We start from the raw sequence: 144179 nt of genomic DNA, 5'->3' as shown, positions 1-144179 counted from the left end.
AAAGTTATCATTTTTGAAAAATGACCCTATTATATAGAATAGATCCTAACCCGAGCAAAGCTGGCAGTCCTTTAATTCACACATTGCTAAAGAACACTCCTACTAGTGAGTTTATCTTTCTAGGAGGTATCCACTGCTCAGAAGCAGAAAGCATGGAAATACACTGCTGAAGATTTTTTTTTTCCCCCACTCATTTAACTTTACTTTTTTTTTATTATTAAATCACAGCTGTGTACATTGATATGATCATGGGGCATCATTCACTAGCTTCACAAACCGTTTGACACACTTTCATCACACTGGTTAACATAGCCTTCCTGGCATTCTCTCAGTTACTGCTGAAGATTTTAATGGCTAAGAAAGACTATATAGGTAGCCAACACTTCAAAAGTGTTTTTACCTAAATATATCACTTCGTTTAATGATTTTTATAAAAAACTTTAGGATTGTTTTATATTTTTCTATTTATTTAAGTATTAAACAAATTATTTTAGAAGTGAGGTCATATCAAGCTTACTTATGAATAAACTTTTGAGCTAACCCTCTCTGGAAATGGGATGAAGATGTGGGGGGAGCAGGGCATGTGTATATGTAGTTTCTGAATATTCTTAAGTGGCATTTACTATTTCAGTTGCCACATTAGACTATTAAAGCATATCACTTTTGCAATATAAAGTTAGGGGGTATAATTTACAACATAATTTCTATCTAGTACCTACTAAAAGTTCAGTTATAAAAACCTGCCTGATTTAGTCATATGAAGAGCTCAGCTTTATGAAGATCTTGGATAAACATAAATTATGAAAAAGAGATTTTGTCATCATAACTCTAAGAGGTTTTATCCCACATTGCCTTCCAAAAGCATTTCAAGAGACACAAATCAAGGTGCCTTAAATCTGCTTAAAAAATACATATTTTTAACTAAGACTTATGGTGGCAAAGTTTCACCAGAAAACTCCAGGCAACATGAAGAACCAGTCCAGAACAACCCCGCCAAGGGACCATGAGGTAGCTACTGCAGAGGATTCCACCTATACAGAAATGTTAGGAATGACAGACAGGGAATTTAGAATACACATGTTGAAAACAATGAAAGAAATGATGGAAACAATGAAGGAAACTGCTAATAAAGTGGAAATTAACCAAAAGGAAATTCAAAAACAGAATCAAATCAGAGATGAACGATATGAAGAATATAAAAAGGATATAGCAGAGATGAAGGAAATGAAACACTCAATCAGGGAACTTAAAGATGCGATGGAAAGTATCAGCAACAAGTTAGACCATGCAGAAGAAAGAATTTCAGAGGTAGAAGACAAAGTTTTTGAGATAACTCAGATAGTAAAAGAGGCAGAAAAGAAGAGAGAGAAAGCAGAACGTTCACTGTCAGAATTATGGGACTTTATGAAGCATTCCAACATACAAGTTATAGGAATTCCAGAAGGGGAAGAAGAATGCCCCAGAGGAATGGAAGCCATACTAGAGAATATTATAAAAGAAAATTTCCCAAACATCACCAAATATTCTGACACACTGCTTTCAGAGGGAGAACGGACCCCAGGTCGCCTCAACTCTAACCGAGCTTCTCCAAGACACATTGTGATGAACCTGTCCAAAGTCAAGATAAAAGAAAAGATTCTGCAAGCTGCCAGGAGTAAGCGCCAGTTGACCTACAGGGGCAAATCCATCAGAGTTGCCGCAGACTTCTCTAATGAAACTTTCCAAGCAAGAAGACAATGGTCATCTACCTTTAATCTACTTAAACAGAACAATTTCCAGCCCAGAATTCTGTACCCTACTATGCTAAGCTTCAAAATTGATAGAGAAATCAAATCATTCACGGATATACAAACATTGAGGAAAGTCGCCACAACAAGACCAGCTCTACGGGAAATACTTCAACCTGTTCTGCACACTGACCACCACAATGGATCAGCAGCAAAGTAAGAACTCACAAATTAAAGGACAGAACCTAACCTCCACACTGATGCAAAAGATAAAACTAGGCAATGGACTCTCACCAAATAAGACAAATAGAATACTACCACACTTATCAATTATCTCAATAAATGTTAATGGCTTGAATTCCCCACTGAAGAGACATAGATTGGTTGACTGGATTAAAAAGCACAAGCCATCCATTTGCTGTCTGCAGGAAACACACCTGGCTTCAAAAGACAAATTAAAGCTCCGAGTCAAGGATTGGAAGACAATTATTCAGGCAAATGGAATTCAGAAGAAAAGAGGAGTTGCAATCTTATTTTCAGATACATGTGGATTTAAAGCAACCAAAGTCAAAAAAGACAAAGATGGTCACTTTATATTGGTCAAGGGAAAAATACAAGAAGGCATTTCAATTCTAAATATCTATGCACCCAATTTAAATGCTCCCAGATTCTTGAAACAGACCTTACTCAGTCTGAGCAATATGATATCTGATAATACCATAATAACAGGGGACTTTAACACTCCTCTTACAGAGCTGGACAGATCCTCTAAACAGAAATTAAACAAGGATATAAGAGATTTAAATGGGACCCTAGAACAACTGTGCTTGATAGAGGCATATAGAACACTCCATCCCAAAGATAAAGAATATACATTCTTCTCATCACCCCATGGAACATTCTCCAAAATTGATCATATCCTGGGACACAAAACAAATATCAACAGAATCAAAATAATTGAAATTTTACCTTGTATCTTCTCAGACCATAAGGCACTAAAGGTGGAACTCAACTCTAACAAAAATGCTCGACCCCACACAAAGGCATGGAAATTAAACAATCTTCTGTTGAATAACAGATGGGTGCAGGAAGAAATAAAACAGGAAATCATTAACTTCCTTGAGCATAACAACAATGAAGACACAAGCTACCAAAACCTGTGGGATACTGCAAAAGCAGTTTTGAGAGGAAAATTCATCGCTTTAGATGCCCACATTGAAAAAACACAAAGAGAGCACATCAACAATCTCACAAGCCATCTTATGGATTTGGAAAAAGAAGAACAATCTAAGCCTAAACTCAGTAGAAGAAAAGAAATACATCTCTTTCTGTATGGGAATATACAGTTTATGCCTTCCATACCATTAATATTATAGAAGCACAAAACTTGCTGTGTTTCACAGGGTCCTTGCTGGAGAGGAATTTGACTTCTGGATGAATCGTATTGCAAGCCTTACCCATATATGATTGACGTGATAGATGAAACTTTGGTCTTTAGATTTTAGAGTTGTCGATGGGATGAGTTAAGACACTATTGGAATAAAATGAATGTATTTTGCATTTGAGAAACACATATTTGGGATCTAGGGACAAAAAGTTATTGACTGCATTTTGTGCACTCCCCAAAATTCATTTGTTCAAATGCCAAGCTGCAGTGTTAAAGAAGTGGGAATGTGGGAGATAATTAAATCATGAGGGTGGAGTCCACAGAAATAACAATAGTGCCCTTATAAAAGGAGACATGAGATATCTCTCTGTCTCTCTCATCTCTCCCTCTCTCTTTCTCAGTCAGTGTCCCAAACTGATTAAAGCAAGGACAAAAGAATCATAAATATTTAAGCATTTAATAAAAGTGTTTTAAAATAAATGGAATAAAAATTGACAGAGCTAAAAAAGAAAAATTAAGCAAATTCTTAATCAAGATTAGACATTTCAACATACCAATGTCAATAATTGATACACTATTAGACAGAAACTCAGTAAATATATGGACCCCTTCAATTCTTATAAAGTAACTTCACCTAAATAACATACATAAAACATTTCCCTAGAAAAATAATGCAATATTTAGTCTTTGTAAGTGCATGAATTTACTTTGTGATCTGTATTCTGGGCTACAAAGAAGTGTCAATTAGTTTGTTAAGATTTATATTACACAAAGTGTGTTCTCGGATAATAATGTAATTAAAATAGAATTTAAAAATGTAAAATATCTGGAAAATACTCCAATACCTTGAAGCTAAACTGTATACTTCCAAATGATGGATGTGTCAAAGGTAAAATCAAAAGAAAAAATCAAAAAACATTTTGAAGATAAAAAAAATGCAGCACACTGACATTTTTTTTTAAGATTAATGCAGCTGTTAGAAGGAAACTTGTAGTACTATTTGCCTATATTTAAACAAAAAGATCTTAAATCAGTGTCTTCACTTTCCACCTTTTCTTCTTTTTAAATAGAAATTTCAATGAATTCGTTATCTCTGAAGTTTGAATTTGTCTTTTAAATTTAATAATCTTGAAAGAAGGGGACATTACAAAGATAGTAAAAGAAAAAAGTAGAGAAATTCACTAACACTGTAAGCTGCTTACTTTTAAAATATCAAATTGATAAATCTTTAGAGACAATAATTAAGCAAACAACTATAGAAGATAAAAATTACCAATGCCATAAAGAATGAGGGAACATCATTAATAGTTCTATAGATGTTAGAGTATAATAAGTAAATATTATTAATAACTTTATGGTAATATATTTAACTTTAATCAAAATACATATTTTCAAAAGATACAAACTTCTAAAGCTTAATTGAGAAAATATAAACACCCAAATATCCCTATATGTGCTAAATAATTAAATTTGAGGTCAAAAATCTTTCCACAAAGAAAAGTCCATATCTAGATATCTTTGCTGATGATTTCTTTTCTTTTCTTTTTTTTTTTTATTAAATCATAGCTGTGTACATCAATATGATCATGGGGCACCATACGCTTGTTTCATAGAATATTTGACATATTTTCATCTCATTAGTTGACATAGCCCTCCTGGCATTTTCTTAGTTACTTTGCCAAGACATTTACATTCCACATTTGCCAAGGCTCACATGTACCCTTGTAAGTGCTGATGATTTGAATCAAAGATTTAAGGAAGAAATATTATTTTTCAAAAAATATTCCATAAAATTGAGTTACATGAGGCCAACATCTCTCGAATGCAAACCAGAAATTATATTATAAGAGTTGACTATTATAAGAATGGGTTATTATAAAGCTATTTCTCACATAAATACAGATATCAGGGAGATGCGGGTGGGTAAAAGAGGACATTGTTTTTGAGATGCCTATGCATGATTAGAGAAACTGCGACCTATCAACTGCTGCACCAGAAATTATGAGAATTTCAGAAATCTGCACGTAACAATGAGATGAAGAATTTGATGAGAAAGTGAAAAGCAGTTTAGAAGTCAGTAAGATAAAATTTGCAAATGTTTCTATTTCTTGGTCAGTCTGTTGAAGAAAAGATGATTTAGCATATACTTCACATTTGCTAATAATAACTACTGTGGTCATCCAGATTGAGTAGATGCCAAAACTTGATTAAATATATAAGGATTTTTATTATGTAAGGTATCGTAAGACAAATGGGGAAGTAAAAAAAATGAATCTTGGGGAACAGGCATATCTCTGTGCAATTTGACCTCCAGTGAAGCACAGAAGGAAGGAAATAGGTGGATGGACCCAAGTTAGACATTGACACTGTGTAAAGAAAATTTAACAAGGTCACGAGAGACATCTCAAGCAAAGATCATTCAACAGAGCAAAGGTTTGTTTCCCAGGAATGGATCTGCCTTAGGACACAAGCTCCACCAAAGAGGAGCAGCTGAAGGGAAAGTATTTTCTTAATGAAAATATGAGCATGCATTTCACACTACAGGAATTGGAGCACTTGGTGAATTGTGCTATGTACCTTGGAGATCTGTGAAATGCATTCTCATGGCTGATACATTTCACCCTTTGTGCTGCACAAGTTAATTTTCTTACTGGTTTTGTGTGCAACTTTTCCATGGTTCCTGTGGGTCTTTCCTCCCAATGTGAAAGTCAGGAGAAGGAGGTTAGTAGTATGAACTGCCTCCCCTGTGGCTACATTGGATCATGGGACTGAAACCAACATTCTTATGTATTTCAAGTTTCCCTATTCATTTTACAGTTCCCTCATACTCACTTCAGTAGGCCTTGGTGTCTTTTTTTGTGATACATATCTTCATTTTTTGATCATATGAACCATTGATAATAACATTGTTCTCAGTCTGAAGTGGTTACACATGTTCACAATTACGATAGTAAAAGGAATATTGGAAGATGCCTCCCCAAATTCGCTGGGTTCCACGTGCATTCTCCCCGCCTCCTTAAGATTTATTATTTCTACCAATATAGTTCTTTTCTTCAGACACTGTGAGCATAAAAATTCTCTAAAATCACAATAGTAGCCTTAATTTGTATTCCATAGTACTCTTATTTTTCTTCTCTGGTAATAATGTGCCCTCATTGAGCACTAGGACCTCCAACACTGTGTAGTGCAGAGTATTGTGGATGGAAAATACAAAATTCTCCATTGAGTCAATGGATGTGATGATAAGTGGAGCTCCTCCTGCTCTATCCCTTCATTCCCAGACTCATAATTTTTGATATGATACAACACCATGTAAACTTGTTTGATTCACAAAGTACATAAACGGTAAACCCATCTTTCCATAGTGTTTCTTCTAAGCTGGTGCTCCAATACACATTTAGGAAGCTGTTACAGTTTCAGTGAGGCTTGATGCATATGGGCGGGACAGTAAGGGATGTGGAGAGAAGGGAACACTTTTACACTGCTGGTGGGACTGCAAACTAGTACAACCTTTCTGGAAGGAAGTATGGAGAAACCTCAAAGCACTCAAGCTAGACCTCCCATTTGATCCTGCAATCCCATTTACTGGGCATCTACCCAGAAGGAAAGAAATCCTTTTGTCATAAGGACACTTGTACTACACTGTTTATTGCAGCTCAATTTACAATCGCTAAATGTGAAAACAGCCTAAATGCCCACCAACCCAGGAATGGATTAACAAGCTGTGGTATATGTATACCATGGAATACTATTCAGCCATTAAAAAAATGGAGACTTTACATCCTTTGTATCAACCTGGATGGACGTGGAAGACATTATTCTTAGTAAAGCATCACAAGAATGGAGAAGCATGAATCCTATGTACTCAATTTTGATATGAGGACAATTAATGACAATTATGGTTATGGGGGGGAAACAGAAAGAGGGAAGGAGGGAGGGGGGTGGGTCCTTGGGGTGTGTCACACTTTATGGGGGCAAGACATGACTGCAAGAGGGACTTTACCTAATAATTGCAATCAGTGTAACCTGGCTTATTTTACCCTCAATTAAAAAAAAAAAAGAATGTCCCAGAGGAATGGAAGCCATACTAGAGAATATGATAAAAGAAAATTTCCCAAATATCACCAAAGATTCTGACACACTGCTTTCAGAGGGATATCGCAACGGCAGGTCACCTCAACTCTAACCAAGCTTCTCCAAGACACATTGTGATAAACCTGTCCAAAGTCAAGACAAAAGAAAAGATCCTGCAAGCTGCCAGGAGTAAGCACCAGTTGACCTACAGGGGCAAATCCATCAGAGTGACCGCAGACTTCTCTAAGGAAACTTTCCAAGCAAGAAGACAATGGTCATCTACCTTTAATCTACTTAAACAGAACAATTTCCAGCCCAGAATTCTGTACCCTGCTAAGCTAAGCTTAAAGATTGACGGAGAAATCAAATCATTTACGGATATACAAACATTGAGAAAATTCGCCACAACAAAACCAGCTCTACAGTAAATACTTCAACCTGTTCTGCACACTGACCACCACAATGGATCAGCAGCAAAGTAAGAACTCACAAATTAAAGGACAGAACTTAACCTCCACACCGATGTAAAAGATAAAACTAAGCAATGGACTCTCACAAAATAAGATGAATAGAATACTACCACACTTATCAATTATCTCAATAAATGTTAATGGCTTGAGTTCCCCACTGAAGAGACATAGATTGGTTGACTGGATTAAAAAACACAAGCCATCCATTTGCTGTCTGCAAGGAACACACCTGGCTTCAAAAGACAAATTAAAGCTCTGAGTAAAGGGTTGGAAGACAATTATTCAGGCAAATGGAATTCAGAAGAAAAGAGGAGTTGCAATCTTATTTTCAGATACATGTGGATTTAAAGCAAATAAGTCAAAAAAACAAAGATGGTCACTTTATATTGGTCAAGGGAAAAACACAACAAGAAGACATTTCAATTCTAAATATTTATGCACCCAATTTAAATGCTCCCAGATTCTTGAAACAGACCTTACTCAGTCTGAGCAATATGATATCTGATAATACCATAATAACAGGGGACCTTAACACTCCTCTTACAGAGCTGGACAGATCCTCTAAACAGAAATTAAACAAGGATATAAGAGATTTAAATGAGACCCTAGAACAACTGTGCTTGATAGACGCATATAGAACACTCCATCCCAAAGATAAAGAATATACATTCTTCTCATCACCCCATGGAACATTCTCCAAAATTGATCATATCCTGGGACACAAAACAAATATCAACAGAATCAAAATAATTGAAATTTTACCTTGTATCTTCTCAGACCATAAGGCACTAAAGGTGGAACTCAACTCTAACAAAAATGCTCGACCCCACCCAAGGGCATGGAAATTAAACAATCTTCTGTTGAATAACAGATGGGTGAAGGAAGAAATAAAACAGGAAATCATTAACTTCCTTGAGCATAACAACAATGAAGACACAAGCTACCAAAACCTGTGGGATACTGCAAAAGCAGTTTTGAGAGGAAAATTCATTGCTTTAGATGTCCACATTCAAAAAACACAAAGAGAGCACATCAACAATCTCACAAGCCATCTTATGGATTTGGAAAAAGAAGAACAATCTAAGCCTAAACTCAGTAGAAGAAAAGAAATATCCAAAATCAAATCAGAGATCAATGAAATTAAAAACAAAAGAATCATTCAGAAAATTAATGAAACAAGGAGTTGGTTCTTTGAAAAAATAAATAAAATAGATAAATCATTGGCCAGACTAACAAGGAATAGCAAAGTAAAATCTCTAGTAACCTCAATCAGAAATGATAAAGGGGAAATAACAACTGATCCCACAGAGATACAAGAGATCATCTCTGAATACTACCAGAAACTCTATGCCCAGAAATTTGACAATTTGAAGGAAATGGATTAATATTTGGAATAACACCCTTTCCCTAGACTTAGCCAGGAAGAAATAGAGCTCCTGAACAGACCAATTTCAAGCACTAAGATCAAAGAAACAATAAAAAATCTTCCAACCAAAAAATGCCCTGGTCCAGATGGCCTTACTCCAGAATTCTATCAAACCTTCAAGGAAGAGCTTATTCCTGTACTGCAGAAATTATTCCAAAAAATTGAGGAAGAAGGAATCTTCCCCAACACATTGTATGAAGCAAACATCACCCTGATACCAAAACCAGGAAAAGACCCAAACAAAAAGGAGAATTTCAGACCAATCTCACTCATGAATATAGATTGAAAAATTCTCAACAAAATCCTAGCCAATAGATTACAGCTTATCATCAAAAAAGTCATTCATCATGATCAAGTAGACTTCATCCCAGGGATGCAAGGCTGGTTTAACATACGCAAGTCAATAAACGTTATCCACCATACTAACAGAGGCAAAAATAAAGATCAAATGATCCTCTCAATAGATGCAGAAAAAGCATTTGATAAAATCCAGCATCCTTTTCTAATTAGAACACTGAAGAGTGCAGGCATAGGTGGCACATTTCAAAACTGATTCAGGCTATCTATGACAAACCCACAGCTACTATTTTACTGAATGGAGTAAAACTGAAAGCTTTTCCTCTTAGAACTGGAACCAGACAAGGTTGTCCTCTGTCACCTTTACTATTCAACATGGTGCTGGAAGTTCTAGCCAATACAGTTAGGCAAGACAAGGAAATAAAGGGAATCCAAATGGGAGCAGAGGAGGTCAAACTCTCCCTCTATGCTGACAACATGATCTTATACTTAGAGAACCCCAAAGACTCAACCACAAGACTCCTAGAAGTCATCAAAAAATACAGTAATGTTTCAGGATATAAAATTAATGTCCACATGTCAGTAGCCTTTGTGTACACCAATAACAGTCAAGATGAGAAGCTAATTAAGAACACAACTCCCTTCACCATAGTTTCAAAGAAAATGAAATACCTAGGAGTGTACCTAACGAAGGAGTTGAAGGACCTGTATAAAGAAAACTATGAAATCCTCAGAAAGGAAATAGCAGAGGATATTAACAAATGGAAGAACATACCATGCTCATGGATGGGAAGAATCAACATTGTTAAAATGTCCATACTTCCCAAAGCAATCTACCTATTCAATGCCATTCCTATCAAAATAAAAACATCGTACTTTCAAGATTTGGAGAAAATGATTCTGCATTTTGTATGGAACCAGAAAAAACCCTGTATAGCTAAGGCAGTTCTTAGTAATAAAAATAAAGCTGGGGGCATCAGCATACCAGACTTTAGTGTGTACTACAAAGCCACAGTGGTCAAGACAGCATGGCACTGGCACAAAAACAGAGACATAGACACTTGGAATCGAATTGAACATCAAGAAATGAAACTTACATCTTACAACCACCTAATCTTTGATAAGCCAAACAAGAACATACCCTGGGGGAAAGACTCCCTATTCAATAAATGGTGTTGGGAGAACTGGATGTCTACATGTAAAAGACTGAAACTGGACCCAAACCTTTCACCACTCACAAAAATTGACTCAAGATGGCTAAAGGACTTAAATTTAAGGCACGAAACAATAAAAATTCTCAAAGAAAGCATAGGAAAAACACTGGAAGATATTGGCCTAGGGAAAGACTTCATGAAGAAGACTGCCATGGCAATTGCAACAACAACAAAAATAAACAAATGGGACTTCATTAAACTGAAAAGCTTCTGTACAGCTATGGAGACAATAACCAAAGCAAAGAGACAACCTACACAATGGGAAAGGATATTTGCATATTATCAATCACACAAAAGCTTGATCAGGATCTATAGAGAACTCAAATTAATCCACATGAAAAAAGCCAACAATCCCATATATCAATGGGCAAGAGACATGAATAGAACCTTCTCTAAAGATGACAGACAAATGGCTAACAAACACATGAAAAAATGTTCATCATCTCTATATATTAGAGAAATGTAAATCAAAACAACCCTGAGATATCATCTAACCCCAGTGAGAATGGCCCACATCACAAAATCTCAAAACTGCAGATGCTGGCGTGGATGTGGAGAGAAGGGAACACTTTTACACTGCTGGTGGGACTGCAAACTAGTACAACGTTTCTGGAAGGAAGTATGGAGAAACCTCAAAGCACTCAAGCTAGACCTCCCATTTGATCCCGCAATTCCATTACTGGGCATCTACCCAGAAGGAAAAAAATATTTTTATCATAAGGACACTTGTACTAGACTGTTTATTGCAGCTCAATTTACAATCGCCAAAATGTGGAAACAGCCTAAATGCCCACCAACCCAGGAATGGATTAACAAGCTGTGGTATATGTACACCATGGAATACTATTCAGCTATTAAAAAAAAATGGAGACTTTACATCCTTCGCATTAACCTGGATGGAAGTGGAAGACATTATTCTTTGTAAAGCATCACAAGAAAGGAGAAGCATGAATCCTATGTACTCAATTTTGATATGAGGACAATTAATGACAATTAAGGTTATGGGGGGGAAGAAGAAAGAGGGACGGAGGGAGGGGGGTGGGGCTTTGGTGTGTGTCACACTTTATGGGGGCAAGGCAAAGTCCCTAACAATTGCAATCAATGTAACCTGGCTTATTGTACCCTCAATGAATCCCCAACAATAAAAAAAAAAAGAAAAAAAATGTCTATAAGGGCAAATCCAGCTAAACTCAGTTAGTATCTTAACGTGTAAATGCACGACTATACAGGACAACTTGCATTACCATATCTGCTTACTATTTTATCCCCAGGTCACCTAAGTTAACATATGATGCTCACTAGAGGTTCTCAGTCACATCAGAAAAATAAAAACATTAATTGATCCATTAGAAACCTCCATAAAGAGAATAATTTTAAAATGAAGACATTTCACAATCCATGAACATGCCCATGATCATAAAAATCAAACGAAGGTGGAATACCTACAAACTGCAGACATTGAAAGTTTGGAAAGTTGTTCAACTTAAAAGGATCAGGATCTGTTTGACTCAATGTCCTGTTGACAGAATAAAGACCAAAAGATGATAATACTGTAATATGAAGATACAGCTTTAATCATCCCTAAAGAAATAATAAACCAAGGGACTTCTTGCCTAGAGGTGAAGAGAGATTCACTTCTTGAAATTTCCTAAATGAGTTATTAATTTTTTGAGGCAGTTACTCAAATATTCAATGCTATATGGAAGAGACAACTTCTGTCAGTAATTCTTAACAAGATCAGTTGACTTTCTGCTTAAGAATGTGTTAGTTTATAGTAGAACATAACTACTATTACTATTATTAAAAGAGATATTTTTTCAAAATTATTGAAAACTCCAAACAATGGAATACCATTTCCTACTGCCTTAGAAAGGATAAATAATATAAAGTCTTAAAAATTTTCAAGTAAAGATGTAGTCATTGTTTTCCTAAGAATAAGGTAATCTGCTAGGCTTTTATATACCTAAAATGATTGACAGATATGGTATCCCTATTACGTCTTTGCCTTTCTTTGATGCCTGGAATTGGTGGCAGACAAAAACAGTTTTCTTAATGTCTAAAAATACTATTAAGTAGTAAGCATGCACAATATATCATAACATAAAATAGGATGTGAAAATTTTACAAATATATTATGATTTCTAAAATGTCATATTAACTACCTCTTGGGGTTTGACTAACCTAAAGCTTGAGGGTTTTGTCCTTCAAGTTGTAGTTTATGGTGTTTTTTTTTTTTTCTGAATGTAAAATTGTCCAATGGAAAATAGCCAAGAGCCTCATATGCTGGGGAGGTTGTCTTTCCTAGTTTCCAAAACAAAAGAAAACAAATCTATTCTTAGTAAATGCTTATTTATTTTACTGCTTAAAGTATACCCAGTAATTTCATTATCTTCTCAGTTATTACAATTGTTCTGGAAGAACATATTAATAATACCTCTATTCATTATTTGAGAAAACCATATAGTTTTAAATAAATTTCCTACGATCCTGCAAACAATGGGCAGATAATCTTATAGTAAGCCTCTAAGCCCCCATACTACTTATAATGATCTAATAGCTATGCATCATTTAGGCACAATTTAATTTTGTTTGGAGGTATATTGCAAGCTGAATCACATGATTTAAAAAATTTTGGAATACTATATTTTTCACAATGAAAAAATATCAAGTTTTTATTAGATGTCATATGGAATGTTAATTCCTATGAACATACAAAGAAAAATAAAACTTAAAAATTTTAAATTAGAATAATGGAGATTATTGTCATATATATATGACAATTTATATATATTTATATATATTTCCAAAAAAAAGTTGAGTCGAATATTAAGGAAAGTAGTTACCTGTTTTTTTCTCTTTTTTTTTTTTCCTTTTTTTTTTTCCTATGAAGATCAAGCCCCAGTCATCAAGAATCATTCCATGACAACCTGGCCTTATTTGAGAAAAATAAATGAAGCATAACAATTTATTTCTAATTAATGATTTTTCTTTTTAACATAATTGTTCATTAATATATGAAATAAAGTCTTTTTCTGGTACTTTCTCTGTTTCCCCAGTTGGAGGGAGAGAGTATGGAGGGGGAAAAGTATAATAGACAAATGGGGAGCAGCTGACAGAGAATGGGATGAGACTAGAATCAAGGCAGAAATGTCAGATTTATCAGTTTAATAAAGAAACAATTGGAACACAACTCTTTTTTTAAAAGTAGCTATAGATAAGAAATACTTTATTAACTTATTTGTTTATTTATTTGAAATCCATTGATTAAGCCTTTCATAGATATTCGACACCAGGTTTTCTATGGAGATAGAGCAGTAGGTAAAAGAGACGGTGAGAATTTTAGTTGACTTTTCATTGTAAATTTGCTGTGTGTGCTGGCGTTATTTAGGATGTGTGGTCCCCTAGCTTACTACTATACTTATCTCTGCACTCTGAAAGGAAACTTGGGAGTACCTGTATCATATCTTGAAAACAGATTTACTTCTTAAACCATTATTGAATACTAGTAAATGATAAATTGCCTGCCCCGAAAAGCAGATTCTTGCTTTGAATATTTTCTCCATTAGCCACACTCTCACTAAAGTTGGGAGAGATTTTTTTTATTAATCATTAAACTAGTTTAGAAAATATTACTATTTTTCAGAGTAGCATCTTCTAAATGTTAAGCAATAGACACACTCTGGAATTATTGGCACGTTAGCCTCCAGACCGAATAAAGAGGAAGGCACGTATATTTCAGAGGATATGATTATGGGACTATGAATCAGACACTTGTACCTTACAAGTGCCACTATCTAGCTTCCTGATTATTTAATTATTGAAATAATGCTAACAACTTATGATCCTCTTACCACCCTCTAGGGCCTTTTCAAACATGCGGAAAATGTTTTATACTTGCATATGCATCAGTTTTGTGTCAGCCCATGATGAGCTATCTATCTTGTTACATATTTAGGGAAGATATTTCCAGAAAAATATCCTGGCATATGGTATAACTACTGAATTCATCACAGTGCCACTTTTCTTATTGTTTTATGGACAGTGAAATAAGGCATATTATGACTACAGGGAGCAATAACTCACTGGAGGTTCTGTTTTTAACGTAGCCTACACTCTAAATTATGAAGGCAGATTGTGTCTTGGTGTATGCTGAAATTGATGGCATGTACATATTTTTATGTAAATGTCCTTTCAACTGAAAGATGTTACACAAAACAGAGGGATTCTTGTTGAGTTATGGCTGAGGAAAGGGTGATAAATGATTTATATGGAATTCTGACTGATGTTGTTTAAAACAGTTATAGAAAAGGTTTTAACTTTGATTGAACCTATGTGCCAATGAAAATAAATACAATTGGCATAGGTAGAGTAAAGACAGCTTTCGTACCGTAAATTTGAGTCTGTAAGATGTTATCTGCCAAAATCCTTCCCACCTGTGCACTCATATTCAACATTTTTAAATGAGCACTGTTTTTTCATTCCTCAGAAACTTATAAGACATAGAATGCAAACACTCTCAGCAAAGACAAATTTACACTTAATTTCACACTATTCTGTAAATGTATGATAGCATATCACATCTTAACTGATGGCCGGTGAAGCTTTACCTGTAAAATCTAAACCCTTGGTAAGTCTATACTAAGAAGTGGTCAATGATTGTAAAAGCTTCACTGACCATCTCCTTTGCATTTAGATTATCAGGAGAGGCAAATTAGGCATCATATTTTCAGATGAAGGCAGCAGAAAGAAGAAAAGTAGGTTAGAGCTTCAATTTTACTCCTTGATGATTTTTCCAGTGGCTTCTCCTGTTTCCTCTTTACTCAAATATATTCTCCAAAATCAGTTTAACTTACACCTGTAATGGCATATGCATCTCCAATACGCATAATCACTTTGGAGAAATTCTTGGTTTTTCCACTTTCCATCAAGCAAATACAATAAGCTGATTTTACCAAGTTATACTTCCTTGATTCCATGCCTCGGATTGAACTAATTTAAGCTGTAAAAAGGTTCTGTGCCAATAGAATATAAAATATATCTCTTGAATTTCAGAAGAAAATCTTCAGAGTGATAAGGAAAACAACAACAACAACAAAAACAGGAAATTCCAGAACCTAGTGATTTTCAAACCAATAATGAAAACTTGAGTTTACACTAAAACTTCTGCATTGGGTAATCTGAAGGTATAGATCAGCCTGTGCTGGTCATTTTGGAACAATAGATGCAGAAATAGAAGGGAAACAACCTAATCAGAAGCATTTGCTTCAGGCAAGAGAAATTGTAGGAGAAAAACCCTTAGAAAACATACATTAAAATATTAAATAAAAATTCCAAATAGTTTCCTGGAAACTCCACAAGTACGATGTAAGAGACTTTAATAGCTGTTTTCTAGAAAATCATGATTCAATACAGAGAAAATATTTTCTTAGTCAAACTTTGTAAAACAAAAATGATTCCTGGGATTTGGTGAATTAAAAAAATAATCAAAAATCGGCTGAACTGCAACCAAAAAATAGCTGGGCGTTGTGGCGGGCGCCTGTAGTCCCAGCTACTCGGGAGGCTGAGGCAGGAGAATCGCTTAAGCCCAGGAGTTGGAGGTTGCTGTGAGCTGTGTGATGCCACAGCACTCTACCAAGGGACATAAAGTGAGACTCTGTCTCTACAAAAAAAAAAAAAAAAAAATCAAAAATCATTTATTTTTTCGGATATTACTTAATCTGTTAAATTCACTTAAAAAAGGAGGGGTGGAGGGGTGGGGCCACATTTATGGTGCATCCTAGACTGAGCACAGGCGATTGCACTAATGTACACAGCTATGATTTAACAGTAAAAAAAAAAAAGGAAAAGAAAAACATGGAGAAGGTGTATTATATCCAGTATTACAAAGATAGTATATTGAAGCAAATCAAAACATATACCTTGTATCTCTATACTTCTTGGTTAGGACTTCTCTTGATACATAAAGTAAGTTGTTTAGAGACAACCATAACTAGAAGTTGTTGGTATTAGAAGATCAATTAATATAGCAAGCTATAATAAAATACCACGTTTTCTGTAGTGCAAATAACAGTAATCCAAAGAAATGACACAACAAACTATTACATACTGGAAGATTCATTTTATACTTATGTCCTATATTTCAGAGTATTATGGGAAAATATCGATGTAATCAAAAGAATTGTGTACATATAGTTGAATAAACTATCCTTTCCTTCATGAAAAAAATAATAAAGCAATAAAATATTCCAAAGAAACAATTGCTTTGATATCTAGGTTTACAATCTTATTTTGCTTTGTCATTGTCCAGTAAAGGTGTCTGAAAAATATAATGATTCAAATAATGAGTTTTCAATAATATTTTATAATATATTTTAAAAATACTATAATTACTATGCAAAAGCAGTTAGCATCCTGTCCAAAGATATAAATGGACTTAATATTGGTGCTGGACTTTTGAACAAATGCTCAATGTAGCTGGGACTATAGAGGTATAGTGACATTTATGACAAAATATTTCCAATTTTAAGAAGAAATTCAACAGTTATTTGAATGAAAATAGCAAGTAAGTTACTAATATTAAATATTTAACATAAGATTATTTGGTAACATATTTGCATTTATGTTTAACCTTGTTAGACCATAGTTAACTTTTGGTAGAGAGCGCTCAAATGAAAGGCAGCCAAGTAGCCTTCTGTGGGAATGGACCTTCACAAACTGTATTTAGTCAGTAATGATTGATTACAATGTGATCTGTATTGCAATGTTTTAATTCAGAGTGAACATGGCTTGTTCTAAACCTGTAATTTATGTTTTGAAGCGTCAATGTTCAATTCTGAAGAGAAGAATGATTATAGTTTATTATGGAATAGTTGACATATGTCTTTCTATTTCATGAATAATAACAAACTGTAAATGGTATATTTCTTCTATTAATCATACCATTTCTTACTGCTATGAAGTATATTATATAAGGATAAGATCTATATGATTCTACTGTAGAGTGCCAAAATAGTCATATTTCTTACTGGGGAATAGCTTATGCAATCTTAATTCTAATTTTCCAGTTATAAACTTTTATTTTATGGAATTTTGTCACATTCTATAATTATACTTGCATTCAGTATTCAAGGAATATATTAACTGTTACACCTTATTAACTCTTGGAAAGATCCAATAATGTTTACCTTTAACACTTTTGCCTGGAGTCTGAATGTCAAGTATATTTATAACCTTTTAAGTGTGCAGTTCTATGAGTTTAAAAAAATGTGCAGATTTATAAAACTGCAACAAGAGCATTTTCAATACTGAAAATTGCATTCCCTCTTACCACATTGCATTCAACACTTCCATCATACCAAACCCCTCATAAACAACTGATATCCACTGATCTGTTTTGTTGTTCAAGAATCCCATAGAAAATGAATAATTCTGATGTAGCCTTTTAGTTTTTCCAGAATAGTGTGTTTGAGGATCAACCATACCATCCTTGTATCAGAATTAATTCTGTCTCATTGTTGAATAGTGTTTCAGTGTGTAGGTGTATCATAGATTATCGATTCACCAGATGATACACATTTGCATAGTTTTTTGTTTTAGCAATTATGAATATAGCACCAAAAACATTGTTTCCATTTTTCTTGAGTAAATATCAAGGAGTGGGTTGTGATCCTATGGTTAATGAATATGTAACTTTGATTTATAAACTGCAAAATTGTTGTCCAAAGTAGATCTACCATTCTTCATTTCTTCTATTATCTTATGAGATTTCTAGCTACTACACATCAGAACTTGCACTTGGGATTTTCATGTTTTTCTGTATTTTTGTTTTGTTTTGAACATCTTTGTAAACATGCAGAATTTTATCAGGATTTCAATTTTCATTTTAGTAATGACCATATACACAGCATTTTTATCAAAGACTTATTTACTATCATATATTTCATAAAGTATATCAAAAGAATTTGCCCATTTTAATTTTTTTTTGTTTTGTTATTATGTTTTAGAGTTATTTACATATTTTGGATAAAAGCCCTATATGTTTTTGCAAATGCTTTCTCCTAGGTTTTGACTTATCTTTCTATTTTTTAACATGACTTGTTTCAAAGACCCAGAGTTGTGGTTTCTTGTTTATTTTACAGTATGTCAATATTCACTTGTTCTGCCACCATTTGTTAAATGAATGTCTCTTATCTAGCATTGTTTCCTTCAGCTTGACAAAAATCAGTTGTGTTTAGGGTGAGGGTTTGCTCTCCAGATGGTCTTTCTCAGTGCTTCTGCTTGACCTTCACTTTGTGTCTTCCCTGTGTGCCTAGAAGGTAGAGTGATCATACTCTGCACACTTTTTTCTCTTCCTTAGTAGTTGACTGCTTCTGCTTATTCATTGGTCCTGCTATTGTGTGTGTGTGTGTGTGTGTGTGTGTGTGTACATGGTGCCTAGCATGGGGAGGGGGTGGATCTTCTCTTTGTCCTGGTTCAGTATCGGTCTTAGACTGTCTCTGTCTCTGCATCTTGAGATGAGTCTCTCAGTATATGTTCCCATGGTCAAACAGCTTTCTATTTTGGTAGATCTTACCAGGGTGAATTTTTTTTTTCCTCCTTTACCAGTAGGTCTTTTTTATACCCCAGGCCTTTGGAAGTTTTGTATTATTCCAAAGAAGATTGCACCTTCTCTCTGCCTCCTTGGGGAGATAAGATATGCTGCCCTTTTTCCAACTGCTTAAGGGAGAATTTGCCTTTCTCATTGGAAAGGCAATTCCACTCGCCTTCTCCAGGACTTTATCTCCAGTGAAAGCTTTCTGTCATCTGCCACCCTGTATATAATCTTCCTCATGGACAACCAGTGAAGTTAGTAGAGCAAATAATAACAATTATGCAAACTTTCTTGTTGTCTGAAGTCATGGTGTTCTATAATCTCGAAGTAGAATACATTTAGCATTTGGCAATTTGTTAAATGTTAGCTGAATTCTTAGCTCTTGGTATGTCTGAGAACCTTTTCTTTTGCTGTCACTCTCAAGTCAATGCCATCTAGTCTTTCCTCACAAGTCCCAGTCTTTCCTTAGATTTCAAGCTATTCTTTTTGAACAGTTGTCAAGATAAAAGTGATACTCCTCTAAGTTCTCTATGTCCCAAATGAAAGTAGATATCCTCCTAGGCAAAAGCAGGTCTCCTAGCCCTCATACAGAAACACTACTTCTAGTATTCCCCTCAGAGTTATGACTATCTTTGAGACTCTTGTTTTTATACCAATTGACAATAAAAATAAGCAGAACAGAAACAACCAAGACATTTTCCAAAATGTATGATCCTACCAATTTGGAGTAAAAAGAATATAAATAGAGATTAAGTATCCTGAAAAGATATAAATGTAAAAAAAATATGATCAATGAACTGATCATGTGAAATTTGGCCAATCTATTCTTTTTATTTGGACATTACACACAATGCTAAAAAAACATCAAAGATGATTTTTTTTATTATAAGCCAAAAAGGCAAATGCAGAGTACCTTATCAAAATAAGTGATGAAATAGTCCAAGCTTTATGAAAGTATCTCAAAAGGAAGAGCTAACCATGACCAAAGAGAAACTATCTCCTAATAGGCAAATTTATACTAATTTCTCTTTTATGTTAGAAAAATGGTTATGATTGCATTATATCCATAAACCTAACACTACTAAGTAGTAATATTCTATCAGACCTAAATGAAAAGAAATAGAAAATAAAAATTCTGAAAGAAAATTTTATCTATCGCCTTGCTCCTGTATTAGACATTATAGAAACAAGATGTAGTAAATAAAAGGTATAACCTGAGACATTCTATCAGAACTAAAAAAAGAGGAAGTGAACAAAATAGAAATCATATTAAGTGATCCAAATATCTGAGTTTTATAGAAGTTTTTAGACAAAAGAGGAAAATCCAATGGACAGAAAGCACTAACCAGCTTGAACATCCTGATGATGAAGAAACCAATTCACTAAGTATCTTAGCCAGAAAGATGTTTAGAATAAAAAAGATGGTGTATGCCCTACAGGACAAAATCATATTGAACCCAGCATTCAGCTATTATAAAGAAGTAAGAAGGATTATATGAAATTTATCTTATATATTGCTTTGAATTGGATGTATGAAAAATCAAGGCTTGATTTGCGACAAAGCCTCAACAACTATGTGGAACTTTATAAAATTTGTATGCATTTTTTAATTTCATTTGTTATTTCTATGCTGTTCCACTTTCCCTTGGCTTGGTATGTTTTGCACTATTCTTTTTACATTATATCATTTTCACAAACTGCTAAGTACTCTTTATCAAATAATGCTAAAAATATATCAATAATTTAAAAATAGACATATAACATAACAATGAATATTTAGCAATAATGGAGGAGAATCTATATTTAAAAGATGGAAATTAAGAACTCTATCGCATCAATAAATGTTGTATGTGTATATGTGCAGAAAAATAAGAGAAATTAAAATTTTCAGGGGCTTTTAAAATAATCAACCTATGTCATCTTTTTGAAAAGAGGTATTATTCTGTAATAAACTCCTCTAGTCACCTAGAAAGTGACACACTGAGAAATACTTATAAATTAGATACATTAGAAATAATGTAGTAAGAAATACAAGAAAACTATATTCGTTTTCTATTGCTGCATAATAAATTATCTCAAAACATAGTGATTTAAAATTCTGTCTTTGTTGTCTCACACTTCCTATGGGTCAGGAATCTGGGCATGTTTCAGGTGGATCTGTATTTTAAGATCTTTTGTAGCCTGCATTCAAGTATCAACCAAGATGTAGTCATCTGAAGGTGAACACCAGCAGTGATTTACTTCCAAACTTACATGGCTGTTGGCAGGATTTGGTTTCTCATGGGTTGTTGGACTAAGGCTTCATTTCCTTGTTTTTGTTGGCTGGAGTTTACTCACAGTCTCTACTTATGTGGCATCTAAAACGTAGCAAACTTGCTTTATCAGGTATGCGAGTTGAGATGGCAATAAGGAAGGTCTGCTAGACAGAGGTCACAGCTTTTATAGGCAAACCAAACAACTGACAGTCATCACTTTGTCTCTATTCCCTTCTTTAGAATCAAATAAATAAGTTCCACCCTTATGAAAGGAGAATAAAGTTCACAAGGGTACCAACACCAGAGGGGGAATCAATGCAGCTATCTTAGAAGCAATCATAAAATCCAAATATAAGCAACAGTTCCTTTAGCACATAAAGTCCCTGTGACATTGCTAATAATATTATAGAACAACAGACACGTAAAAAATGTCTGAATATGAAAGTATCTTTTATGGGAGTTAGACATTTAACAATTATTTGGGATGTAAATCTATACACATTTTATTTTTTGTAGGGGAAAGAGAGAAAATAGGTGATTTATTTCATTATTTTGATTGATAAATCACTTTTTTTGGTTTTTTTTTGTTTTTTTTTTGCAATTTTTGGCAGGGGCTTTTGGTTTGAACCCACCACCTCCAGCATATGGGGCCAGCGCCCTACTCCTTTTAGCCACAGGCACTGCCCCTGATAAATCACTTTTAAAATTAGGTTTAATTATGTGTATTCTTTATACTTTTATTGTATTTTCTACATACTTGAAAAAGTACAGGCATTATTTTAAAAGCAAAAATAATTGGTATATAGTATAAAAATGTATTATGATACAGCATTTTGTAGCATTTTTTGTTAACATTTACTTTATATTATCTGATATCAGAATAAACCATCTTTACTGGTATCTGACATGAAGCTTATAGAATGTGATATTAAAGTCATTTCATTTTCTATTAATCCATATTAAACATTATACCAAGTGGGTGAACAGAGATAAAAATTTAAAATTAAATAGAATTAATGTTAGAGTGTTTTTTACCAAAGCTCAGAAATTAGTGTTACAAAGATAAGTGTATGTTCAATATATGTTCTTTGTTTTCATAATTCTTTTCATGATGATTAAAGTTTACTGATCTGAACTGAATTTAAAGCAGGATTCTGATATCCCTTTGGTGCTCATCAATGGAACTTTAGACTTTATTATTTGCATTTGTATTTTTCACACTATTTAATGAGAGGCTTTATAAGCTGTAACATCTTGTACTCTTATAATACAAGCTTGGGTCAAGCTCATTCCAAGCTCCCGTAGATAGAAATGCATTACCATTTGATGGTGATTCATGTGATTTGATGGTGATTAATTAACAAATGCACAGATGATGTCATTTTAATTCTTCAGAACAAATCTCAATTAGAAACTTATCAAAATAGTATGAACTTTTAATATGTTTTAAATATTAAAAATACTTAATCTCCTTGTTTTAACCTTTATTGCACAAATGGAATCATATTCACAATTTCTATCTAAAATAACATATATATGTCAAAATACTAATAAGATTTATTTAAATTTCTTACATATTGCTATACTCGCTGTTATTCTATAGGAGAGCAGGCTCTAAACATTTGTAAAACTAAAACATTACATTTTAACCTGGATATGTGAACACATAAAAAAATAGTTTGTTCTTCTAATGAGAAAGCTATAAATAGTGTAACTACCATCTTCTCTAAGAAAAATGAAATGGATTTTTAAAGAGACAAAAGATTTCCTAGAAGTTACTTTTTATGTATATATATTTTCAAAGAAATTACCCATCCTATGTGCCCATTGTCAATGGTTCTTCAGACTCAGTCCAGAAAAATATCTTTCTTACATAAGTAATACACAACAGTGCCCCATTAAAAAGAATCAATAAATGGAATATATTAATTTAATTTTGTACTGTTGTATGTTTTTCCCGCTTTCTCTTTCTCTCATACAGCATAAAAATCTTCCAGATACCAATTTAGTTCAAGTCACAGGGGACTTGATATTTCTAATCAACTAGCATTTTTATGGATTTCCAAATCTACCACGGTCTTCAATAGTTGTTTAGAAAGTGAAATAATGAATTCTTACTTAGCATAATGTGTCTCCAGTTTTTCCAGGAATCCATGAAAAGTATAGTATCCACTGTTACAAATATTGTTACACTGCCTTATCAGAATCAATACCAATTGTCTCGTATGTATTATCTCAGCTCTGCTTATTTTAAAATAGATTTAAGGAAAATATTCTTAAATTTTCTTGAGAAAAATTTAAAATTTAAATTTTAAATATTAAAAATACTTAATCCCCTTGTTTTAACCTTTATGGTACAAATGGAATCATATTCACAATTTCTAATTGTGAATTAGAATTTAAATTCAATATTTAAAATATTCTTAAATTTTCTTGAGATTCTTTAACTTGACTGTTAGCTTTTTGAGCACATGAACCAATTTTTGAGAGTAGTAAATCACAACAATATCCACAGTGAATTGCATATGCTGGGTAGTATGAAAATAGTTGTTTAAATAAAATAAAATGTTTCCAAAATTACTAATTAAGATCGTTCAAGAGACGTGATGTACACATTCTTATTTAACAGAAAATGAATACAAATTAGATAATTTTTCTCACAAAATAGGCCAAGATATCATTGAGTCAGAATTTATGAGTGAAAGCTTCATTAAGTAAACATTGAAAATTGAGATCTTCATTTAGCCAATAAAAAGTCAGCAGAAGCCTGTAGAATGAGGAAGACTACACATCTTTAAAATGGCTGGCCAAATATTATTCATCTTCCCGCTAGGAAAGATAACAACAACCTGCAAAGGGTAATGTGGAGTTGTTGAAGAAGGAAGATGGATGCTTTCTGAGCATGCCGTGTCAACAGAAGCTTTAAGGTACAAAGGATCATTGGTAGAAGAGAAAGACTTTGGCATGATTCCCTGAACTATGTTCCTGTCATGTAAATGGAGACCGGCAAGGAGGGCATGCACTAAATGTCCTCATAGGCCACCTCGCTCCCATCCCCTTGATGAACTAGTTTACACCTGCTGCTGTGTCATTGAAAATCAGGTGCAACCATCTACTATGCATTGTAGTTAGCAAGCAGTAATACTATCCTTTAAGACCACATAGTAGTTCATACCAGTAGTTAGCACTCTGGGAAATTGAGGTAGAAGGATCCTTTGAGCTTAGGAGTTTAAGACCAGCCTGAGAAAGAGCAAGACCCCATTTTTACGAAAAAATAGAAATATTAGCCAGATACAGTGCATGCATGTAATCCAGTTTCAGCTACTCAGGAGGCTGAGGTAGGAGAATCCCTTGAGACCAGGAGTTTGATGCTGCATTGAGCTCAGATGATATCATTGTACTCTACCATTATGACAGAGTAAGAAGTTTGTTTCAAACAAACAACAACAACAACAACAAAACACCTCATAATTCCTCCAATGTACTTAGCAAACTTAACAAATGCCAAATAAATAAATATTTATTTACTGGAGAGTGAATAAAATCAATAGAAAAACTCAATAAGTAATATGAGAAATAATGCCATCATATCTATAAGGAAAATGTCTCCATTCAAGTTAGAGTATGTAAAATAATATTATTTCAAGAAATAAAACAATAAGAATATTGATGAACTGTTTTAAATTAACGTTTACATTAACAATAAAAGATAGAGGTAAATGAAAAAAATCAAAATAATAAACCTTTTTCTTATCATTGAAGAAAGATATTTTACCCTTGGGGTGACTTGCTAATCAAACCAGAAAAGCTAATGTCTTTGCTTTTCACATATCAAATTGTTCATGAATGAAAACTTTTATCTTCCACTTTTTATCCAAAGCAAAAAGATTCATTTATAATTTATACAGTTATGCTCATGTGAATGTGAGTTACAGATATAACTTCTTTAATTGCTTCATATTTGTCTGTGTATTTTTTTACAACAACCTGCAAATTAATACAATATTATAAGTTATATATTACCAATGGAAAAACAGAAACATGTCAAATTTAAAAAGCTTATCAACATTGCATGACAAATTGTGGTGCAATTGGGTTTGAACTCAGGAAGTACAGCTCTAAAATTTGTATTCTTAGCCGATGTATTTTCCCTGTACAATGTATGTGAAAGATGGAATTCTGCAAAGGCCCCAAAGATTTCAGACCTTTCTCACACATGCCTTGGAAAATTCTCTCTCCTTCTGAATATGATAGAATATCACTCCCATAATTAGACTGTTAACATTAACATGTTGAGTTTGAGTTAATCAAAAGGGAGATTATCTAGGTGTGAATAACCCAGCAGACGAGTCCTTAATTAGACACAGCCCTTCCTGAAGTCAGGCATATTCCACAGTAGGAACAGTCTCCATTCATGTTTTTGAGGATGGAGGGTCCATGTGTTAAAGACTCGAGAGCAGCCAGTTTGAAAACAAAAACAGAACCTGAATCCTACCACTTCAAGAAACCAAATTCTGCCAGTAATCTAAGTAGGTCCCGAAGATCAATCGCAAGCTCCAGGAGAGAATGCAGCCAGGGAAGCACCTCTATTTCAAAACTGGAAAACACTTCTTTGAAGATACAGTTAACCACTGCTGGGATTTCCAACCTACGGAAACTTTGATATTACAATTAAATACTGCCTTACACCACTGAGTTTCACTTATTTTGTTAGAAAAATAACACACTATGTGAGTATGATGTGTGAAACAGGTAGAAATAGCTTTGTTTAGCCCATAAATCTTGTCCTTTGGAGGGAATTATGAATGTAAGAAAGATTTAATTACTTGTGTAGCTTTCCAACAGTGCCTGCAGGACTAACTAGAAGGCTGAAAGAGAATAAGGACCCTCTTTTATTCCACTGTTTGTTCCATATACATCTCCAGTGGATTGGACAAGGCCTACCTGTACTGGAGAAAACAATCTGCTTTACTCAGCCCACTGATTCAAATGTTAATTTTTTTTTTTTTTTTTTTTTTTTTTTTTTGTGACTGAGACCTTTTTATTGAGAAAATGCCTCAAACAATAAAAAGTGGACACTCCAGGTCCATCATTCCTCTCATAGTCTGGTATAGTATTTGTTACATTAGATGGTGCTTTTTCAAAACTTCCCTCTTTCTTTACACAAACTCCACTATAGGACAAGCAGGAATTTTCAATTATTCAAAGTTTTTTTTTTTTTTTTTTTTTTTTCTTTTATTTTTGGGGATTCATTGAGGGTACAATAAGCCAGTTACACTGGTTGCAATTGTTAGGTAAAGTCCCTCTTGCAATCATGTCTTGCCCCCATAAAATGTGACACACACTAAGGCCCCACCCTCCTCCCTCCATCCCTCTTTCTGCTTCCCCCCCCATAACCTTAATTGTCATTAATTGTCCTCATATCAAGATTGAGTACATAGGATTCATGCTTCTCCATTTTTGTGATGCTTTACTAAGAATAATGTCTTCCACTTCCATCCAGGTTAATACAAAGGATGTAAAGTCTCCATTTTTTTTAATGGCTGAATAGTATACCATGGTATACATATACCACAGCTTGTTAATCCATTCCTGGGTTGGTGGGCATTTAGGCTGTTTCCACATTTTGGCAATGGTAAATTGAGCTGCAATAAACAGTCTAGTACAAGTGTCCTTATGATAAAAGGATTTTTTTCCTTCTGGGTAGATGCCCAGTAATGGGATTGCAGGATCGAATGGGAGGTCTAGGTTGAGTGCTTTGAGGTTTCTCCATACTTCCTTCCAGAAAGGTTGTACTAGTTTGCAGTCCCACCAGCAGTGTAAAAGTGTTCCCTTCTCTCCACATCCACGCCAGCATCTGCAGTTTTGAGATTTTGTGATGTGGGCCATTCTCACTGGGGTTAGATGATATCTCAGGGTTGTTTTGATTTGCATTTCTCTAATATATAGAGATGATGAACATTTTTTCATGTGTTTGTTAGCCATTAGTCTGTCGTCTTTAGAGAAAGTTCTATTCATGTCTCTTGCCCATTGATATAAGGGATTGTTGGCTTTTTTCATGTGGATTAATTTGAGTTCTCTATAGATCCTGGTTATCAAGCTTTTGTCTGATTGAAAATATGCAAATATCCTTTCCCATTGTGTAGGTTGTCTCTTTGCTTTGGTTATTGTCTCCTTAGCTGTACAGAAGCTTTTCAGTTTAATGAAGTCCCATTTGTTTATTTTTGTTGTTGTTGCCATTGTCATGGCAGTCTTCTTCATGAAGTCTTCCCCCAGGCCAATATCTTCCAGTGTTTTTCCTATGCTTTCTTTGAGGATTTTTATTGTTTCATGCCTTAAATTTAAGTCCTTTATCCATCTTGAATCAATTTTTGTGAGTGGGGAAAAGTGTGGGTCCAGTTTCAGTCTTTTACATGTAGACATCCAGTTCTCCCAACACCATTTATTGAATAGGGAGTCTTTCCCCCAAGGTAAGTTCTTGTTTGGTTTATCAAAGATTAGGTGGTTGTAAGATGTTAGTTTCATTTCTTGGTGTTCAATTCGATTCCAAGTGTCTATGTCTCTGTTTTTGTGCCAGTACCATGCTGTCTTGAGCACTATGGCTTTGTAGTACAGACTAAAATCTGGTATGCTGATGCCCCCAGCTTTATTTTTGTTACTAAGAACTGCCTTAGCTATACGGGGTTTTTTCCGGTTCCATACAAAACGCAGAATCATTTTTTCCAAATCTTGAAAGTACGATGTAGGTACTTTGATAGGAATGGCATTGAATAGGTAGATAGCTTTGGGAAGTATAGACATTTTAACAATGTTGATTCTTCCAAGCCATGAGCATGGTATGCTCTTCCATTTGTTAATATCCTCTGCTATTTCCTTTCTGAGGATTTCATAGTTTTCTTTATAGAGGTCCTTCACCTCCTTCGTTAGGTATATTCCTAGGTATTTCATTTTCTTTGAAACTATGGTGAAGGGAGTTGTGTCCTTAATTAGCTTCTCATCTTGACTGTTATTGGTGTATACAAAGGCTACTGACTTGTGGACATTGATTTTATATCCTGAAACATTACTGTATTTTCTGATGACTTCTAGGAGTCTTGTGGTTGAGTCTTTGGGGTTCTCTAAGTATAAGATCATGTCGTCAGCAAAGAGGGAGAGTTTGACCTCCTCTGCTCCCATTTGGATTCCCTTTATTTCCTTGTCTTGCCTAATTGTATTGGCTAGAACTTCCAGCACTATGTTGAATAGTAAAGGTGACAGAGGACAACCTTGTCTGGTTCCAGTTCTAAGAGGAAAAGCTTTCAGTTTTACTCCATTCAGTAAAATATTGGCTGTGGGTTTGTCATAGATAGCTTCAATCAGTTTTAGAAATGTGCCACCTATGCCTATACTCTTCAGTGTTCTAATTAGAAAAGGATGCTGGATTTTATCAAATGCTTTTTCTGCATCTATTGAGAGGATCATGTGATCTTTATTTTTGCCTCTGTTAATATGGTGGATAACGTTTATGGACTTGTGTATGTTAAACCAGCCTTGCATCCCTGGGATGAAGCCTACTTGATCATGATGAATGACTTTTTTGATGATAAGCTGTAATCTATTGGCTAGGATTTTGTTGAGAATTTTTCCATCTATATTCATGAGTGAGATTGGTCTGAAGTTCTCCTTTTTGCTTGGGTCTTTTCCTGGTTTTGGTATCAGGGTGATGTTTGCTTCATAGAATGTGTTGGGGAAGATTCCTTCTTCCTCAATTTTTTGGAATAATTTCTGCAGTACAGGAATAAGCTCTTCCTTGAAGGTTTGATAGAATTCTGGAGTGAAGCCATCTGGACCAGGGCATTTTTTAGTTGGAAGCTTTTTTATTGTTTCTTTGATCTCAGTGCTTGAAATTGGTCTGTTCAGGAGATCTATTTCTTCCTGGCTAAGTCTAGGGAGAGGGTGTGATTCCAAATATTGGTCCATTTCCTTCACATTGTCAAATTTCTGGGCATAGAGTTTCTGGTAGTATTCAGAGATGATCTCTTGTATCTCTGTGGGATCAGTTGTTATTTCCCCTTTATCATTTCTGATTGAGGTTATTAGAGATTTTACTTTTCTATTTCTAGTTAGTCTGGCCAATGGTTTATCTATTTTATTTATTTTTTCAAAAAACCAACTCCTTGTTTCATTAATTTTCTGAATGATTCTTTTGTTTTCAATTTCATTGATCTCTGATTTGATTTTGGATATTTCTTTTCTTCTACTGGGTTTAGGCTTAGATTGTTCTTCTTTTTCCAATTCCATAAGATCTCTTGTGAGATTGTTGATGTGCTCTCTTTCTGTTTTTCGAATGTAGGCATCTAAAGCGATGAATTTTCCTCTCAAAACTGCTTTTGCAGTATCCCACAGGTTTTGGTAGCTTGTGTCTTCATTGTTGTTATGCTCAAGGAAGTTAATGATTTCCTGTTTTATTTCTTCCTGCACCCATCTGTTATTCAACAGAAGATTGTTTAATTTCCATGCCTTTGGGTGGGGTTGAGCATTTTTGTTAGAGTTGAGTTCCATCTTTAGTGCCTTATGGTCTGAAAAGATACAAGGTAAAATTTCAATTATTTTGATTCTGTTGATATTTGTTTTGTGTCCCAGGATATGATCAATTTTGGAGAATGTTCCATGGGGTGATGAGAAGAATGTATATTCTTTATCTTTGGGGTGGAGTGTTCTATATACGTCTATCAAGCATAGTTGGTCTAGGGTCTCATTTAAATCTCTTATATCTTTGTTTAATTTCTGTTTAGAGGATCTGTCCAGCTCTGTAAGAGGTGTGTTAAAGTCCCCTGTTATGATGGTATTATCAGATATCATATTGCTCAGACTGAGTAAGGTCTGCTTCAAGAATCTGGGAGCATTTAAATTGGGTGCATAAATATTTAGAATTGAAATGTCTTCTTGTTGTAGTTTTCCCTTGACCAATATAAAGTGACCATCTTTGTCTTTTTTGACTTTAGTTGCTTTAAATCCACATGTATCTGAAAATAAGATTGCAACTCCTCTTTTCTTCTGAATTCCATTTGCCTGAAAAATTGTCTTCCAACCCTTGACTCGGAGCTTTAATTTGTCTTTTGAAGCCAGGTGTGTTTCTTGCAGACAGCAAATGGATGGCTTGTGTTTTTTAATCCAGTCAGCCAATCTATGTCTCTTCAGTGGGGAATTCAAGCCATTAACATTTATTGAGATAATGGATAAGTGTGGTAGTATTCTATTCGTCTTATTTGGTGAGAGTCCATTGCTTAGTTTTATCTTTTGCATCAGTGTGGAGGTTAGGTTCTGTCCTTTGGTTTCTGAGTTCTTACTTTGCTGCTGATCCATTGTGGTGGTCAGTGTGCAGAACAGGTTGAAGTATTTCCTGTAGAGCTGGTCTTGTTGTGGCGAATTTCCTCAATGTTTGTATATCCGTAAATGATTTGATTTCTCCATCAATTTTGAAGCTTAGCTTAGCAGGGTACAGAATTCTGGGCTGGAAATTGTTCTGTTTAAGTAGATTAAAGGTAGATGACCATTGTCTTCTTGCTTGGAAAGTTTCATTAGAGAAGTCTGTGGTCACTCTGATGGATTTGCCCCTGTAGGTCAACTGGCGCTTACTCCTGGCAGCTTGCAGAATCTTTTCTTTTGTCTTGACTTTGGACAGGTTCATCACAATGTGTCTTGGAGAAGCTCGGTTAGAGTTGAGGCGACCTGGGGTCCGATATCCCTCTGAAAGCAGTGTGTCAGAATCTTTGGTGATGTTTGGGAAATTTTCTTTTATAATATTCTCTAGTATGGCTTCCATTCCTCTGGGGCATTCTTCTTCCCCTTCTGGAATTCCTATAACTCGTATGTTGGAACGCTTCATAAAGTCCCATAATTCTGACAGTGAACGTTCTGCTTTCTCTCTCTTCTTTTCTGCCTCTTTTACTGTCTGAGTTATCTCAAGAACTTTGTCTTCTACCTCTGAAATTCTTTCTTCTGCATGGTCTAACCTGTTGCTGATACTTTCCATTGCATCTTTAAGTTCCCTAATTGACTGTTTCAGTTCCTTCAGCTCTGCTATATCCTTTTTATATTCTTCATATCGTTCATCTCTTATTTGATTCTGTTTTTGGATTTCCTTTTGGTTATTTTCCACTTTATTAGCAATTTCCTTCATTGTTTCCATCATTTCTTTCATTGTTTTCAACATGTGTATTCTAAATTCCCTTTCTGTCATTCCTAACATTTCTATACTGGTGGAATCATCTGCAGTAGCTACCTCATGGTCCCTTGGTGGGGTTGTTCTAGACTGGTTCTTCATGTTGCCTGGAGTTTTCTGCTGATTCTTCCTCATGAGTGATTTCTTTTATCTGTTTGCTTGCCCTAATTTTCCTTTCACTTCCTCTTGCTCTTTAAGTTCTTGTGCCTGTGGACTAAAGGTTACAGGACCAGAAGGGTGAGAAGGTTGAAGAGCAAAAAAAAAGGGGATGAAAGAAAGGAGGACTGAGTGATAAGAATAAAAGAAAGATAGAGAAAGGAGAGGGGGTGGGTATAAGGAATATTGACAAAAAGAAGAGAGGCACAGAAAGAGGGAGACAGGGCAATATAGGTGTACAGTAGGGTACTTTGACACAACCTTAAAAAACCCCACCTTCTGGGGGTGCCCAGTTGCGTGGTTCCCTTGAGGTCAGCAGCTCTTTGCTAACCTGATCAGACACAGTATCCCACCTCCACCAAGTAGAGAGGAAAGACAAAAATGCTATAAATCAAACCAAAAGAAGCAAACAGAAAACTTTACAGGGATAAAATTGGGTGAAAAACCAAATTATATCGGTAGAAACACTAGCAAAAATGAAGTTGAAGTTATTAAAAAAAGCAGCAATGGGAAATTATAATTAAACTAGGAAAATTGAGAAAGAAAAAGGGATCTGTGTGGAAAAGATTGAAATTAAAAAAACAAAAGAATATCAGCAACGTCAAAATAAACAAACAAAAAAAACAACCAAGCAAAAAAAGAAAGAAAAAAATACACAACCAAAAACAAATCAGTTTGTATATGTTATTGAATATTGTCTGGGCAACACTTGGTCTTCTGGGGTATGAGATGTTAGTCACAGTTCAGATACGACTGGAGGCTGCTGATTACTCAAACCCCAGCAGGTAGACACCCTGAATCTCTCTTCAGCCTACTTAAAAGGCACTTCGAACTTGTAAACTTGTTGAGCAGAAGCTTTCCCAGCTTTCTTGCTAGAATCGCTGCTGAAGTGGCTATCCTCTTACTCAGTGTGCCAAAACCGGTCTCACTCTGCCCCTGAGGGTTAGGGCTGCAAGGCGGCTCAGACCCCACCCTTAGGCTACTTGGTTGCTGGGTTACCAGCTCCCACCCGTTTCTAGCTCTGCGACCCTGAGGGCGGAGCTTGCCGGGGCAGATCGCTGACAATGGATCCGTGTGACCCACCGCCAAACACTATTAGCTCCGTCTGGCTCAGCGGCTCAGACTGGGGCCCTAGACAACGGCCAAAGTTCTCGCACTCCCGCTCAGGCCTTCCCCAAGGCAGTTCAACTCAGTGCCAAGTCCAAGGACATCAAAACAGTTCACAGGTAAGGCCTTTCTGGTTTGCAGTCTCGCTGCTACTGAACTTACAGTTGTGGGCGGGTTTAGACGGATTGAACACACGCGACCACTTGCCGGTTTTCCACGGATTTAGTCCTCCTCTTGGGGTCCAGAAGTCTCTCGCTGACTCCCTGTATCCTCATAGGAGTGATGATAGGCAGTTCCCACCAGCCAGAGACGCCTGGAGTCCTATCTCCCTAGACTCACGGTGCCCAGATGCAAGGAAGCTGTTACTCGGCTGCCATCTTGCTCCGCCTCTCAAATGTTAATTTTATCATTCAGAAACACCCTCCCAGACATATCCCCAAATAATGTTTAAATAAATCTCAGACACTCAGTATTCCAGTCAAGTTGGCACATAAAATTAAGCGGCACACGTTCACTTATTATCAATTTGGCACTCATGCACACTCCTTAAAACATACTTAATCTCCAAATAAAAACTATAAGCAATCATAATTCTGTCTAACATAATAAAACTATGCTGTGTACATTGAAAATGCATTAACCCCTTTCCACAAAGAGGAGGTAAAGTGCTTGAGTGACATTCATTCTTCCTTTTTAAATTTCTTAGCTTAAGTACTATGATGTAAAATTAACAATGCCTAAATATTATAATAGTCAATACATTTTATGTCACATGACAATGTACTAGGAGAGGCAGGAAAACAACATATTACTATTTATGTATGTGTATATACACATACCATCATAGCCATAGCAGAGTAGGAAAAAATACCCATAACAATTACAGTCCTTTTCCTGTAACTGGTCAGATGGTAACAGCTGGTATTTGTAACTTTTTTCTTTCACTGTCCACTCCGTATTCTGTTTACCTTTAGTAAGCACCTCAGCTGGTGGAATGACACTAACAGTTATTCCCAAAAGGACTGAACCATCAGTAGACCCACCCACGGTGGGCGATAATTTTGTATTGATCATAATAAAGGGCATGGTAATACCAAGAGAGGCCCCTAAAGTATCTTCTGTATTCCAGACATGTTCCCCTTTACCTACACTATGGACTAGCACAGTTCTTCGAGATCTGTGGGAAGATCAATCATGCCATTGAGCCCTGTAGCTATTACAACCTTCTTTTCCAGTTGACTCAGAGTCCTGGGAAGTCTAAAATTGCTGAGCAGCCATCTTCTAGGTGAAGGGAGTCATTACTGTGTTGCTTTTGGAACAAATTCTTCCAGGCCAAAAGACATAAATATGGGAACAAAAAGCAAAATTTTGCTGGCGGGTCACTAAGTGTTATAGTGAGTGCTGCCAGTTCTTTTTATGCCCTGTGATTCTTGGATCTGTGAATACCAGCAGCAGAGAAACAACACCATCAATTGAATTGATTCTGAGCAAATACAGCCTCTTGAAGAACCTTGCCTTAGTCCTGAGAGGTACTGCAACCCAACTGGTTCCGTAACTGAGTCTCAAAAGGTCATTCTTATATTTGATCAAAACAGCTGCTTCCAAGTGGGTAACACCTGTGAAAGGAGTTCCTTGATCAGAAGCAATAATATGTGGAATGCCACGGCCAGGGGTAAGACTTTCAGATTGTATTTTTGGCAAAGGAGTAATTTGCCAAAAATTCATGTAGAGTAAATATCTACTCAACTACTGCTCTTACCGCAGTAGATGTAGTCCAGTCTCATCAACTTGTTATCAAGTGGCTGATCAGCTCAGGAAATGCTGCCATGTAGGGGAGTTCACTGTTCTTTACTGCTGGCAGATTGAACACTCGGTAGTGTATGTAGCCAGATCAACCTGGTGGGGTGATTGCCATATTTGTTCGCCTATGCATTATCTCCATCCCTGCCACCATGGTTATTTTCTTCAGGAGTCCATTGGATGATGACAGGAATGGCTAGGAAATGAGGCTAACTGGTATCCAAAGAATGGGTCAATCTATCCACTTGATTATTAAAATATTACTCAGTTGAGTTCATCCTTTGGTAACCCTTCACACAGGACCCATAAATCTTCATGCTTTTGCCAATTCATACAAGAATATCAACATATATCTTGCCCAAATTTTCATTTCTCTAATTTTCCAATCTTCTTGGAAATCCTATTTCTTCTATGTCCCTGACCATTCCAGCTAAACCATTGGCCAGATGAATTGGTTTAGAATTGCAAGGCCTTATTTTCTCTTCCAAACTAAGTGCACAATTGGGTGCCCTAAGAGGATTTGCCTCTACTAGTGTCCTTCATGGATGTCCCAGAGAGAGTTTGTCTTGCTGAAACTGTCCACTTTGGGGAGGGCATGTGATGTAAAACCATCCAAAACCAGACTCAAGTTCTCTCTTCCTTTGTCAACTGATTGTAGGGAGCTCCCGAAAAGACCATAGATGCAGACTGGGTGAGAGAAGGGATTGTAGGAGGAGTGAGGACCACCAGCATTAGACCACTTGTTTATGTAACTTATGCATTCAGGGGCTGCTCAGGCCCAGTCATGTTTATATACCGTTCTATTCCATGATGGAAGGATTTCACGTATGCCTACATTGAGGGTTAAGGATGTCAGATAACCTGTACTTCATGAATGGCAGCTCCACTGGTATGGCAACTTGGTGAGAAGGACTGTGGGGGAATAGATGCATAGTACATGGATACATCTTTCTGAATATGACTCCTCTGAAAACTGGGAGGCAAGATGTCTGACAAAATTTAGTACTGGTATTCGTATAAGGAGTATTTAGGCCATCAAAATTTATATGAAATATGTTAGCATGACTCACTTATGTATATTTGAAGCCATTAATTAGAAATGTTGCATTCAAAGTTAAGGGTCTTTTGCAAACAATAGTTCTAAGAATGCCATCACATTTTATTGTGAGTAGGAAGTTGAAGCGCAAAATAGCTGAAAAAAGGTGCAGGATACAAATCTTATGTTATGTAAAAATCTTGTCAGACTTAACACTAGAGATGGTTTAGAGCATATGAATTATAATTTAAAAAACACTTGATTTAAAATTTTGATCTGCTATTAATAACCTAAGTTATTTCAGGCAAGTGACATTTCTGAATTTCAGTTTTTTTCATATAAAATGAGATTTAATAATATGTATTCTTAACAAATACTATAAAAATGAGATAAGGAAAAGATATATCAAATGCTGCCTTTACATTATATGTGTTCAATTTATTTCTCACTTAAATAATCCTAATATTTGTGTAGTTTTGAATATTTTCATAAAATTATCGATAATTTTACTTTTAATTTTCAATGGTTGCAATGATGATAAAACACTATAGCAATAGATAAGCAGTGAAAATCAATGTTTATCTTTATGATCCAAAAAGTAAACAAAACAGCAAAATAAAAGACTAAAAAAGACACAAATTGGAGAAGTAACTAAATAGAGTGTACAATTTTGTGTTGGATCCTTGAACAAAAACTAAATACAAAGTAGGATAATTAGTTGGTTCCTTAACAGAATGGTAAAGTGGGAAAAAAGTAAAACATCTTAATAAAGATTTTAAGAGGAAAATGAGTGAAACCGAATTAAGGTCTGTAGTTAATAGTTTTGACCGATGTTAATTGCCTGGCTTTTAAAATGTACTGCAGTTAAATAAGACATAGGCCTTAAGGGGAGAAGGGTGAAGAGTATACAACATCTTCCTGCACTTTATTCAGCTTTTCTTTAAGATTAAAACTAGTTCAAAATAAAATATATTCCACTTTTAGAAAAAAATGTAGTCTTTAAAGTGAGTTGTTTTAGAATGTAAACTATATTTATTTGTCTTGACAAGATGGATTTCTAAACTCTGCTCTGGGTCTGGCACATTTCATGTGCCCATATTATAAAGATATTCTATAAATGGGCGGCGCCTGTGGCTCAAGCAGTAGGGCGCCGGTCCCATATGCCGGAGGTGGCAGGTTCATACCCTGCCCCGGCCAAAAAAAAAAAAAAAAAAAAAAGATATTCTATAAATGATTCCTATGTTGTCCTGAAAATATGACAGGTATACTCCAGGTGATACATAATTAACTTTAATAATATAATAAACACACATTTACACACAAAATTTGTGGGAAAGTCAATGGCTATGATGAATCATTAGGATTATTATTTGAGCTAAAGTGTACAATATGTACTCTAAGGTCTTGTAAGGTCCTTTGTGAATTGTGAGAATTACTTCACCCTACAAAGCATCCTTGAGGAACTAGTGTTCAAAACAAAAAACACTGGACATCATGAAATTTCTGTGTAACTAAATGTAATTTTGTGTCCTATTGACTGTAACAGACAACTAAGTTAATCAGATATTTTATGATTTCCTCCTGAGTAGAATTGTTGAGGCTTTTAAAGATTGTAACAATCAGGTTTTATTCCACTTTTATGTTTGCATTTGTGCTTGCCTGTGTGTGTGTGTGTGTGTGTGTGTGTATGTGTGTGTGTCTCTGGGAGCAGTTATTCTACAAACTAGCATGAGAAAATGTAACCACTTTTTGGGCTGTGTCTCCCCCCAGAGGCTCACAAAGAGGAATCTTCAAACATTTTCTCTGATGAATTTTGCATGGAATGAGTAAAACAGATAGACATCATTTTTTATAGGATTTATAAATTCATAACCTGGTTAGCCAAGTGGTAGACGTGCATACAAATTATTTGGATTTTTTTTTTTTTTTTTTTTGTAGAGACAGAGTTTCACTTTACTGCCTTCAGTAGAGTGCCATGATGTCACAGGACTCACAGCAACCTCCAGCTCTTGGGCTTCAGCGATTCTCCTCCTCAGCCTCCCGAGTAGCTGGGACTACAGGCGCCCACCACAACACCCAGCTATTTTCTGGTTGCAGTTCAGCCGGCTGGGTTTGAACCCACCACCCTCGGTATATGGGGCCAGCGCCCTACTCACTGAGCCACAGGCGCCACCCTGGATTTTTTTTCAAGAAAAATGATGAATCAATAAGAAATTGCTAGAGCTTTGGATGTAATCTATGATTTTGAAGGTGCTCAAAATTTAATCTTAAGTAATTTGAGAATATAGTCATTTGTGATTCTTGATGTTGCATTTTTGATAGTTTTTCTATTAACTTTAAGGAAACGCTATCCTAATATTGAAGACACAATATGTGGAACTTTACACTTAACAGTTTGGGGGCAAATTATTTCTGAAAGCAAACATTTCTTGAGTCATAGTATATTGATATCAAATGTTGCTTTAAGTTGCCTACACTATATGCTAATTCTGTTTACTAATATTGTAGCCATAAAAGTCATTATTTTTGTTTATTCTTTTCTCTAATCACTAATATTATTTAATGGTCATTTTGTAAAAGAAAAGCTTTTCTTGGAAACACTTTTGTGTGAGTATATTTTGCATTTAACAATAGTTGTGTAAAAATTTTAGCCCAAGACTCATTGTCATGTATTGAATTTTTATTTAATTCTTAGAATAACATAACGTGACCTTTTTTCTCTAGTAGTTCCCGTATCACTGCTTCTTTGAACCTTCAAATACTTAGCCAGCCATCAGATTTGCTACTTTAGAAATTCTTTGGATCTGAAACACAGCACTGGGAAAACAGCAAACCAGGTAATACTTTCAATTTTGCACGGAACAAATTACTTTTTAGAGGGGGACCAGATAGCTCCTGGGATAGGTAATTGGATGCAGCGCCTCTAATCTTCAGGTCAACCTTTGCACCTAGCCTGGGTTAGTGGTGACAGAAAGCCATTAGCCTCTGATTGCTGTTTGCTGACCTGTGTGAAATGAGTTGATGGCTCCCATTCAGTTTCGAGTGGACAAGTGTATGGATCACATGTGGCATGTGATAGTTGGTAGTTCCAGAAAAATAGAGATGGATTGAGTAGGCTTTGAGGTTAAAGTGCCGACCTATCAGATTAGGATCAACTTTCCATGGAGGGGAACTTTGCTCTTTCCTGGCCCTCACTTCATACTTACTTATTAAGTAGACAAATGAAATGCTTAGCATGCTACTTTTATTATGCTTTATTTTCTTTAAGACTGTAAATTAAAAACTTGATCTCATTTTTAAGAACGGTTTTCTTCTTACTGGATGAATGTTTTGTAATCAGAATATAATTTTATAACTTATTTATTTATTATTAAATCATAACTGTGTACATTAATGCAATCATGGGACACCATACACTGGTTTTATATACCATTTGACATATTTTCATCACACTGGTTAACATAGCCCTCCTGGCATTTTCTTAGTTATTAATTTCATACCTCTTAGTGAACTCAATAATCACCAGATATATAAGTAATGAAATGAGACAAATGATAATTTTAAATATTGCTATTATTAAATTTACAATTATTTGTTTTCTCTAGCCACTATAATTTGAACTTTTTCCCTCTGAGAGAATATTTACATTCCAATTTTCTTACCTTGGTTTGAGTTTTGGCCTCACCTGGAATACTCCATTTGTGGTCCTAAGCTTCATACCTTTACATCAGTCCCTAAGTGAAGTCAAATGTTCATTATAAAACAACCCATAAAATTCTGATCCATCCATATTTAATTCCCCATTTACCTTCTGAATTGCACTGTTGAGTAATTCATCATAGCTTCTCTGATCTTATAATTTTATGCATTTTTTCTTACTATTCTTAACTGTCAATATTTACCAGTTAATAACAATAATTAATAATATTAGTTAGGGACTTAAGTTTTATTTCTTCCACATTTCCTAGATTATCTAACTGAATAGAATTCACAGAATGTAAGTATTTGTTTTGCAGGATAAAATTGTATGCCATTTCTCTTAAGCATTTATTTTTTACACATTCACAGAAATCTCTGAGCACTAAAACTCATGGCTTCTTTCCTTTAGGTAGACATAGTCAAGTATTACTCTGAGGAATGCAAAAGGCCCTGGAGAGAAGGCCAAGTGTGAGTTCGTACCCCTGAGTGTTGGTAACATAGAAACTTAGCAAACTGAGGAAACGTGGTGATCTCTCTGGAGGCCTATTGCTTCATGTATAAAATGGAAATAAAAATAAGTACTACCTATCAAACCAAGTGGTTATGAGAAAAATAAATGAGACAATTGTGTGGGGGGAAAAAACTTGTGAATAGTTAAGAGTTATGTAAATTTAAATATTTTACTAAGCAATGTTTCATTAAATATTCAATAAGTACTTATTGCTTTGATAATGCATTCATTACAAGTTGAATTGTGTTCCCCGACATACAAATTCAAATGTTAAAGTCTTAACACTAAGTGCCTCAGAATGATGCTTATTTAAATGAAGTTGCTGCAGATATAATTAGTTTATATGACATAATACTGGAGTAAGGTGGGCCCACTAATCAAATGTAACTAATGTTTTTATAAAAAGTAGAAATTTGGATAGAGATGCACATACTAGGAGAAGACCTTGTAAAGATGAGGGCAGAAATCTCAGTGATGCTTCTGCAGGCCAGCAATGCCAAATATTGCCATAAACCACCAGAAGCCAGGTGAGAAAGAAACTTGGAAAAGGTTCCTCCTCACAGTTCTCAAAAGAAACTAACCCTGCAAATATCTTGCTTTTGGAATTCTAGCATCCAGAACTGTGAAACAGTAAATTTCTGTTGTTTAAGACGCCTAGTCTGTGACACTTTGTATGGCAGCCCTAGAAGCCTATTCAACATCCTATATTAAAAGTATTACTCATAAAGAGTAGAGAGGATAACCACTGCTTTGTAAAACTTTTTTGCTTTAGAGGACACTATGAAGAAAATGAAAATAGAAACCATAGAATGAAAGAATGTATTTTCAAGTCATATTTTTAATAAGAAATTTGTATCAAGAACTCTTTCAACTCAGAAAATAGAACACAAGCAACCCAAGTAAAAAATGGGCAATGAATCTGAATAGACATTTCTCCAAGGAAGACATGCAAATTTCCAATAAGTATGTTGAAAAGATGCTCAATGTCATTAACCACTAAGAAAATGCAAATGAAAACCACAATGAGACACTACTTAACACCAGCTTGAATTACAACCAAATAAGGAGGAGATGTGAGGAAATTGGAACATTTATGCCCTCCTGGTTGAAATGCAAAATGGTGTAGCCAAACAGTCTAGTATTTCCTCAAATAATTAAACATAGAATTATTTTATGGCCCAGTAATTCTACATGCCAGGATATTTCAAAGACAAATTAAAATCTATGCTCAAAAAAAACTTTTTTATGGGAGTATATCAATCAAATGGGTAAACAACCAAAATCTTCACCAACTGATGAGTGTATATACAAGACGATATATATCCATGCAATGAAATACAGGAGAACCTCCATAGCTGTCCAGCTTCCCACAGTGACCACCTCCCTAAGTTGGCCTATTTTTCATAGACTAGGCATGTACCATGTGTATGTAGGCCTCATTCCTTATTGTAACCACCTCTGTATGTCTACCTGTTTATTACAGTTTCATGGATGATAAACAATTTACAGAGGTTCAAGAAATTAAATATTTATATAAACTATAACATGGATGTAACTTGAAAACATTGTTAAGTGAAAGAAGCCAGTTACAAAAAAATCCCATAATTTACCACATTTTTAAGCAATGTCCTGAATAGACCAATACATAGAATAGAAAATAGATTATTAGTTGCTTAAGATTTGGTAAGTGGAGTATATGGGTGTGATAGCTAAAGATATATATGATGTTTCTCTTTCAGATGATATAAAATTGTCATGATTGTTAGCTTATGTGGAGAAAATACATAGAAAACACCAAGAAAAACTGACAAAACTTAAAAAAAAAGATCTAGGAATTGACTTACTCTGTATCAAACATTTTATAAAACTACAGAAATCAGAACTACATGGTTTTGGTGCAGAAATACAGAAGTAGATTAACAGAAAAAAAATAAAGAAGTCAGCAAGAAACCAATTTATGTTTGTCAATTTATATCAAGAAGATGGCATTTCAAACCATGCAAAAATGAATTCATAAAAATTATGTTGCTTCTTTCTCTAGTGTGAGGCTATAGCTTTTGATCTACTAGTTCAGCATAGGATTGAGCACGTGGGATGCTTGGTTTTCCACATATTAGGTTCAATGTAGGGGGATATGGCACACTTCCTGGATAAAGGACTCAATTACAACTCGGACTTTGGATTTTACCTTACAAACACAAATGCTGCAATTTAATCGTATATTCTCAGATTAACCTTAAAAAAAATTATGTTGTGAAAATTAGAAAGATAAGCTACAACCAACAAAAAAAATTCTCTCTTAAAGTATTCATAAATTCAAAATTTGAATAGATTAAAGCATATGAGTGTAAAAGTCAATGCTGTAAAAGAATTAAAAGCAAAATGGGACAATTTTGTCTGGGCGCAATGGCTCACACACCCGTAATCTCAGCACTCTGAGAGGCCAAGGCAGGTGGATAGCCTGAGCTCAAGAGTTGGAGACCAGCCTGAGCTCGATAGAGCAAGACCCCATCTCTTAAAAAAAAAGAAAAATAGCTGGGCATTGTGGTGGGCGCCTGTAGTCCTACCTACTCGCTACTGGAGAGGCTGAGGAAAAAGAATCGCTTGAGCCCAAAACTCTAAGGTTAGTATGGGCTATGATGCTATGGCTCTCTACCATGGGTGACAAGAAAACAAAAAACAAAAGATAAAACAAAAAGGGCAATATTTATTATTAACGTGGCTTAAAAAATAACATATTATTAGAATGCATAGATTTAAAACTGTATAAAAACAAATGCATAAGTAATTGACCAGGAGAAAATATTTACAATATGCTGGCAGACAGTATGACTTATTAATAACATATATATATTTTTTTTTGTGGTGTTTTATGACTATTGTCATGATGTTGGGCATGGTCATGTGACTTGCTCTGATTAGTAGTATTTGAAAAGATGCGATGCATTTGCTTTCCAGACAGTGACCTTAAATATATATATGCGGTCAGACTCATTCTCTTGTACATTTACCATTAGTGGGAAAAAACAAACAAACAAAAAACATGCCCACATAGCTGATAGTTTCTAGCCTGAGATATAAGAACGATTTCTATATTTGATTTACATACATACTAGAGTCAAGCCCAGTTATACCAAGGCAAAATTTGCCAAAGCTCGGGCAATCTGCAGACCTCAGATCAAAAACAAAGTAAATAACCACTTTCAAAAGTCATAGAAACTCAGGGCTTGTTTTATGTAAAGCATTATAACAGCAGAAACATGAATGTTAAAATATATGTATATGCAAAGTATTTATAGTCATATATACGAAAATAATTTCTAGTGGCCAAAAAGAAAAATTAGCTACATAGTAACCTCAGCAAATTATTACAAAATAAAATTTTGCTAAATATTTGAATATTTAAATGTTGAAATGGAGCATGTTACTCCATTTGTATTACGCTTTAGAAAATTATATAAGAACAATGTATGAAAATTGAGAGGAAAATGATACTTTCAAACAAAGTTGTAGAAATGTTAAATATATGAATTTTTGAGAATACAGTATAAAGGATGTTATTAAAGTATCAAATATGCATATTATTTGTCTAAGAAATTTACTTCCAAGGATCTTATGATCAGAAATATATGCATTTGTGTCCAAACATATACTTAAAAGGATATCTTTTGCAATGCTGTTTTTACTAGGAAAAAAAAGGGAGGGGAAGAGAAGATTTATTTATACATAGAATGAGGTAAAAGGCAGACCTTTGAGAAATTGCATGGAAGATTTCTTAGATATATTATCATGTGAGGAACAAATCATATAACTATGTATCTACTATGACTTATCTACTGTGATTTATGTTAAGGAGTAACTATATGAATATAAAATGTTAGAGAAAAGTTGGAAAGATATATAACAAGATATTTAACAGTGTTTACTTCTGAAAAGTAAAGGTAGGCAGAGGATTAGAAGATTGAAACAGGAGTCACAATTTCCACTCTATATTTTTGGGGTGACTTCCCCCCACAAACATGAAGGAAATATTAAAAATGTAAAATATGGGCGGCGCCTGTGGCTCAGTGAGTAGGGCGCCGGCCCCATATGCCGAGGGTGGCGGGTTCAAACCCAGCCCCGGCCAAACTGCAACAAAAAATAGCCGGGTGTTGTGGCGGGCGCCTGTAGTCCCAGCTGCTTGGGCGGCTGAGGCAAGAGAATCGCGTAAGCCCGAGAGTTAGAGGTTGCTGTGAGCCGTGTGACGCCACGGCACTCTAGCCAAGGGCGGTACAGTGAGACTCTGTCTCTACAAAAAAAAAAAAAATGTAAAATATTAAAAATTTAAGTTACAATAAAAGTAAAAATAGGCAGGCATGAACTTCTTTTTTTCTCAATAGGAAGGTCATTACTTCCTGGAGTCATTAAAGTGATATTTAACATATTGATTTCATGACAGCATTAGAATAAAAATATTGAAACTTATTAGAAGCTCTTAAATTCTAATTTATGTGGTATTTATTAGATATATTTAAAACTGAACAATTCCAAATACAGAAGTCATCAATCTCTGAATGGCAAGACTGTAGATTATTCATTTAAAGAAATGAGTCATGGTGTTACAAAGACCATCTAAGCAGCCTTCTTACTGTAAAAATTTCATTGCTGGGAGTTCTATGGGTAACTCTGGATACAGAATCATTATAAAAATTGGCTTTTTGGTAATCCTTACAGTTAAATTGACTGTAAAATTATTAACACAATGGTGGATATATTTTCTTAAATGCCGTCTTATTATTTGGTTGGCAAGAATGAGGACAACAGATTGAAACCCAATAATATTTTCTAATTCATTTTATACAACATTAATATGAAATTTCTAAAGAATGTCTATGTTATATTAAAGTAATATAGATATTTTCTTCTTAAGGAGTTAAAATGTACTGTGGGTTTTTTCATCTCTTAACTAAGAGATTATATTTTGACATTCTTTCTCATAAAGTACTTCTGATCATAAAATCTTTATGCCCCAATTAGTGTCTCAGTAAGTTGCTACATTGTGCCTCTACTTTAAGCTTTCTGGAATAAAATGTTCTCCATTATACCCATAGTAGTTATCGTATATTATTATACTGATTCTTGTGAACCATATTTTATATAAGTAATAGTTTATAGTTCTTAGTCATTATTAAAATTAATGTTTCATATTTATTTTTTCAAAGATATAAAATGTTTTGCATTCAAAATACAAGGATTTCTCTTGTGATATGCTTTGTGCCTTGATTTTTAATTCATACATTTTGTGGCTTTATTTTCCCTGAGTGTCTCTATAATAGCTTTGTACCTTTTTCCATGTACTTAAAGAAATACATATTTACAAAATTATATTTGGCAAATTTTTAAACATCCTTATTTATTCTGATGATGTATCTTTTCTGAAAATTCTTTGGATGATTAAAAATTGTTTTTGTATGTTGAGAGAAATATTTTAATGAGTGAATTTATAAAGTCTATCTTTTTCTTGTGGTTTGTGATAGTTTGTGTTAATCTTTGAGCAAACAGAATTACTCAAGATAAACAGTGAATCCTTTTGAAACAGAAGCGCGGAGCCATTTACCAATAAAATGTTAACAATTGTTCACCCCTCCTTATTCCATGGGCATTCTCCTAAAATAGAACATTTAACACCCTAATCATTGGAAAATGTTTCTTAGGAGATTATTTGTAAATTATTGATGTAATCCTTTTCAGAATATAATTAAATAATAATTATTTTTTCTTATTATTTTTTAAAAATATGACCTAAAATGTGCTTAAAATATAATTCATATGGACATTTTTGAAATTTTTTTTTGGTGTCTGGTTTATATGAATGGTGAGATTAATTTAAATGAATTTAGGTGATATTGCTCTCAAATCTATGATCTATAAAGTAATTTTTCCTGTCTGGACCATAATACTTTTATCTGTAAATGAATAATCTGAGCAATGCTACATACACAGTAGGACAAGCTTTACTATTTCTTGAATAATAATAATGGCTGAAATATTTTTGTAGAATTTCATTTCTGCTTAAATAACAATATGGGTCAAATACTAAAATAGTTCCAGTTAGCAATTTTCAAAAGAATTATTATTTTTTGACATTTTATGGTATGTCAATTTCTATGTTCATTGTATAATGTAGTGTATTAAATGGGATCCTCTGATAAATAGAACCAGTAGGAGATTATATATTACATGTATATATTACATAATATATAATCTCCTACTATATATAATATATAATATATAATTACATAACATTATGTAATATATAATCTCCTTTTAGTTATATGTATATAAAACAAAGAATTGGCTCATGCAATTTCAGATGGTGAAAGATCTCAAAATCTACAGTCAGCAAGGTGGAGACTCGGTATAGCTGACGGTGCAGCTCCAGCCCAAACTGCAGGGTCAACACACAGGATGGGCCAAAATTTTAGTTAGAATCTTAGAATCTGAGGGCAGAAAGAGACGGATGTCTCAGCTCATTCCATCAGGCAAAATAATTTCTCTCTTATTCAGCCTTTTGGTTTGATTAAAGTTTATAATTGATCAGATAAACCCCATCCATTTTCTGGTGAACAACTACTTTACTCAGTCTACTGATGTAAATGTTAATCTCATCCAGAAACACCTCATGTACACATCCAGAATAATATTTGACCAAATACCTGGGCACTTTGGCCCAGTTGACAGATAAAAATAACCACCACCTGCAAAAAAATATATGTGAATACACTCAATAAATATTTCATACTTTTAGTTAAAATAATTTTAGTTAAAATAATTAACTAAAATATAATTCATATGGACATTTGAAATAATTTTAGTTAAAATAATTTTAACTCTAAAAGATAACATTAGAGTGCAGTGCCTGTGGCCCAAAGAAGTAGGGTGCCGGCCCCATATGTCAGAGGTGGCGGGTTCAAAGCCAGTCCTGGCCAAAAAACTGCAAAAAAACACATTTAGAATTTTTTATTTTAGAAAATTTAAAGAAAAATGTCTGACAAATACACCAAACATACAGTGAACAGTAGTGCTTGAAATGTCATTTTTTAATTAGTGGCATTAATTTAATTTATAGCACAGTTTAAAGTGCAGTCTATCTACTGAATGTTCAAGTATATGTCTCCAGTTATAATTTCCACATTCCTATAATGGCGAAAAAATGCAAGTATCTGATTATCATTTGAAAACTACCGATTAAATATTCAAGTGTGACACTAACAGGTGACAGGAAGAATCTGAGTGTTGATTAGAAATATAAGCATGTCTAAGCATTTACTTAGCAAATTAATTAAAAATTAAATGTATCTAAGATTTGAATAAAGGTAGCAATATAGAAAAAGTATGATGAGTGTAGAAGCATGCTGAAGAAATTTTAGATGCAAACTTGAAAAGTTTACAGAGAAAAATGTAACTGATAACAGGCTCATACATAAAAGAAAAAAATGATTAAAATGAGAAATAATTGTTGACAGGTAACCTAATTGAAATACCACATGAAAATAATCAGCAGCCGTGCTCGCTTCGGCAGCACATATACTAAAATTGGAACGATACAGAGAAGATTAGCATGGCCCCTGCGCAAGGATGACACGCAAATTCGTGAAGCGTTCCATATTTAAAAAAAAAAAAAAAGAAAGAAAATAATCAGCAGCCTGTATTTGAAATGAAAGATAACACAAAAATTTTAATTTTCAGTATGATATCCCTTTACCTGAAGCACATGCAAAATATTTCATATTTTTCATATTATATTATTTTCATATAATAAGGCTTTTTCAATGTATTTAATCAGTTTTATAACCATTGCCATGTCAAGAAATACAGAAATTCAATTATTTTTATTGAATTTTCAGAAAATTATATTTAAATTATATTTATTGGGAACGAATATGTTGTTGCTTTCTTAATAATTATTAATTCTATTATTAAGAGATGCATCTCTCTCTGTAAATGATGACAAACTGGATTTACACATACCTACATGGTTATACACACAAATAAAATTTTTAAAAACTTATTGACGAATATTAAGTAAAAAACGCTTAATACTATACAATCAGTACAATACTATACTTCAGGTAATGGAAAAGTTATCTTATGCATATCTGACAGAGAAACAGTAGAGGATAGAAAAAAAATAAAGCATAAACCAAATGGTGTATTTTGTGGTTAGGTGATGATAGAAACAATACTGTCTAAGCTAACTCATATTATATTTAGTGAAAAATTGTTATAGACAAAGGAATCATATCTGTAAGAAGAAGGAGTTTGGGCTCAGTGCCTGTAGCTCAGTGGCTAGGGCTCCAGCCACATACCTGAGCTTGTGGGTTCGAACTCAGCCCTGGCCTGCTAAACAATGACAACTATAACCAAAACGTATCCAGGCATTGTGGTAGGCACCTGTAGTCGCAGCTACTTGGGAGCCTTAGGCAAGAGAATCACTTAAGTCCAAGAGTTTAGGTTGTTGTGAGCTGTGAGCCAGAGTACTCTACTGAGGGTGACATAGTGAGACCCTGTCTCAAAAAAAGAAAAAGGAATATGGGATTAGAAGCATTTCTCAAGCACTCAAACATACCAAGTGCTTTACATACTTATTTTTAATCTTGAGTTTAACTCAAAGGAGTGAAATTGTGCTTTTTAGAGTTAAGGAAAATGACTCAGTTTCATCAACTACACGTCTGAAGGTGAAGCAACTATTTGGAAGTTGCTGAGGGCAGTCAGTGAATGCAGACCTGTCTCTCTGACTGCACAAGTGATTTTGGTGTGTGTAGTTCTGCAGCTGGCATTGTATTTACCTAGCTTTCTGAAGAAATACTAGATAATCATTCAAAACTATGGGAAAAATAGCCTTTAAGTTAGAGGCTATGTGACAATTACTTAAAATTGAAAAAAAAATTCGAATGAAGGAGCGTGTAAACATTAACCGCTTTTTCTCATAATCATATGTGATCCACTAACTAATTTGTAGTTTTGTTTCAATTATTGCTATACGTGACACCAACATGTTTGCAAATATTCTACTCCTCCTTCTGGACATAGGGATCGATTTCAGCATATATCATTATCAGACCGAAAACTAATAATAATTAGTTTTCTAAAACTAATAATAATTAGTGCTGGCATTTCCTTGTGCTCAGCACCTCTTTCTCCCACTAGGAAGCAGTCTGATGAGTACAGCTGTGTGCTGCAAGAAACATCAGGGGTCCTTTGGATACAGTAATCTTTCTCAGGCTACAGCCACTGGAGTCTCCAGGACATAAGAGTTTACTGGACAGTATATCCCAACAATGTGCCATTGACCTCTGCAAGAACAAGTATCAGTAAACTAAAAGACTTCAGCTGGATCATATCCTATGGCAAACAGAAAAGAACACTTCTTATTGCTTTTAATTGAGACGATGGCCTCATATTTTATAGAGTTATAAACAACAACAAAAAGTTCCATTTTCTAACACTCACACACCCAAGACCAGTAGCTTTTCTTCACTGTATTTAAACATGAACGAAATTGTGGCCAGTCTTGGAAATGACTAAGTGTTTGCTATTGTCATTTCCTTCTTCACCTTAAATGTATTTTTTTGAATGAATCGTTTATATCTCCTTGCATATAAATTGTTTTTATTCCTGTCCTACCAGTTCAACAGACCTCAGCATACAATTCTGAATCCCTATATTTAACATGGCCAGTATAGTTGTCAGGAGCTATCTCATTCTCCATGTAAATAAATTTCTGCTGTGTCTATTTCACCAGATATCTAGAAATTTACAGAAAAGTGAACACAATCGCATTCAAACTAGAGTTACCACTGCATATATGTTTCTATTGCTACTGACACTGACTTTTTCCCCTGACTCTCATTATCTTCAGTGGATACTGTTTCACCACCCCATTATCTAGTCTTCCTGTCACACACCCCTCTACTCTATTCTTTGCTATTTATTATCCATAGGATAAAATTCAGCAACCACAATCTATTTTTAAATTATTTTTCAACCTCACTTCCCACTACACCCCCAAACCAATTATCTATTTCTTAAAAAACTGAAAATCCTACTATTGCCTTAAGCCATCCTGTCCCACCGTGCATGAGTGACAATTCTGTCTTCCATTTCGAGTGAGGATCTCAAGGTTCTATATGCTCTTCTCCTGCCTGCCCTTCAAACTCTACTTTAAAATATAACTTGCTCTCTAAGGATATCAGGCAGAATTAACCACTCGCTCTTTTGTGCTTCATTATATTTAAAATAAGCAACCGATTATTATTTTTTGAATGTCTGTGTCCACAAATAAAATCTGAGCTCCTTTGTTGACCTGAGCAATATGACCTCTTTATTATTGTAGCCCCTGATTTTATTGAAAAAGCTTCCTAAGTAAATATGATATTTCTGTTTATTGAAGGTGGAGGGTTAACTAATAACTGCTGTAAATTATTTCACAGCTCTTCCTTGTCTCCAAGACCTGCTTTAAGCAAAAGGAACTGGTAATAAAAAATTTTGGTCAGTGCCATGCCCTTTTTGGAACCAGAACTTTTCTTCAGGAATCTAGTTTCCTTTGCATGCCAAGCCCCCTTCCCCCATACACACTTATGGTTTTAATATACATCCTTCTTTTCTTTTTTTTTTTTTTTTTTTTTGTAGAGACAGAGTCTCACTGTACCGCCCTCGGTAGAGTGCCGTGGCCTCACACAGCTCACAGCAACCTCCAACTCCTGGGCTTAAGCGATTCTCTTGCCTCAGCCTCCCGAGTAGCTGGGACTACAGGCGCACGCCACAACGCCCGGCTATTTTTTGGTTGCAGTTTGGCCGGGGCCGGGTTTGAACCCGCCACCCTCGGTATATGGGGCCTTTGCCTTACCGACTGAGCCACAGGCGCCGCCCCATCCTTCTTTTCTTAATACAGGTAATTGCTCTGCAGAAGACATGGGATAAACTTCCAGCGAAACTGGTAAAAGTAAATGATAAACTGCATTGTTTCTTTCTCCACTAATATTTGCTGCTGCTGCTGCTGCTTCTTCTTTTTTTTTTTTTTAAGACAGAATCTCACTTAGTCACCCTTGGTAGAGTGACATGGCGTCTTAGCTCACAGCAACCTGAAACTCTCGGGTTCAAGTGATCCTCTTGCCTCACCCTCTCAAACATCTGGGACTACAGGCACCTGTCACAAAGCCCAGCTATTTTTTTTTTTAAATAAAAATATTATTTTTCTGGCTCAGGCTGGTCTCCAACCTATGAATTCAGGCAATCCATCAGCCTTGGCCTCCCAAGTGTTGGAATTACAAGCATGATCTACTCTGCCCAGCCTAATATTTGCCTCTTGAATATTAAGTGGTCAGGTAATGAGAGAAAATTATACTTATGGAATAGAGGATATGAATGAATTTATAGATTATTGTTTAAGGAAAAGTGAGATTTTCTTGTAGTTCCTGAAATCACAACCTGTAAGGGAGTGTCTGCAACATTGTTTCATTGCCAATATTTAAACAACTTTTTTTTTGTACATACTTTACTAATGGTTTGTTTTAAAGTTTCATTACTTCCTTAGATATCTTTCTGTGATCTTACTTCATGGAGTACCAAAAATTACCTCAAAAGGAAAATATAGGGGAAAGATTTCAAGAAAAAATATTATTTGTAGATAGTTCTTTTTTGGAATATCTCTGTGTATCTTCAGAAATATAGATAAGGCAGAGTTGACTGGATGACTGAATATTCTGTTGGGTTGAGTTCAGTTACCTACAAAGGGGTCTAATACTTAAAACATATTTCATCTGAATAAATCCAGCAAGGAAAAAGCGAGTACATTAGAGAATATATAGCATTTGAGACAAAGTCTAATAAAGGGAGAGCAAATCACATTTTAATGAATTAGGGTTATAAATTTATCTTTTTGCTCAAGGACAATGTAGATGCCTGCTTTTTTTTTGTTTGTTTTGTTTTGTTTTTCTCCTCCCCTTCAATATCTCTTCTGCAACTGTATTCGGCTGCCTTCCCAGCTGACTTTTCATTGTCACGAGCAATGGAATGAAAGGCTTTTCAGAACGGCCTGTTAGTGCTCTCTATTGATGTTTTCAATTTTTCGGTTTATTTCAGGAAAAAAAGCCAGCATGATTTTTTTAAACCTTCTGAAAGAATTTCCTTCAGAGGAAAGTGGAATCAAGTTTTCCTCTTTCCTGATGTACATTTCCATCCCTTCAGCAGTCAGGATGTGCGAGGGCATCGCACACGCCACTTTCACATCAGCTCTTCTTTCTCCGACTATCGTTTTCTGTAGCTGGATGCACTTCATAAAAACAAAAAGAAACAGGAAGTTAAAAAATGCAAACTCGGGCGTTGTGGCGGGCGCCTGTAGTCCCAGCTACTCGGGAGGCTGAGGCAAGAGAATCGCTTAAGCCCAGGAGTTGGAGGTTGCTGTGAGCTGTGTGAGGCCACGGCACTCTACGAGGGCAGTAAAGTGAGACTCTGTCTCTACAAAAAAAAAAAAAAATGCAAACTCATTTTGAAATTTCATGGATTAGTGCACAAACAACAAATTGTTTAAATAAATAGCTCAGAAATTATAGTTATTATTTGCATCCTGGAGCACCCTCGAATGGTAACCAAATCTTTCATGGTGATACTTAATGATTATTTTAGAATATGTGGAAAAACAGTGAAGCATGTATGCTTTACTCCGATACCACATCTTAGGCTTTTGTTTTCTTCGGGATTGCACACTTTGAAAATTTGGGTCTGAAAATGTTCCTCTTAGAACACTGTTTCATTGACTATTTTAAATGGGTGTATCTTTAATAAAAATGACTATACAAAAATGTAAGTGAGTCAATTTTATAATAATAGACTTTGCAGATACGTGTGGCTCAATGTCTGTACAGTGAATTAATGTAGACTGCAGAAATATTTTATTTGTATTTTTCTCTCGCACTCCTAATATTAATTTTTTTCTGCTTTACCCTAATAGGAAGCTTTTTAATATTTTCATAGGTGTTTGGAAAGAATGTAGGTTAACCTTATTAAAGGCTTTGCCATTATCTGAGTGATAAACAATGTTGTTCATAATGCGATGAAGCAAATTGAGATGGGGAATAGTAATGAGCACAGAATAGATACGTTTCCCATGCTTACTCATCAACTGTGCCTTTTGGACTTAGTGACTATTCAGAGCACTAGAAATATTCATTTTAAATATGCTAAAGCAAACAACATCTAGGAGCCAAATACAAATTAGATGAAGATTTTTATTTGCATTGCATTATGAGATTATGGGGCTAGGTCTCTGACCATATTTCCTGGAATAATCTAAAGTTTAGCCTTAGCTTTTCTTGATATTTCTACAGATGGCCATGAGTTTAGTCATTCATCAGGCCAAATTTTCTGTAAAATACTATCTATACTTTTGCCAGAGGTTCATTAATAAATTTTACTTTCTGGGGCGGCGCCTGTGGCTTAGTCGGTAAGGCACCGGCCCCATATACCGAGGGTGGTGGGTTCAAACCCGGCCCTGGCCAAACTGCAACCAAAAAATAGCTGGGTGTTGTGGCGGGCGCCTGTAGTCCCAGCTACTTGGGAGGCTGAGGCAAGAGAATCGCTTAAGCCCAGGAGTTGGAGGTTGCTGTGAGCTGTGTGAGGCCACGGCACTCTACTGAGGGCCATAAAGTGAAACTCTGTCTCTACAAAAAAAAAAAAAAAAAAGATAAAAAATAAATAAATAAATAAATTTTACTTTCTAGTTATTTTTAAAACTCAGTCCTGGGTAATAATTTGTCTTCAAATTCCATGTACATATTCCTAAGTATGTTTTTGTCAAAATGATTTTTTTCAGTATTCAAATTTAGTGTTTTATTTATAACATTTCTTATTTTTTTGTGTCTCTGAGAGAATGAAACTTGAGATAGGAAATGGAGCATAAATTGAGGGTATATACTTTTTCTTTTTTATTGCTCTTTATAGATTTTAAAAATTCTTTCCTTTAAATCATGTCAAAAATTCAATAGTATCTAGCATAGTTATTTCTAGACAAGAGAGATACAGTCAAATTTAAGTAAGGTTAGATACTGGGAATGGAAAACAAAATTTGTTTCCTTCAAGGATCTGGTGTATTTGTTTTTAGTGTAGTTTATAGGGGGGAAAAATGACATCTGAAACTTATTTGAATCTAACATGAAAATTTACTCAACCAGCACTATGAATTATTCTAACCACAATTCCAAATATATAAATCTATACAAGAGTACAAATACTTGGATTATTTGGATCATATTCAGTACAACTTTATTATTATAATTATTACTACAATGCTTATTATAGTCAATTCAAGAAAACTACTACTATACACCACACACACACACATACACAGATCTTAATCTAATCCATTTAAGTCTTTTTAGCTTTAGTCTTTCACTTGCACAATGCTGAAGGATCAAAGGAAGATGCGAAAATTAGATGGAAAGTATATTTTTGTTGATTGCATTTCATATCATGTCACTCAACAATATCCTAAATTATAATTGTATAAATCAAAATATACTATGGGTACAGCAATAGATATACTGATCATATATATTCTTATTTATTAGGACCACAAATAGAGGTGAAATTTCAAATGAATCAGAAAAGAATAGTATATTTGAATAAAAAGCACAAAACAATTAAACATGATATTTTGGATAAAGATAAAATTAGCTTCTGATTGTAATGAATAAGTCAAATGCATCCTAGAACATTTACACTTCATTATAATGAATGAAATTACTCAAATATTTAAAGATGATTATTTATAAAATACTGAAAGAGAATAGGCTTTTTAAAGCATGGTCCCTAATGTAAACACTGTTAAATTGACTTTATTTTCATAAACATGCAATACATGTATGTATCAGCACAGTAAGCCTAGTTCATTATGTTAACCACCTGCGTATGTTGACCAGTCTGTTAGGTGGCCAATTTATAATATATGCAGTTCTTCTTTTAACAAGAAAATATGTTCCCTTTTGAATTACATATATTCTCTTTATATTTGGACAGAAATAACAAATTATTTACCAATTAGTAAGTCCAATTTTCTAGTACATATAATTTTCTGGGAACTCACAGGGAAGTAAAATTATAATCAGATACAAAAAATAATAATTTCATTATAAAGCAAGATAGCATTACAAAATATTGATAAATACCATTTATATGATCAAAAATCCTTTCAAAAATATTATCCCAGTTTTAATAACATTGAAGTGACTCTTACTTATTTTGAACTATAACTTTGAAAATTTGTTAAGTTATTCATTAAACAGCTACATTTTAAATGTATATTTAGCTATCCACCAAGCAAAAGCCTTAAATAGTATATAGCCTAATGAATGATAATAGGAAATGCATTACTTAATAAATATATTATAATAAATCACAAGAAACTCCATAATTTGAATAAGTGAAAGCATTTTGAAAGATAAGTCATTTTGGCTTGACATTAACACATGAAGAATTGGGCAGATGGAAATTAATGAAGAATTGTGGCAGATAGCCTTGAATAAGCAGAAGCAGTAAATTCAGAGGCAGTAGAGTGAAAACAAACACAGTGCTCACTACTTATAGAGCAAAGATAAAGGTTAAAATGGAAAATGATTGGGTTATAGCTTTCATGTGAGAGTCCCAAATTAGTTTCATAGTAGGGCTGTGTACATTGGGTATTTTTTCTTCCATTCTTGGGATACTTTACTAAGAAGAATATGTTCCAGCTCCATCCATGTAAACATGAAAGAGGTAAAGTCTCCATCTTTCTTTAAGGCTGCACAGTATTCCATGGTATACATATACCACAATTTATTAATCCATTCGTGGATCGATGGGCACTTGGGCTTTTTCCATGACTTAGCTATTATGAATTGGGCTGCAATAAACATTCTGGTACAAATATCTTTGTTATGTTGTGATTTTTGGTCTTCTGGGTATATGCCCAGCAGAGGAATTACAGGATTGAATGGCAGATCTATTTTTAGATCTCTGAGTGTTCTCCATATATGGGGGGGGTGGGTAGAGGGAGGGGAATCGGTGGGATCACACCTGTGGTGCATATTACAGGGGTATTTGCGAAACTTGGTAAATGTAGAATGTAAATGTTTTGGCACAGTAACTGAGATAACGCCGGAAAGGCTATGTTAACCACTGTGATAAAAATGTGTCAAATGGTTTATGAAGTGAGTGTATGATGCCCCATAATCATATCATTGTATACAGTTATGATTTAATAAAAAAATTAAAAAAAAAATGGAAAATGATTGACAAGATAAATTAGGTTCTAATGGGGAAAAATTTTCAGTCCTCTAATGGGGAGTTTTGATTTTATTCCATTGTCCACAGAGGACAAAATAAAGTTGTTAGATAAGAATGTTAGATTTTTCTTATGTAAAGGTGTTGTATGAGAAACAGATATGCTTCAAAAAACAGGTTTGCTAACATATTCTGGAGGCAGGAGAGGCTAAAGGAAAGCAAATACTTTTTTCAATATATCACAATAAACAGAATGAAAAACTACTGAATTTCTAAATTAAGATAGTGCTCCTCTGTAAAGAGGTGTATGAAAATCTACCCCCTCCATGTCCAAGGGAACTGAGAGGCCAAAGAAAGATGCTGAAAAATCTAGTTTCTCAGAAAGAAATATTCAATAAGGGACTTAGGAAGAGAGGTGATGTCTCAGACATCTGCAGCGTGGTAGATCTCTGCACTCACTGTTCTAGTAAGAATCTTTCATATGGAAACTTTAGGGTAAGGCCATGTGCACTTGGTCATGTCTTAGACTTTCTTGTCAAAACTTATGACTGCTGTGAAGGTTAAGTAAACATTTTAATGAAGGTTTACTTATGCTACAGATATTATGTATAGAATTTAGTGCAGAATACTTTAATATGCAGGAGTCATACATTCATCACAAAGCAGCTTTGTTTCAAGATGGTGTCCCTGTTGCCATGTAATAGGCTGCCTACAAGCAGTAATCATATGAAAGACAGATAGACACACTCAAGGTAACCAGATTTCAAGACTAATAACCAACAAAATAGAGCAATTGACAGACATTGATTTGGAGATGGGTGGGATGTATATTTGTGGGGGTATGTGTGTAAGATATAGAGAGATGGTGATAGAGAAATAGTAAGCAAGGGAACTAGAAAAACTTTTCAGTATATGTATAATGAATATTTCAATGACCAATGCGAAAGTAGCATTAAAAAAATAAAAGAAAGCTAAACATACGGTAATGAAAGTAGTTCACAGAAACAGGGGAGTTAAAGTCACGGTATTGGTTTATATTTCCTGGGCATGAGAAGAGAACAAAATAAAATCCATTCTTTGGGAGTTCTCTTATTGAATAAGGGTAACAGTGGGGAAAAATGATGCAGAAAATGACTCTGAGAGAACAACCAAAGACATAGAAGAAATTCTAAGTATTATAGTGTTGTATCAATCAAGAGAGGAAAATTGGCGCCAGCTCAAAAACCCAAGGATGAAGAGCTTTAAGATGCAGCTGTGTGTGTATGTATATATGTACACACACATACACACACACAGCTATATGAGGCATTCCTCCCCTTCTGGCTGAGGGTATCTGATAAAAATGTAATTAGGACATCCTAGGTTGTCCAGTCACCTTCTCAGTCGAGAAGGCTTTTCCTTGCTAATGAAGCTTACAATGATGACTGAAATTGGTGAAAGTTATGGAATGGCAAGGGGTCCATGGAGAGTAAGACAGCACAGCACAATGGACGAGATACTGTCCCTTTGTTATATATAGCTCAGCTGAGAGGAGATCGGAGTATGTGCCCACAGGCAAGTCATTTATCTTATCCCCGCTAACTTCCCCTCCTCTGTAAAAACATGATATTCAAATTTGTTCTCTAAGATTCAGCTCAGGACTTACAATCATTTGACCTTAAGCAGGAGAGTTTACAAAGTAGAAAGAAAAGCCTTTAAACTCATAAAGCAGACATTAACCAAAGACACAACTAAAAAAACAAGTAGACCATCCAGAGAATGAAAGAAAATATTCACCTGTTATATATCTGATAAAAGACTGATAAACAGAATCCACAAATAACTCAAACAAATCATCAGGAAGCAATCAAACAAACTTTTTGAAAAATGGCAAATACGTGAACAGAAACTTTTCAAATGAAGATATACTAATGGCCAATACTCACGAAAAAATGTTCAAAGTCTCTAATCATTAGAGAACTGCAAAGCAAAGCCACAAGGAAATACAATTTAACTCCAAGGACAATGGCCAATATTGAAAAGCTCCCAAACAACAGACATTAGCTTGCATGTGGAGAGAAAGAAACTTACATACTGCTGGTGGGACTGCAAACTAGGGCAACCTCTGTGGAAAATTGTATGAAGATTCTACAAAGAACTTAAAGCACACATACCATTTGATCTAGCAATCACACTGCTAGGTATATAACTCAAGGACAAAAGGTCATTTTGTAAAAAGAACACCTGCACTCAAGTGCTTATAGAAGCACAGTTCACAATCACACCACCCAAGCACCTACGATTAATAGGTAAATGAGTTAATAAAATGTGGTACATGTACACTATGGAGTACTACTCAGATATAAATAGAAATGGCAATCTAGTAGCTTTTGTGACAATCTGGATGGAACTAGAGGCCATTCTGCTAAGTGAAACATCATGAAAATGGAGGGAAAAACACATGTACTCAACCACCAAATTGGAACTAATCCATCAGCACCTAAGTGCACATATGGAAGTAAATGTCAATGAAAATACAGCTGGAGGGTGAGGAGAGGAGGGTAAATTCACTCACTGGGTATACTGCACACTACGTGAGTGTAGGGCACACTTATAACTTTGACTCAATCTCCACAAAAACACAGTATGTAAATAAAACATATGTCCCCCCCTATTATTCTGAAAGGAAAACAAAGTTAAGCAATTGACTAAACTTATAACACTACCTCATGAATGAGGTGACATCTGTGCTAACTACCCTGATTTGATTTGATATCATAAATGTGCAACATTGTACTGAAGCTTCAAACTGTACCCCATAAATATGTACACTGCAATGTGTAAATTAAAATTTAAGAAATTACAAATGAGAATTTTAGGAATAAAGACTTATTATTTTAAAAAAAAGTACCTCAGGACAGGCAAAATAGGCTGTGTACTGTAGGTCACATCTGTAATCCCAGCACTCTTGGAGGTTAAAACCAGAGGATTGCTTGAGCTCAGGAGTTCCAGACCAGCCAGAGCAAGAGTGAGACTCTACCCAAACAAAAAAAATTTAGCTGGTCATTGTGGCAATATGTTCATCCTAAATCAGAGGATTCAGTCCTAGTGTAATCCTAAAACTCTTTTATTATCTCCTCACAGCATATATTGAGCCCCCTACTCTGCTAGGAACTGAACCACACTACTTTTTGTTTCTAGGAAAAAGATAGTTTAATTATTAAATCATATGCTTGTTTTTGTGAGGCTTAGAATTGTTAGAGGTGTTCTACCTAGGTCAACAATCCATGCATTAAATTATGCTGTTGGCATTATCCAGGATACAGGATAGAGACCATGTGGGGCATAGTCAGTGATCTGATTGGAAGGCAATACCTGTCAACTGGACAAAGTGAAAAGCTGTATAAACAAGACTGAAAGAACTGGGGTTAAATGAAGACTATACTAGTGGGGCCCAGAAACACTTCAGATTATAGCTTAGCTATAGTTTAAAACGTTGACTGAATTCAATCCAAGGGTTCTTATACAAAGACCATGTTTTTATATAACAATATGAGACCCACCATGTTGTAGTTGCCATTGGTTCAGAAAACCATCACTCCATTACCTGCTTTGTTCTCCTTAGGGAAAAAGGAGCGTCCCCTCCCCTGCTAGGAGCTTTGTCATGTTTCTTGCTTTGGCCAATCGAAAATAGGCAGAAAAGACAACAGATAAGTCATGAACCCAAGTGTTGATTAAAGAGAATTTGTGCTAACTACCCTGATTTGATCATCATAAATGTACAACATTGTATTGAAGCTTCAAACTGTACCCTATAAATATGTACACTGCAATGTGTAAATTAAAATCACATACCCATTTGTTACTTCCAACTTCTGCTATGAGCCAGTACCCCAAGTAGTTTTTATCCCTTAAGTTTGGGCCCAAAAGAAGACAAATAGAGCAGACCCACGGCCTGAAACAAAGCCCAATCGAACAATAGCCTGTAACAGAGTTGCTCCAGCCAAACTGTGCAATTGTTAATGTCTATGCCACTGAGATTTTTATCTGTGTTTGTTGTTGTCACTGCATAGCAATCATTAACCAAGGCACCCAGATATGTTGAGCTTACTGCATTTTTCTCATGTTTCTCATGTAAGAAGATGATGTCATAATCCAAGAAATACCAAGTAAAAGTAGAACACCTTCTGTACTATCGACTGGTATTTTCTGGTCCAAGGTTCAGAACTTCTCACTTATTTGAAGTACACACTCTATTACTTATACCTCATTTTGTTTTCCTGTTATTATTATGATTGTCATCAGATCTGGATATAAATTTAGAAAATTGTCATGAATTTTTCAAGAGCCTACTTGAATAGAAGAGATTCCAGAAAAGAGCCTGACATTCTTTCTGAATGCAAATGGAACATTTTGACTGACAATTCTTTCACAGAGAGCCAGGGTTTCTTTACCAGCAAGAGTAGAAGAGGAAAAAAATAGTTATTTCTATGTAATAACCCAAGTTATCGTTAACTCTGAGGCACCAATACGCCTGATACGGAAGCAAACGCACACCAGAGGCACAGTCTTCACAAAGCCTGGGAAGGTCCATGTATGAGATTTTGTCTTGATACTCACCTGATCAAACTCGAAGGGCTTCCGATTGCATTTAAAATACAAAAAAATGAGCCCCTTCCTTGGGTCTCAAAGCTCTACTACATCTGGCTTGTGCCAGCTCTTCCAACTTTATCACTAACCAACCATTTGTCCCATTTCTCATTATGATTCAACCTAATTTGCTTTGTTTCTATTCCTTAAGTATTATTAGGCTTAAGCACGTTCAGTGTATTAATGATCTATGTAAGTAACAAACACTTAATAACTGGGAACAACAGACTTTTATTATAACATGGTTTCTGTAGGTCAGAAATCTCAGGGTAGGTTCTGTGGCTATGACTCTGAGTGTCTCATTGGCAGCCAACCTTTCACCCAGGGCCTTTGTGTTCTCAAAACTGCACTGAGGCTAAATGTTCTGCTTCTGAGGTTACTCACGTGGTCATTGTCAAACTTCAGGTTCTTGGGGACTGCTGGATCATGCACAGGGCCCTGTGTATAGGGCTACTCACAATCTGGCAGTTTGTTTCTCCAACTCCGAGGAATGAAACAGAAAGAGAGACAATGACAGAGAGACAGAGAGAGGTGTTCAGAAAGGAGAGAGGGGAGTTTAAAAGTCATTAAACTTGACTTTTTGTTTAATTCCAGAGATTCAGATATAGCACAGGATAAATTATGGCTAAAACATATAGAGGGAAATTACAGTTGTGCTTGGTTGGAGAGAGAGGAGAAGGGAGGGGAGGGAAGGGGAAGGAAAGGGGAAGGGAGGAGAGAAAACGAGAAGAGAAGGGAGGAGAGGAAAAGAGAGGAGAGGAGCAGAGAGAAGAAAAAGGAGAGAAGAGATCATTTTGGTAACCTAGTTTCAGAACTGACTTCCATTACTTTTGCCAAAGCATAACAGCACTAGTATTAGGTCTGTTGAGCACTTGGGAGGATAGTCCACAGAGCATCAGTACCAAGAGCCTGGGAATATGTTAAGACACGGCCTTCCACAATCACAGTTACTATAAAGAGTATGCTAGAACTGGTTAGCAGTTTTACACTGGATTAATTCTAAATTTCTTAAAGTGCTAGTATGTTTCTATTAAATACACCATTATAATACTTGGAACAACAAAGAAATTTGGTGATTATATGTGAGACCTTTTCGAAGGAAACATTTGAATGCAGAAGACTCAAGAATTAAAATAACATAGTATGCCAGTTACATTCATTTATTCATTCATTAAGTTAAAATAAGACTTGACAAGTATCTACTATGCCAAGAACATACTAAATAAGGAGAGCATATTGAGTAAAATAAAAGAAATAAGCTGCACTCATGGAACTTAACTATTGCAGAGAATAACCACATTAATTAAAAGTTTAATTGCATTCAGACTTTTCTGGATAAGTGGATAAGTCCAATAGACTTTCTTTCTTTCTTTCTTTCTTCTTTTTTTTTTTGTTTTTTTGTTTTTTTGTACTTCCACAGATTCAGATATACCACAGGTTAGTCTATATCTAAAACATACTGGTAATACAGAGTGAAATCACACCTATGTTGGTTAACTTAAAAGAAAATGTTTAAAGTGTTTCCTCAACATTAATTTTATAAAGATGTTGCATCGTATCACCGTATGTACTTACTGCAATGGTAAACAGATAACCAGCTATGGGGGATAACATTTACTTCATATTGGTTTGTGACTGTGTTTTGATGGGCTAAGAATCTATGTTTAAAAGCATGACATCAAATAGCTAGCTAGAGGCTTATGTACAGCATCACCGAAATTCATAGTAAACGTAGCAGGAGAGACTGCAGATTTGTTGAAATTCATTGTCAAGAAAGTATTGCCTTTTTGCCTGAAATTGATAAGGCCTGTCTAACCAGATCAAGGAAAAGTTCTTCTTGATCATCTTAGTATTTTTTTAAAGCTTACAATATAAAAAGAGTGAAAAAACCTTCAGACAAATAGAATTATGAATCATGAGCAATTATTCAGCAGGCAGCATACATAGTTTGTTGGCATATAACATGTAACTTGGAAAAGTCAGAATATGTTTCTTCTTATCACCCTTGCCTGTGCTATCCTTTCTCTTGGCCAATTTTCCAGGAGTCTTCCCAGGGGAACAGAACGAAACTAGCCTGCTTGAACATTTTCTGCTATGTGTTTGACAGAAACAACTTTTGTCTTTCAAAGGGAAAGTAAACAATTGTTGGAGGATTGAACTTATTTTCAGCCTAATTACTATGCATATTATGGACTGAAACAAATGACCTAGGAGGACTTTCAGATGCTTGTATTTTTAATACAAGGTGCCTTCGTGTTTTTTTTTTTTTTTTTGTAGAGACAGAGTCTCACTTTATGGCCCTCAGTAGAGTGCCATGCCCTCACACAGCTCACAGCAACCTCCAACTCCTGGGCTTAAGCGATTCTCTTGCCTCAGCCTCCCGAGTAGCTGGGACTACAGGCGCCCGCCACAACACCCAGCTATTTTTTGGTTGCAGTTTGGCCGGGCCGGGTTTGAACCCGCCACCCTCGGTATATGGGGCCCGCGCCTTACCGACTGAGCCACAGGCGCCACCCGGTGCCTTCGTGTTTTAAGAAGTTTAATGATTTGGGATTTCATTTACACCAAATAATGAGAGCCGGTGCAAGACTGCAAATTGTGTCTTGGGTGTTGCCATGCACTGCTGCACTTGATAGATAATTTATTCAAAGTCCTGGAAGGCAGCTTTTTAAAAATAACTGTCATTGAGGAAGCCAATAAACATTAGTAAGTGAAACACCCTACTGGGCCAGCAGCTTCAAGCTGGTTTGAGGAGGGATGTATTTTAGCCAAAGTCATAAATGAATTCATGAATTTGTCCTAATTACAGTTCTCTATTTTAGTTCTATCTTTTTAAATTTTCGTTTATTCATGTCTTATATTGGTTTAGGTTAGTGGATATAGCATTTGAAAAGGCAGACTGATCTATATTTTCATTTTTCTTCCCAACTCATTAAAACTGTGAGATATTTTCATATTTTCTAAAAGGCAATTGCAATTATAATTCTGTTAGTGGAAGATTATTATAAAAAACGTTGTCCTTCTAATTAGCTAGTAAGTGCCAAGATCAGTTGAGTTTTGCTTGGAACGTTTTAATTTAAGGCTAGATTTTGTGAAACCGTGCTTATATAGTGGTTTTAGTCTGTGAAAGACATAGACACACATATTATTTCACTTCTGCCTCCAGAAACAATGAAAAATAATTAACTTGTTGTATGTATCGTAAGGAGTAGAAACAGAACCTATGGGCACAGAATAAAATAAATCAAATGTTCAATAAGGGAGAATTTTCTAAAGATTTAGGTGACCAGAAGGAGAAAAAAACAATTTTTTTTCCACAGCCAGTAAGCTTCAGATTCCTGAAATAAATACATGCTGGATAGCCACTTGGTAGCAACGTTGTACCGAAAATATAGGCTTCAAATAGCAAGGATACTCTGCCGGATGGTTTCAAAGGCACTTTTCAACCTTTTATTTTCTATCATTGTTTCCTCATAGAAAATTCCTCTAGGATAATTCTATCTTTATAATATGGGAAGAGGTGTTATGAAATATTACAGCAGAGAAAAATAGAAAATAGAGTTCCCTACACCGTCACTGGGAATATTTGTTTTCCTCTATTTATATTATAAAACAAAATCTTTGGGGAAAAATGCACTGGAGAAGCAGTTATAAATTTGGAACTTCTGCTTGATTTTACAGTAATGTACAGTAATCATTCATAGTTCTTTTTATTGTTATTTACTTTCTCTTCTTTCCATCTTTTTGCATTTCTTTTTTAAAGTGCCCAAATAAGCAAATAATAATTTTAAGATTCATGTTTGTGGAACCAAAATATGATTAGCTAAATGCAACCAATTTCACAGTTAATAGTACACTGATTAGAATAGCATTTTATTATGCTAAATACCCACTGAAAATAATTCTTAGTAGCATGTTACATTTATCTGAATTTACTACTAAGTTGCAACATATGAAATTGCTAATATTTCACCAGTTTTGCATTAGAAATATGCCAACATATATTGTGATAATAAAAAAAAAAGATATCACTGGCTTAAGGCAAAAAAAATAAAAATTCTCGCACAAAAAATGACAGAGAAAACTGGGGTTTCTCTTTCAGGCTCTTGCAATTTTGTATTCTTGTCACCAGACCATTACAGATAGACACAACATCTACAGAAAAGGTATGGTGTCTATGTCAAGATAGTCTTTTCATTACTCAGGTTAGAATTGGTACTTGCTATTTCTCCTCATAAATAAGCCAAAAATGGTGTCATTGTCCTAACAAAACAGCAATTGATGTAAGGAAATTCAAGGAGCACCACAACGTTGTAGGTCTAATCTATAGAACGAATCCCTTGCTAGATAACACTGGCATTGGTCCGTTTTTCCCTCAGGAACTTGGACTGTCTGATAAACACACCAACAGAAAGGCACTACTATCGTTTTGCATGGCAGATGGAGACATTCAAGAGAGAGATGACAGAAGTCATGCATCTCATAAGTGAAGGATCCAGAACTCAAACTCAGGAAGTCCTGCAAAAGGTAGTCTTTAATCAACATGTCTACTAAAAATCAGGTTAAGTTGTGGAGAGGGAAGTATAAGGGATTGCATATAAAAACAGTCTGGATTTAAGTCCTAGCTTTACCACTAATTAGTGACCATCAAACTGATTTAATTATTCTTTCATATGGATAAGAATTGGATAAGAATTACAAGATACTCCAGTTTAGTGATATTTAATATTTTTTCATTTTTAAATATTTATAAATTTAATTCTCTATCTTAGTACATTATTTTCTAAGTAATATTCTTCCCTGCACAGTAATATCCAAGGATAATTGATATCCAAAATGTCTCTGGTATATAGGCTCTGAAGACACAGTCTCTTCAATTGAATCCAGGTTCTACTACCTGCTTGTGGTAGGCAAAATAATGACCTCGCACAGAGGTCCACTTCTTAATTCCTGGAACCTGTGAATGTGTTACATGGCAAAATGACTTTGCATATGTGATTAAGTTAAGGATCTTGAGATGGAAAGATTATCTTGGCTTATCCAGTTGAGCCCAGGGTAGTCACAAGGGACCTCATAAGTAAAAGAAACAGTAGCATAAGAGTCAGAAGACGAGTTGCAAGGACATCACCAAAGGTTGGAATGACAAATAGTCAAGAACTAAGGGGTATGGGCAGACTTTGGAAGTTGAAAAATGCAGGGAAATGGAGTCTCTCTTACAGCCTCCTAAAGCCCCACTGATGTACTTTGGATTTGTAACTTCCAAAATTATAAGCTAATACACTTGTATTGTTTTGTTTAAACCAGTAAGTTTGTGTGGATTGTTTTATAGTTTCAAACTAGAAAGAAGGCAATGCCTGACATTGTACTCCCTGATGACTCATTTAAGCATCCATCTTCTTCCCTTTTCTGTCTGCACACTCTCCCTTAGTGATTGGTTTCATTATCACAATGATCAATGCCATTTATATGAAGTGACTTTTTTGACAACTCAGACTTTTACTGAGTTTAAACTAATATATCCAACTGTCTAGTTATACCTCACCTTTGATGCCTAATACCCAGCTTAAATTGTTGTCCTCCCCCAGGCCTCCCTGTCTCAGAAAATGAAACAATTATCTTCTCTGTTGTGAAAGCTTCATATTTAAGAGTTATCCAGGATTCTATTATTCACAGCCACCCTAATATCTAAATAAATTAGCAAGTTCCATAGTATTATCTCCAAAATATGCCTCTCTTTTTCAATATCTAAGCACTAATTTAAGACTTAATTATTTTTCATCTGAACTTCTATAGCAGATTCCTCACTTGTCTCCCTAACTCTACCCTTTCCCCACTCTGAGCATTCACCATGCAGAATCTTACTATTTTTTCATATTACACTAGATTATGTCATAATTATAATTAAAATCATTCAATGGATTCCCAAAACTCTAAAATAAATCCCCAGCTCTTTACTCTAGTATCTGGACATGATCTAAGCCTCTATCCTCTTTTAATATCATTTTGCTCTTAAGTACCACTCTGTAGGTTCCTAGTCTTCATGCTCCCAGAACTCTGTGAATGTATCGCCACTTAGGGTCTTTGTACTGCCTTTTCTCTACTGAACTGTCCTTTCTCCTTTTCTGAAAATGTGGATTGTTTGCTTCATAGAAAGTGTTGGGGAAGATTCCTTCTTCCTAAATTTTTTGGAATAATTTCTGCAGTACAGGAATAAGCTCTTCCTTGAAGGTTTGATAGAATTCTAGTGTGAAGCCATCTGGACCAGGGCATTTTTTGCTTGGAAGATTTTTTTATTGTTTCTTTGATCTCAGTGCTTGAAATTGGTCTGTTCAGGAACTCTATTTCTTCCTGGCTGAGTCTAGGGAGAGGATGTGATTCCAAATATTGATCCATTTCCTTCACATTGTCAAATTTCTGGGCATAGGGTTACTGGTAGTATTCAGAGATGATCTCTTGTATCGCTGTAGGATCAGTTGTTATTTCCCCTTTATCATTTCTGATTGAGGTTACTAGAGATTTTACTTTTCTATTCCTCGTTAGTCTGCCAATGGTTTATGTATTTTATTTATTTTTTCAAAAAAACAACTCCTGAGACATCTGGATCTGAGGTGGAGCAAGATGGCAGCCGAGTAACAGCTTCCTTGCATCTGGGCACCGTGAGTCTGGGGAGATAGGACTCCAGGCATCTCTGGCTGGTGGGAACTGCCTATCATCACTCCTATGAGGATACAGGGAGTCAGCAAGAGTCTTCTGGACCCCAAGAGGAGGACTAAAACAGTGGAAAACCTGCAAGTGGTCGCGTGTGTTCAATCCGTCTAAACCCGCCCACAACTGTAAGTTCAGTAGCAGCGAGACTGCAAACCAGAAAGGCCTTACCTGTGAACTGTTTTGATGTCCTTGGACTTGGCACTGAGTTGAACTGCCTTGGGGAAGGCCTGAGCGGGAGTGCGGAGAACTTTGGCAGTTGTCTAGGGCCCCAGTCTGACCCGCTGAGCCAGACGGAGCTAATAGTGTTTGGCGGTGGGTCACACGGATCCATTGTCAGTGATCTGCCCCGGCAAGCTCCGCCCTCAGGGTCGCAGAGCTAGAAACGGGTGGGAGCTGGTAACCCAGCAACCAAGTAGCCTAAGGGTGGGGTCTGAGCCGCATTGCAGCCCTAACCCTCAGGGGCAGAGTGAGACCGGTTTTGGCACACTGGGTAAGTGGATAGCCACTTCAGCAGTGATTCCAGCGAGAAAGCTGGGAAAGCTTCTGCTCAGCAAGTTTACAAGTTCAAAGTGCCTTTTAAGTAGGCTGAAGAGAGATTTAGGGTGTCTACCTGCTGGGGTTTGAGAAATCAGCAGCCCCCAGTCGTATCAGAACTGTGACTAACATCTCATACCCCAGAAGACCACGTGTTTCCCAGACAATATTCAATAACATATACAAACTGCTTTGTTTTTGGTTGTGTATTTTTTTCTATTTTTTTGTTGTTTGTTTACTTTGACGTTGCTGATGTTCTTTTGTTTTTTTTAATTTCAATCTTTTCCATATAGATCCCTTTTTCTTTCTCAATTTTCCTAGTTTAATTATAATTTCCCATTGCTGCCTTTTTAAATAACTACAACTTCATTTTTGCTAGTGTTTCTACCGATATCATTTGGTTTTTCACCCAATTTTATCCCTATAAAGTTTTCTGTTTGCTTGTTTTGGTTTGATTTATAGCATTTTTGTCTTTCCTCTCTACTTGGTGGAGGTGGGGTACTGTGTCTGATCAGGTTAGCAAAGAGCTGCTGACCTCAAGGGTACCACCCAACTGGGTACCCCCAGAACGTGGGGTTTTTTAAGGTTGTGTCAAAGTACCCTACTGTACACCTATATTGCCCTGTCTCCCTCTTTCTGTGCCTCTCTTCTTTTTGTCAATATTCCTTATACCCACCCCCTCTCCTTTCTCTATCTTTCTTTTTTTCTTATCACTCGGTCCTCCTTTCTTTCATCCCCCTTTTTTGCTCTTCAACCTTCTCACCCTTCTGGTCCTGTAACCCTTAGTCCACAGGCACAAGAACTTAAAGAGCAAGAGGAAGTGAAAGGAAAATTAGGGCAAGGAAACAGATAAAAGAAATCACTCATGAGGAAGAATCAGCAGAAAACTCCAGGCAACATGAAGAACCAGTCCAGAACAACCCCACCAAGGGACCATGAGGTAGCTACTGCAGAGGATTCCACCTATACAGAAATGTTAGGAATGACAGAAAGGGAATTTAGAATACACATGGTGAAAACAATGAAAGAAATGATGGAAACAATGTAGGAAATTGCTAATAAAGTGGAAAATAACCAAAAGGAAATCCAAAAACAGAATCAAATAAGAGATGAATGATATGAAGAATATAAAAAGGATATAGCAGACCTGAAGGAACTGAAACAGTCAATTAGGGAACTTAAAGATGCAATGGAAAGTATCAGCAACAGGTTAGACCATGCAGAAGAAAGAATTTCAGAGGTAGAAGACAAAGTTCTTGAGATAACTCAGACAGTAAAAGAGGCAGAAAAGAAGAGAGAGAAAGCAGAACGTTCACTGTCAGAATTATGGGACTTTATGAAGCGTTCCCACATAGCAGTTATAGGAATTCCAGAAGGGGAAGAGGAATGCCCCAGAGGAATGGAAGCCATACTAGAGAATATTATAAAAGAAAATTTCCCAAACATCACCAAAGATTCTGACACAGTGCTTTCAGAGGGATATCAGACCCCGGGTAGCCTCAACTCTAACCGAGCTTCTCCAAGACACATTGTGATGAACCTGTCCAAAGTCAAGACAAAAGAAAAGATTCTGCAAGCTGCCAGGAGTAAGCGCCAGTTGACCTACAGGGGCAAATGCATCAGAGTTACCGCAGACTTCTCTAATGAAACTTTCCAAGCAAGAAGACAATGGTCATCTACCTTTAATCATCTTAAACAGAACAATTTTCAGCCCAGAATTCTGTACCCTGCTAAGCTAAGCTTCAAAATTGACGGAGAAATCAAATCATTTACGGATATTCAAACATTGAGGAAATTCACCACAACAAGACCAGCTCTACAGGAAATACTTCAACCTGTTCTGCACACTGACCACCACAATGGATCAGCAGCAAAGTAAGAACTCAGAAATAAAAGGACAGAACCTAATCTCCACACTGATGCAAAAGATAAAACTAAGCAATGGACTCTCACCAAATAAGACGAATAGAATACTACCACACTTATCAATTATCTCAATAAATGTTAATGGCTTGAATTCCCCACTGAAGAGACATAGATTGGCTGACTGGATTAAAAAACATAAGCCATCCATTTGCTGTCTGCAAGAAACACACCTGGCTTCAAAAGACAAATTAAAGCTCCGAGTCAAGGGTTGGAAGACAATTTTTCAGGCAAATGGAATTCAGAAGAAAAGAGGAGTTGCAATCTTATTTTCAGATACATGTGGATTTAAAGCAACTAAAGTCAAAAAAGACAAAGATGGTCACTTTATATTGGTCAAGGGAAAACTACAACAAGAAGACATTTCAATTCTAAATATTTATGCACCCAATTTAAATGTTCCCAGATTCTTGAAGCAGACCTTACTCAGTCTGAGCAATATGATATCTGATAATACCATCATAACAGGGGACTTTAACACACCTCTTACAGAGCTGGACAGATCCTCTAAACAGAAATTAAACAAAGATGTAAGAGACTTAAATGAGACCCTAGAACAACCATGCTTGATAGAAACATATAGAACACTCCACCTCAAAGATAAACAATATACATTCTTCTCATCACGCCATGGAACATTCTCCAAAATTGATCATATCCTGGGACACAAAACAAATATCAACAGAAACAAAAGAATTGAAATTTTACCTTGTATCTTTTCAGACCATAAGGCACTAAAGGTGGAACTCAACTCTAACAAAAATGCTCAACCCCACACAAAGGCATGGAAATTAAACAATCTTCTGTTGAATAACAGATGGGTGCAGAAAGAAATAAAACAGGAAATCATTAACTTCCTTGAGCATAACAACAATGAAGACACAAGCTACCAAAACCTGTGGGATACTGCAAAAGCAGTTTTGAGAAGAAAATTCATCGCTTTAGATGCCTACATTCGAAAAACAGAAAGAGAGCACATCAACAATCTCACAAGAGATCTTATGGAATTGGAAAAAGAAGAACAATCTAAGCCTAAACTCAGTAGAAGAAAAGAAATATCCAAAATCAAATCAGAGATCAATGAAATTGAAAACAAAAGAATCATTCAGAAAATTAATGAAACAAGGAGTTGGTTTTTTGAAAAAATAAATAAAATAGATAAACCATTGGCCAGACTAACGAGGAATAGAAAAGTAAAATCTCTAGTAACCTCAATCAGAAATGATAAAGGGGAAATAACAACTGATCCCACAGAGATACAAGAGATCATCTCTGAATACTACCAGAAACTCTATGCCCAGAAATTTGACAATGTGAAGAAAATGGATAAATATTTGGAACCACACCCTCTCCCTAGACTCAGCCAGGAAGAAATAGAGCTCCTAAGGAGACCAATTTCAAGCACTGAGATCAAAGAAACAATAAAAAAGCTTCCAACCAAAAAATGCCCTGGTCCAGATGGCTTCACTCCAGAATTCTATCAAGCCTTTAAGGAAGAGCTTATTCCTTGAAGGAATTATTAGAATTATTATTAGAATTATTAGTACTGCAGAAATTATTCCAAAAATTGAGGAAGAAGGAATCTTCCCCAACACATTCTATGAAGCTAACATCAACCTGATACCAAAACCAGGAAAAGACCCAAACAAAAAGGAGAATTTCAGACCAATCTCACTCATGAATATAGATGCAAAAATTCTCAACAAAATCCTAGCCAATAGATTATAGCTTATCATCAAAAAAGTCATTCATCATGATCAAGTAGGCTTCATCCCAGGGTTGCAAGGCTGGTTTAACATACGCAAGTCCATAAACGTTATCCACCATATTAACAGAGGCAAAAATAAAGATCACATGATCCTCTCAATAGATGCAGAAAAAGCATTTGATAAAATCCAGCATCCTTTTCTAATTAGAACACTGAAGAGTATAGGCATAGGTGGCACATTTCTAAAACTGATTGAAGCTATCTATGACAAACCCACAGCCAATATTTTACTGAATGGAGTAAAACTCAAAGCTTTTCCTCTTAGAACTGGAACCAGACAAGGTTGTCCTCTGTCACCTTTACTATTCAACATAGTGTTGGAAGTTCTAGCCAATACAATTAGGCAAGACAAGGAAATAAAGGGAATCCAAATGGGAGCAGAGGAGGTCAAACTCTCCCTCTTTGCTGATGACATGATCTTATACTTAGAGAACCCCAAAGACTCAACCACAAGACTCCTAGAAGTCATCAAAAAATACAGTAATGTTTCAGGATATAAAATCAATGTCCACAAGTCAGTAGCCTTTGTATACACCATTAACAGTCAAGATGAGACGCTAATTAAGGACACAACTCCCTCCACCATAGTTTCAAAGAAAATGAAATACTTAGAAATAAACCTAATGAAGGAGGTGAAGGACCTCTATAAAGAAAACTATGAAATCCTCAGAAAGGAAATAGCAGAGGATATTAACAAATAGAAGAACATACCATGCTCATGGATGCGAAGAATCAACATTGTTAAAATGTCTATACTTCCCAAAGCAATCTACCTATTCAATGTCATTCCTATCAAAATACCAACATCGTACTTTCAAGATTTGGAAAAAATGATTCTGCGTTTTGTATGGAACTGGAAAAAAACCCGTATAGCTATGGCAGTTCTTAGTAATAAAAATAAAGCTGGGGGCATCAGCATACCAGATTTTAGTCTGTACTACAAAGCCATAGCACTCAAGACAGCATGGTACTGGCACAAAAACGGAGACATAGACACTTGGAATCAAATTGAAAACCAAGAAATGAAACTAACATCTTACAACCACCTAAACTTCGATAAACCAAACAAGAACATACCTTGGGGGAAAGACTCCCTATTCAATAAATGGTGTTGGGAGAACTGGATGTCTACATGTAAAAGACTGAAACTGGACCCACACCTTTCCCCACTCACAGAAATTGATTCAAGATGGATAAAGGACTTAAATTTAAGGCATGAAACAATGAAAATCCTCCAAGAAAGCATAGGAAAAACACTGGAAGATATTGGCCTGGGGAAAGACTTCATGAAGAAGACTCCCATGGCAATTGCAACAACAACAAAAATAAACAAATGGGACTTCATTAAACTGAAAAGCTTCTGTTCAGACGATAACCAAAGCAAAGAGACAACCTACACAATGGGAAAGGATATTTGCATATTTTGAATCAGACAAAAGCTTGATAACTAGGATCTATAGAGAACTCAAATTAATGCACATGAAAAAAGCCAACAATCCCATATATCAATGGGCAAGAGACATGAATAGATCTTTCTCTGAAGATGACCGATGAATGGCTAACAAACACATGAAAAAATGTTCATCATCTCTGTATATTAGAGAAGTGCAAATCAAAACAACCCTGAGATATCATCGAACCCCAGTGAGAATGGCCCACATCACAAAATCTCAAAACTGCAGATGCTGGCGTGGATGTGGAGAGAAGGGAACACTTTTACACTGCTGGTGGGAAACTAGTACAAACTAGTTTCCAAGGCAAACTAGTGCAGCCTTTCTGGAAGGAAGTATGGAGAAACCTCAAAGAACTCAAACTAGACCTCCCATTTGATCCTGCAATCCCATTACTGGGCATCTACCCAGATGGAAAAAAATCCTTTTATCATAGGGACACTTGTACTAGACTGTTCATTGCAGCTCAATTTACAATCGCCAAAATGTGGAAACAGCCTAAATGCCCACCAACCCAGGAATGGATTAACAAGCTGTGGTATATGTATAGCATGGAATACTATTCAGCCATTAAAAAAAATGGAGACTTTACATCTTTCGTATTAACCTGGATGGAGGTGGAAGACATTATTCTTAGTAAAGCATCACAAGAATGGAGAAGCATGGATCCTATGTACTCAATTTTGATATGAGAACAATTAATGACAATTAAGGTTATGGGGGGAAGAAGAAAGAGGGACGGAGGGAGTGGGGTGGGGCCTTGGTGTGTGTCACACTTCATGGGGGCAAGACATGATTGCAAAAGGGTCTTTGCCTAACAATTGCAATCAGTGTAACCTGGCTTATTGTACCCTCAATGAATCCCCAACAATAAAAAAAAAAAAAAAAAACTCAAGGCCTTCTTCCTCTTAAAAATCCTGTTTCATGATTTCTTTGTGTCTACTACTGCTGAACCACAATCACCAAGCATTTCTCATTGTGCTTTGAAATTGCCACGACACCCTGCCTACAGTGTAACCCACATGGGGGATGACATGATGTTTATGTCCCTTACAAAACAGATCTTCCATTCCCCTGGTTCAACAGTGGCCAAGGACTCCCCAGGGCCACAATTCCTGGAGTCACATCCTGGTCCTGCCATGTCCCATGCGTGTGATCGCATGTAACACGCTTGGAACTATGTTTTGTCCACAGGAAGCTGTTTTTACTAAGGTGTTTTCCTTGGCTTATAGGCTCCCTTAGCACCCTGAACTTCCCCTATTATAATACACATCACACTTTATTGGAAATAGACCAATTAATCACAAAACAATTTGCTGCATGACAACTTTGCTGAATAATCAGATCACCAAGACAGAGGGAAGACAATTAGATGAGACTCGCTGAAGGATCAATTAGGAGAATGGCCAATTTGGAGATTTGTTCTAAATATTATCTGAAGTTTTAGTGCAGCTGAGAGTGTGTGCAGGTTGAGAAGTGGGGATAGGAGGGTCGAAGGGAGTAGTGGCACTCCCTCTCATCCCCTTGAATCTGCTGAACATTGCTTTTGACAATCACTTAGTAAACTGCATGGCAGCCTGTCCCACAGAGGACAGTTTCAACAGCTTCTACAGATGGGTTTGTCTGGTGGAGACCTTTTTGCAAACCTCCCCCACCCACATCCCACATGGCTGTGCCCAATATTGATTAGGAATTGGGAGCATACCCCCAGATTGGCTTCTTCAGTCACCACGATGGGTCCTGGTGTGGCGCAGGGAGCAGGCTTTTCTGCCGGAGGGGGAGTCCCAGGCCCCACTCCTGCCCCAACACAACCTCCCTTGGGTGGGGGATGGGCAGCTGGGAGATCTCTGCCTACGATTTTGTGGCAGAGACAACCAGTTCAAACTTTGGTGGTTTTCAGGGAATAAGCTAATTCTGTTAGTTGATTTTTAGCTACTGATTTTCAGCAAAAATGAGACACTTGGCAAATGGACCTCAGAATACACTTTGCCTATTTAACCCTCTATCTCCCTTAATGCAAACATGCTCCCTGAATCCTGGCCTCTGCTCCCTCCACCCTCACACCTGAGCTGGCAGGAAGGACATCCCTGCCACCTGAAAGGGACAGTTCAAGTTAGAGAGACCGGCCCTGGAACAGCTGTAGAGAACCAGCCAGTGGGTCTGCGGGCACATAGAAATGTTAACAACCCTGTCCTCCAACTCACACATATGGATGCTCTAGAAGCAAGATGACACAGCTGGAGGAAGCCAGAGAATTCCTTCTGGAGGCAGAAGGTCAACAATCTAAGGTCAGGAAAATAGGAGCATGGGGTTGGGGGGGACAGTCTGTCCAGGTGGAAAGAGCTTTGGTATCAGATGGATTCCAATGTGATTGTGGGAAGTTACCAAACCTCTCTGGGCCTGAACATACATTTTTTTTTCTTATTTTATTATCCAAAACAGATATGATGGTAACATCTACCTCATTCAGCTTTTGTGATAAATTCTATGCCTCTAAATACACAAACACACACACATACATACATAACACATGCATATACATATGATGTGTGTATATAATTTATTATGCTTGGTAGCACATGGAAACAGCGCAATAAATGACAGAAAGTTATCATTACACCTTGAAGAATTCAGCAAAGCCCAGACGGGGGATATTTACTGTAGGGATAAAGAGCTTTCTTCCTGTGGTCATTAGAAGGCTCTGAGGAAGAAACTGATGCATCCTTAGAACAAGAAGGAAGGAGTGGACATTTAACACAGACTGGGCCTTGTATATTTTTTTATCTGCCAGCATATCCTGTTTGTTCTCCCATCAGAACACAACTCCAATACAAGCACGTCCCAGCAATTCCACAGCCACCTGCAGCTGTCTGGAGAGGCCAGGGTCACCCCTCTCTGGACAGCTGCAACTGCTTCCAATTGGTGCCCTTTCTTCTGCTCTGGCAATACTGCAGTCTAGTCTTAAAAAAGCAGTCTGATTAATTATTTAAAAATAAATCGGATCACACTCACCCTCCAATGCCTTTCCATCACACTTAAAATCCCAAGTATTTCCCATGGCCTCCAAGACTCTTGGCTACCTCCCAGACATTATACCTGAAGCACTCACCTGTACTCCTATACTCTCCTATTCCTGGGAACCTTGACAATGCCTCAACCACAGGGCCTTTACACTTGCTGCATGTTACCTGGCTCACGTCTTCACATTATTTAGGTTCCTTTTCAAATGTTACCTGCTCAGAGAGTCCTTCTGTGATCACCTAAAATAGCATCACACCCTGTTTTCTACTCCTTCCCCTGCTTTTCATTCCTCTGACTATTGTGTAACTATAGCAGGCACGCTACATTTAAGTCTGCTTATTCATGTACATGGTTTTGGATCTTCTGTTCACTAAAATGGAAGCTCTTTGCTGGAGGGCTTCTCCTGACTTATTTTGAGCTACGCCCCCAGGGCTTAGAACAGGTTTTGACACACAGAGAGAGAAGGCAGAGAGAAGTCCAAGTTACCAGCTTGGCCTCCGGGCTGGGCTCAGAATTAACATCCCCATTGTAAAGATGAGACCCCAAGCGACCTGCCCGAGGGCACACAGCTAATAAGAGGGACTTGAAACCTCTTCATCTTGGAACAAAACTCTTTTGCCTGCTTGGGAGCCACTGACCTTTCCAGAGCGCTTTGGCTTTCACCCTTAGGTGTATTTCTTAATGAAATGTAGACTTAATGAAATGCACCTCCATGGATGCATCTTCACACATGAGAGAGGGACCCCTAATTGTCAAGCATACATGGATTTTAGACAAACACAATGGGTCCAAATCCTGCTCACTATGTGGGCATGGCCCAGACAACACCCCTCTCTGCGCATCTATGTTCTTACCCCTAAAATGGGAATGAAATACTAATCCTGTGCAATGAGTGGATCTCCCTACAGACTAGGTAGAAGGGGCCTAGCAGGGGGTATTATGGTAGATGATCACTTTTGTCCATTATTGATATTTTTATTATCATGTCCATTCTGGAGCTGAAGAATCAACAACAGCCGAAGAAGCAAGGACCGGAAAATACAAGTCCCCACAGAGGCCCCGTCCCACCCCCCAGCCCTTCTGTGAGCTTCCGTCTGAGTTGTTCCTCAAGTCCTAATTAAAGCACTTCCCTCCAGCTCTCTGCAGTGTGAGTATCTCCGATCCCGAGGGGTACATTGACTCCAGTGACTACCCACCGCTGCCCTTCAACAACTTCCTGGAGTGCACGTACAACGTGACGGTGTACACCAGCTATGGAGTGGAACTCCAGGTAACCCCAGAGAGGTGCCTGAAGCAGTTGCCTCTCCTGACAGGAAGTCTATGGAGGATTGTCTGAGTCAGACTTACTGTTAACCATCCTAACCAGTTTGGTGCTCTCTTTTCTTTAACCAGGGCAGTTTTGGCTGGGTTTTGATTAGTGAATAGGAGTTCCCAACTCAGTGACCCTCTGAAATAGCTTGTAATACATGGGTGAGACATGTTGATGAATAGTGAGGCACTATACCCAATAGAAAAGTTCCTTGATGCCCTCTCTCTCTCTCTCTCTCAAACATATAACCTGCACACTCAAGCAAGCCCCACTTGGTTCATTTGATTCTTAAAATTTTGCCTACAAAGGAAGAAAGAAAAAGCAGGGAGGCATAGTGCCCATACATCTAGGTTTTAGGTCCTACCGCTTCCAGCTACAATTGCTTGACTTTGACTAGGAACTTCAACTTGCTGAGCCTCAGTTTCCCCCTTGTAAAATAAGGGGCAGTATGACCTTACCAGAACATTGTTTAGGAAAGCTTTTCTGTTACTTGTACAAGACAGATTAAGCCCCTCAGAAGCTCTTTGCAGTCCCCAGAGCTTTGCATGGTGTTTGGTCCGTTATAGGTGCTTAATAAATATACACAGAAATAAAGTAAACGGGAGGAAATTTGTAGTCCAACAGCTTCTGGGCTTAATAAACCCCTTTCTCCCGCCATAAATGAAGAGACCCACTATATGTCTAGTACTGCGTGGAGCCCTTCATCAGACACAGTAGAATTCATTCACACAGTGCAACGTGGTGTTGTGCAAAACCATGCAATGCCTTCCCTAACAGAGTTCACAGACTGAGATATAGAAACACCTAAGATACTATTTGATAAGGATTCCAGCGGGTGTTTATAGAGGATGTTGTGGAATCACAGTGGAGAAATAGGCAAGCTCCTAGGAAGTCAGGCAAGGTCTCACAGAGGAGGGCGGCTTTCATGGGGTTTTGACGAATGAGGAGTTTAACAAAGAGAAACAGAAGTAAGATTTATAGCTTGAAAACGAGGAAGAGCTGTGGGTGAGGCTTGCCCTGCTGAGACAAGGGGCAAAAGGGATAGAATTCCAAGCCCTCATCATGGCGTAAATCTTCAAACTGAGAACTGGGAACTGACTGAAGTTCCCCCCACCACACACACAGTCCATTTATCCAACCTCATGGTGTATACCTACAGCATCTCCTTTCTTTCTCGTCCAAACCTGGAAAATGGAAATGGCAAAGCAAGTGGCCAGTTCTCTGAAGAAAGAATGGATTGCTCTGGAGCTGTAGCCACCATTTGGGAGGGTAAAAGAGGGGCCTGAGAGGGCCCTTAGAAGCGCAGCCCTCACTCCCCACCTCCCAGCTCATGCAGGAGGGGAGAATGTATTATAAATATTGATTGAGCACCTACCATGTGCCAGGCACCAGGGGCACAGAATACCATGAAGAAATCCCTACCCTTGTGGATGGAGCTCACGTTCTGGTGGAATCTTTCTCCTGTCTCCCTGGAGACTGGACCTTAAGCACAAGTTGATCAAACCCCTGCCTCCATTCAGCAGCTCCAGGAGAATCAATCCCACCACCAGCCAGAGCTTCTGTCAAGGGCCTCTCTCATAAGTGGCAGCTGTGGGGGTCTCAGAGTCACGGGTCCCTTGCAATGAGTCTGCCCCACAGCTTGGTTTCACTGTCCCCTCAGCCTTTATTACTTGTACAAGACCAATGAAGCCCCTCAGCAGCCTTGATGCTCCCAGGGCCCCTGTGGGCTGGGGCACATGGACATGGGGCTAGTTGGCAGGTGCTGCATTGATACCTTCGCAGCCTGGGAGGCCTTGTCTCACATGTGACTCAGAGCTCCTGTGTGCTCCTGTGTGTCCCCAGGTGAAGAGCGTGAACCCGTCCGAGGGGGAACTGCTCTCTATCCGCGGGGTGGACGGCCCCACCCTGATGGTCCTGGCTAACCAGACACTCCTGGTGGAGGGACAGGTAATCCGAATCCCCACCAACACCATCTATGTCTACTTCCGGACCTTCCAGGATGACGGCCTTGGGACCTTCCAGCTGCACTACCAGGGTAGGGTCGGGCCAAGGCTTATGAGATATAGGTGTGTGTCTCAGTTTCCCTCTGTAGCCAATTCTCAAACTTTTTGTCCAACGGACCCCTCTGGCAGTTTGGCAAAACCTGTTATTCTCAGAAGGGGTCCGTTGGTGAACCTCTTCTGAGAATAAGATTTTTATTTTTTTATTTTTATTTTTTTATAATTTTTCAAAAAGATTTTTTATTAGAAGCAAAAATAAAAAAATAGTTTCTCAGAGAAATTGAGAATAAGATTTTTAAAAGCATAAAATAAAATACATGCAATTTTTAAAAGAAGACGGTCATGGCCAGGTGTTGTGGTGGGTTCCTGTAATCCCAGCTACTTGGGAGGCTGAGGTAACAGAATCATTTGAGCCCAGAAGTTTAAGGTTGCTGTGAGCTGTGATGCCATGGCATGTTACCGAAAGCAACATGGTGAGACTGTCTCAAAAAAAAAAAAAAGAAAAAGGACAAAGATAGTATCCCATTATTAGGTATCTGCTCAGCAGAAAGAAAATCATTTGACCATAGGCCATTTGCACTAGAATGTTTATAGTAGTTTAATTCACAATTGCAGAGATGTACAAAACAACCCAAGTGCCCATTAACCCAGCAATGGATTAATAAACTGTGGTATATGTATACTATGGAATACTTTTCAGCCATAAAAAAAGATGGAGACTTTACACCTTTTGTATTACCTGGATGGAGCTAAAGAACATTCTCTACTTAGTAAAGTTTCTCAAGAACTAAAAAAAAAAAAAGAAGATGGTCATAATGAAGTACAGTTGTCGAAATGTTGTTCTAATCCAGGATATAATAATCCATGTGCTTCTTTTTTAATTCATTAAATAATAATATCTCTTAGCAGTTCTGATAATTACTGTAATTTCAAAGTACTAAAGAGCTTAAGAAGTATGTCAAGAGATTCATTCTGATATGAAAAATATCTGGGATTTTCTCTTGATGACAAAATCACAGGTTCTGCTAATATGTTGCAGTTTTTTGCCTACATTCATAATTAAAGGAAGTGCTGTCATTCATTTAGAGATTAATGAAAATGAGAAAACCACTCTTCCCCATTCAAGTTCACGGTCCCCACATTGAGCACGTGGATCCTGAGTGAGTTTGTAGACTCCTGGAAAAGAGCCAGAAGCACTAGGGTCCTTCTCTTTTTTTCGTCCTCCAACATGTTTCTCTCTCTCCTTGTAGTCTATTTCTCAGTCTCCTCTCTTTTGCTTCTATTCATTCTTCTCTCTTTTTTCCTTTCTCCTTCCTTCTCTTTGCCTCCCTCTTCCTTTATTTCCTCCTCTGCTGCTGTCCCTCTCTTCCTTCCTTTTCCCTTTCCTTCCTTCCTCCCCTTCCTCGCCCTCCCTCCCATTGGCTCCTGGGCAGATCTCAGGTCTCCCTTCTCTCAATCAGGAGCTCCCCTTAGACTTGCCAGCCACCAAAAGAACTGAATGGAAAGTGGAGTCGTGAGCCATCCTCACAGCTCAGCCTCCCAAAGGGCTGGAATTACATCAGGATACGGGGAACCATTCACATTTGTATCAAATTAACATCTGGAAAAAAAATTTTTTTACTTTTCTCTCACCTGTTTCTGAAACAGGCAGATGACTACGTGTGGGTGTGTTCTCTTTACCACAACTTTTCAATGTTGCTCTTTGCTGGTGGTGGAAATTTAAAGATGAAATAATAATCATAATAATAACTTGTTGAGCCATGAACTTGAATTTATGCCTCCTAATTAATCAGATATTCTAGGCTGTAGGAGAATTCAGACCATGGTCTAGGGTGAAGCTAGGATAAACCTGATGTTCTGTTTTGAAAACTGAGGGGCTCGACATGGACTGCACGCCCTTGTCCCACCCCCATGTCCTGTGAGTGTCATGTGCTGGATGTTGTGCTAAGGAGGCACTTTTTCGGCATTATGGCTTTCAGTTCCCACTACCATCTGTGAGGTGGGGGAAATTCTCAGCTCCATCAGAAAGATAAAGACAGTGACGTTCAGGGCACTGAGTCCTTGTTTCAAGGTCACATGGATTCCAAGTGATAGAAAGGGAATATAAGCTCCTGTTGGTCTCCTTCCAAAGCCCAAGCACTTACCTCCCACGCCAGTGATGGGTTTTTTTCTTTTTATTGTTGGGGATTCATTGAGGGTACAAAGAACCAGGTTGCACTGATGGCATTTGTTAGGCAAGGTCCCCCTTATAATCATGTCCCACTGCCAGCCCCTTCCCTCCTTCCCTCTCTCTGCTCTCCCCTTCCCCCTCCCCCCACCATGTACTAGGTCAGTTGTTTTAAGTTTTCACATCCTTGGGCATTTTTCCTCAAGGGCTGGTCCAAATACCTACTTTTTTTTTTTTTTTTGAGATAGAGTCTCTGTCACCCAAGCTAGAGTGCAGTGGTGTCACCATAGCTCTGCAACCTCAAACTTTTGGACTCAAGGGATCCTCTTGCCTCAGCCTCCTGAGTAGCTGGAAGCACTGGTGTGTACCACCATGTCCAGCTAATTTTTCTATTTTTGTAGAGACAGGAGTCTCACTGTATTGCTCAGGTTGGTCTCAAACTCCTGACCTCAAGCAACCCTCCCACTTCAGCCTCCCAAAGTGTTGGGATTACAGGTTTGAGCTAACACACCTGACCTCAAATGCCTGCATTTTAAAACAAATACCCAAGATGTGGGTGCGGGTGGGCCAACCTTTCTGAGTGATCCTTCTTCTCATGTTTCCAAAGATAAGGCCATTCTATCTCCCTGTAGAGAGAGGCTCAAATGAGGCATGGGGACTCACTTTTCACTCCAAACCTACTGTCCCTATTTAGTCAAGATGGGAAGTTTTGAACCCCAGGAAAGTGCTCACCTGGCAGCTTCAGCGCCCTGTGATCAAAAATCCCATCCTCTGGTGCTCTGCAGTCCCCAGCGGCCTCATCTTTCCACCTCAGCACAATCTGGCCCCAGGCTGCAGGCCGTGTTCGTGGCCTCCTCTTCAGAGGGATAACGTGGCCTGCCTTTGCATTTCTTCCCAGCCTTCATGCTGAGCTGCAACTTCCCCCGGAGGCCCAACTCCGGGGATGTCACGGTGATGGACCTACACTCGGGCGGCATGGCCCACTTCGACTGCCACCTGGGCTATGAGCTCCAGGGTGCCAGACACTGACGTGCATCAATGCCCCAAGCCCCACTGGAGCAGCCCGGAGCCCATCTGCTCAGGTACATGCCAGCCTCAGATGGACCAAACTCACGGGGAAGACCAACCCCCAGGACCTCAGGAGTGACCTCAGGGAATGGCTCTCAGCCCAGGGGAACAGACGGCTCCCAATACAGATGACTGCTGCCCTTGAAATTTTTTTATTGAAGCAAAATACACATAACTTGAAATTTACCATTAAAGACATTCCACATGTTGACAATATTGTGCGACCACCACCGCTACTTGCTGTAAAATACCTTTAGCATCCCAAACAGAAACTCTGTGACCCTTGGCAGTCACTCCCCAACCCCACCCCCAACCTTGGCAGCCACCAGTCTGCTTTCCATCTCCAGGGATCAGCCTATTGGGAACGTTTGTGTAAAGGAGCCATACAATATGTGACTTTTGTGTCTGGTTTCTCTCACTTACCCTTGTGTTTTCAAGGTTCATGCCCATTGTGGCGTGTATCAGAGCTTCAGTCCCTTTTATGGCTGAATAATAACCTACTTTGCCACATTTTCTCTGTTCATTCATTAATAGATACATTTGAGTTGTTCCCACTAGTTAGCTACTATGAACAACTGCTATGAACATTCGCACGTATTTGTGAGGATATAGATTTCATCTTTCTTAAGGATATGGAATTTCTGAGTCATCTGGTAATTCGGTGTTTAGCTTTTTGAGGAACCATCAAAATGTTTTCCACAGCAACTGCACCTTTCTTTTCTTTTCTTTTCTTTTTCTGAGATAGAGTCTCACTTTGTCACCCCAGGCAGACTGCAGTGGTGTCATTGTAGCTCCTTGCAACCTCAAGCTCGTGGGTTAATCCTCTTGTCTTAGCTTCCCAGAGTGTTAGGATTACAGGTGTGTGTCCCTGTGCCTGGCCTGCACCATTTTATTTTCTCACTGGCAATGTACAATGCCGCACCCCCGGCATCTGGCCGTGGTGGGATGGCTCTGTCCGCGTTGTAAAGTACGTGGTTAGGCGGTCTGTGCTCCCCGGAGCGTTACCCCCAGTCCCCCTGGCTTGCAACAGCAGCGCATAAGTTGCCTAGCATGCCTTTTAGTGAACGTAGGAACTCATGAGGTGCGGCATAAAAGCCTAAAACCTGTCTAAAACCTGTTTGTCAAGTTTAAATGCCTGATTGTTTTAAGGAACTGAGGATAAACACAATGACTTACTTGTCCATAATCTCATATAACCAAAGGAGACTTAATGTCTCCAAGGGAGCACGCTCCCACCATGAATGTCAGTGAATTGAGACAATGTATTGAGAGAATGCAGAAAACGGCAAACAAAATGTTCCATCACGATATGCACACCCACCATCCACAGTGCCTCTCACAGAAAAACTTTTCTCTAACACAACATGCATTATCACCATCTGCAATAAAACTTTACTTAGAAAAACATCTTACCTCACTAATTTTCATATGTAACACAAATCAATAGAGTAGTTTAATGTTTAATAAACAATTAACTATGAATCAAAATATAGTTACTAATTAGAGTAAAAATATATAGAAGTAGTCAAGTATTATACATAAAAAAATATGTTCAGCTGTTTTTAAAAGAGATCATAAGAAACTGAGAACAATTACAGAACTAAGAGAAGTTACAAGCCTTGACATTCCTAGATAAGGGGAAGCAACCAGGTGTTACTAATAAAACCACTTCCCTAGAACAAAAACCTTGAAAAAATAAACCACCTCCCTCCAAAGAGCAAAACCTTGAAAACATATAATGCATGATAAACCACATATGGAGACACAAAGATAATTGGAGACACAAAGATAATTTGTAAGCATAAGCAAAATAATGATTACATTGTTTTAACCCTGGAAAGAAAATGTATAAATACCAGACTTAAAAATCAATAAAGTGCAGCTACTTTGTTCATCACCCGTGGTGTGTAGTAGTCTGTCAATTCACCCTGCGTCGACCTTTCAATCCACCTGTAACGTTCACCCTGAACACCCTCAGACTGAGGCCCAACGACTGGCGGTCCGCGACAGTACAGGACTACCAATTTCTCCACATCCTTGCCAACACTTGTTATTTTCCATGTTGTTTTTACTATAGCCATCCTAGTGGGTATGAAGGTAGTGCATCCTGGTTTTGATTTGTTTTTCTCTGATGACTAATGTCAACGATCTTTTGATGTGCTTGATGGCCATTTGGATGTCTTCTTTGTGGAAATGTCTATTTGAGTCCTTAGCCCATTTTTTAATTGGGTTATTTTTGTTGTTGGGAGGTAAACCTTCTTTACATATTAGGGATGATTTGCTATCTGATTTGCAAATATTTTGATCCATTCTGTGGGCTGTGTCATAACTTCTTGATAGCATCATTTGATGCTAAAAGGTTTTAATTTTAATAAAATTAATTATTTTTTCTTTTGTTTCTTGTGCTTTGCCTGTGACTGCTGCCATTTTCTTAGCTCAGCCAATATGAGGCAAGCATCATACTAGGAGCTGCACTTGGTTCTCACAGAAAACCTATGTGATGGGAGCCACTATCCCCATTTTACAGATGAGGCTTGTGAAGGTGAAGTCACTTGCTCAAAATCACCAGACAGAAATTGTTGCGGTTAGCCTGCTAATGCAGTCTGATGCTCTCTAATAAGGAAAAAGCCTTCTGGGTTTGCAGATAGAATCTGAGACTTCAAGGCAGAGGAATTTTAAGCATATGTTGCTGCTTCTTTGTCATTCAAAGACTTTTCTATGTGGATCTATGTAATCATTCAAGAAACATCCACTGGGTGACTGTTGGCTGCCAGACACTGCCTGGGTTCTACAGCTACTGCAGGGACCCTGCCCCCACAGAGTGTCTGGTCGAGATGAGGATATAGTGTGTGTAAATGACTAAACAAGGGGGCAGATGTGATGCTAACAGACTGTGCTACGTACCGGGGCGGACGTTCACAGGGCGGAATGCAGCAGAGTAAGCAAGCACAGAGGAGACATGGGTGTAATTGTGAGAGGCGTTACAATGGAGAAAAGGCATGCGGGGAGAAAATGGCGATGGGGCCCGACCTGGGACAAGGACAGTGATGTGTGAAGGGTCAGGGAAGGGTCACCAAGTGATGTGTGAAGGGTCAGGGAAGGGTCACCCAATGAGAAGACTCTTAAACCACGATCTGGAAGTTAAGTTGGAGATCATCAGACTGAACTGTAGATGCAGAATGGAAATGATTAGTCTAGGCAGAAGAACCAGACTAGGAAAGGTTCAGAGGTGAGAAGGCATTTGGTAAGTTTGAGGAAGTTAAAAAAGAAAGTACCAATCTGGTGAAACTGTAGGTAAAAATGGCAGGATAGGAGGTGGAGCCATGGGCAACAACCGTATTGCTTCCTAAATCCCAAGAGGATGTGAGCAACTGGAAGGAGGAATCTGTAAACACGTAAGCAGAGGAGTGATTGTTCTGGCTTCTATGTGGAAAACAGAGGGTTGAGGCGGTCAGAATAGGTCTGTGGAAATCAGTTAAGACAACAGCAGCTGCTATTTCACTTGAGCTCAGGGAGGAAGGGTTGCCCCTCGACAGTTGAAGAGAATGAGGTTCAGGGAGAAGTCTCCTGGTTAAAGTGGCAGGACTCCGTACAGCATCCTTTTCTCCTGAGCGCTTTCCCTTATCCCTTCACTACTCAGTATGGTCCTCAGACTGATGAGATTATTAATGCAGAATCCTGGGCCCCATGAATGATCGACTGAATTAGGATACTTTATTTTATTTTATCTTATTTTATTTTTAGAGACAGGGTCTTGCTCTGTCACCAAGGCTGGAGTGCACGGCAAGATCTGGCAGCCGTGACCTCCTGGGTTCAAGCAAACCTCCTGCCTCAGCTTTTCAAGTAGCTAGGATTATAGGAACATAACATCACTCCTGACTAATTTTTCTTATTTTATTTTTTTTTGTAGAGACAAGGTCTTTCTATCCTGCCCAGGCTAGTATGGAATCTCTAGCCTCAAGCAATCTTCCTGCCTCAGTCTCCCAAAGTGCTGGGATTCAAGGCATAAGCCATGCACACAGTCAGGATTTTTATTTTAACATGCCCCCTGGATGATTCATGTGCAAATTAAAGTTTAAGAAGCTCTAGGCTGCAGAAATCTGTCCTTGCACTAGTGGGCCCAGCCTCAACCATTTTCAGCTATCAAGAAAGCAAAAATCTTTTTAGATTTTCAACAATCCTGATAGTGGTTGAGAGAGTATAGGTTTTGCATGTTAATTGAGCACCTAATATGTGCCAGGCTATGCTCCATGTACAGAGAGAATACTGGAAATAATAAAACATAAATTCTGCTCTCCAGGCATTTACAGTCAAGTGGAATTCAAAAAGTAAATGAGAGCTGATCATAAATTCTGAGATTTCATTGTGGCAATATTGTTCCCCCAAGGCCCTTCAGAACTTCACTTTTTTTTTTTTTTTTTGGTTTGTTTAACAAAAAGCAAATTCAGACCATAGGGCAGTTAGTCTCCCTGCCTGTCTCATGTTAATTTTTACCTATGTGCAAAATCAGAGAAGAATTAAGCCTCAATTTGTGCTAAGGAAGATGGATGGGGAGCCATGGCTGGCAAACTGAAGCCAGACAGAGCCATCAATTGGCTTAATAAGGCCAAAAGGGGGCAGAAAGGCAGGAAATGATCAGCAGCTCGGGTGGACAGATGGCTGGCACCCCCCACCAGAGGCAGTGCCCTCCATCTTCAGGTCTCAAGCCACAGGGCAGTAATGCTGGCAGCATTTTGACCACCTCCTTTGTGCCAGGAATGGTAGCAAGCTCTCTGTACACATCATTTCATTGATTTCTCGCAGCAGTCCTGTAAGGAGGGTGGAATAATTACCACCATTTTACTCACCTCATATGGGTAAACTCAATTCATAGAACTTAAGTGACTTGTCCTAAAGCCACAGCAAATAACTAGCACAAGCAAGGGTTGAACCTAGAACTAGCTTGCTTGAGAGGACAATCTCTCCACCTAAAAATAAACAGCCTGGAGAGAGACAGTAACCTCATGCTGTCTGTGATCCTGAGAGAAGTGTGGCATTTCTTGGCAATGGCTTTGCTGACTGTCACAGCAGAGTTTGAAGCACACAGGATGGCTATCTACCCTTTCCTCCTATCACAGCCCTATTCAATCATACAGTCATTCAACAAACATTTAATGAGTGCCTGCCATGTGTCAAGCTTTGAACTTGTGCCAGAGGACAAGAAAAAAAAAAAAAAACATTCATTCTTTCAATCAATGAACATTTATGAGGAACCCACAATGTTTCATGCACCTTTCTGGATCAACAGAGTATCATCAGGAGATACAGGGTGAAGCAGAGGCTTCCATAACAGATTCTGGAGCGAGGCAGACCGAGCTCAAGTACCATCTGCTCCACTCACTGGCTATGTGTCCTTGAGCAAGTGACTTAACACCTCCAGTCTCTTTTTACCTCTTTTTCAAAATTAATGGTTTCTGTTTATTTAATAAATATTTACTGATCATATCCTATGGGCTCTTCTGGCTTCTGCTGGTATGATGAAAAACAAACAAAATAACAGTCCCAGCTCTTGTGGAACCTACAAACTTCTTTAACCCTCTGCGAGATGGCTCCAAACTACCTGTTCAATTTTTCATCCTTGTATTCCATCCTTGTATTCCTCTGAAAATGGAGGGGAAACCAAAGGACATGTTCTTGGGCCGAAAACATTTTTTTAAGCTTCTTTGATCTAAAAAACAGAAATGGATCTCAAGACTTGAAAACCTGGTCATGGTTCGGGGCTTTCACCCACCACAACCCCCTGGTTATACTTCACGTCCCTTACTGTGGTGAGAGGGGTCTGCTGCCCACCAGAATAACTCTCCCTAACCATGCACGTGAAAACTATTTCCCAATATCTCCGAAGAATACAGATAAGAATACCTCCTTATTTGTGAACTAGAAAGAGTTCTTTCCAGTGTACAAATCACTTGGTAATATTTCCTTATTAGATTTTTATGATAAAAGTAATATATGACTTTGGTTAAAAAAAATTCAAGAAATATAGAAGTGTATAAAGTAGAAAGAAATCACTTTTATATTCCTGGTCTCAATCGATCCTTGCAAATAGCTCATTAAAATAGGTATGACAGACCATTTTCTAACTTGCTAGGTTTTTTTCCCTTAAAAAATAGTGAACATTTTTCTATGTCCTTTTTTTTTTTTTTTTTCTTTGAGATAGAGTCTAACTCTGTTGCCCAGGCTGGAGTGCAGTAGCACAGTCATAGCTCCCTGCAGCCTTCAACTCCTCGGCTCAAGGAATCCTCCTGCTTCAGCCTCCTTAGCAACTAGGTCTATAGGACTATAGGCATATGCCACAACACCTGGATAATTTTTCTGTTTTTTTTTGTTTTTTGTTTTTTGTTTTTTTTTTTGTAGATACAGGATCTCCCTATGTTTCTCAGGCTGGTCTTGAATGCGTGGCCTCAAACAATCCTCCTGCTTTGGCCTTCTAAGGAATCCTATGTTCTTTTTTTCTTCTTCTTTTTTTTTTGAGACAGAGTCTCACTATGTCACCCTCGGTAGAATGCTGTGGTGTCAGCAACCTCCAACTCTTGGGCTTAAGTGATTCTCCTGCCTCAGCCTCCCAAGTAGCTGGGACTACAGGCACTCACCACAACACCCATCTATTTATTTTATTTTATTTTTTATTTTTTTTGCAGTTTTTGGCTGGGGCCGGGTTTGAACCTGCCACCTCCAGTATTATGGGGCCAGCACCCTACTCCTTGGAGCCACAGACACCACCCAAAGCCCAGCTATTTTTTTTTGTTGTGGTTGCCATTGTTTTTTTTAGCTGGCCCGGGCTGGATCAAACCCACCACCCTGGGTGTATGTGGCTGGCACCCTACCCACTTAGCTGGCCTGGGCTGGATTCAAACCCGCCACCCTGGGTATACGTGGCTGACACCCTACCCACTAAGCTATGGGTGCAGCCAGGAATTCTATATTCTTAAGCATTCCTTGAGGACATGGTCTTTTCTAACTATAGCAGTGACATTATTTACAGTTATGTATCATGACTTAATGACAGGGATGCATCCTGAGAAATGTGTCCTTAGGTGATTTTGTCATTGTGCAAACATTACAGAGTACATTCACACAACCTTCTATGGTATAACCTCCTCCGCACCTAGGCTATATCCCCTGTTACTCAGAGATCATAAGCCTGTATAGCATGAAACTGTACTGAATTTCCCAGGCAATTGGAATACAATGGCAAGTATTTCAGTATCTAAACCTAGAAAATGTACAATAAAAATAGGACACCATAATCTCATGGGACCAGTGTTTTATATGTGGTCTGTCATTGACTCAAATGTCATTATGTGGTGCATGACTGTATTTCACTAAACATCTGGAGTGGACATTCATATTATTTTTCACTTTCTACTCTTCAAAACAAGAGAGCAGTGAAAATGTTTATTGCTAAATCTTTGTGCAAATCTCCAGATCTCTTTCTAGGATAAATTTCCAGAACCCTAATTACTGGGTCAAAGTACTAAAATTATTTTCTAGACTTCTCACTGAAAGCTCTCCTGCAAGCACATCACAGTTTGCATTCTAGCCAGTTGTGAATAAGAATAAACTTTTACCATTTTCAACTTTTATTACTGCTTTTTACTTTGGCCAATTAGGTGGATGAAAGTGGAATGTAGTTTAGATTGACATTTCTTTTATTATTAGCGAAGCTGAATTTTTTTTAGTGCTTACTAAGTACTCAAAATATACTTCTTCTGGCTTGGTGCCTATGGCTCAAACAGCTAAGGTGCCAGCCACATACACCTGAGCTGGTGGGTTCAAATCTAACCCGGGCCCGCCAAGCAACAATGACGGCTGCAACCAAAAAATAGCCAGGCGTTGTGGTGGGCGCCTATAGTCCCAGCTACTTGGGAGGCTGAGGCAGGAGAATCGCTTGAGCCCAGGAGTTGGAGGTTGCTGTGAGCTATGTGATGCCACCACACTCTCCAGGTCAACAGCTTGAGGCTCTGTCTCAAAAAAAAAAAAAAATATATATATATATATATATATATGTGTATATATGTATATATATACATATATACATTTCTTCTGTTGTGAAATGCCTATTTACATCCTTGATTACCATTTTATAATTAAAACCAGGGCAAAGCTAGTGCCATGCAAAAGTCCTTAAGCAGCAGTCATTCCCTACCATGAAACACACACATTGAAGGTTCCAACTGTGGAGTGAGAGCCTCTGTAAAATAGGACGATTTCCTCCCAAGAGAACAAGTTTCTTCCAAGCTTTCCTTTCCTTGCCCTGTTTTTCCCACCACAGGTCTCTGGTATTTCACTCTCGCTTAGGGTTAGGGGTAAGGGTCGGGAAAGAGCCAAACACTAACTTCCTCTGTCTCTGCTCTCCCTCTCACCCTCCCACCCCTACTTTCGCATCCAGCCCCTTGTGGAGGGGCAGTGCACAATGCTACCATTGGCCGCGTCCTCTCCCCAAGTTACCCTGGAAATTCCAATGGGAGTCAGTTCTGCATGTGGACCATTGAAGCTCCGGAGGGACAGAAGCTGCACCTCCACTTTGAGAGGCTGTCGCTGCATGAGAAGGACAGGTAAGCCTCGAAAGGTCTGCACACAGCCCCTTTCCCTCCCGGAGTGTTAGATTGTAGCCAAGGGTTTGGAGTCCTGACATGGTGAAGCTTTGACTCATGGAATTCAAGAAAAGAAAAGGTGGGTGAATGACAAGGATCTCAGAGACCATCAGCTTCAATCTCTTCTTTTTACAGATAAGGAAACTACAGCATAGAGAGGGAAACAGACTTACCCCTGGCCACACAGCAGGGGGGAGGCAAAACAAACCGGGCATCCAGGCCCCACATTGCCTGCCTCATTCTTTCTTTTGCACCACCTTTTATTATCATTATTATTGTTGTTGTTATTTCAGGTTCATTGAGGGTACAAAGAATTAGGTTACATTGATTGCATTTGTTAGGTAAAGACCCTCTTATAATTGTTTCTTGCCCCCAAGAGGCGTGCCATACACCCTAACCCCCAGCCCTGCTTCCCCTGTCCCCCACCCTGACTTGATTTGAGTTTTTCTCGCATGAGGCTAATGCACATCCTTTTCTGCAGTGGAATGAGGAAGGGGTGTTTACTGATCACCTGCTCTGTGCCCAGCCATGTGTTAGGTGCCATGGGGAACAGCAGAGAATTAAAGAACATTGGTTCCTGGAATGATAGAAAGTCGAAATGGAAAAATTAGCTTAATACCCATAACACAACTCAAAAGAAGTTCCAAGGCAACATCTAAGCAAAAGCACGTCTGTAGCCTCTAAGTAATAGGCATAGAATCCAGAACCTTAAAACTTTAATATTGTAGGAACTTATTCTAGAATATTCTTTAAAAACGAGGGTCTCAGTTGCTTTCTTGGCTTGGGTTCCCTTGGAAGCAGACATAGTGATAAGAATGGGAAAGAAAGTGGTTGATCTGGGAGTTGAACTTTTTTTGAGTGACCCTTTTTGCCAAAGACTTCTGTTCTTTGAAAGAGGAGCCCTGGCATACAGCCCCCAAGCTATAACAGAGTCAGCTGAGATTAAAAGTCTGTGGGATGCCCCTCCCCACTCCTGGGACGGCCCCTGGCCTCCACGGCAGCTCCCTCCTTGTCTCAGCCACACTGGACACATGGCAAAATGAACAAACTTTGCTCCCACATTTATGCGTCTTACATTACAAATTCATCTGGGCAACATAAACCGTTTTTATGAGTCACGGTAAAAGGCTCAAAGGATTAAAACTGTGTGTTTATGACTCCATAAAAGAAAGTTATCTAATTTGTATACTGTTTTCTTCCTCACTTTTGTATAATTTCTTTAAAAATACCAGGACTAGCAAGCAGTCAAGTATCAAACGGTCTTAATAACCATAAAAATAAACATCCAACATTTTGTCGAATACATTTTATTTTTCAGTGCACTTTATTTTAAAATTTTTTCAAAGTGTATTTATAAAATAGGTCAGAAAGACGTAATCCTTCCTTTCATGCTGGGGAAATTGAGGCCCAAAGATGTTTTGAGACTTATGTAAACTCGGTTGATTGAGAGTTGGAAACTGGAAATCAGAGCTCCTGACTACTTCCCACACAGTGCTCTTAGGAATCGAGGATCATAGTTAGAGCCTTATAGGGATCAAATTCTTAATAAATGGGACTTAAACACCAGCTCTGTCCTGGATACTTTATATGCACGATCTCTCATCCCTGCATTCTGACATAAGTCTGATTGTACCCACTTTACAGATGAGAAAATAACAGATCGGAGAGGTAAATTTCTCTTGCTCGAAGTCATACAACTTAGAAGTTATACAGCTGGGACTCAAACCCAGGTCTTCCTGACTTTATATAAGCCACTGTTTCAGCAAAGATATTAGTTCATTAATCCCAACTTCTCAATGACTGATATTATAATAAACATCAATTTGATAGTTCATTAATTGGTTTATTACATCACACTTACCAATTTCCCTACAACCTCAGAATAAATCCATAGGGAGTCCAGGACAAGCATTTAATCCCACTCTGTAGAAGAAGAATCAGGTCCACCATGGTGACACAGGTCGTGTGGGCAAGCAAGAGGCAAAGTCATGTTTTGAATCCAGGAATGCGACTTTCCAAAGGAGGCAATCATAGCACAGTTCTTTCTTTGCTGAGTCAGTGGCACAGGAAAATCTCTCAGAATTCATCATCTCCTTTTGTACCACCAGGATGATGGTCCACAGCGGGCAGACCAACAAGTCAGCTCTTCTGTATGACTCCCTCCAAACCGAGACTGTCCCCTTTGAGGGCCTCCTGAGTGATGGCAACACCATCCGCATTGAGTTCACATCCAGCCAGGACCGGGCAGGATCCACCTTCAACATCCGATTTGAGGGTGAGGGTCCCTGGAGGGCCCTTCCTTCTCTTGGGCTGGGGGCCTGGTGAATGAGAAGCATTCGGTGGGGTGGGGGGACTGGTGCTGGGTCCTGAGAGATAGAAATCTGGGCTCCTAAGGATGGGGAAGACCCAGTGGCCATAGGGATCCTTTGACTCCTGGTTCTATTAATAATTTCACCCACCATTTACTGGGTGCTTATTATGTGCCTGGTGCCTTGTATACATTGTTTATTTGATCCCAACCACATTGAAATGTTAGGATTAGTATTATCTCCAGTTTTAGATGAGGCAACTGAGGGAACTTGGGCCACTTGCCCAACACCACCAGCAGACAAGAATGGCGCTAAGATTTCTTTCCAGCACTTACAGGGGTTCCTAATCTTTCACTTTACTTTCCCCAGTGGACCTCTTAGAGTCCAGCAACCTCTTCCTCCAAGAAGAACTAGCAAGGGCCTCTCCTGCTCCAGCCTCAGGGGGAGGCACTCTGGATATTTCATGTACATTGGGGGAATTTCTGTTCTGGCTCCCCCAAGAAAAGTTGGCCATTATCACAGACAAATGTATGGTTTCTGGTGGCAGAAATCAGGACTCTGAAGTGGGAACCCCATGGGATATGAAAAGAAATTAAAACACAACTCTCTGCAGAGTAGAGAGCCAGAGAGTCTTATTCCCAGTTTAGATTTGAAAACAATTAGGCCCCAAACAGGCAAGTGAATGGCCCAAGGGGTCTCATCAGGTCAGCTGGAACAAGGACACATGTTCTGGTACTTATATTCCTTGGGATTTTTCTAAACAACAAGAGGGGCCTCATCTCCTGGGATGCAGCACCCTGGGGTGGCCCCGACTCATCTGAGTGGACGTCTCCCTTTGTATTCCCACCCCAGCATTTGAGAAAGGCCACTGCTGTGAGCCTTATATTCAGAATGGGAACTTCACCACATCGGACCCAACCTACAACATCGGGACCATAGTGGAGTTTGCCTGTGACCCTAGCCACTCCCTGGAGCAGGGCCCGGCCATCATAGAGTGCATCAATGTCCAGGACCCGTACTGGAATGACACAGAGCCCCTGTGCAGAGGTAAGCGGCTCTCTGCCCTCTTCCCAGGGACTCTACCCTTCAGATGGGAGGACTAAAGCCACAGGTCACAGGCATGTCCCCCATTTACATACCAATATTGGGATTAGAAACCTTTCCAGGGCTCACTACCCTTTGGATCAGGGCTGCTACCTGTCTTGAGAAAATTGCAAAATGGATAAACTTTAAAAGGTGCTCCTTCCTCCAAGGATGCTGCACATCTCGGACCCCTGCATGGACTTCAGCTCCTACATAACACCTCTTGCGCACACACTCGTGCAGTGCCAACCCACCCCACAACACTCGGCAGTCCTGAATCTCATTAATAGTGGTAATAATAATAGCTGTCAATTGGTGTGTAATAACTACACTACCGGCACTCTGCCAAGGGCTGTATGTGCACTATCTAATTTCATCCTCTCCACAATCTTATAAAGCAGATATCATTAGTCCCACTTACAGATGAAAGAACTGATGCTATGAAGTGACACATCTAAGAACACATCGAGGTCATTGGCAGAGACAAAAATGGAACTCAGGTCTCCCTGTTTTTAGAGATCTACGCTCTGGACAAGGTTGGCTGTGTAGGGGCCCTTACCTACACAGGCCCCCAGCGTCCTTCCCTGCCTGTTTCCCCATATCCACTGAGCTACCTTAAGGCTGGATCTCTAGGTGGCACATGGAATAACAAAGGCTTCTCTTGCTCTTGGCAGCCACTGCCTGGATGGCAGTTGGCATAAAATCACAGCCTTGCCATGGTGAGGGATTGATCCCTATATTAAATGTGCTGGTTTAACAGAGTGGAATTTATTGGTACTTTGGCCTCTGCCACGTTCAGAACTTTCCAAAGCAGTAAATACAAAATGGAATTTAAAAAGCACCAGCCATGGCCACATCTCTGCTTCCAGTTCAGGGCCAGGAACTGTCACAGTAAAGTCATCTAAATTACTGAGCACTACCATGTGCCAGGCATCGTGCTGTACATTTCACATTCATGAACTCAACTGAGCTTCAAAATAACCCAATGAAGTCAGCAGTTACCCTAGTTTTATACAGAAATGGAGCTCAGGCTCCAAGCCATTACATGCCTTCTCCTAAAGCCTATTGGTGGCAGATACAAGACTGGCCTCCAGGCCCCCAGGCACCTGACTTGAGTGACTGTCTCTTGGCCACACTACTTGCCCTGTGCAAAGGGCAGCTGGGGATTCAGTCCGACCTTTAGGCTCTGCACTTGGTCCTGAAAGAGCTACAACACCCTTAGCCCAACTTTTACCAACCCTTATGTAAAGAGCAGGCAGGTGGCCAGCTCTCATTTAATTATTCATATACACATGCTGCCTGCCTGAGGTGAAAACACCTGTCCACGACCCACAGAGACCCATAGCTGTCTGACTGCACAGCCCACACTCTTAGCCACTTCACCATACAAACAAAATCTATCTGTCTTTTACAGCCATGTGTGGTGGGGAGCTTTCTGCTGTGGCTGGGGTGGTGCTGTCCCCAAACTGGCCAGAGCCTTACGTGGAAGGTGAAGACTATATCTGGAAGATCCATGTGAGCGAAGAAAAACGGATCTTCTTAGCTATCCAGTTGTGAGTGTTTATCGTGGGTGACCTCCCCCCCACCCCACCCCTGCCAGTCCAGACACATTTAAGACATTGGGGAGGAAATTGCTCTTGTTTTATTTTTTCAACCGATGTTAATTAAGCATCTACAATGGGCCAGGGATTGTGTAAATAACTGGTGAGACCAACGATAGCAGCAGATGCTGCTCTAGTCCCTATCTTTGAGGATCTCTCCCGTGGGATAAAATGGGAGGATGTTTGAACTCTGCCCACTTGTTTGTAGAAAGTATACTGCGGGCCGTTCTCATGGGTGAGGGGACTCTATCCGCTCGGTGATGGATTTTGTACCTATTGTTCGTATCCTTGGGGTCACAGCTTACCTCAGCAGGGTTAATGTGCATCCTTCAACCTTCTCTCTTGGCTCAGCTCCAAACCATCAGCTTACTTGCTAAACTTCTGTCCTTTAACTCTCCTTCAGGATGGGAGCCTCTGTGGAAAGCTGGCTCCAGTTGGCCATCTTGCTCCGTACCCCACCCCAGTTCCTATCTTTGAGAAATTCAGGATCTGAGGAAACATATTAAATGAGTATGCACATATATAATTGCATACAGGAACTTTAACAAGAAATATAAGGAAAGCCTGGTGGTACTATGAGATTCTATGATGGGGATTTGAAATAAAGAGGACCATCAGAAAAGGCTTCCTAAAGCTTGGAACTAAAGGATGAGCTGGAGTGATGCATACCAAAGGAATGGTATGTGCAAAGGCCCTGTGGCAAGAGCAAACACGACATTTTCAAAAGCCCGAATGCCCAGTGAGGCCAGGAAGAGGGGATCACTATAACACATGCCCACTGTGCTACGGTAGTTTATTTTCCTATCTGTCTCCGTCAGTGAGACCAGTCAGGGTCTCATTTACTTGTTTGTAGGGTCTAACACAGAGCCTGATGCATAGTAGAGACTCAGGAAATGATTGCTGAATGAAAAACTGTTTAATGAATGGACAGTGTAGCTGTGTTTTCTATTCTCAGAGGGAGTAACCATAAGATGCTTCATCCAGAATATTCCCCCCACCTCCCCAGGAGGATGACACTCACAGGAAGCAGGGAAGCACCTGCTCTGGGCCAGATAAAACAGTGATTGGTCTAAGCATTTATATCTTAGGTAATTCTCATGTGGAACCCTGCCTGGAAGGTAATTATCCCCATCGTCTGGATAAGACAGCTGAAGTGCAGGGAGAAGTCCCAGCTAGCGAGTAGCAAAGCTGAGATCTAAGTTTTGTGGCTTCTCAGCTGTGCTCTTTCCACTGCCCTGTGTGAGATGAGCGTGAGAAGGGGACAAAGACAGATGGTGGTGTCTGGTGAGAGCAAAATAAAAAGACTCCCTGGCAGACCCAAGTGGCTGAGGGTGAGGGGGGATGCCAAAACCCAGCAGACTGGAAACAGAACTCAGGGCTGCCTGGCTCTGCAGAGGAGCCTTGCAAGAGAGAAGGGAACTATCTTCAAATTATTAGTGACTGGCGTTTTAGGTTGTTTCTTAGAGGCAGCAGAAGTGTTCTCCAAGGTTGTCCCAAAAGCTTCTATTCCAGTGGAGTCAAAAACTTCCAGAGCTCCTTGTGGAAAAGGACCAGGCCAAGCTGAGAACAAACCTCTTCACCTCCCCGCTGCGTGGCTTTGGGCTTCCCTGTGGGCCTCTGTTTTTCTCATCTGTAACGGAGGTCTTGGAACGGCAGTGTTTTGTGGCCACAGGAAGCAGAGGGTGTATGCCTCTACCCCCGGCCTGAGTCACGTGCTCACCCTCTCTCCCCTGTTCCCTCCCTTCTGCCTTCTAGAGTCTGGAAGGAGATGCTCATTCATTCATTCATTCTAGACGTATTTTCTGAGTATCTGCTATGAGCCAAGCACAATTTTAAGTCCTGCAAAGTTCTCATAGGTGTGGTAAAATTTATTTTGGCAAAGCATGGAATGGTCTCTCTTAACTCTAGGGGGAAAAAGTGGCTGTGTACCTACTGTGTGCCAGCCCTAGGATGAGTGCCAGAGATACAACTAGAAGGAAAACAGAAAAGTCTCCACCTCCATATGTGGTGGGGGGTGTCCTCCTCCAGGTCGAGCAGAGAGGAGGAGGATGGCAGCTGAGAGTGCTGGGGTGGAGTTAGGGGGGCTCCCCGGAAGAGATGACTTCTCCACCAGGATGAAAGAGAAGGTAGGCAGGCGAGAGGGGGAGCAGAGTGTCCCAAATGACAAAGACAGCCTCTTCAAAGAGAGGAAGTGAAAGAGTATGCCCCACCTCCGTGCATAAAGGAGGTTTAATATAGCTGGAGCATAGTGGCTGGGTAGGAGTTATAGAAGGAAAAGGTCAAAGAGAGGATCTGGGAGGAGTTTAGGTGAAACTTCAAGTAGAAAACTTCATTTAAAAGCTGTGCCTGCTGGAGGCTGCATCCTCTAGGAAGCCTCATGATAAATATAAATTTATAGTCCCAGCTTACGAATTCCCTCTCCCAGAAGTCACTGGGCAGCCACCTCAGTCTTCAGCCAAGAGAAGGTAAAATCAACTCCAGGGTGCTTGTTTTATCCTGCAGAGGTTGTCATCTGTCCCTGAACCCTGAGAAATTGTCTGTGATCCCCTCTCTTGCATGTAGCTCTGCTGTTCTCTTCTCACAGGGACAGTTTAGGGTGGTTTTGCTTAAATAAGACTGGCCCACATCTCTCTTTGGTGCCAGAGATTGGGATGAGGACATAGGGAAATGGGGCTCCTGCTTTCATCACTTCTAGGCATCAAATATTCAATTAACCTCCAGCTTCACCCCAGATTGGGTTTTATTCCCACCACTCACGCGAAGAGCTGGCTGATCTGGGAAACACAAGCAATTAAAGTTTCCCCAAATCTAGGCCACTGGCACCAGTACCAGAAGGAAGGAAGGGGACCCTTCCAGGGACAGACTTTCTCTCTTCTGATCATTTGTTTGGCGACATTAAATGTGAGCATTGACTGGCAGAGAGGATCCCCCAGCTCACCCTTTCCATGCCATCAACAGCCCTGGACCCAACACCAGCCTCTTCTGGCCTCAGATTCCTCCTCTGCATAATGACAGCTGCCATTATCCAGGGTAGGACAAACTCTAACCCTTACAGAGCCAGGCAAGTAACCTAAATACGGGAATTGGGGATGGTGTGAAATAGTATGGAGTGCAGGCCCTGTGATGACCCATCTAAATCATCTAAATTTGATGTTTTAAGGTAACACTCTTCCCCACGCCCCCAAAAATAAAACTGTCTACTGACTGGATTCAAGTTGAGAGCTGCCAGTTTTCAGCCCTTGCTCTAGGTAGTGATGATGGCCCTTTCTCATCATGGCAATGAAGAAATTTATATTATTGAGCATTTATTCTTGGTAAGGTCTTTGCTAACATGAATTTCTAGTAAAAAATAAATTTCCTCACTTGTCTCCCATAGCAATCCTATAAGGTAGTTCCAGCTATTATATTCAACATATATTGACTTACTGCCTCACTGAGTCATGTGGATATTTAAGTGGCATCTCAAACAAAATGTATCTGAAATAAAAACTCAGATTCTCCTTCCTGATACTTATTTTACTCCATCTGTCCCATCTCAGTAAGGAGTAATCCATTCTAACATCTGCTCAGGCAAAAAAAAAAAAAAAATGTAATTGAAAGATTTTAAGTAACCCCTTGAAGTCCCTCTGGCCCCGTGGGATGCTGGTAAATGCTGAACAACTGGATTTCTCAGCAGGGGAGGAGGGGGTGGGCTACATCCTGATTTGTAATATTTGCCTATTTCCATGGTGTAAATATTCCCACCATAGCCGGTTTCAAAACACCAATGTAATGATAATAGGCTCAGCAAATGCCTGGGCACTTAACAATCTGCCCTTACAAACCAGGATCAGCCGGCTCCAGCACATTCACTGTGAACGGAATTTTTTTCTTTCTCTCACATCCTATATCTAAATCCTCGGTAAATACTGTTGAGTCTATTCAAAAACCGAAACATGCCCAGAGTCCAAGCGCTTCTGACACCTGCTCTGCTGCCTCCCGGGTCCAAGATACCCCCATCTCTTCCCAGGATTATTGCAACATCCTCCTCTCAGGTTTCCCTGTTCCCACATTTGTCCCCTTTGCACTATTTCTAATCTACCATTCTGAGTGATCCTGTAAAAAGATTCTGTTAAGTCAAATCACATCATGCTCTGCTCAAAACTCTACCATAGCTCTGCATTTTATTCAAAGTTAGAGCCAAAGTTCTTACAAAAGGCCATATGTAATCTGGCTCTCTGCCCTCCTCACTCTTTTCGTTTGACTACACTGACCTCAGGGCCTTTGCACTGCTGTCTTCCCTATACTGGGATGTTCTGCCCCAAATGTCTGAGTATCTCTTCATCTTCACATCTCCCATGCTTATTGCCACCTGGCACACTGCACATTGCTGTATCTGTTGAAATGTTTTAACTCCCACCTTCTCTACTTAGAATGTCACCTCCATGAGAACAGAAGGATTTTTTCCTGTTGTCTTCACTGCAGTAACCCCAGCACAGATGCTAATGCATGACTCATAGTAGAGGCTCAATAAATAAAAGCCAATGAAACAATGGTAACTTGTCATAGTCATACAGCCATAAAGTTTCAAAGCCAGAATTCAAGCCCAAATTCATGTCTAGTCGGCTACAATGTACAAGAAAGGGGAGAAAAGACAAATATAGGAAGGTCTTCTAGGGACATGGCCTCCATTTGTCAATAAACTTACATATATTATACAATAAGAAACCTAGTTGGTAAGAAATAACATTTTGGCTTTAAATTATCAGATAAAGTAATGTTGTGCCCAGATATCAAAATCCCCCACAAAGACCACTAAGGAGCCGAGTCCGATGCAAAAGCAAAAAAGCCATTTTATTGCAAGCTCGAGCTTGGGCCCCCAGGGTATCCCTTACAATGGATCAGAGCCAGGAGCCCCAAGCTTTGGAGCAGGGGGTTTTTATGGTTCCACGCAGCGGGTGGGTGTGCACAGCTTGAAACAAAGGGGGCGCTTCTGGATTGGTCAGGTGGGGGGATCCCTGATTGGTGGGCAGTTGTCTCATGATTTGGGGGAATTGCCTGGGCTTGCCTGGAAAGTTAAACTTACTGAGTGAAATGGGGGGGGGGAGAGCGAAACTCAACTCCTAAGATGGCGCTGGTCTGGTTCTTTCAGTAACAGTAGCCGGAAGACCATCGAGAGGTTTTATAGAGTTTTAATATCAAAGCATCCACCATCAAAGACCTCAGAATCAGAATATCTAGAGTGGGAGGACTTCAGAGGGCCCCAAGTCCAGTGATGTTCAAATATGCTGGGAGAGTTTGGGGACCAAGTAGGGTGAAGTATGGGGAGGCCATACTGTTTTTCTGAATAATCGGGGTACCAAATGCTAAGCCAATCTGAAAGTGGTGGTGTATCCACAGCCAGGGTCAGTATGGAGCCAGTGAAGAGGGCACTGCTCTCCCTCAGGCAACACTGTGCCCTTCCAAGGACGAAGCAACCAACATCGTCCCACCTGCAAACTTGCAGCAACATCAGAATTGATTCAGTTTCAGCTTCATCCACCATAGACATGTTGTGAAGGCTGTGACTATTGTCATTGAGCAAGTTCAATTCTATTCTACAAATGTTTTTGAGCACCTACTAGGTAGCAGGCATTGTGGGTGAACACTGGTGGGAAGCAAGTCAAATGGAGTCCTGCCCAGGGAGCCACGTTGTAAGCGGACCTGGTGTGCGCGAGGGGAAATGCAGGGCCCTTGGGGGTGCAGAAGCAGGAAAAGCTTTCCTGGAAAAGTAATCTCTACATCAGAGGTTCTCAATTTTGCCCCAGGGGACACGCTCTGATATCTGAAGGCTTCTCTGGTTGTGACAGTTGGAGGGTGGACTGGAGGGTGCTCCTGGCATTTGGTGGGTAGAGGCCAGAGAGGTTGGTTACCCAGCATCCAGCAATGCACAGAGCAGCCCCCCACCTGAGAAAATGTCAATAGTGATGAAGGAGAGAAACCCTAATCTGTGCTGAGACCAGAAAAAGAGAGAGAAAGTGGGCCAAGATGGAGGGGAACGGTGCTGCAGCCAAAAGGAAGAGAATGTGCTGAGGTCCAGAGGCAGGAAAACAACAGCTCTCTTATTTGTCCATGACACTTAATATGTGCTTACACTTAAGACATCCCAGGCACTTACGTCCTAGGTATCCTTATAACAAGCAGATACAGTGGTTCTGTTATTATCTCCATTTTACAGATTAGTAAACTGGGGCTCAGGGAGGGGGAAGAGTGCTTATGATTGCACAGCCAAGAACTGGCAGGGCTCAAATTTGAACCCTGCTTGCCATGTCTCCACGGCCCTGCCTGTGTTTCTGGGGCTCAATGACTCATCAATAAAATAGGACATCCGGGGGGTTAGTGGGATGGAGGAGGGCCTCAAAGGCCGCATTAGGGAATCTGGGCTTTCCCAAACTGGGCAGCAGGGAAAAGGTCTTAAGCACTAAAAGGGATTAAAGCTTTGCAAAAGGGAGCCGAGTCCTCTGGTCACCAGCCCAAAGCTTGCTCTGACAAGCTCTGGCACACACTTGGCAGAGTGGTATCTGGGCTTGGCACCTCCTCCCTCCCACAGAGGGAGTGAAAATAGCATCTCACCAGCCAGGGTTATGTGAGGCCCAAGAGCTGCTGGGTTTAATTTATCTTGCTTGGTTTCCACTGACAGTTTTAGTAAACCAACTTGGGTTTGATAGTAAAAATAATTCCGTCCTCCGGGCCCCTCAGCACTCCTAAGTGTTTGCAATTGTTATTTATCACATCAACAAGGGGGAAGGAGTTTGCTCGGCAGACTGAACTGGGTAGGTGGCCCGTAGTGGGTGCTGGGCAAGGTTTGCTGAGTCATGAATGAGGACATGAGCCACGTGGGCCAGGCAAAAGGGGACCTTTTTCCCCTCCTCGTCTGCTAGCAGTCTGTTGATGCTGTGGGCATAAAGACAGTTCTCACTAGTCACCTTTAAGAGCCTACTATGCATTAGGCCCTAAGCTGCATAGTTTATGTCCATGAGCAAAAAAGAATGTGAATATTATTATGTAGAGATAATAATTACATAAATTAGAGCTAATGTGAGTAGAGATAATTACAGAAGGGTAATTACTCAAATTAGAGATAATGTATGCAAAGCACATCGCATGGTATCTGGCACATAGTTGGTGCTTCATAAATGGAAACTATGATTATCAGGAATCCTCCGACAAGGCAGATATTATCAACATCACTTTATGGATTGGATGATGATAGCACAGAGAGGTTAAGTGGCTCTCTCAGGTCACATAGCTAAGAAAGGTTGAGCATACGCCATAGCCTCCACTTTCACTGACCTGCACAGGCTTCTACAGGGCGAGGTGGGGGATCAGCTGTACCTCTTAGCAATAATGCAGAGAGGCTACCAGGCCTGCAGGAGCTCAAAGTTCACATAGGGAAGAAGAGGCATGAGCAGACAACCTGGAAAAATGAAAGCAAATGGCTATGGCTTGGAGGATGGGCTGGGGAGGTAGAGGTGCACTGATTTATCTCTGCATGGAAATGTCACAGAGAGGGTGACATCCAGGCAGAATTTTGAAGAAAGTCAGTTGGCCAAGCTATAATGGGGGTGGGGGGTGTCATGCGAGAAGGATCAGGGCCGTGAAGACTATCACTGTTAGGCGTGGGATGGATGCTCCGAATTGAAGCAGTAAGAACTGTGCACCTTGGGCTGGGCACGGTAGCTCACACCTGTAATTCCAGCACTCTGGGAGGCCAAGGCGGGAGGTCACTTGAAGTCATGAGTTTTAGACCAGCACGAGCAAAAAGAAACCCTGTCACCACTAAAAATAGAAAAATTAGCCAGGTGTTGTGTAGAGTGTCTGTAGTCCCAGCTACTCAGGAGGCCTGAGGCAGGAGGATCTCTTGGCAGGAGTTTGAGTTTGCTGTGAGCTAGGTTAATGCCACAGCACTCTAGGCAGGACAACAGAGAGACTCTGTCTCAAAAAAAAAAAAAAATACAGGAAACAAAACAAAGCAGATCTATCTGCCTTGCATTGCTTATGTGCAGGGTTGGCGGCGAGAAGGACGGTATAATGTTGCAATGAGCCAGGAAGCCCCAGGCTTAACTTCTTTCACACCAAAAATGCCTTCCTAACCTCCCACAGACTTCCCAGCTCCATCAGGAATCTGTCTGTTACCCTCAAAACACAACTGAACATAATAAGCCTTTTAAATCCTTATGAGATCTCGATCGCTCTCTCTCTCTCCCCTGCCTCCCCGGAAAATAAATTATGGGCAAGAAAATAAGAAAACTAAGGAATTATTTGTGAAGGTATCACAGAATAGAAAAGCTTGGAGAGGCCCAGAGAGGAAAAATAACTTACCAAGCACCCAACAGCAAGAGTTAGGACCCAAAAAACAACCTGTACATGGCTGCAAAAGCTCAGCCCAAGGGCCCCAACCTTGAAAATGCTGTGTGGCAAAAAAGACATAAAAAATTCTAGTGTCAAAAAGACTAAATTTAAATTCTTATCCTGCTGTTCACCAGCTCTGTGGCTGTGGGCAGATTATTGATGGTGGTAATACTGCCTCACGATGGAATATTTTGCTCACTTTGTCACATAGAAAGTGCTCAATAAATACCTATCAAACACAAAAGAGTGAGTGTGTAAGTTAATTATATAACAAAATTAAATAACATTAAAAAATTAAAATGGCATAAATATCATAAGGCTTCTGGCACAAAACAGACAGATAATCATCAGCTAAAACTATTTTAACCCCTACCACATTTCAGACTGTATGCTACAAGTTTGGTGTATATGATCTCATTGGTTAGAAATCAAAGCCTACCATTCATTGAGTATTTACGATATGCCAGGGACTGAGTGCTTTACCTGTATTAACTCACTTAACTCTCTAGTGTGATATTAGTACCCTGTATAATACCCCATGTGTAATCTCAGTGTGACTATCCCTTTTTACAGATGAGGAGATGGAAGTTGAGAGACATAAAATTGATTGTCCAATATCAACAGAGCTAGGAACTGGCAAGGCCAAAGCCAGTGTCATAGCCACACCATAAATGGTAGTGAGGTTCTCTACAAGGGGAAAATTCCTCGCCTCATTTTACAGAAGAAGAAATTGAGGCTCAGAGAGGTGCCCCTTCCCATTCCTGAGCATCTACTGCAGACACTCAGAGGTCTGACAATTAAGTTTGCAAACTCATCCTAGAAAAAACGCTTCACACTTCACTGCTGAATATCACTCTGGTCACCTTTGAGGTACTCCCCTTGGGAAACTATGCACTGACTCAAGTGCCTAGTCCACCCTTTAAAGCAATTTTGGAACTCTTTTTCTGGAATGAGCATCAGAGTTGTCATCATATGATACACAAAATACCCAACGATAATAATGACTGCCACTCAGCAAGACACCACCATATACCAACACAAACACAGCTCTGAGACCCTGATAGACCAAAGTTATGAGACCTTACCTAATTGTCTGTACAGTGCTGCCCAGACAAGTGCATGGTGGCAAGTTCTCGAACTTAATTGTCAGACCTCCTATGATGATGACAGCTTTGATGGTCATGCCGGAAAAAGAGTTCCAAAAATGCTTTTAAGGGTGCTTGAGTCAGTGCTCAGCTTCCCAAGGGGAGTAACTCAAAGGTGACTGGAGGGATATTCAGCAGAGAGGTATGGTAGCACTTTTTCTGGAATGAGTTTGCAACCTTAATTGTCAGACCTCATACATACGTCTCTAAAGAGTCTCAACCAAGCTCCAGCTCACCTTCCTTGGCTTTAATACAGAGCCTAGTCCCAACATCACTCTCTGTTTATGGGCCCCTGTACAGATCTCTAGCTAGAAATAAAAGGACGGAATAACAAACCCCAGTAACCATATGATTGATAGCTGCAGAGTATTTCTGTTTGGCTGCTGCCAACCTGTTCTGTGCTAAGTTAATTCCAAGCCCTAAAACTTAAGTGCCTTCTGCAGAGGCACTTCAGTTCTTCAAACAGAGATATAGGTGCTTTGGGCTGCAAGAATTCCACCTGAGAGCCAGGCAAGGAGAAGGGGGATTCAAGAGTTGAGGCAATATTGGTCCCAGGAGAAAGGATTTCTAGCTATCAGCAGAAATCATGGGAGAAATGACCATGATAAAAATAAAGCTAGTTGAACCCAGGTTTTCCAGCCCATTAGAAGAGAGAGACAGGATTTCCCCAGAGCCAAAATTTGTAAGGAAAGGAACAGCAAAGTTGGTAGGAACCCAAATTCTGTCATGGTGCTGATGAGAAAACTGAGTCCCAGAGATGGGAAGAGACTGCTACAGGACCACTCTATCAGTCAGCTTTTGCTGTGTAACAAACCACCCCAAACACAATGGCATAAAACAGCAAGTGTGTATAATTGCTCATGTGTCTACAGGTCAGCACAGTTCTTCTGCTGTCAGCTGGGCTCACACAGGGGTCTGTGGGTAGTCAGTTCTGCTGATCTTGGTTGGCCTTTCTCATGCACTTAGGGGTGAGTTGTCTGTTGGATGTCTAGATGGACTGGGATGGCTCCCCTCTGCTCCTCATGTCTCTCATCCTCCAATTGCTAGCTTGGACTTGTTCCCATGGTGACAGGACAGGATTTCAGGAGAATGAAGGGAAGCATTCAAGGTTTCTTGAGCCTACATGAGGAAATACCAGAGCATTATGTCTGCTATATTATATCACTAGTCACAAAGCAAGGGCCAGCTCAAATGTATGGTGTGAATACAGAGAAGGACCAAGCTTTGAGACTATTTTGGCCTTTGAGATACTACAACTCCAAAAGAATGGCGATTAGAAATCAGGTCTTCTAGTTCCAGTTCCAAGCTCCAAATGAAATCATGTTCAATGATCCTGTGAGATGGACATAATGGTGCCCATTTTACAGATGAGGAAACTGAGCCTCGGAGAGATGAAGGAACTTGTCTACTATCCCAAAGCTAGGAAGAATAAGAGATAAGACCTGTACCTAGGGCTTGGTGCCTTAGCATATAGAAAGATCAGAAAATATTTCTTCCTCCACACAATGCTTTTGACATATGGAGACACTCTGGAAAGATTCTGAGTTTTCTCAGGGAGAGGAAACAGCCTTTTCCAACAGTAGGAAGTCTTGGGTTCAAGTCCCAAACCTTTTACCTAATGGCTGTGTGACCTTGGGTAAGTCACATTACTTCTCTGAAACTCAGTTTTTTGTCTTCCTAATGAAAATAATAGTGACACTCATCTCTTAAGAATTTTTGAGAGGATGAAACAAAGCCATTAATAGAAGCACTCAGTAAGGGCCTGATACACACACTCCACAATTTACTTGACAGCTGTAATGACGATGATGACGATGATTAATCCCTTCCCACGGCCCATGAGCTCATTATGCCATTACACACATACACACACACAAGGGTTGATTCCTCTGAGCTTGTGGTGTAAGTGGGACTGTAGGAATGATTCTTACACAGGTGCTATCCAGGTAGCCCACCTGATGGATTACCTGCCCCTTCCCTACAGTTTGTAGGAGATCATGGTGGTAACTTGTAAACACAAACACTGGAGATAGGTCCTTCACCACACACACCTGTCTTCCTCCTCACCACCCTCTTCTCAGCTTTGATGATTACAAGAGCAGCTGTGGCAGGGGACCGTCCCCTGTCTGAGGTGGGATATTGCCTTACTGAGGTACACCTACAAGTTCAAGGCATTTGGATGCAATTAGCCCTGACATCTTGGGGAGCCACAACTGCTTGTTTTATGAATCTCTGACATACACTGTGCTCGTGTGCCTACTAACCAACAAGTGTTTATTGCAGGCCCACCACATGGCTAATATTTCATTCAATTATCACAGGTCTGGAGATAAGAATAACTCACACAGATTACTGTTGTACCAAAATACTAATGTGCCCTTACTCCAAGCCACACTCTGTTCTGAGCACATTACCTCTTGCAACATATTTAATTCTCAAAACAACCCAGGAGATTCACACTATCATAGAACTTCTGTAAGTTGACCACCCAAGGGACTGTAACAAACTGGTCAACATACAGAGGTGGTCAGCATGTTCCACTGAGTACATGTAGTGCATGTCCAGTCTATTAAAATCTATCCACTTATAGAGGTGGTCAATGTAGAGAGGTAGTCAACTATGGAGCTTCTACTGTATTTGTTTCCCATGTTACAGATGAGGAAAATGATTGTCCAATGGGGGAAATGCTTAACTGTTGGACCCAGATTCAGACCTGGCTGTCTAATATTGAGACCATGTCCCTTGTCTCCCCTCAATCCTCGTTCACAAAATAGAACTGACTGATCCTGAGGGCAGCCTCTCTTGAGAGTTCTGAGCAGGTGAGCAGGTAAGCAGCATGCTCAGACCCAGGGTGAAATAGAGCCACACTCAAGAAGGCAGAGGGTGGGGTGGAGGTGTAGGGAGCCAGGCAGGAGGCTGAGGGACTGTGGCTGAGGCCGGGGCTGTGGTCTTGTGACAGTCAAAGCCCAGGGAAGACCCTAGAAGCCCCTTGGGGGGCTCCCAGGGAGAACTCATGACAAGCCCTCCAGGTTTCCAAGGGTTTGTTTTTTCCTAGCGGAGTTCCCACCCCAGGTGGGAGCAGATCCCCAGGTGGGGGTTATTGGAGTGTCTTGGCTGCTCAGATGAGCTGCACCAAGGCCGAGCCTTCAGGACACAGGTCCCAACAAGGATGTGGAAGGACTAGAAACAACAGCAGCTGTTGGCATCTGCTAGAAAAAGCCCTCTAATATCTTCCTCCAGCAATTCAGAGCCCTGGGCCCACCTCCCTCTGCACACATGCACGTGTGTGTGGGCACATGCAGAGATACCAGGTACATGCCACACATCACACTCACAGATATACCACACACACCACACAGACATCCCACACTACACATACACACATCTCACGCACAAACCACACCACACACACAGAGACATATGTCACACACACATCACACCACCATACACCACACACAGCATACAAACAAACACACCTCTACATGCAAATCCAACCTCCCCCATTGACTATGCTTCCTCGAGGTTAGCTCTGAGAGGGTTGGCCCAGGGATGTGGAAAAGAGAAACAGCCTGAGCAGCCAGAGGCATGCCCAGAGGAAAGGCACGCCCTCTCTTTCCTTTGGGAATAAGAGGAAAATAGGTTGAAGCGGGGAGAAAGGTGGACAAAAGAAGGAAAGGGGAAAGGCAGTGGGAAACAGCGTCTCTCTGAAACTGGGACTGAGACCAGGTTCCCTCCAGGCTGCAACTTTGAGCATAAGTCTCTTGGTCCTGGCTGCCCAGCGGAGCCTCCTCCAAGGGCCTGAGTCTCCAAGGGCCTGACTGGTTTGAAAGCAGGTTTTAAACATCCCCAGAGATTCTGATCCACAGCCAGTGCTGAGAACCACTGGGAAGGGGGTGAATACTTGGAAAAGAGGAAGGAAAGTATAAGGAAGGAAACTAAAAAACTGTTAATTTTTTATGTTTTCCTTTAGGGAACCAAAGAAATTGGTTTTCTATGCCCTCCCTGCAGCTGACATGGTTTCTTGTCCTTTCTGCCATTTTATCAAATTTAATTGAAACCAAATTAGCACTGGGCCAAAGGGCCCCTTGGAAATTCCATGGTGCCGAGAAGTGCCTGGTGCCACCTGTGTGGCATCATGAAGGGGCAAGGGGCCTTGGTGTCTGGACTTCACTCCTCTGTAAAATGGGATTAATAACATTTTCTCTGACCACCTCACTGTGGGGTTGAGGGAATCAGATGAGAGAATTGATACATAGATATTTGTACCAGAATGTTTATTGCAGCCCAATTCATAATAGCTAAGTCATGGAAAAAGCCCAAGTGCCCATCGATCCACGAATGGATTAATAAATTGTGGTATATGTATACCATGGAATACTATGCAGCCTTAAAGAAAGATGGAGACTTTACCTCTTTCATGTTTACATAGATGGAGCTGGAACATATTCTTCTTAGTAAAGTATCCCAAGAATGGAAGAAAAAATACCCAATGTACACAGCCCTACTATGAAACTAATTTGGGACTCTCACATGAAAGCTATAACCCAGCTACAACTTAACAATAGGGGGAAGTGGGAAAGGGGGGGGTGGGTAGAGGGAGGGGGATCCGTGGGATCACACCTGTGGTGCATATTACAGGGGTATTTGCGAAACTTGGTAAATGTAGAATGTAAATGTTTTGGCACAGTAACTGAGATAACGCCGGAAAGGCTATGTTAACCACTGTGATAAAAATGTGTCAAATGGTTTATGAAGTGAGTGTATGATGCCCCATAATCATATCATTGTATACAGTTATGATTTAATAAAAAAAAGAAATTAAAAAAAATAAAAAATAAATAAATAAAAAAATAAAAAAAAAGAAACTCTAAACAGGTTTTTCTTTTTCAAGGAAAAAACTATATATGTAATTGTATTGTACCCACAACTGCATTTATAGGTTTTGGTTCTCTTGTCCTCCTTTTTTATATCCTAGGGTTCATTTAATCATTATCTCTACTGTCCCATGGAGATCCTAGCTTTAGTGCAAAGTAGTGTTTTCTTAGAAAAAGTCATTTAAGTCCTTGAGCCTCAGATTCCTCATCTGGGAAATGGAGATAAACTCACTTTAATCTGTTCATTTAAATGACATTTATTTCACCTGTGCCAAGCCCTGTGCAGGCTCCAAAGATTGGGGTGAAGAGCATGTATCTTCAGAGAGCCAAGACAGACAGGTGGAGTTTGGTGATTTTATTACTCATGTTCTGTCTTCCAACAACATGCGTCTGGATTCTGGCTGTCCTGTTTGACTAGCTGTTTGAGCTTGAGCATGCTTCTTTGCCTCTCAGTGCCTCAGTTTGCTTGTCTGTGAAATGGGCGTGAACACCTCTTATTTATAATGTTAGTCCGAGAATAAGATGAGATGGTACGGGTAAAGTGCTTAAACAGGTCTTGACCTAGGGAGAGTCTTAGGAAAACCTTAGCTAATTATTAGATAGCTTTAAACACAGGCTGGAGCACAGAGCACAGAGGAAAACCTTGCAGAATTAGTTAGATGTCCAGCAGAGAAGAGAGGGCAGGGCTTTCTAGGTAGAAGGATCCGCATGGACTAAGGCACAGAACATGGAGGCAGGTCTAGGGGGCCCCAGGGGTCTGCTGTACTGGACGTTTGAGACAGCAAAGGATGGGTTAGGATCCAGCTGCAGACCTCCTGGAAGGAAACAGACTTTATTTTGTGGGCTAAAGTGTTGCTATTTCCCTGGACCCGATCTGTTACCAGCTACTTCTCTTTTGTTGTTGTTCTTCCTAAAATCCCCATGTAAATTGGCTCTCCTTTTTCACTTGGCTTACTCTAAGCAAATAATGCCCATGAAATTAGAATTTGATGTGCAAAACCTTACATTTATATATTTTTCTAATTCTCATTTTAATGAATGTGTAAGCATTAGACATTTTAAAATATGTTTGTCTGCCTAAAATTATCTTGTGACTATCACTAGAGGAAGCCTTTATTTATCTTTTTAAGACAGTCTCACTCTGTCGTCCAGGCTAGAGTGCTGTGGCATCAGCCTACATAACAGCAACCTCAAACTCCTAGGTTCAGGTGATCCTCTTACCTCAGCCTCCCCAGTAGCTGTGACTACAGGCACCCTGCTAATTCTTCTATTTTTAGTAAAGATGGGTCTCCCTCTTGCTGAGGCTGAGCTCATATGCCTGACCTCAAGTGATCCTTCCTCTTTGGCTTGCCAAAGAGCTAAAATTATAGGCTCAGACAGTGTGTCTGGCAAGGAAGACTTTCAAAGGCAAGATTTCTAAGCAAGGGTCAAATGTTTGTTCGGAAAGAAATAAAGAAAAGTAAGATAGTTTGCTCATCATTTCTTTCTCCACCCTCTGTAAAATTTGACTCCTGCTCAATAGTTACACACTTCACCTACTACCATCTCCTCACATCCTGATGGTTTGGATTGGAGTAAGGCGGGGATCACCTGCTTGGGGGCGGGGAGGGCAAGGCCCGATACTGCGCTTAGGCATACACTGCCCTCTGCTGGTGAGGAGAAGAATTACCTCACAGAAGAAGAGTGCTGACATGCGTCAAATTCTAATTTGCATTCTATTCTCACCTTTTCCACTCTCTAGACCCCAGTGAAAACAATAATGAGAGTCCTTTAGGCTGTTTTTATCCTTTTTGAAGAGGTAATACATTCACATGATTCAAAATGCAAAGGTACAAAAGGGTCTACTGTGAAAATTGTTTTCCACCTTTCCCCAGGAAACAGCCCCCTGGTGGGCTCCCCTGCCTAGAGGCAACCACTGCAATTTCTTTCTTATGTATCTATCTCCAACTATTTCTAATATTTCAAAAACCGTTACAGAAATCTCTTATCTACCAAAATAAAGCCACCCAGCCTGAGTAACAAGTTTAACACTGATTTCATTGCAGACTCTGCTCTACATGATCAATAATAACAACAAAAAAAAATGAAATAAATGTGTTATGGAGAAATGTACAATGTTTAAGAGACAAGATGGGGTTTTTTTGTTTGTTTGTTTTTATTGTTGCAGTTTAGCCAGGGTTGGGTTTGAACTCACCACCCTCACTATACGGGGCCAGCAACCTACTCACTGAGCCACAGGCACTACCAGAGACAAGATGGGTTTAAAACAGGGAGTCTGGAACACAAAATGACGGCCAGATAGGATGACTCAGTTCTAGAATTCTTTAGCACTGGGTGGTAACAAAGAAATGGTAACTGTTTGAGGTGATAGAATTGATCGTTGCACTTTGCATCCATGTATCAAAATACTACTTTGTACCCCATAAGTATGTACAATTATTACATTTCGATTAAAAATATAAATAATTTTTTAAATTAAAAATTAGAAAAAGAAACAAAGAGTTGTACAGAAAATAATTATTACCTTGGCAGGGAAAAAAAGAGTTGGAAATAACAGGCAAAATCAAATATATGTTAGCAGTGACGTCGTAAGAACACAGGCACACCAGGATTGGGGAGGCAATAAATGTGGCGTTCTCACCCGTATTTGGTTGGTTTTATTTGCAGTTTTTTGTCATATTTTCTAATGTAGGACTGAACCTAGGGAGGCTTCTTGGAGACATGCTTCTGTGGCTTTCACAGGTCTTCGTAGAAAGTGATGGCTCAGACCTAAGGCCTGAGTCTTGGGTTTGATTCTTATGTGACCCTGGATGAGTGGTTTCTCCTGGTCAAGCCTCAGGTTTTTTATATGTGAAGTGGAGATAATCATAAGTCTTAGTTTATGGAACTGTTTGAATGCTTAGTACTTAGTAGGCAGCACTGTTGTTATTCAAAGGATAGAGATGGGTTCCAGGAAATACTTTCCTGGGTTCCAGGATGAGATCAGAGTTTTTACTGGCTGGAGAAAAGCAGGAGATGAAAGAGGCAGCCAGCTGGGGAAGAACTGGGTAGCTCGCCCGCTACTGGCTACTCAGGCCCTCCAAGGGGCTGTGAGGTGTGCCCAGAGCAAGACCCACATGGGGGAGGAGAGGAGGCTGGAGCCCAGTTGGACAAGGCAGTGGGCTAGCCCTGGACTGTCCTCTCAGGCATGCAGGGATGTCAGGTGGTATCAGACTTGACCCTGCTGGTCTTCCTAAGAGCTGAGGGCATGAGCAACAGGAGCCCTGGAGACAGGCAGGCAGAAATCCTGTGGGATAGGCGACAGGGCTGAGGTTTCCAACTTACACCTCAAGAGTAAGTGCTGAACGTAGTCAGGGCCCTGGATGAGCCAAGTCCCCATCCCAAGGCTGGACCAGGTAAGAGTCCGATAGGGTCAGGGCCCCATCCACTCTGAGTGGGAGCTGAGGCCAAGAGCCAGCCACCTGCCATGGGCCAGCACTGATTCACCTGGCACACACTTGGAACAGTGCCAAGCGCTGGGGACACAGTAATGACCAAGATGGGGTTGGGGAGTGCACAGGGAGCTCCTGGTCTCAGGCAGACGTGTTCCACACCACTGCAACACCAGATGCTGAGCTCCTTCTGAGGGGGGAGCACAGAAGGGACTGCAGCCGAGACTCAGAGGGAACATCTGGGGATCTACATGTGAGCGAATCCTGGAAGAACAAGACTAATGGGCAGGCAGGAATTACTCAGGTCTAGAGAAAAAGGCTAAGGAAGCCCTTCAAGGCAAAAGGAAGGTAAGGAGGAAAGCTGCAAAAGAGAGATTGACCAGTAGTGCAGACGGGGTGGTGGTAAAATATTGGCTTAGAAGGGACAGCCAGAGATCGAGGCTACAGGGAGGGAAGGGGATGCAGAAGAGAAATATACAGAGCCTCAAAACTAGGATTAGAAGTTTGCATTCTGCACTAAGATGAGGTGGTGGTAGCTGGTTTTTATAAATTGAGGTGAATTTCACAGGGGGGGCATACAATTTAACGTATATGTATTACATACATTTAGTACATTCACAATGTGGTGGACAACCAGCACCTCTATCTAGTTCCCAAACATTGTCATCAGCCCAAAAGAAACCTCCACACCTATTAAGAAGTCTTTCTCCATTCCCCTCTCCCTCCAGCCCCAGCAAGCACCAATCTGTGACCCGTCTATAAGGATTTGCCTATTCTGGATATTTTATATCAATGGAAAGAATTCTACTATGTTGTATATGACCCTTAGGTCTGGCTTCTTCCACTGAGCATCTTTGGGGGGTTCACATGTATCAGTCCTTTGCTCCTTTTCACGGCAGCATAATGTTCCATTACATGGGTGGACCACATTTTGCTTCTCCATTCATCTGTTGAATAAAGGGATCAGATTTATGTTCTGGGAGGATTGACTTGGCCGCAGAGAGGAGGAGGGCTTGGGGCCAGGTGAGGATGGAGTCAGGAAGCCAGCAGGGAGCTGTCCAGGAGTCCAGGTGAAAGATGGCAGTGATCTGAACAAAGCTGCAGACGATCACCAAGGAGAAAGGGGGAATTGTAGAAGGAGACTCGGAAGCTGGGGTCCTGCCAAGAACCCATACTCTGTCCCTGTGGGAAGCTGAGCAGGCAGGTTGTGGCCTTGGGAAGCTCTCTTGTCCTGCAGAATCCTCCCTAAGGGGATCCCAGTCAGAACAAACTTGCCTGCCTGTCACCACCTCTGCATCTCCCCTTGGTCTGGAAGTCAAACCGACATCCTGATTTTTCAGCGCCTCCCTGGATTGTACATGGCTGACATCTCAATTCAGACCTCAGCAGAAAACCCGATCTGCCCTGTGGCCAATCTCCCTGTGGTCAGTCAGTTCTCCACATTTTCGTCTGAGCTGCTAAGAATGGTCCAATGCTGGGATGCTGAATACGTTCAGCAAATACGTGGATGAGCAAAGAAAGATGCAGGGGCATCTGTGCATAGGGGAAGGGAAACTAAACTGCCAGTATCCGTGTGTGCATGTCATTGGAACCAGTCTGTCCAAAAGGCAGATTCGGAAGGATGCAGCAGAGAGTCACTTCACTCATTCTCCCAATGCCCCTTCAGGTGTGTTCTCTGTCATTTTTCTTCTCAGGGTGAAAGCTGCATTTTCATGGGTCTTCTGCTCATAAAAAGTGCAGTCCAGTCTAATAATCACATAACTCTAAGCATTATTCATTTGAAACTTCACCTTTCCCTTGGGGCTCCCTTGGCTGGGAATTTTGCAGTGAAAAAGGACAAGGGGCTGCTTCTTTCTCACGGGAAAAGGACAGGGGAGCCTCAGTCAACTGCACTGTCATGTTACAGAATGTATAGAATGCTGGGGGGTGGGGGAAACTCTTTTGACAGAGCACTCAGTGAGGGTAAAGTCTCCCGAGCCTGACTACTCTTAATTTTCCCCTTTGATTAGTTTCTATCAGCAAAGTTCTTTTTTTCTTTTTAATTTCAAGTCAACATGAGGATACAAATTTTTAGGTGGCAAGTTCAAGTCGTAGTTGAGCCCTTCGTTTCTAAGGGGAACTATTGTTGGCTGCTCCCTGGAGGGAAAAATAAATTGTTCCCCGACCTCATCAGTCATGGGAAGCTCACTCTCAATACCCCATTTCCCCTCTTTGATCTGCCCCCAGGAAAGTAGGCAGGCCCAGCTGGATTTTACTCTTACTCTTCTCTTGGTGGAAATCAAATCCAGCCTCTCGTCCCTGTGCCTCAAGAGAAAAACACCTGCCCAGTCACCAGGAGTTCCCCTGAAGTGCTCCATGTTGGGGCTGAAGTGAAAATGATACACTTTCTCCCCTCCTCCCTATAGTATCCCACAGCGACAGCTCCCCTGCCCACGCACCCTACCTGCCGGCCTCTTCAAAGGCCCAGTGGATTCATTCCCTTCTCTCATATGGTGCTGGAGGAAGGGTGCAAACTGGAAGAGCTACATCGACAGTAGAAGATCTTGCCATCGGTACCCTCTCCAAGGCCTGCAGCGCTGGCCACAGGTGCCCATTGCCGCACCCCCGGCATCTAGCCGGGGTGAAGTGGCGCTGTCCGCATTATAAAATGCGTGAGTAGGTGGTATGTGCTCCCCGGAGCGAAACCCCCAGCCCCCCTGGTTTGCGACAGCAGCGCATAAGTTGCCTAGCATGCCTTTGTTTGAACGTAATGACTCACGAGGTGCGGCATAAAAGCCTAAAAAACCTTTGCTCTGAAACCTGTCTGTTCAGTTGGATGCCTGATTATTGCCTGATGGTCTTGAGAAACTAAGAATAAACACAGTGACTTACTGATCCACAATTAAACACAGCAAGTATAGCTGTGCTGAACTCAGTGGCTCCAAGAGAGCCTGCACAACAGCACGTCCCTACCATAAATGTCAGTGACTTGAGACAATGCAGGCACGGCAAACAAGATGTTCCAACACTATCACCTCCTGCAGTAAAACTTTACTTAGAAAAACATCTGACTTCACTAATTAGTAAAACTTTACTTAGAAAAACATCTTACTTCACTAATTTTCATATGTAACACAAATCAATAAAGTAGTTTAATGTTTAACAAGCAATTAACTATAAATCAAAATATAGTTACTAATTAGAGTAAAAATACATAGAATATATATAGAAGTAGTCAAACATTATACATAAAAGAGCATGTTCAGCTGTTTTTAAAAAAAGAGATCATAAGAAACTGAGACCAATTACAGAACTAAGAGAAGTTACAAGCCTTGACATTCCTAGATAAGGGGAAGCAACCAGGTGTTACTAATGAAACCACCTCCCTCCAAAAAGAAAAACCTTGAAAACATATAGTGCATGATAAACCACATATGGAGACACAAAGATAATTGGAGACACAAAGATAATTCACAAGCATAAGCAAATTAATGATTATATTGTTTTAACCCTGGAAAGAAAATGTATAAATACCAGACTTAAAAATCAATAAAGTGCAGCTGCTTTGTGTAGCAGTCTGTCAATTCATCCTGCGTCGACCTTTCAATCAACCTGTGCCGTTCGCCCTGAGCACCCTCAGACTGAGGCCCATCGACTGGCGGTCCGCGACAGCTGGCGCCCTCGAACAGGGACTTGAAGGACAGGTGATCTTTCTTTTTCTTTCTTTCCTCTCTTTTCAGATTGAAGGCGACTCTCACCAGGGAGCTCGAGTCCCGCCGGTAAAGGCTGACCGGTTAAGCGTGAGTAATCCGCAGGTTTCATGGGGCTCACATTAGTTAAGGAAGAACGCATGCTCGGTGTCATGATACAGCGCTTGTTAGAGAAAAATGGTTTCATGTGTCCCTCAAAAAGTTGGAGGAGCTTATGCATTTCATAAAACTGGTTAGTCCTTGGTTTCTGGAGGAGGGCTCCCTCTCTCTCTCTCCGATTGGAAGAGAGTGGGGCGCGAGATGCGAGCTTATGTGCAGGAGCATGGGGAGCAGGTTCTGCCCCCACAGGCTTATCCTTTATGGCTGCAGGTTAGGGAACTTTTGGCTGACAATACCTTTCTGGAGGCTTTTATAAGGGAAACTGCTTCGGAGGCTGGAAGCCCCGAAACTAAGGCAGCCCTCACTCATGATGAGGTCTCTCCGGAGGCTTTCAAGGAACCTGAGCCGGCATTGAATGCTGAGGGCGTAATTCCCTCGGCACCAACACTTAAAGAACTTTTGCCGCCGCCTCCACCAGTTAAGGATAATCTTTCTGACAGTGATGAATGGGATGTGGTTGATGAATTGGCCAAAGAGGATGAGGAGAATGAGGAGGTTAATTTTATTGATCACCGCCGCGCTTACCCAGCAGTTCGCATTCCTATGACAACACCCAGACCGGCTTTACGGGCTCCACATTCTCGTGTGCCCCCTTGCCCCCCCGCGCCGGCCGCGGGTTTTCAGGCGGCAGTACGTGAAGCCCGTCAGCAGGGAGATTTTACTTTCGCTTTCCCAGTACGTTTCCCTACTGATGAAAGAACGCCGCCGGTCTGGGAACCTTTGTCATTAAAAACACTAAAGGAATTGCAGCAGGCTGTTCGTACTTCAGGTGCCTCTGCTCCTTATACTTTGCAAATTGTAGAATCAATAGGTAGCTTGTGGCTTACTCCTTATGATTGGCAACAAACAGCCAAAGCCACACTTTCTCCAGGGGATTATATCTTATGGAGAACAGAGTATGAAGATAGATCAAGAGAAAGTATTAAGCAGCACAAGGGTAAGAAAGCACAGCCAACTATGTCAATGCTCCTAGGGACAGATGAGTTTGCCTCTACAGAAAGTCAAACTGCATTGCCCCGACAATTTTTGGAGATAGTTAGTCACAATGCGGTTGCTGCTTGGCGCAAACTGCCTCCTCCAGGAACCAAGAGTACCACTCTAGCAGGAATAAGGCAAGGTATGGAGGAATCTTATCCTGACTTTATTTCTCGCTTAGAAGAAGCCATTAATAGAATGCTCCCACCATCTGAGGGTACAACATTATTGCTCAAGCAACTGGCTTGGGAAAATGCTAACACGCTGTGTCAGGACTTAATACGTCCACTCAGGAAAACGGGCACATTACAGGATTATATTAAAGCATGCATGGATGCCTCACCAGCAATCGTACAGGGAATGGCGTTTGCTGCAGCAATGCGGGGTCAGAAATTCAGTTCATATGTTAAAAATGCTTTTGATAGAGACCCCAGTAATACATGTTTCAGCTGTGACCCCCCACACGCTGTGCCCACCTGTTACAATTGTGGAAAACCGGGTCACATGCAAAAGGATTGTAAGAAATTTACTAATAATAATAATGGTAACAAGACCCGTGGAATTCCCCCGGGTCCATGCCCTCGTTGTAAGAAGGGCAGACACTGGAGAAAAGAGTGTAAATCTAAGTTTCATAAGGATGGGACCCCCTTGTCAGACAAGGGTGCTAATTTTAATGAAGGCAACAAGCCAAAAAACTAGATGAGGGGCATTCTCCCAGCCCCAACCCCAAGGGAGAACTGGCAGCGCTTACTGAAGTGCAGCCTGTCTTGCAACCTACATCTACATTAAATTGTCTACCCCCTGAATTTACTATTCATGACCTCCCACGAGGAACTCCTGGCAGCGCAGGTTTAGATCTTGCCAGCTCTAAAGATGTAATTTTATCTAAATGGGATGGTGTCACTCTCGTTCCCACTGGTGTTAAAGGTAAATTATTACCAGGCACGGTTGGTGTTATATTAGGACGCAGTTCTAATTATACTAAACATTTTGAAGTTGTGCCGGGAGTAATTGACTCAGATACTGAAAACACAATTAAAATTATGGTGAAAGCACTGGTGGAAACTACACAGATTCATAAAGGGCAGAGAATTGCTCAATTACTGTTGTTACTATATGTGCCACTCCCTAACTATCACCTACATGATGCAAGGGGAGAAGGTCAATTTGGATCCACTGATCAGGATTGTGTAGCTCTTATTCATGACTTGTATGATCGACCAATGTTAAAAATAAAAATTGAAGGCAGGCCTATTAAAGGATTAATGGATACAGGGGCTGATGTAACTTGTATTGCAGCCTCTGACTGGCCAAGATCCTGGCCAGTTCACCGAACCGGGTCTTCATTGATTGGTTTGGGTTCAGTTTCTGGTGTTATGCGCAGCACATCTTTTGTAGCATGGGAGTACAAAGACAAGAAAGGCTACATTCAACCATATGTGTTGCCCTCTCTACCCTATACCTTGTGGGGCAGAGATCTTTTGCATGTTATGGACATGAAGTTAGTTACTGCTGATCAATTAAATGATCAATGTTTTTCATAGGGGCCACTGCAGAAAACTATGCCTGTAAAATAAAATGGTTAACAGACACTCCTGTGTGGGTTAGTCAGTGGCCCCTAACAACAGAAAAATTACAGGCATTACAAATTTTAGTACAAGAACAATTAGATAAAGGACATTTGGAGGAGTCCACTAGTCCGTGGAATACTCCTGTGTTTGTCATTAAGAAAAAATCTGGCAAATGGAGACTTTTACAAGATTTAAGAGCAGTGAATACCATTATGGAAGACATGGGTGCCCTTCAACCTGGGCTCCCATCTCCTGTAGCAGTACCTGAACAATGGTCACTTATAATTATTGATTTACAAGACTGCTTTTTTACTATTAACTTACACCCTGATGACTGTCCTCGCTTTGCATTCAGTGTTCCTTCTCTTAACCTACGGGAACCATTTAAAAGATATCAGTGGAAAACTTTACCACAGGGCATGAAAAATAGTCCTACATTATGTCAGAAATTTGTGGCAGCTGCATTGGCAGCACTACGAGAGCAATTTCCTGGTGCTTACATTATTCATTATATGGATGATATTTTACTGGCTCATCCTCAGCTGTCACAGGTGCAGTTTATTTTAGAAAGAGCTATAGAGCAATTAACTAAGTTTGGCTTGGTTATTGCCCCAGAAAAAGTTCAAAGAGATAAGCCACTTAGTTACCTGGGACAATGGATTCATTCAGATTACATCACACCGCAGAAAGTACAAATACGGAGAGACAAGCTACAGACACTTAATGATTATCAAAAGTTATTAGGGGAAATAAATTGGATTCGACCTTTCTTAAAAATTACTACAGGAACTCTTAGCCCTTTGTTTGCTATCTTGCAGGGGGACTCAAATCCGCGTTCCCCAAGACATTTAACTCAAGAGGCTTTACAGGCTTTAGAAGTCGTTGAACAGGCTTTGACTCTAGCTAGGGTTAAACAAATTAATTATCAAAAACCATGGTCTTTACTAATTTTTTCTACTGAATATACTCCTACAGCCTGCCTGTGGCAGGAAGGCATTTTAGAATGGATCCATTTACCACATGTTCAAGCAAAAATTGTTGCAGATTATCCATACTTAGTTTCATTACTGATAGACAAAGGAAGAAAAAGGTCACGAGAATTGTTTGGTAAAGATCCTCATGTAATTATAACTGCTTATAATAAAACTCAAGTGGAACAACTATTTCAAAATAATGAAGATTGGGTATTAGCCTTACAAGGCTATACAGGTCAAATTTTATATCACTTTCCGAAACATCCTTTAATTGAATTTACAAAAACAGTTTCACTTGTGTTTCCTCTTATGTGTTCCAGACAGCCACTGTCTGATGCAATAACTTTGTTCACAGATGGCTCCTCTACAGGAAGGGCTGTAGTTTTCAGCCCAGGTCTGTCTCCTCTTGTTAAGGAAGTAATGCAGGCTTCTGCTCAGCAAACAGAATTGTGGGCTTTAATTGCGGCTTTTAATAATTTCAAGCAGAAGTTTAACTTATACACAGACTCTAAGTATGTTGCTTCCCTTTTTCCAGCCCTCGAAACTGCTCTCCTAACAGGAACCTCAACTATTTTACCTTTGTTAAAGAAATTACAAACTTTAATTCAACAAAGGAATAATCAGTTTTATATTGGTCACATAAGAGGACACACTAACTTACCTGGCCCTTTGGCCCAAGGAAATGCCACTGCAGATCTATTAACACGTGCCATGGTGGCATCAGTAACTGAGGCTGAAGAAAGCCATGCTTTGCATCATCAAAATGCTAATGCATTAAGAAAAATGTTTCATATTACCAGAGAGCAGGCAAGACAAATAGTCTTAAAATGCAAAGCCTGTCCTATTACTCATCATCCTTTGAAATTTGGTGTTAATCCTCGGGGTCTACGCCCCAATGTATTGTGGCAAATGGATGTTACACATGTGCCAAGTTTTGGAAAATTAACTTATGTACATGTCACTGTGGATACTTTCTCTCACTATATTTGTGCCTCTGCTAGAACTGGCGAGGCTTATAAGGATGTTGTACAACACCTGTTTGGCTGCTTTCAGCAGCTAGGTGTCCCTCTTCAACTAAAAACAGATAATGCTCCAGCTTATACCTCACGGGCATTTGAACAGTTTTGTGTACAATGGAAAATTGCCCATTCTACAGGGATCCCTTATAATCCTCAAGCTCAAGGTATTGTGGAAAGAACTAATCAAATATTAAAATTACAGATTGAACGCCTACAAAAGGCTCATAAATATTTTTCTCCTCATCATATTTTAACTCATGCTTTATTTGTTTTAAATCATCTAAATGTTAACTCTAATAATCAAACACCAGCTTTAACTCACTGGCAGCCGAAATCAGCTGCTACATTCCCAAGAGTGCTGTGGAAGGACCTGTTATCAGGCCAATGGAAGGGCCCTGATATATTGCTAACCTCGGGACGAGGCTATGCTTGTGTGTTTCCCCAGGATGCCGAATCCCCCATCTGGATTCCGGACCGGCTCATCAAACCGGCTCCCCCGGAAGATCAGACACAGGAGGCGACGCCTACAACAGATGAAGAGCCTGGCGACACAAATGAAGAAAGTGAAAGTACTATCGAGACCTCCCAAGATCACGTGGACACAGATCAGAACCCTGGTGAAACAAGCTAAACAACTTGTCTTGTCACAGAATAATCCTTTAACTCCTACCATGTATTTTGTAGCTTTCCTATCTCTTATATCTACTCCTAAAGTAGAAAGTGCAGCTTATTGGTCATACATTCCTAACCTGCCACTACTCCACCCAGTGGGCTGGTTAGATCAAGATCCTGTTAGAATTCTAACTAATGATTCCCTCCGGCTGGGAGGCTTACAAGACTCAGAGTCTAGAAACCATGCTGCGGCGTTAATTAACTTCACTGGTAAAGCTGATTCACTGCCTATTTGCTTTACCTTGAGAGGCAAAGCACCTCCCTTTTGTTTACCTACAAGTTATAGAGTATTTTTAACTGATGCTCCAGATCCTAATGATGCAGAAAAGCGTTATGTTTGGGAATATGAGTTACAAACTATTGGAACATTTAATTATAATGAAACCTGCTTGACAGTGAACTGGCTGCCTATTCCTAATTGTAAAGAAAAATATAGAGATAAGAACCAATTCTGGGAATCATCTTTAACTAAGACACCTACTTGGCTGTCCTGTGGGTTTCCAGATGCAGCCAACAAACATTTTCCTATGAATTCAGAAACAATCGTCTGGGACTATTCCCCTACTTCTTGTTATGATCATAATAAATATTTATCGAAACAGTTAGATAAATACCATCAATACCAATGGTCTGGCACCCCTCAACCTATACAGCGATGGTTTACACCTGGTTTAGTTGAACCCATATGGGTTGCCCAGGAAAAGAATAAAACTCAAATACATTATGATTTATTTAGGCTTGTTGCTGCATCCAACTTAATATTAGAGAAGAAACCCGGTATGACTAAACCTACACCAATATCAGTAAAAACTTGTGTTGGATATCCATATGCTTTACTTCTGGCTCCTAATAAGTACTTAACTATTACACAGTTGAAAAATTCCTATCATATAACCTGTACTGCTTGTAAAGTAACCAATTGTCTCACTTCTACTGATTTGTTTAATGACAGACTGTTTAATTCTGTATTAATTGTGAAAAGACCGTCTTATGTACTATTACCTGTAGACTTACAAGATGATCCCTGGCATGATAACTCTGCCTTACAAGTTTTACACACTGTTAATGAATTAATTAGACCTAAGAGATTTATAGCAACATTAATTTTAGGAATTTTAGCTTTAATTTCTATAGTCACTACATTTGCAGTGGCTACAACTGCCTTGGTACAAGAAATACATACGGCTCACTTTGTCAACTCTTTAAGCAACAACATTACTTTGGCCTTAATGACTCAAACCAGCATAGATAATAAACTTGAAGCAAAATTAAATATTTTAGAAGAAGTAGTATTAGCTTTAGGACAAGATATTAAGTTCATACAACATAAACTACAGACTAAATGTCACTCAGCCTTTCAAGCTATCTGTGTTACACCTTTACCTTACAATCTTTCTACATCATGGGAGAAAACAAAGGCACATTTACAGGGTGTATGGAAAGACAATGACATAACACATGATTTACACACCCTTCAAAAAGACATCACGGCCATAAGTGAAGCTCCTATACCTATTACGTCCCTGGATGCATTAGCTCAATCACTGACTAATAATCTTAAAGCCTTAAATCCTGTAACCTGGATTCAGTACATTGTGTTTATAGTCATCATTGGATGTCTGATATTCTGTGTTGTCTTACTGTTACCATGTCTTTTTCGTTGTATGTTTTCCTCCATAAAGGCTGTTCGCCAAGACCTCTTTGAATTACGCTTCATAAACAAAAAAGGGGGAAATGCCGCACCCCCGGCATCTAGCCGGGGTGAAGTGGCGCTGTCCGCATTATAAAATGCGTGAGTAGGTGGTATGTGCTCCCCGGAGCGAAACCCCCAGCCCCCCTGGTTTGCGACAGCAGCGCATAAGTTGCCTAGCATGCCTTTGTTTGAACGTAATGACTCACGAGGTGCGGCATAAAAGCCTAAAAAACCTTTGCTCTGAAACCTGTCTGTTCAGTTGGATGCCTGATTATTGCCTGATGGTCTTGAGAAACTAAGAATAAACACAGTGACTTACTGATCCACAATTAAACACAGCAAGTATAGCTGTGCTGAACTCAGTGGCTCCAAGAGAGCCTGCACAACAGCACGTCCCTACCATAAATGTCAGTGACTTGAGACAATGCAGGCATGGCAAACAAGATGTTCCAACACTATCACCTCCTGCAGTAAAACTTTACTTAGAAAAACATCTGACTTCACTAATTAGTAAAACTTTACTTAGAAAAACATCTTACTTCACTAATTTTCATATGTAACACAAATCAATAAAGTAGTTTAATGTTTAACAAGCAATTAACTATAAATCAAAATATAGTTACTAATTAGAGTAAAAATACATAGAATATATATAGAAGTAGTCAAACATTATACATAAAAGAGCATGTTCAGCTGTTTTTAAAAAAAGAGATCATAAGAAACTGAGACCAATTACAGAACTAAGAGAAGTTACAAGCCTTGACATTCCTAGATAAGGGGAAGCAACCAGGTGTTACTAATGAAACCACCTCCCTCCAAAAAGAAAAACCTTGAAAACATATAGTGCATGATAAACCACATATGGAGACACAAAGATAATTGGAGACACAAAGATAATTCACAAGCATAAGCAAATTAATGATTATATTGTTTTAACCCTGGAAAGAAAATGTATAAATACCAGACTTAAAAATCAATAAAGTGCAGCTGCTTTGTGTAGCAGTCTGTCAATTCATCCTGCGTCGACCTTTCAATCAACCTGTGCCGTTTGCCCTGAGCACCCTCAGACTGAGGCCCATCGACTGGCAGTCCGCGACAGCCCATGATGACTTCCTCCAGCAAGCCCGGGTCACCGGAAGCCTTTCTGCGGTACCACATGGGCAAGCCGAAGATTCAATATACCTGGGAACAGCCCTCAGCCAATAAGGGTAAGAAGTTGGAGGATAAGTACCCCAGCTCCCTCTCCCTCTGGCTGTGTCCTACGCTCTCTCTAAAGGTTCCTGCAGGACCACATCCCAGACGCACTCTGCATCAATTCCGTCTCTTCATCCTCCCGTTTCACTTCCCCACCAGGCACTGCCGGGGACAGTCTCCCAGACAGCCAAACACTCCAGGCTTTGCTTGGCTCTGCTTCTTCTAATCTCAACCCGCAGCCAAGGATCTCCCTTTAGAAAGTGGGAACATTCAGCACCTACTGTCCAGTTCTTAGCTTAGGGGACTGCTGGTGAATTCCAGGACCACAAAGGAAGCTGAGTTTAATAGTCTGTTGCACATTCTTTATGAAGTCAGGGTCTTTCGCCCTCAGCACTAGTGACATTTTGGACTAAGTATTTCTTTGGAATGGGGGCTGTCTTACACACGTGGGATGTTTCACAACATCCCTGGCTTCTACTCAGCAGTGATACCCACTTAGTTGGGAAAATCATGTCTCCAGTCATAGTAAATGTCTCATGGGGGACAAAACTGCCTCTTGCTGGAAACAAGACCTTAATTAGCATAAACAGAAATGCAAAGAGAGAAGAATTAAGATGGTGGTGATGATGTTAGGGTGAGCGTGACGATGACAAAGGCCATAATCATGATGACCATAATAAAACTGGAACATAACAACATAACATCCAGACAACCCAGACTTGTTCTGGTGCTAATGGTGAGTCTGGAATTTGATTCCAAACTCTGTGCATGCCTTCCCTCCTTCCCAAAGCTCAGGACATAGACTAGAAACATTAAGTTCAATTCACAGGCAGAAAAAAAATCAGAAAGACTGCATGCCTTCCGTGAAAGTGACAAAGAGGAGAATCAGACCTCCCTGATTTCCCAGCCAGCATGCTCTTTCCACTGCATTGCTCCTTGTCATTTTGCAGAGAACAAAGAGTTGTGGTACAGTTTTTAAACCAAAGCTATTTGCACCCTTGAAGATGCTGCTGACACATTTTAATCATTGAAATGAACGATAGAATAAAGCCAAGTTGCACACGGTCTGGAACCCACTGCTGCCAGAAGATCAGCTGTGATGTCAGCTTTAAGGAATAAATATCTGCCCTCTACCATGTTTCTCACCAGCCTAATCCGAGACTTTCATGAGTGATTGATGTTCTCATGGTACTCAGAGCTTCAGCGGCTCTTCCCTCGCATAGGTCAAGAGCTGACATCAACCCCAGTGTTTCTGCTGTCAAATAAACTCTCTGGCAGCCTCTTTTATATGATAGCATTTGTTGAGCACCTACTGTGTGCAAGAGAAGGCAGGTGGCAACTCAAGCATTTCAACATAGTCGAGATTTGGAGTCAACTCTCAAGTCAAGAGCAGACAGGCTCGGGAAACTTTGCCCTCGCTGAGTGCTCTGTCTAGATGAAAACTGGCAGGGGGCTTTATCTTGAAGCCATGTGTGCAAAGCAAGCAGACAGCAGTTATTAGGAGAGGCTGTTTGGGGGTAGCTGGGGAATGGGGGAAGCTGATGAAGATTGTGGGAGGAAGGCAGTTAAAATCTCCTCCAGCCACCCATGGGAGCAACTTAACATGAGGAACCATGAGAGGTATGAGAATGTATTGGAGTGAATAAAATGCAATCCCTGTGCCCCAGAAGCAAACCTTCAATAGCATCCTTTGCGTTTCTGTTGTTTTGTTCATACCACTTGAAACACCAACATGGGTAGCTGGCAGTCCTCCTCCCCTCTCCCAGACAAGCATGGCCTTGGATGAAGCTGTCAGTGGGGAGAGCTGCTGTCAACCTGCATCAGCTCCAGGAACTGTGCTCAGGGCCGTTTCCTGGAATGCCTCTCCGCTGGCAATGAATTGCTCAGTCATGCAGCTCTCACTTCAAACCAGTCTGTATCTCTCCATCTCCAGCAAGATGATGTCCTGAGCTTAGCTCTGTAAGCCATAGTCTGGTCCCTGTGGAGCTCGGCAGCTCCCATGTCTACCCCTAACCCTGCATGACTACCTGCCTCAAGGTCCCCCTACTCTTTCTTAAGGCTTCAGAGTAAGAAGCAGTACCTCACCCAGGGAGGCGTCCATGATGTCCTCAACCTGAATTTGAAGCTCTTCTCTGCTCTTACCTTGATCATAATTCCTGCCACAATCCCTGGCTTATGATCTAGCTACATCACTATTCTGTGACTCTCTGCCAGGCAACACAATGCCTAGCATACAAGAGGTGCTCAGAACAAAATGTTAAGGAGGGAGGACAAAGAAGAGGAGACAGAAGTAGAGAGAAAGAAAGAGGGGGGAGAGAACAGAAAAGAAAAGAGCATGAGTTAATGCTCAAGACTAACGCAGCCAAAGCTGAACTATCTGGCATTCTTTCAATCAGATCAATTTCATCAGCACGCCTAGGATGGCCCGCATTGCTGTTGTATATTGAAGTGTTTTCCGGATTATTAACTGTCCATTGTGGCCCAATTATTTAGTGTCAAGGTACTTTCTTGTACTTAAGTCTTTGAAAATGTGTCATTCTTTAATGCTATGAACAGTGATAGCAGGTTTGGGCTTATTTCATGAATAAAGTGCCTCTGTCCCACCCTCTGCCCCTCTTAAGTGAAAACTCAGTTGACTTTGAGGTATTTGCCACATGATAAGTGAAAAGATCATTTCACCTTACATGAAAAGGTGAGTTATAATTAGCAAGCTGTCAGCATGTTCCGCATCAAAGCAGAATGAAAGGCCCATGTCACAACCCAACACGTAGTTGTCGCCCAAGAAATGGTTGTTGATAATGGGGTTGTCAAAGGAGATTCTTCTTACAGTGCAGTATCTGACTTTGCAGTGGGTCCTGTGCAGGCAAGACCATGTCGTAAATGTATCTTCAAAAACCCAATTCATCCACAGACCTGTGTGTCACGTGTATAGGAAGGGTCACTCCTAGTAATGTGTTAAGCCTGGGACTTAACACATAGTTTGCCTTAAGAAATTATGTGTTGCCAGGCACGGCGGCTCACACCTATAACCCCAGGCTGAGACAGGTGTACCGCCCGACCTCAGGAGTTTGAGACCAGCCAGAGAAAGGGCGAGACATCGTCTCTAAAAATAGCCTAGTGTTTGGGGGAGACACTTGCAGTCCCAGCGACTTGGGAGGCTGAAGCAAGAGGATCACGCTAGTCCAAGAGTTGGAGGTTGCTGTGAGCTGTGATGCCACTGCACTGTACTGATGGTGACAAAGTGAGACTCTGTCTCAAAAAGAAAGAAAGAAAGAGAGAGAAATTATGTGTTGTCTGAAAAAAGTAATTGAAGGCTTATTGAATGTCCATACTTTGTTTTGTGTGACCCCTGTGCTTCTCCCTGCCCTTCAAGCTTGAACCTGAGCAACAGTGACATCTTAACCATCTATGACGGTGATGAGGTCATGCCCCACATCTTGGGGCAGTACCTTGGGAATAGTGGCCCCCAGAAGCTGTACTCCTCCACACCAGACCTAACCATCCAGTTCCACTCGGACCCTGCTGGCCTCGTCTTTGGAAAGGGCCAGGGATTTATCATGAACTACATTGGTAAGTGTCTCATCTGGTAAACTTTCTTTTTCCTGCTTGGATGCAGGTTAAGATGGTTCCCTCCAGATATGTCTGTGTGAAGGTTTTGTGCTAGGGTGGTCTTTTAAGGTTTCAGTGCAGTTAGTAAATGCAGTTTTATCTCCCTTTAGAAAGTGGGAACATTCAGCACCCACGGTCTGGTTCTTAGCTTAGGGGACTTCTGCTGAATTCCAGGACCACAAAGGAAGCTCAGTTTAATAGTATGTTGCACATTCTTTACGAAGTGCATTTTCGTAAGTCAGGGTCTCTCACCCTCAGTACTAGTGACTAGTTAAGAGGACCAGGGTTTGAGCCCCAGCACTGTCACCAAGGGCTTTGTGACCTTGGGTCAGTCAGGGAATGTCTCTGTACCTTTTTTGTGCCATGTGTAAAATGGGAGTAGTAAGACCTACTCCATAAGGATGAAATCAGGATTTAGTAGATGAGGCCTCCTAACTTTAAGGTTCATTCTGTGTCCTTCGATGTGAGCTGAGATTTGTATCATCATCAACACACTCTCCTATCATGTGCAGCTTCCCAAAGCATTATCTTTACCTTCTTGCCTGAACAGAAGCTTGGTTCTCCTCTGAAGACTCTTCCTGAAGCCCCATCAAAAAATAACAGCTCCCATTTCATGTACTTTAGTGTCTACAGATGCGAGAAATACCTTTTTTGATCCTTAATATGGCTGCCAAGCCTTTCTCTCCTGCTCTTGTTAAAACAAAACAAAACCTGCTATTACATTGGAGCTAAGTTCACACACTGCGATACCCATTCCTGGGGTCTTCAGCCACTGTCATCCTTCCCTTCTCTCTCCCCGCCTATAACTCTCCTTCATTCATTAGTGGCCACACCACCCTAGTCCAAGCTGCCAACATCCCTGGCAGTCAGAAGACTGGACTTCACAAACTCACAGCCTCTGGTGCAGCCCTGTCATGTCACAGCAGAAGCAGCTCTGTACCAGCAAAAATGAGGGGCTCCTCATCAGGGGCAGAGCAGTGCCCACACCTGGGCTTCCTCAGTTCCAGCTGTAAATTATCTCCACCCCCAAGATTCTTGGCAGCAGCAGAGAAGCTGGGAGAAACAGGGCAAGGGATAGTCTCAGGAATTCAATAGGCAGGATTCAATCAGCAGTTCAGTGATGTGCTTACACTTCCCAGAAACTAGGCTGGCATCTCAACTTCCATGATGGAGCAGTGACAAGGAGGACTCATCCTACCAAGCCCTCCGCCACCACAGTCACCACCAAAGACCCTCTGGCTACAGCAAGACTCCATGTCTTTGCTTCTTTCTTCCCCTTAGCTTGAAGAATTGCCCATCTCTATCTAATATAATTGTCCTCTCTCTACCCCACCTTGGGTCTAAAATACACGCCACCCTCCCCCAGACCACTGGCTGTCTTGACAAGCCTCGTGCATGCTAAAATTCCTTCCTTGCATTTTTTTACTTCCAGCCGGAAAACATTTTTCATCCCCGCCTGTTACACGTCCATCTCTCAGAGAGGCTAACCCAAGTATTGATCTTCTTTTTTATGTTTCTCAGGGGCCTTTTTACCTTTGATTGTGCTGCTAAATATTTTCAGAATGTTATTGCTACTACTCTTTAGGTTCTCCATTCTTTACTGGGCATTGCCCTAGATGCCAGGGATGACTCCTGCTGGCTGCGCAGGCGAGGTACCCCCCCAGAGTTGGTTGCCTTTGGGAGGAGAGTTTCTGGTGCCCTGGCTTCAACCTCTCTCCGTGGATTTCCCCTCCCTCCCAGCTGAAAGCTGAGGTCATCATTTTGCTCATTTGTCTCCACTGGGGCCCAAGTCAGTCTTCCAAAACTGCATTTCAGCCCAATGACAAAAATCTGACTCTGTCCAACCAAAGCTGATCAAGGTTAACCATAAAGTCTGGCCATGTTATGCAACATCTTGAAGAGGAAATGTTCTCATTAATTGAACTTGAAACTTAGATTTGTGTGACAATCTATAGTTGGCAAACACTTCTACATGCATAATTTAATTTCATCTTTAAATGCGTTATCTCTGTTTTCCAGAGAATTTGGTTTATAAAAATCTTGTGGCACCTCCTATATCCTAGACTATGCACTAGGCACCAGAGTCAGGAATGACTAGAATCCCTGCCCTTGAGCCTGACCAATGAGACTAAGAAAGGCAGTCCCATTAATAGACAACTCCCGGATGCAACTCCCACTCAGTGGAGGAATCAAATGGTAGGATCAGGGGTTTCTGAGGTCAACTAGAGAATTCTGCGGCTTCTAGACTGATGTAGAGGCCTAGATCCAGCCCAGAAAGGTGGCCAAGACTGATCTGCTGTTCTTGCAGTCAGAGTCTTCCATGGGAAGACTATATGCCCTATGTGGTTCTGACCTCCTGGAATTCTCCTTTGCACAAAGAGAGGCAAAGACCCATTCTCCTCACTGCTTCCTGTTCTTTGCCTGGTGTCTGTGACCATGTGCATGGGAGGGAAGTGATTAAAAAACAGAGATGGATAAGCAATGCTTTTTGAAGAGGTATTAGTCACTTGCTTTTGTGTTTATTCCTCTAATCCTAGGATAATAAATAAGTTTCAATAAAATAACAGGGGCTCCCCAGAGTACTATACTGAGAAAGACTGGGAGGTTTCAGTTGGAATCAAAGAAAGAGAAGGCTGTGATTGATTAGTGATGTCTGTTATGAGCATGAAACCGGTAGATGGTGGTGCATACTCAATGCATTCAGGCATTTACTTTTGCCAAACTTTGGACTTTGGTGCTAATCTTGACTAAGAGACTGAAATCTTGACATCAGATCTCTGTGTTCCTAGTGTCAAAACCTTAGTCAAACAAATCACTGAATCCATATAACTCATCTCAGTGTTCACACAACACTGCCATATCCCACTTTCACATTGGCCTTTGGGATAAAAGGATTCTTGATTCTACTCCACAGATGAGGACAATAAGGCTTAGAGCAGTTAATTGACATGGCTGGAGTCACATTGTATCCTTGAGAAAGAAAGAGGAGTAGAAGAGAAGTTCCCCGACTCCTCGGACAGTTTTCTCATTCTTAGCAAAGTTAACGAAGGCCCATGGGGACAGATAATTCCAGAGCCTCCACTTAGGGTGCTTTGTAAACATGCAAATTCCTGAAGCAGTGTCACAGGGGTGCAGTCTAGGAACTGAACAAAAGGAAGGTTAAGTGACTTAGCCAAGGCCACCCAGTTGGTGAACAGTGAGGACAAGAGTTAAGCCCAGGCTCTGCTACATGGTGCCAGCAACTGAGTAATTACAAATGCGCTGAGCGCCACAGAGGAGACAGGAGGCCCTGCGGGAGTGTGCGGCAACAGTGGCTCATGCTGAGAAGTCAGACAAGCAAACCTTTCTCAGTGTCATAGCATTTGGCACAAGGCAGACCACATCCCTAATGTCTGCTCCCATTTTCCCCCTTTCATTCATAGTTTGTGCATTTGCAGCTGTGTCCCAAATCCAGAGCTTGGCTGACTTTTTTCAAAGGCCTAAAAATAGAGGCTCCTATTCTCCCCCAAGCAATTCTGGAAGCCATTTCTCTGCCCCTTCTTCTTGCAGACACCCATGAGATCTCCTTTCCCCAAATAAAATCATGATGAAATCCCGGGAAAAGCCATTGCTTGCTTCTCAAAATGATTTTCCTGCAGACAATGCTGGTGCTTTGCTTTCCCCAGAAGCACATAAGAACTGCAAATTAATTATACAACATAATTAGCTCTCTCCTCCAAATCTGTGCAGTGGGCACTTGGAAGCAAGAATAATAATAGCGGGCTTTGGATTGCTACCTTAGTAACAAGAGTTTGTAAGAGGGAAACAATTATTCCCAAGAAAGACCCTGGGTAGCATTTTCTAGAGTATGGTAAATGTTCATTGATAATAAGCAATTTCATGTGAAGAATAGACCAACAATTTTTTGTGTTGTAATAGTCCATTATTTATCTTAATGTGTATTTCAAATGTATGTATTACTAACTCACCAAACTCATGGATTTACAGATACTCTTAGGATGGGGCTGAGTGCATTACCTACTGCTGTGTAATATATTAATGTAGTGCTGTGTGACATATTACATGCCAAATCAGCTATTAGCACTTCTTATCTCACAGTTTTTGTGAGTTAGGAATTTAGGAGCAGCATTAGTAGAATGGGTCTGTCCTGGGATCTGTCTTGTGTCAAGGTGTCAGGCAGGGCTGCAGTCATCTGATGGCTTGACAGGCTCTGAGTGCTCCACTTCCAAACGGTTTGCACATGTAGCTAGCAAATCAATGCCAATTGTTGACAGGCGGTCTCAGTTTCCCTCTACGTGGATCTCTCCAGAGGGCTGCTTGAGCTTCCTTACACCATGGCAGCTGCTTCCCCCAGAGTAAGAGATCCAAGAGAGAGCAAGCAGGGAGCCTCAAAGTGTGTGATGGCACAGGGTCACATGGGGGAACCTGTTCCCATGGGTTTGGTGAGTTAGTAGTATCTACAAATATGGTTGATAATAATTCCCTCATGATGGGTGCGGAAACTGTGTCACAGGGACAAGAAGTCACCGTTTCCTGGTTATGTTGCTAATGAGTGGCAAAGCAAGGATTCTGCCTGACTCTCAGTCCTAAACTGGGGTTTTTTACACCGAGAGACTGTTCCCTAAGTTCAGCGGCCCACTGAGAGAGGTAACTGTAAAACCTTGCTATGCAAGAGTCCTTGCCATTTAAGGAATTTCTGAAGTGTGTTACTTATTTCTGAAGCCTTTTCTTCTATTTTCTCTTCTTGCTTTTATTCATAAAGGGATTCCCCCCACCAAAAAAAGGCCACCTCCCCATCTAAGGTTGATGTTTTTGTTTTAAAGAGGTGTCAAGGAATGACTCCTGCTCAGATTTGCCGAAGATCCAGAATGGTTGGAAAACCACATCTCACATGGAGCTTGTGAGGGGAGCCAGAATCACCTACCAGTGTGACCCCAGCTACAACATCGTGGGGCGTGACACCCTCACCTGTCAGTGGGACCTCAGCTGGAGCAGTGACCCCCCATTCTGTGAGAAAAGTAAGAATAGTCTTGTTTCCTCTCGCTCAGTCACTGAGTGGCAAATCCCTCCCAGAAGTATCTTTCGTGTGAACATAGTGGCCTATCCCCTGCCCTTCCAATTCATTGGTTTTGTTCAAAAATGTCATTTTGTAGCCCTCAGTGGGATCTCAGAGTCAAGTGCCTTCAGAAGTCTGGCAGATAATGTAAAGGAGTGAAACAAGGTGAGTGAGAGACAATAGGGAGTAGTGTGGACTGTGGAGAATGGGAGTATATGTAGCCTGGGTTAAAAACAAAAGAAGAAAAAGAAAAATTCAACTCAGATATTAAAAGACCTGTAGGTGCTAAGTAAAATAAGCCTAAGTTGGCCCTGGGAGCCCCAGCTCTAAACATTTACAGAAAGTCTTTCCATCAGAGGGCATTCTCTTGCTCTCCTGATCCCTTCTGCCTGCTGACTGTTTCTGTTCTCCCCAAGAACATGACCCAGTCATATGGCAAGAACAGAGTTTAGTGTCTTGAAAAGGGATATAAAAAGGAAGTCTTTCTGGTTTTTACACTGATGCCTTACTGGCCGAGGGCCGAGTTAAATTTGAAAGTGGCCTCGTCCCCTGGCTTCCCATCTCCTATCAGGGGTGTCCAACCTGTGGCCTGCTGATTTTGTGAGGACCTTTTTTTTACCTGTAGTGCCAGATATCACAAGAAGTATGCATGGATCTCTCTATCTCTCTCTCTCTCTCTCTCTTTTTTTTTTTTTTTTTGCTAATCGGCTTTCATTAGTGTTTGTGTATTTAATGTGTGGCCCAGGACAACTCTTCTTCTTCTAATATGCCACGGAGAAAAAAAAAAAAAGTTTGGACACCCTCCTTATCACCTAAATGGATCTCTCATCCTCAACCCTCTGGTTGGGAATCCTTGGGGATACTGTGGTACACCTACCTGCTCCATGTGACTTGAATCACCAGTTACACAGTAAAAGATATTGTTAGCAGAGACAGAGGGTGTCAGGGAAGGGGTGGTAGTGGGGGGTTGCCTACAATTTCTATAATGAATATTTCAACATAAAAGAAAATTGCAATTGTGGGAAATGTGAATGAACCCACCAAAGTCCCACAAAACTGAATACATAAGGCTAAGTGTGGTGGCTCACATCTGTAATCCTAGCACTCTGAGAGGCCAAGGCAGGTAGATTGCCTGAGCTCAGGGGTTTGAGACCAGCCTGAGCAAGAGCGAGATGCCCTCTCTACAAATAGCTGGGTGTTGTGTCAGGCACCTGGAGTCCCAGCTACTTGGCAGGCTGAGGCAAGAGAATCACGTGAGCCCAAGAGTTTGAGGTTGCTGCGAGCTGTGACACCACAGCACTCTACCTAGGGTGACAAAGTTAGACTCTGTCTCAAAAAAAGAAAAAAAATAAATACATAAACAGTTCTAGGTATCCTACAACAGTATGCAGGGAGGGGTATTTGTGTGTGTGTGTGTGCACACGCACATACGTCCTGTACATACATGTACATGTGTGTGCAGTGCATGTAAATTAACAGATAGACACATAGAAATAGCTGCAGAGGTTGTTGCCCCCAGAGAGAATTGTTACAAGCTTCCTGCAGCTGCTTTTGTTCCCAATTATAAATATGGACACCTTTTCATATCGCACGTTGTCCACTTTATTCCTCTTTAATTGGTTTATTGCTTTCCCTTTACCTGTATTGATTTTTTAATTAAAAAAGTAATAGATGCTTGTTTTACTATATTCAAGCACCGCTAAAGCAGCGGCCAGGCCACTCCTCAGGCGCTGGGATCATGTGGAATGGCTGTTCCGTTATATTGAACTCTCCTCCATTAAAGGAGTCATTGTAAAAGAATTTTCTTGTTTCTTTTTTTTGAGATTTTTTAAATTTTTCCTGCCTAAGGCTGGGATATACAATCTATTTTACATAGACCTTTGGGCCCTGATGCAAATTCTCCGGGGAAATTCCTAAAAGAGGAATGAAATTCAAGTCTCTTTCCTACTGGTCTAGCTTCCAGCCACCTTTAATTTTCTTCCAAAAGGGGAAAGAACTGAGTCAGAAAACTTCCTAGATGATCCTGTAATTCTGAGCACACCTCTGATGGTTGAGAACTCTGACACCCACGTTGGTCTGATTTCGTTTCCTGTAGTCATGTACTGCACCCTGGAGAGGTGGACCACTCTACCCGCTTAATTTCCAACCCTGTGCTTCTGGTGGGGACCACCATCCAGTACACTTGCAACCCCGGTTTTGTGCTAGAAGGGAGTTCTTTTCTGACCTGGTACAGCCGCCAAACAGGGACTCCTATCTGGACGTCGCGCTTGCCCCACTGTGTTTGTGAGTCCTGTTTATTGCCTTGGGCCTTCTGTATGTAGACTCAGATTCACTAACTCTTACTCTCAACCAAGAGCTGAGCTGCTAGGCATCCTACTCTGGGGCAGGGGGAGGGCTTTTATTATTTCTACTACCACACAGCAGTAGCTTAAGCTGAGGGGGCGCTTATACTACAATATTTACAGTCATTTTATCATGCACTGTGGATGGAGCTAAGTCCTCCACTAATTTCCCTTTTTCCTTCCCCCGAATAGCCCTGGGAGCACAGTATCATTGCCTTTGTTTTAAGAAGAGGATACTGAAGTCAGAGAGGTGAAATCATGGTCCCAGGGCACACAGCTAGTTAACAGCAGAGGCCTTTTTCAAAGCTCCCCAGGGATTCGAATGTACAACCAGGCTTCACAACTGCTACTCAAAGAAACCATAAGGTTATATGGGAAGAACAGAGCTGTAAACCATGTGCAGGGTTTAAAAACTGTCAGCTGCACTACTATTTTTAATGAGTGTGCTGTGAACAGGTCCAATTAGGGACACGGCTAGCACAGAGGCCAGAAGCCACACTGAGGTCTTTGGCAGGGATGGAGAACTAAGAATTTCACTTTAGGGAAAAAAAAAGATAGACTTTCAAGAAGCTTATTGTAAGTTCACCTACACCTGATATGAATAACACTGAGTAAATTTATGGCTTTGGCGCCAACAGTGGCTATGTTTTGCAACTGTTCACAATTATCTAAAATGGGCTTCACACTTTTACAGATTAATATGAGGGTACATGCAATTAGGTTACATTGTTTGCATTTGTTAGGAAGAATCCCAGTTGTCCTTGAGCCCCTCCCATAAGAGGTGAGCCATTTACATTGCGCCCCTCAGGTGGGAACTTCCTGAAACCCCGCCCCCTCCCCACCTCTCTCTCCCCTCACTCTTCCCCTCTCCCCCTACCGCCCTTCTTGAATTTAACTGTATTTTTCTCTCGAATGGGCCTGTAGTTGTTGATCTACTAGTGTTAACACAGTATGGAGTACATGAGACGCTTGCTTTTCCCTTCTTGAGATACTTAGGAGAATGTTCTCTAAATCCATCAAAGTAAATACAAAACATGCAAAGTCTGCATCTTTTTTTTTATTATTTATATTCTACATTTACTAAGTTTCACATGTACCCTTGTAAGACTGCATCTTTTTTTTAATGCTACCTTTTAGATGGGCAAAAGCTACCACTGTGGGAAGACAACTGGAAAGCCAGGAAGTCTTTTCCTTTTCCACTAGATAAGCTGATGCTTGCTGAGTCCAAGCCTTAGAATTGACCCTCCCCACCTGGGCCAGGCACTATTCTAAGGATGTCACATGCGTTAACTCTTGTATTCCTGGAAGGAAAATAAAACGAAGAGTCTGTTGCTTCGGCAGAGAACAGAGCACAGTCAAATTCAAACTCACACGAGACCTTTCTCTCTGCTCTCTATTCATGAACCAACCAAGGCCAAGATCCCACTTTTGCTAGTTCATTCGTTCAGCTTCCTCAGCCTACAGAAAGGTTTTACCACATGGAACCAAATAAATGAACAATTTTAGGTCACATTTGCCTCATACATTTCCCTTAATTAGCTTCTGATTCCTGCATTAAAGGAAGATTTCTATTTCTATATTTCTACTTTTGCTTCTCAAAAGGGGGAACATTATTACTCTGTTCCCTCAAACAAAAGGGGTTCTTGGACCACACATCCCTGTGTCTCCATCAGCCTTTGTAGTTAAGAGTTCGGATTGCAGTGGCTCATACCTGTAATCCCAGCATTTGGAGAAGTTGAGGCGGGAGCATCGCTTGAGGCTAAGAGTTCAAGACCATCCTGAGCAACATAGTGAGACCATGTCTCACCAAAAAAATAATACTAATAACCAATTATTAGCTGGGCATGGTGGTGGATGGTAGTCCCAGCCACTTGGGTGGCTAAGGCAGGAGAATTGTTTGAGCCCAGGAGATGAGGTTGCTGCAGAGGAGGAGCTCTGATGATGCTATTGCACTCCAGGCAGGGCAACAGAGTGAGACTCTGTCTCAAAAACAAAAACAACAATTCTGGAATTTCAAAGCTGAAGGAAATCTGGGGGCTAAAGTACAACTGAAGGGTAACATAGATAAAATACAGCTGCCCCATTTTACAGATAATAGCAATAGTTATCATTTATTGAATGTGCAAGACACATTTTATTTATTTATTGGTGAATGTATATGTGTGTATGTACATTATATATGCTATATCTATATAGATGTAAACTGAGACTCAAAAGGGAAATGGGATGGAGATTACAACACTCCTTTGTAGACAGAACTAGGATTCAAATTTAGGACTCTGGTCTCCAAGTCCCCTGCCCCATGCCAGCCAAACCCCCACCATCAATTCACCATGGCTGACAGGGTACAAACCCCTATGGGGACATCCCAGTGGAATTTTAGGTTATGTCCCTAATCCCCTAACCGCAGTGATACCTGTCCCCATCCCTAGAATTCTGGGCTGTGACCACACTGATTGGTTCCTGCTGTGGATTAAATTTAGTCCCCAAAAGATATGTTGAGGTCCTAACCGCCTCCCTACTACCAGGAACTGTGACCGTGATTGGAAACAGGGTCTTTGCAGAGGTGATCAAGTTAAGACGGGGTCACACTGGATTAAGAGGGGCACTGATTCAGTGACTGGTGTCCTTGTAAAAATATGGGAATCAGGACACAGATAGAGACACAGGCATGGAGGTAATGTGCTGGGATGGCAGAGGCAGAGACTGAAAAGCTTCACTGAGGGTTGCCAGTTTCTACCCAGATGCTAGGAAGAGGCACAGAGGGCTTCCCCGCTGTGGGTTTCAGGGGAGCGTGGCCCTGCTGACAGCTTGTTTCTGGACTTGCAACCTCCAGAACCTACAAGATCGTAAGTTTCTGTTGTTCTAAGCTCCCCCCACACCCTCAGCTCCTTGTTACTGGCAGTCTTAGAAAATGAGCAGAGCTCCCATTTCTTCTAGTGACCATAAGAGTGATCAGTGGCAGCTTTGGGAACTCACACTGTAGCAACCCAGAGATGCAAAGCCAAAAATAAAAGCTGATTTTAAAATACAGAAAGGTAGAGATATCATTTTTTATAAAGGAAGCGCACCTCACTAATGAAGCCCAGCCTCTGCAGACCCTGTGGGCTGCAGCATCCCCTCTGGGCCCCTTTCCCTGTAATTCGATGTTGGATCTGCAGCACCAAGTTGAGACAGCTTCCCTGACACCATGCTAATGAGTTCACAAGTCAAGTGGCGTGTTGGGAGATGCATGGTCCTTCCAAAAGCCTGAAGAAGAACCCAGCATAATGTGATGCCACAAGCAGCCAGGGCTAATGGGAGACAACTCAGGAGACAAGAGGCTGCAGTCAAAGCTGAGCGGCAGGGAACTGGAGTGACAGTTAAGGATTTTTAAGGATGAGGCTGTTAGACAAAACACAGCTTAGAAATGTTTCCCTCAACTGAACAATGGAAATAGACCCCATTTGGTGAGTGCCTTTAGTATGCTAACCTCCTCTCCAACATTAACATGCCTCACCCTCACAAAACTGCACACATGGTAATGTACATCCAGTTAAAAGTGGTCAAAGGCGGCCCAGAGAAGGTGAGTAGCTTTCCTGAAGTCACACAGTAGAAAAGAGGACAAGGTTTCTAACTCAGCCTGACTAAACACAAAAGTATCTTCCTACCTCACCACCTTGAAGTTCCAGCTTTTAGGCAGAGCTCTGAGGCTTTACAGCTTCCACCAACAAGCTCATGAAATAGACAGAAAATTGTTTAAGCTCTGGTTGTCTACAGACTCTTGCCTAGTCACTTGCCCAAGGCCATGGTCTGGCCAAGCTGGGGCTCAAGGTCTAGTTTTTTCAATCCTTGTCCATTTACCTCAGGACAATTCAAAAATAGTTCAGGCATAGACAGAGAGAAGAGCCTGAATTTCCCAGTCAGATATACCCCCAGATCTGCTGGTGTATCTTGGGCAAGTAACTTACCCTCTCTGGGCATCAGAGCTCTCATCTGTGAAAAAGAATCCTACTCTACCAAGAAGGGTTGTTGGGAGCAACTCTCTCAGTCATTCAACAAGTCCTCCTGTGTGCAAGTACACTGCCAGGACAGAAGTTCCCAAACTTTCTCAACTCACAGCACCCTGGCTGTCGCAGAAATTTTTCACAGGTTTCCTAGGCCAAAATGCCTAACAGTTGCCATTTATTATGCAGTTAAGTTTAAACAACATAATGAGTAATTAGTAGCCATTTGGAAAAGTAATGCATAGTTTTCTTTTAGAAAAGAAAAATGAAGTTTTTCATACTTAACAACATTACTGCTACAGGGATATATGCACCTGTTGAGCCATGCAAAAATTCCCAAACTTTGGGATCAGACTGGACTCCACCACCCTAGTGTGCTTTTCCATGTTGATTTTGTCACAATTCTTGCTTTTTAGCACAGCAACCACAGAAAACCCAGCTTTGCCAAGGAGGGGCTTTATCAAAAGAAACTGTGAGCTATCAAAAGAAACTTTATCAAAAAGAACTGTGCCTCAAAGGCACCTGCAGTCCCAGCTATTTGGAAGGCTGAGGCAGGAGGATTGCTTGAGCCCAGAAGTTCAAGGTTGTTTTGAGGTAGGCTGAGGCTACAGTACTCTACTCAGGGTAACAGAGTGAGACCATGTCTAGAAAGAAAGAAAGGAGAGAGGGAGGAAGGAAGGGGAAGGGGAAGGGAAGGAAGGAAGGAAAGAAGGAAGGAAAAAGAAAGAGAGAAAGAAATGAGGGTAGATCTGTCCATAAGGCCATCAGTCCAATTCACCTGAATTCTTAAGGGGGAATAGGATGGAGTCACATCAGTTACAATCACAATTGTTTATAACCAAAGACCAGTGGTTTTCAACCAGAGGCAATTCTGCTCCCCTGGGGACATCCGCCAGTATGATTTCTGGAGACATTATTGGTCACCACAACTTGCAGAGGGTGCTACTGGCACCTAGAGGGTAGGGACCACTGATGCTGTGAGGCCCAGGACAGGCTTCACTACAAAGAATTATCCAGACCAAATGTGAAGGGCATCAAGGTGGAGATAACCTGTCTCAGATGATCCTTTTTCAAAGCAAGACCACATGTCACTGCACAGTCATGTCTCAGCTGAGAATGAGGTCGTGGTCCAGCCCATTTACCAGCAGAGACATAAGGTGATTCACCCAAGGTCACACAGCAAGCCCAAACCTCCAGTTCCAAATTCAATTTACTTTCCATATCACTCTCCTGCCATCTTCTGGGCACTGAAGATGCACACAAAGGCCTTCAAGGAACTGATTCCTGACAGGGAGAAATTCCATGTGACATCCGTCTCAAAAACTCTTACTGATGGTTGGCACAACATCGAATCAGACTGACTTGAGAGCCAGAGAATCCTCAGCTTAAATCACAGCTTGGCCTTCCTGTGGGATTGTCACAAATAAGCCCCACCTGAGGGACTCAGTTTCCTCATCTGTAAAATGGGCACATGGTGTGGTAGTTAACAATAGAGTAGGTTGAACCCTATCTCTATCCCTCCCTAGCCTGTGACCTTTGACAGGTTACCCAACCGTTTTGTGCTTTCTTTGCCTCAGGTATGAAATGGGGATGATGATGATGATAATATCTGTGCCTTGGGGTTGTTCTGATAATTGAGTTTATAGACAAACAATTCAAAATAGTATCTGGCTTGGGGGATGCTCTCAGTAAATGTTGGCTATTTTGGTCTTGATTGCTCTAACCTTCAAAGATTTGGGGGAGGACTAGAAATAACATATGCAAATCGTCTAACAGAATGGATGTTGAAATATTTTGGAAATTGATGAATAAATTAATGAAAATGATAAATCAATTTGTTAATCATGCCAAGACACCAAAGCATCGGTGCCAAGCTTTAGAATTGCCTGGAGAGTTTTAAAGAGCATACACTGGGGAACTAATTAAATTAAATTACCTTAGGGGTTGGGGGCAGAGCCAGGGCACTAGGTAACCCAGGGTGCTGTCAATATCCTCCTTTGCATACAAATCTAATAATTTATCCTTCATCTGCTTTCTGCCTTCTGAGGGCCAGGACAGTGCCTGGCACAAGACTGGTAGCAGGACATATCTGTGGAATACTCCATTAACATACTGTTGTCAAGTTACACAAAGGCAGGGGCCATGTCAGTTTTGCTTATCATTGTAAGCCCATGCCCAAGACCAGTGGTTGGCACACAGAAGATAATCAATAAATACCAGGCTATTAATTAATCTGTTAATGTATGAAAGAAAATTTCAGGGAAAATGACAAGGCAGTGGTTCCCAACCTGTCTAGCACCAGGGACCAGTTTCATAGAAGATAATTTTTCCATGGGCTGGAGTAGGGGTGGAAGTGGGGGTGGTTTGGGGGTGATTCAAGCACAGACTATATAATGAAATAATTGGACTACTCACCATGGCTGAGGATAAGTGAGCAATGGAGAACAACTGTAAATACAGATGAAGCTTCTTTCACTCAACTGTTGCTCACCTCCTGCTGTGCAGCCCAATTCCTAACAGGCCGGGGACTGGTATCAGTCTCAAGGCACAGTGTTGGGGACAGTAATATAAAGGAATCTTTTCCTGTTTATCACTGCCATCTGCTGGTTACTTTGCTGCAATGCAAGTAATATACAAGGGTTTTGTCAACTATTCACCTATTTTCTGGATATAAACACAGTACACCAAATTTGACATTTGACGTTATTTTCACAATATTTAATAAGTTGTGTGTCTAAGTTTGTCCAACAAGGTCAAGATTTCTTTTCTTTTTTTAAAGTTCAGATTAATATGATGGTATAAATGATTAGGTTACACTGTTTGTATTTGTACGATAAAGGTCAAGCTGTAGTTGAGCCCTGCACCCGGGGGTGGGCTGAATACCCTTACCTTGTGCACATTATGTGACAGCCTACCGATCTTCCCTACCTCCTCCCTCCTCACTCTTCCCCCCACTTGAATTTA

The 144179-nt window shown here is 39.8% G+C and overlaps 1 non-coding gene and 1 pseudogene across 1 annotated transcript; both read left to right on the top strand.

Annotated features, from left to right (window-relative positions):
* Positions 1-47498: 47498 nt before the first annotated feature.
* Positions 47499-47605, top strand: LOC128574440 (U6 spliceosomal RNA). Its single transcript, XR_008376791.1, has one exon. It is a non-coding gene; the product is annotated as a U6 spliceosomal RNA (small nuclear RNA).
* Positions 47606-75490: 27885 nt separating this feature from the next.
* Positions 75491-138464, top strand: LOC128574155 (seizure 6-like protein; annotated as a pseudogene).
* The last annotated feature ends 5715 nt before the right edge of the window (positions 138465-144179 follow it).

The sequence above is a fragment of the Nycticebus coucang genome, chromosome 21 (genome assembly GCF_027406575.1).
Source record: "Nycticebus coucang isolate mNycCou1 chromosome 21, mNycCou1.pri, whole genome shotgun sequence".
NCBI classification, from domain to species: Eukaryota; Metazoa; Chordata; class Mammalia; order Primates; family Lorisidae; genus Nycticebus; species Nycticebus coucang.
The sequence above is the reverse complement of the archived record's forward strand: the minus strand, read 5'-3'. Positions and strand labels throughout refer to the sequence as shown.